This window comes from Gobius niger, assembly GCF_951799975.1.
Source record: "Gobius niger genome assembly, chromosome: 1".
Lineage (NCBI taxonomy): Eukaryota > Metazoa > Chordata > Actinopteri > Gobiiformes > Gobiidae > Gobius > Gobius niger.
This window is the reverse complement of record NC_136852.1, coordinates 33,587,341-33,707,857: the sequence shown is the minus strand read 5'-3', so window position 1 is coordinate 33,707,857 and position 120,517 is coordinate 33,587,341. Positions and strand designations below refer to the sequence as shown.

The 120,517-nt window shown below is 44.7% G+C and overlaps 8 protein-coding genes across 8 annotated transcripts; 6 read left to right on the top strand and 2 right to left on the bottom strand.

The window, feature by feature from the left end:
- Window positions 1–13,227: 13,227 nt before the first annotated feature.
- Window positions 13,228–14,502, top strand: LOC306968072 (mRNA decay activator protein ZFP36L1; the record flags this gene model as incomplete). The annotated part of the gene is made up of 2 exons (XM_079563316.1): window positions 13,228–13,278; window positions 13,429–14,502. 2 exons carry the CDS (start codon window positions 13,228–13,230, stop codon window positions 14,500–14,502), a joined length of 1,125 nt encoding a protein of 374 aa, XP_079419442.1.
- Window positions 14,503–23,710: 9,208 nt separating this feature from the next.
- On the top strand, window positions 23,711–28,918 carry rps3 (ribosomal protein S3). Its single transcript, XM_079560177.1, has 7 exons — window positions 23,711–23,810; window positions 24,220–24,350; window positions 24,710–24,803; window positions 25,436–25,530; window positions 26,562–26,749; window positions 28,060–28,259; window positions 28,850–28,918. The coding sequence occupies exons 1-6, from the start codon at window positions 23,781–23,783 to the stop codon at window positions 28,254–28,256; spliced, it is 735 nt and encodes a 244-aa protein (XP_079416303.1). The 5' UTR covers window positions 23,711–23,780; the 3' UTR covers window positions 28,257–28,259; window positions 28,850–28,918.
- Window positions 28,919–29,588: 670 nt separating this feature from the next.
- ints4 (integrator complex subunit 4) lies at window positions 29,589–42,284 on the top strand. The gene is made up of 24 exons (XM_079554916.1): window positions 29,589–29,724; window positions 30,594–30,788; window positions 32,084–32,201; window positions 33,912–34,018; window positions 34,092–34,200; window positions 35,074–35,159; window positions 35,241–35,291; window positions 35,947–36,035; window positions 36,144–36,264; window positions 36,337–36,408; window positions 36,486–36,660; window positions 36,729–36,934; window positions 37,009–37,151; window positions 37,600–37,715; window positions 37,975–38,108; window positions 38,622–38,788; window positions 38,988–39,081; window positions 39,148–39,228; window positions 39,706–39,836; window positions 40,015–40,074; window positions 40,160–40,319; window positions 40,393–40,536; window positions 40,819–40,939; window positions 42,070–42,284. Exons 1-24 carry the CDS (start codon window positions 29,671–29,673, stop codon window positions 42,222–42,224), a joined length of 2,889 nt encoding a protein of 962 aa, XP_079411042.1. The 5' UTR covers window positions 29,589–29,670; the 3' UTR covers window positions 42,225–42,284.
- Window positions 42,285–42,543: 259 nt separating this feature from the next.
- aamdc (adipogenesis associated, Mth938 domain containing) lies at window positions 42,544–46,139 on the bottom strand (the record flags this gene model as incomplete). The annotated part of the gene is made up of 4 exons (XM_079554927.1): window positions 46,114–46,139; window positions 44,423–44,564; window positions 43,944–44,039; window positions 42,544–42,684 (listed from the first exon to the last, which is right to left on the bottom strand). The coding sequence occupies exons 2-4, from the start codon at window positions 44,552–44,554 to the stop codon at window positions 42,544–42,546; spliced, it is 369 nt and encodes a 122-aa protein (XP_079411053.1). The 5' UTR covers window positions 44,555–44,564; window positions 46,114–46,139.
- On the top strand, window positions 46,082–50,411 carry vstm5 (V-set and transmembrane domain containing 5; the record flags this gene model as incomplete). Its single annotated transcript, XM_079563198.1, has 5 exons — window positions 46,082–46,096; window positions 46,152–46,269; window positions 47,988–48,311; window positions 49,310–49,453; window positions 50,297–50,411. 5 exons carry the CDS (start codon window positions 46,082–46,084, stop codon window positions 50,326–50,328), a joined length of 633 nt encoding a protein of 210 aa, XP_079419324.1. The 3' UTR covers window positions 50,329–50,411.
- Window positions 49,911–62,060, bottom strand: med17 (mediator complex subunit 17). Its single transcript, XM_079559656.1, has 13 exons — window positions 61,963–62,060; window positions 60,890–61,133; window positions 60,586–60,749; window positions 58,930–59,149; window positions 58,708–58,844; window positions 58,547–58,628; window positions 57,312–57,464; window positions 56,085–56,215; window positions 55,383–55,567; window positions 51,892–52,029; window positions 51,120–51,237; window positions 50,892–51,051; window positions 49,911–50,820 (listed from the first exon to the last, which is right to left on the bottom strand). Exons 2-13 carry the CDS (start codon window positions 61,119–61,121, stop codon window positions 50,612–50,614), a joined length of 1,929 nt encoding a protein of 642 aa, XP_079415782.1. The 5' UTR covers window positions 61,122–61,133; window positions 61,963–62,060; the 3' UTR covers window positions 49,911–50,611.
- A 262-nt stretch (window positions 62,061–62,322) lies between these two features.
- On the top strand, window positions 62,323–87,826 carry cep295 (centrosomal protein 295). The gene is made up of 23 exons (XM_079563078.1): window positions 62,323–62,736; window positions 65,809–66,009; window positions 67,516–67,637; window positions 67,697–67,790; window positions 70,599–70,712; window positions 70,920–71,060; window positions 74,317–74,500; window positions 74,831–74,989; window positions 75,789–75,977; window positions 76,807–76,877; window positions 76,956–77,114; window positions 77,744–77,814; window positions 78,132–79,053; window positions 79,135–79,251; window positions 79,320–79,416; window positions 79,983–80,150; window positions 82,543–82,623; window positions 83,052–83,152; window positions 85,378–85,465; window positions 85,561–85,649; window positions 86,607–86,988; window positions 87,440–87,612; window positions 87,674–87,826. The coding sequence occupies exons 1-23, from the start codon at window positions 62,638–62,640 to the stop codon at window positions 87,815–87,817; spliced, it is 3,966 nt and encodes a 1,321-aa protein (XP_079419204.1). The 5' UTR covers window positions 62,323–62,637; the 3' UTR covers window positions 87,818–87,826.
- A 1,914-nt stretch (window positions 87,827–89,740) lies between these two features.
- LOC306967787 (protein FAM222B-like) lies at window positions 89,741–96,464 on the top strand. Its single transcript, XM_079562970.1, has 3 exons — window positions 89,741–89,879; window positions 92,663–92,786; window positions 93,711–96,464. Exons 2-3 carry the CDS (start codon window positions 92,708–92,710, stop codon window positions 96,119–96,121), a joined length of 2,490 nt encoding a protein of 829 aa, XP_079419096.1. The 5' UTR covers window positions 89,741–89,879; window positions 92,663–92,707; the 3' UTR covers window positions 96,122–96,464.
- Window positions 96,465–120,517: the final 24,053 nt, after the last annotated feature.

The window sequence follows — 120,517 nt, the reverse complement described above, 5'->3', positions numbered from 1 at the left end:
TATCAACACAGCACCTTTATCAACACAGCACCTTTATCAACACAGCACCTTTATCAACACAGCACCTTTATCAACACAGACCTTTATCAACACAGCACCTTTATCAACACAGCACCTTTATCAACACAGACCTTTATCAACACAGCACCTTTATCAACACAGCACCTTTATCAACACAGACCTTTATCAACACAGACCTTTATCAACACAGCACCTTTATTAACACAGCACCTTTATCAACACAGCACCTTTATCAACACAGCACCTTTATCAACACAGACCTTTATCAACACAGCACCTTTATCAACACAGACCTTTATCAACACAGCACCTTTATTAACACAGCACCTTTCTCAACACAGCACCTTTATCAACACAGCACCTTTATCAACACAGCACCTTTATCAACACAGCACCTTTATCAACACAGACCTTTATCAACACAGCACCTTTATCAACACAGACCTTTATCAACACAGCACCTTTATCAACACAGCACCTCTATCAACACAGCACCTTTATCAACACAGCACCTTTCTCAACACAGACCTTTATCAACACAGCACCTTTATCAACACAGACCTTTATCAACACAGCACCTTTATCAACACAGCACCTTTATCAACACAGACCTTTATCAACACAGCACCTTTATCAACACAGCACCTTTATCAACACAGACCTTTAGCAACACAGCACCTTTATCAACACAGCACCTTTATCAACACAGCACCTTTATCAACACAGACCTTTATCAACACAGACCTTTATCAACACAGCACCTTTATCAACACAGCACCTGTGTGATGGAGATCTTCATTCATATGGTCAGATATAGTCTGGGTCCCACTACCAGGAGCAGTGAGCTGTAGGAGCAGTGACCTGTAGGAGCAGTGAGCTGTAGGAGCAGTGAGCTGTAGGAGCAGTGAGCTGTAGGAGCAGTGAGCTGTCAGGAGCAGTGAGCTGTAGGAGCAGTGACCTGTAGGAGCAGTGACCTGTCAGGAGCAGTGAGCTGTAGGAGCAGTGAGCTGTAGGAGCAGTGAGCTGTAGGAGCAGTGACCTAGGAGCAGTGACTTGTCAGGAGCAGTGAGCTGTAGGAGCAGTGACCTAGGAGCAGTGACTTGTCAGGAGCAGTGAGCTGTAGGAGCAGTGACTTGTCAGGAGCAGTGAGCTGTAGGAGCAGTGACCTGTAGGAGTAGTGAGCTGTCAGGAGCAGTGAGCTGTAGGAGCAGTGACCTGTAGGAGTAGTGACCTGTAGGAGCAGTGAGCTGTAGGAGCAGTGACCTGTAGGAGCAGTGAGCTGTAGGAGCAGTGACCTGTAGGAGTAGTGACCTGTAGGAGCAGTGAGCTGTAGGAGCAGTGACCTGTAGGAGTAGTGAGCTGTCAGGAGCAGTGAGCTGTAGGAGCAGTGACCTGTAGGAGTAGTGACCTGTAGGAGTAGTGAGCTGTCAGGAGCAGTGAGCTGTAGGAGCAGTGACCTGTAGGAGCAGTGAGCTGTAGGAGCAGTGACCTGTAGGAGTAGTGACCTGTAGGAGCAGTGAGCTGTAGGAGCAGTGACCTGTAGGAGTAGTGACCTGTAGGAGCAGTGAGCTGTAGGAGCAGTGACCTGTAGGAGCAGTGACCTGTCAGGAGCAGTGAGCTGACATGTTTTAGTGAGTACCTCTGCATGGGGAGAACATGTTCTCTCTCTGAAGCGTGTGTTACAACAGCGAGCTCACACGTGTGTTGTTGTCATGTTTCAGCTTCTACATCCAAACAGAAGAACTGGAAGTCTGTTTGCATGTGTGAGCAGGTCTCCAGTGTTGCCCAAACACGGTGAAGAGACTGAAAATGAGAGCTGTGAGAGTGCTCCTGAGAAAGAGGCTGAACTGATGATTGCAGCAATTGACTGTCAAAACAGAATAGAACACGATGACAGTTTTCTCAGTCGCTTTGGCTTCTTTCTTCAAAGAGAAATGACATTCTCAAAACAACATGGACAAGTCTGCAAAAAAGTACAACGCAGTAACAACCTCCCTGGAGGGAGTGCAGTGTGTGAGGTGTCTGACCTGGAAGGAGAAATATTTTTTAATTTATGTATTCCAGTTCGATATGGAGCTCATATTTTATTGACTAGGTTCAGGAGCAGGACCATGCCTCAACCAACCCTCTGTCCTCACAGCCCACCAGCCCTGACCACGCCTCTAATCACACACTTACTCAGCACTCACAAGTACAACATGTAAACCCGGAGATGATCACACTGCTCCGAGTTCAGGTACGAAGCAGAAAGAAGGACAGCAAACAGCAGGGGGCGCCGCTGAGGCCAGAGGACACACGCTTTCCACCAGAAAACAAAAATACTTAACCACTTTGTGACTCAAAGAACAAGGAGAGTCGAGTGGAACGTTTTGTCCCTGCTTTGACAAAATCCTTCAAATGAATCCTGGAAAATAACAACTTCAAATGTAAATAAACACAACCCTTACTGGCATCGTTGAATTCAAACAAGTATTAATAAAGGTTTTGATCTCTGAAAGCCATGGCAAAGTTTTTGAATATTACATTTTGAGAATAAATACCAGTCCCACCGGCCAATAGGAATATTTTTAACATTGTCATTAAATGAAGACATTGTGAACCACCTTATTGTGAGGAGGAAATTCACAGATGAAAATGTAACTGCTTAGAGACGCAGTTTACCCTTAAGCAGAAAGTGAAAAGTGAAAAGAAATGATGAAATAAAGTACAATGTTTTGCCTGCAGAGTCTAGTCTCACCTTTATAATAAAGTAATTTTGTCTGGTACAAGGGCAGGGAGATGTGCTTCAAATTTGAATGTACACTATAAAAGTGAATAATAATAAAATAATAATAATAAAAGCAGTACATTTGGAGGAATAAATAAACTGGACTGATTTCAAAAGCCATGTGAATTTATTACTATTAATATTTTAAATTGCGTTATTGTGGTTTTGCATTTCAAATGTATACATTTTCACGTTTCTATTATTACACACAATATTTTGTCTTTGTCTTATTATTATGAAGTGAATCTGTTTTGGTTAAAGAGAGACCAGTTGTTTTGAAACTCAGCCAGGTTTTTCATGCTTTGTATACTTTCTATAGCAGGGGTGACCTACTTTTGCGCTGCTATGGTTAACACTAACTCCCTCTCCCATTCATTCTCAATGGTAAATATGGATGCAGTACACTTTTTGGCCACCAGCGTCAAATTGGGGGCGCTGTTTCACTCTTTTAGCAAAGTTAAGAAAACACTGTTGTGGTTGTAAAGAGCTGTGTAGCATTAACTTTCACATTTTTCCAACTTTTATTGCAAAGGTTGTTGACATCAACAAAGGTCATGTTAAACATTGACTTATATAAGAATTTATGCTGAACTGACACTTTCAAAATGATCTAATGTGGCATTTTCTTTGATAGATTCTTTGTTAACACATGAATGAGGTAAAGTCACTGTAGGTGCTGCACATACAGGTGGTGTTGTTGTTTACACTTTGCACTATATTGCTACAATTGTTGATTCTGTTCTACCATAGTTGCCATAGTTAACATTTGTTTTAATGTAGCATGTTATTTGCATAGATAGAATCAAATGCGCCTCAGGAGGGGGAAGCAGTGCTTCACCAACAGTGTTTACAGTGCGGGTGGGGGGCTGCTGACCTCGACTGGGGATGTCGTCGGGCGGTGGAAGGAGTACTTCGAGGACCTCCTCAATCCCGTCGTCACGTCTTCCAATGAGGAAGCAGAGGCTGAGGACTCGGAGGTGGGCTCGCCCATCACCGGGGCTGAAGTCACCGAGGTGGTGAGAAAGCTCCTCGGCGGCAAGGCTCCGGGGGTGGATGAGATTCGCCCTGAGTACCTAAAGTCTCTGGATGTTGTAGGACTGTCTTGGCTGACACGTCTCTGCAACATCGCGTGGCGGTCGGGGACAGTGCCCCTGGATTGGCAGACCGGGGTGGTGGTCCCTCTCTTTAAGAAGGGGGATCGGAGGGTGTGTTCCAATTACAGAGGAATCACCCTCCTTAGCCTCCCCGGTAAGGTCTACTCCAGGGTGCTGGAGAGGAGGATCCGGCCGATAGTTGAACCTCGGATCCAGGGGGAACAATGCGGTTTTCGTCCTGGTCGTGGCACACTGGACCAGCTCTATACCCTTCATCGGGTGCTTGAGGGTTCGTGGGAGTTCGCCAAACCAGTCCACATATGTTTTGTGGATTTGGAGAAAGCGTTCGACCGCGTCCCTCGTGGTGCCCTGTGGGGGGTGCTCCGGGAGTATGGGGTACGTTCCCTGTATGACCGCAGCAGGAGCTTGGTTCGCATTGCCGGCAGTAAGTCAGACCTGTTCCCGGTGCGTGTTGGTCTCCGCCAGGGCTGCCCTTTGTCACCGGTTCTGTTCATTACTTTTATGGACAGAATTTCTAGGCGCAGCCAGGGGCCGGAGGGTGTCCGGTTTGGGAGCCTCAGAGTCTCATCTCTGCTGTTTGCAGATGATGTTGTTCTGATGGCTTCAACAAATCAGGACCTTCAGCTGCTCTGGGGCGGTTTGCAGCCGAGTGTGTAGCGGCCGGGATGAGGATCAGCACCTCCAAATCCGAGGCCATGGTTCTCCACCGGAAAAAGGTGGCTTCCCCTCCACAGGTCGGTGGGGAGTCCTTACCTCAAGTGGAGGAGTTCAAGTATCTCGGGGTCTTTTCACGAGTGAGGGACGGATGGAGCGTGAGATCGACAGACGGATCGGTGCGGCGTCAGCAGTGATGCGGTCGCTGTATCGGTCTGTCGTGGTGAAGAGGGAGCTGAGTCGGGGGGCAAAGCTCTCGATTTACCGATCGATCTACGTTCCCACCCTCACCTATGGTCATGAGATTTGGGTCATGACCGAAAGGACAAGATCGCGAATACAAGCGGCCGAAATGAGTTTCCTTCGCAGGGTGGCTGGGCGCACCCTCCGAGATTGGGTGAGGAGCTCAGTTACCCGGGAGGAGCTCGGAGTAGAGTCGCTGCTCCTTCACGTCGAAAGGAGCCAGCTGAGGTGGCTAGGGCATCTATTTCGGATGTCTCCTGGTCGCCTCCCGCGGGAGGTGTTCCAGGCATGTCCTAGTGGGACAAGGCCTCGTGGAAGACCCAGGACACGGTGGTGGGACTATGTCTCCGAGCTGGCCTGGTGTCGCCTCGGGGTCCCCCCAGAACAGCTGGAGGAGGTGTGTGTGGACCGGGAAGTTTGGGCATCTCTGCTGAGACTGCTGAGACTGCTGCCCCCGCGACCCGGCCCCGGATAAAGCGGAAGAAAATGGATGGATGGATGGACCTTTTGCTTCCCAGACTTTCAACCCCTCATCAATTGTTTTTATCAAGCTATGTGAATTTCAGGAGTTTGAATTCTTTTTACTCATCCAACTAACTTGAATTTCTGTGTCTAGATCCACCTGTGTCTTTGTCATAGCGACGCATAAACAAGCAGCAACCACACTCTCTCTTGTTATAGCTGAGTTTTCTTCCCCTTTTTCTGCGAACTGCTCTTGTGGTTTCTGTGTTCCACACTGTTTTTCTGGATGCTTCTGTAAATCTTTGCTGTGTTTTTGTGAGATTCAGCAGATTGTTTTACTGCAGAGAGTCCATAATGGTCCTGAAGAAAAATTTTTTTTTTTTAAAGGAGCTATATCATGCTATTTTAGCCATTCCAAAGTTAAGTATAGGCATGTATATGATATATTGTACCTCTACCATTATTGAGCACTCATTTTTGTGATAATTATAAGTGTTTTCTGGAGGTATTTTTCAAACCCGGAAGACACAACGCCTCGATTCAGTTAACTCCGCCCCCTCTCTCCGCACATACTTTACCGTAATATAAATATACAACACTAAGTGAAGATACTTCACGATGCAGTTATACGGAGTTGACATCTGCAACACAGCTTCATAAATGGCTAACACACACAAGCTAATATGCTAACACACAAGCTAACCCGCGTTTGGACTGACTCACCGCTCTGCTTCATCGCTGTTTACATTATGGGACTCGCGTTGGTTATAAAAGTTAATCCACTTTGGTTCTGGTGAAGGTTCACCAAACATCCATCAGAGACAGTCACAGAAAAACAATATTTTGGTGATAGTCGCTGAATCCCGGAGAAAAAAACAGCTTCTGAGAGAGTGGCCTCTTCTTGAAAAAGGTTGAATAATGTCCTCGTAGCCAAATGCGCTTCTTTTTCTCCGTGACATGATCGTTAGGTAAGAATAAAGAACAGCTGTGTCCAGTTATAACGAGCTCCATCTTCAGCTGCAGCACAAACATGACATCTGTTCAGACGCTCAGGGATGTGTTTGTTTTGGCCCCAGCTGACCTGGAAGCACCTCGGGCACATCCTTTTTTTTTTTTTTTTTCTCTTTGTTTCTCTCTTACGACAGAAATAATGAAAAAGCTGTTTTACAAATTAAAATCCGTCCGTAAGCATAGAATAAAGACATTACATTACAGACGTCGAGCACTTCCGTTCCGCTGTTACGACACAACTGAACACTCAGTCGTTCACCAGGAGAGAGCGGAGCAGCTGCTCAGAGAGCAGGATTCAGGAGGATTACTGAGAGCTGCGTGAATGAAGCCACAAACCACTCTGGGGGTGTTTTTGATAAGGAAATAGCATAACAACATGGCTAAAAGCTCTAAAAAGTTGATTTTGCATGATATAGGACCTTTAAAAGTTAACAGCTAGCTTATGAGCTAAAGACATTTGAGACCTGCAAACTTCTTCTTCTGTGACACTGAAGAGGCACCAAGAGCCCCCACACCCGCAGCACTGTGGAGGCTACACATGAAGTTCCCTACTATATCTCTATTGTTCGCGTTAATGGATGTTCACTGGAGAATGAAACAGATTCACGGCTAAGCTCTTCTAAGAAGATGATGGTGAAAGACTGTTGTGGAGCGGAGGGAGCTGTGCAGGAGGAAGAGGAAGGAGGAGGTGGAGGAGCTGACCTGTGCAGGACACCATGCTCTGAAACAGGGACAAACCCAGGAGGTGCTGCACTGTTTCAGAGGATCAGAGGAGACGGAAGGTAGTTTCCCTGACGCCCCAAAACATGCGGGCCAGGTTGGCCCTCCGCGACCCACTTTTGGGTCCTGACCCACCAGTAGGTCACGTTCATGTTCTAGAATGTAATGATGTCATAATGTCAGGTGGAGGGCAGGGGCCAGTACAACTCTACAGGAGAAACAGTTTTCGTACAAAATCTCCAGAACAAAAATGGACAAATGTTTTTCCTCATCAGTATTTGGTAGTGATTCAGAAACCTGACACAATATTCACTCAGTCCTTTCTAACATCACACTCATGTTTTTGAATATTGTCTCCACTTTTGGACAGCTTTCAGAGAAAATCATTGGACATTAGTTTCTACATGCTGACAGATAACGTTAGAGATGTTTTTTGTTAACCAAAAACTAAGACAACATTTTCAGTTGCCCTCAACCTCAATTTTAAAATATAGGCTCTTTTGAATATTGTGATCAAGGTGGATGCAGCATCAAGACCGCAGTACAGAGAATTACAATAGTCCAGACGTGTAGAGATGAACATGTGGACTAATTCTTCCAGTTGGTTAGAAGGCAGATATGGTTTTACTTTAGCAATTAGACAAAGCTGAAAGAAGCTTGTTTTAACCACAGAGCTGATTTGTTTGTCAAATTTAAAAGAGCTGTCAATCATGACTCCAAGATTTCTTACATGGGAGCTGTTGGAAACACCAAGATCACAGGTCTGTTCAGTACTGCCGAGGAAAACTATTTCAGTTTTGCTCTCGTTTAGGTTGAGGACGTTTAGCTTCAGCCAGTCTTTCACTTCCTGGAGGCAACTGTGCAGAGACTGCTTAGAACTGCATTCTGACTTAAGAGGCATGTAAATTTGGACGTCATCAGCAAAGCAATGACAGGAAATGTCAGATTTTCTAAAAATCGAGCCCAGTGGCTGCATATACAGGGAGAACAAAGCTGGGTCTAGAACAGAGCCCTGGGGAACTCCACAGGTGAGAGGGGCTTTTGCAGATGAAACAGGGCTAAAGCTCATGGAGAACTGTCATCCTGTGAGGTTTAAAACCGTGTCCTTGATCCCAACACAGGAGTTTTTCTTCTCCACCTCTGCAGACGCTCCATGTGTGAGTCTCTGTGTGTTCTGTGAACACCTCCCAGGAGATCCCAGCTGCCCCTCTCCACAGACCGCCGCCGAAGCAAAGGAGCACGACATGTTCCTGACACAGATGGGCCTTGGCTGAACACACTCCATCACGCGTGTTCCTCATCACACACGATACAAACATGACTCTCATATTGTGCATATTGTTCTGTTTTCTTACGGTTTGTATCGCTGGGGGATTGTTGGCCAGAGTCATGGAGCGTTCTACCACCACTTTAGAGAAAATAAAAATGAAAAAAAGCCAGCAGCCGACGACAAATGCGAAAACAGTGTTCACTTTGAACATTTATGGTCAAACAACTGAGTTTACTCTTTTTAAAAAAAATCATAATGAAAAAAGAACATACAAAAAAGAACATACAAAATGACCCTGATCACATACCGTGGTGATCTTGGCCTGAGTAAAGGCACACGGGTGTGAATGGCTGCTAAAGGTAAGCCTCCTCTGACCTGTGTTAGGCATTAGGTGTTTTGTCTTGTTTCCAGGTGACAGTTTATATATGTTAAAGGGACTATACGGACTTTAAAAATGTTAAAATGATGTATTTTCCTCCCCCTACATGTTCCAGCCATGTTCTACTGTGTTGAATGAGCTCAGACCTGTTCACCACAACTGCCTCTAAAATCCTGCACTGTCACTCAAAAAGCTGTTAATTTGGGTCTGAAGTGCCGTCATGCACGAGCTTAATATAGAAGCTGCAGTTACGCGTATGACCAGGGGTTCCAGTAGTGAGTATAAAATGCCAAGCTTGCATCTAGCTCCTTTAAGAGACCGAATGGGTCCAAAACCTGAAAAAAAAAAGTTTAGTCTCCCTTTAAAAGAGAGACAAACTTGACCCTGACGTAGTGAATCAAAGTTTCATACCTTCTGTCCTTAGGTCGTATTTCCCCCTTTTATTTTTATTTGAGTCATTGTTTGGACGACTACTTTTAACTTTCCTGACGGTAAAAACAGTACTTTCCTCTGTATCCATCTCTGAGCAGGACTGAGGCTGATGAGTGTTATTCTGTCAGACTGGTTTTAAATGAAATATGTTTTTCACCATGAGAAAAACATGGTGATGTGATGAAGCTGAGTCCTCCTGAAACACTCACAGCTAAGGACGTTTTTGGTGAATACTGAAACTCTTTCTATGAAGGTCTTCACTTGTGTGTCAGGACATGAAATGAACCCCATCATTTTGAATTTATTGGTTCATCAGCTCAAAACTGCCGCTGTCTAAAAGTAAGTGTGTCTGTTATTAAAGTCTGAAATCTACACAATGAGCTATTTCATTATTTCACTGGATCAGCTTTCAACTCCATGGATTTAATTACACCTCATCTCAAAATGATCTTTTTTCTCCCCCAGGATTGTTGATATCTAATTTGACTGATTCATTGAGCTTTGATTAATTGTGATTAATTGAATATAAAGGCCATTATTAATTTGATTAAAATGTTGTATCTCGTCTAACCTCTAGAAATAAGACAGAAGACCTAACCCTACATTATGTGCCTCCAAAGTACTAATAGATTATTCTATACGTATGTACTGCATACGTATATAGGTACAAGTTATGCTTTGTTACAAAGCAGATAACATTGTGCTAAAGATGGAAACTGGCAATGCATTTCCCCTTATACTAACTCCTCCTCCTCTGAATTTCTTCGTCCCTGACGGCACAGGCATATTCCAAGATGACAGTGCCAGGATTCATGGGGCTCACATTGTGAAATAGTGGATCACAGTTCAGATCTTAAACCCATTGGGGATCTTTATTTACATGTGCTGGAGAAGGGAACGTACAGTGGTCACATTCTCCCATTATCAATATACCAGATCTAACACTGGCTCTTTGGACATTACAGAAGATTTTTGTTGTATTTTAAATTACAGTGGGTATTCCCAGTAGTCTATAGTTTAAGAGTCAAATTGACATGACTGTTTTTTCCTATAGACATGATGAATGATGAGTCAAATGTACACATATGTACATACTATATGTACACAAATGTACACCTACACACATGTATGTACATATATGTACACAAATGTACACACACATGCACCCTACACAGGGACGATTCAAATCTCCCCATACAAATCCCACTTAGTGTATTCTGCATCTTGTCCAGCAGATGGCGCTGGTGCTTTGCTCTGCAAATGAGTCTGAGTTGCTCCATTGTTGGTGCCACTTACACAAATCCTGAATGTTTCATATACCTTTGCAATCCAAAAGAGGCCTGTAGGGGGGGCACTCTTTGTGTGAAACTCTGTTCCAGGACCAGGACCACTTACAGACCAGATCGTTTTCCTTTTCGTGGTGGAGTACATTTTGTTTAGTATATTGTAAACTCAGAAAAAACACAGGACATCTAATTACAAAGTATTTGTATCACTTTCATGAACTCTCAGGCGAGTTTTCCAGCATTTCTGTGACAAAGACAATGATAAGTGTTGAAACGTGCCGCCTCGTCTCTGCAGAATCATGATAATATATCCTAATGCTAGAAACATTAAGAATGGCTTCCTCTTTAATTGTTTTTAATTTTACTGTGTTACATATTGTTAAACATTGTTGTGTACTGGACTGGAACATGTGGGGTTTTTCGGAGCTGCTTTGAGTGCAGATGCCGTCGCCACAATGTGAGAATGTGACAATGTAAATGCATTTGAGGAAACGGCCTTTTCATTTCAGTTCATTTCAAATAACTTTAATTATCCCCAAGGGCCAATTTAAAAGGGCAGAACTCAGGACATTCATTCATCAGCACACACAGTAAAACAAAGTGCTCGAGTCCAGCATGCCCTTCAGAAGTTCTTATAAAGATATGTACTGCGCGCTGGTGTGGACGGGCCCCACAGTGAGCGCAGCAGGGGCCCAGAAATGGTCCCATAATCACACAGATTCAAAACTAAATGCCCAATCAGTTTCATACAATGAACATATTACAGCGTTATTCCCTCAACACAGACATAATGGGAGTTGTCTTTGGAGCCATTTCAGGAGTTTGATTTGATCCTCAGGGAAGGTCCTCGCCTCATTTACACATGTTTGAGTAATATTTGACACAGTCCCGCCTGCTTCCCATCCTTTTCCAGGTCCTAAATAAAAATCCCATTCATATTCCTCACTGGCTTTTGAAGCACGACAGGCTAAGCAGCTCTGTGCTTATACCGACCACGCACAGATATTTTACAAGAAAGAAAACACTTAAAATGAAACACTTTAAAAGTGTTTCAGTTTATGAAGTTTTAGATACATCTTCAATCTAGAATTGTGTGTTTTTCTCTTTAATTTTTGAATTTCCAATAAGTCAATTTGCTCTATATTTTGCTCAGTTTGCAGTTTGCTATGAGAGGATAAAGTTTAGTGAAAGATTAAGACGTGTGAACAGCCACTGGTGCAGATCCAAAGATTACTCAAAGCTGCGCTAGCGTCTAGAAACACCGCTCCAGGTCAGTTTTTAAATGACAGAAAAGCTCTAGAAAGTTGATTTTTTTTAAAGTGCACCCTATCGTCGGAGCATAATGTTTTTCTCATTTTCCGTGTGATTTCCATGGCCAGCTGTTTTCCAGGATTTCTAGGATAGGAGCCCAGCTGTGATCTCCAGGCTCTCTCCCAGATGCTCTGTGGGGAAATGACAACCCGGTCTCTACATAAAAACTTAGAGCTTGGAAATGATCATGTCAGCGATCCACAGGAGCCCGACTGTGAGCTAAAACTACACGGCACAATATTCTGTCACACATTTAGATCAAAGATGTAATCAGACTTTATGGCTCTTAAAGCAAAGCTTTGTGGGATATGTGATGGCTGAGCAGCTGTGGGGGGTCGGAGGTCAGTGGGGGGGCTGTGGTTGTCCAGGGAACGAGGAGATCCTGGGAATCACGGGGGAGGGTCCAGAGAAGGCGTGAAGGAAATGAAAACAACAAAATGTGGGTGAAAACAAGAAAAAAGTGAAGAATGAAATGATCAAAACAGAGAATGCACCGAGAAGCAGCTTCTAATTTCTGTTCTTGAAACCAGTGACCAGAGAGCCCACAGGGCAATGGTTTTGTCCCACATGTGTCTACTGTTAATCTTGTTATTGTGAAGCACTTTGGTCAACTGAAGTTGTTTTTATGTGCTATACAAATAAACTTCAATTGAATTGAGGTGTGATGCTAATGTGATACTTTATGGTTAACTTGTTTTGCAGCCACCCATGCCCCATAGGGTGTGGGTGCCCCATGCCCCGTAAGGTCATGGGTGGCTAAAATAAAATGTAAGAAGAACCTGTTGCCAAGTTTAATGGCACAATACTGAACTAACACTGTCATGCTTTACTTTACTCACGTTGCCCATGTCACAAACTGCCACTGTGTGGATACAATTTAAACCTCCATTTTTGCTTAGGTGAAAGCAAAATAAAAATAATGTTTTGTGAAGGAATCCCATACCCTTGTTCACCTTGGGTCTCCAATTTGCTAAAACCACCCCTGTACACAGAGACTGAGCCAAATGCTTTGCTCATTGGACACAAAGAATGGAGACCACACTGCCAACCTTCAAAATATGAATTCACTCACAGATAAATCCTTACAGGCTGATATCTCGGACAGTCGGAACTTCGTATGATAATCTCAGTGCACTCAACAAATGATTGATCGCTTTACATAAGTATGTCATCTTTGCTTTATCAAAATAATCAGCCTATTTTCTTCATCTATATTGTGCTTTACTTAAATTGGAAAACATAATGACGCAAAGTCCAAGGCTCCGGACTTGGCCCTAAACAAAGTTTCCTTTGGAACAATAAAGAATATCTTTGCATTTTGTGTAAAGACTCTCCGCATCAGTGCAGTGTGTGAAAGTGGATTTGAATTGTGTTGGAGCTTTAGGATAAACAGAGGCTGGACCTCTGCTAATGCTTTGAAACAAGATCTGCATACTGATGATGTCACAACAGTGTAACCCTCACACCCAAACCCCCGGCCCGCCCCCTCTGGGCCCCCCTCTCTAGGGTTTATAAGCAGAGTGCAGCAGATGTGCAACAGACAGAAGAACGCAGCCATGGCCTCAGACTTACTCACGCCGTTCCTGGAGCTGGAGGAGGACTTCATGGTGAGACTTTTAAACATCACTGTGCTGAACTCTCCCACACCCTCAGACAGACCCACACAGATCTGTAGGAGCCATGTGGTCACAGCTTTAACAAGAAACACGTCTGAATATTGTACTTATATTGTACTTACGCTTGTGTTTGTGTGACAGATTCGGGGCCTAGACGCCTGTTTGGCCTCTCAGCTTAGACCTATGGGGCTCCAGCGGCGACATTCTCACTGCCCCAACACTCTGCCAAACTCCAGGATTAACAGCAGCGAGGCCCCGGGCTCCTGGGGGCCCACCCTGGCTCAGCAGCAGTGGAGCCGTGAGCTGCCCTCTTCTGCCCTCAGCCACATCCCCTTCAGAGTGGACCGCTCTGTTAGTATGATCGAGGGCCCCCCTCTGCCCCCACCCCCAGGACTGACCCTTTGTAGCCCGGGGCCTAGTGGCCTGGCCCCTGAGCGCCTTTGCAGACGGCCCTCGTCCCCTCCCATGTCCCCCCTGATGTCCCCTCCCATGTCCCCCCTGATGTCCCCGCTCATGTCCCCACTCTTGTCTCCGCGCTACAAAACAGAGCTGTGCCGCACATACCAGGAGAGCGGGGTCTGTAAGTACGGAGCTAAGTGCCAGTTTGCCCATGGCCCCGAGGAGCTCAAGGGCCTCAGCAGACACCCCAAGTACAAGACAGAGCCCTGCCGCACGTTCCACACCATCGGCTTCTGTCCCTACGGGGCCCGCTGCCACTTCATCCACAACGCAGACGAGCTGTGCTCCGGGGCCCGCAGGCCAGGGGCCGCACAGCTGCGTCACAGCATCAGCTTCTCTGGGGTGAGCTCCGGGGCCGCTCCTCTGCTGAGCCGGGCCTGCTCCATGTCCCCCCCGCCCCTGTCTGCAGGAACTCCTGACTCCCTGGGCATGTCCCCTCTGCTGCCGGAGCCCGGGGCCCTCAAGCACTTCTCCTTCCCCCTGTGCACTCTGCTGGACTCAGTGGATGACCTGGCCCTGCAGTTCTCAGCAGTGACAGAGGAGGGGCCCGGGACCCTGTGGCGCTGCTCCTCTCATGACTCTGTGAGTGATTGTGGGAGTGAGGAGGGATACGTCTCCTCAGGCTCCCGCTCACAGTCGCCCTGTGACTCACAGCGCCTGCCCATCTTCAGCCGTATGTCCACCACCGAGCGGGCAGCGGGGGCACACACTAAACCCGGCCTAACCCGCTCTAACCCTGCCCTAACCCTACCCTAACCCGCTCTAACCCTACCCTAACCTACCCCACCCTAACCCGCTCTAACCCTGCCCTAACCCTACCCTAACCCTGCCCTAACCCTGCCCTAACCCTACCCTAACCCGCTCTAACCCTGCCCTAACCCTACCCTAACCCGCTCTAACCCTACCCTAACCCTGCCCTAACCCTACCCTAACCCGCTCTAACCCTACCCTAACCCTGCCCTAACCCTACCCTAACCCTGCTCTAACCCCACCCTAACCCGCTCCAGCCCTACTCCAGCCCTACCCTCCAAGTGGTCTGAGGAGGCACTGTCTAAACCGGGACTAAATAATACTAACTCAAGACTGGCCTAGACTAACCCAGACAGACCTGGCCTGACCAGGACTGACCCGGACTGACCTAGACCAACCCAGTCTGCAGAGAGGTGCAGTCTGGGGGATATAGATGTGCTCGTGTGCATATTGCACTGTAGCGAGTGTAGCTGCAGCCTCTGTCCTGTATACTGTTGTATACACTCTTTCGGGTACTCGCCTGTATACTGTGGGGTACTCCGGGGCTCTCTGTGCGAGCGCCCGCACCCACCATCAGGAAATCTTCTCCAGAGTTGGAGAAATGTGGACTACTGTAACTCAATGTCCAGAGTTTGGCCTTTGTGTAATCTTTAAAGTAGATTAAGTGAAGTCTGGAGTTTAGACTAACACTGATGCTTTATTTATTGTGTAGTGATGGTTTGTAAAAGCAGACTGTAAACTGTAGTAACTTAATGTCTTATTTATATTATTATGCAAACTTTATGCTGTACATGTATTTTCTGTTTACATAAGTTAAGTGCTGTTCTGCAGGGATTGTGATTTTTTAAGTTATTGTCTAATATGAAGCTTAATAAAAGAGTTGTTTGTAACAATGTTTCTGTTTCTTTGTTTCATGTTCAGTGCAAAAACACACACACACAAGTTTCTTTGGAAAATATGCACAGATCCATTCTCTTTACCAACCATCAGGTATTTTGAGGTTTGGCGACTTTTGTTCAGTACCAGTTTCTAAAGATGAATTGACTTTTTTGTGACCCTTTACCACTGTAACTTTTTGTTTTAATCTAACAGAAGAGAACTCAAAAACTGAAATCCATGCACAACCACAAGCTCATAAAATCAATGTCTCCAAAAACACTTAATCAGGACTAAATACTTTGGTTAAACCAGTGGAACAGTGGTTGTATGAATTGCCTCTTGACTTGGTCCCACCAGATGAAGCGTGCGTTTGCAAATCATTGTATCAAAAGTGAAACGCCTCGGACCCACCAGGTTCCAAAGTGTAGAAATCAAATCAAAGAATTTTGTTTATTCCATCAGTAAGATTGTTAAAGATGATGTTTAGTGGCCATTGGATGTTTCCTACAAAAAACAGAAACTTAACGGAATATGACACTTTTATTTCTTTCAATATTTATCTTCTGCAAAAGTATAACACCAACTGAGTCTGTTAAAGGTACACTGTGCAACATTTATACTGTTGAACATGCTACTAATGACCAGCTCAACACAGAAAACGCTATTACTGCAGTGGGTAATCAAAGAATGGGTTTGAATTAGAACCTAAGAATCTGTTAAAATCTCAAATTCTGCTGCCTTTAGTCGACATCTCCATGGAGACGAGCTGGAGACGTCCCCTGTCCCGGTAAAGTTACAGTTATGTTTTAGGAGAGCTGAGCCGCTCACAGCAAAAGCACATGTTTGTTTGTACATTTATGAGCTCTTTTTAATGATGAAAATATCTGTCATATAATAAATGCTTGTATTTCACTTTTATTTATCGGGTAAAACTCTACGCAGTGTGACTTCAAAATCACTGTTTTCATCATGGTGTCGTTTTTTTAAGGCTTATGTAATGCTTATTCAACAACAATTTGGGGTAAAAATACAATATTTTGAATAGTTGAATAGTTTGGGAGGAACACATAACGTCATGTGTGGAGGACAAATGGATCAACATCAAACCCTCTCCTCACTGTGAAGTCTGGAGCAGGAGCATCATGGTGTGGGGCTGCTTTGTTTCCTCAGGGCCTGGACAACGTGATATCATAGAATAGAAAAATTATTCACAAGTTTATCAAGATATTTTGCAGAAAAACCTGAGACATTCACAACAGTGTGGAATAAGTAAGTGAACCCCTGTATTAAACATCCGCTGATCCTTCTTTTGAAGCAATGGCTGCATTTCTGTCGTTGTAGATCAGACGATCACAACGATCAGGATGAATCTTGGACCATTCCTCTTTACAAAACTGCTGCAGTTCAGTGAGATTCAGGGGGTGTACTTACTTATTCCTCCCTCAGCTGTGAATGTTAACATGTTATGGCCAATAAAAATCTGATCAAATGTAAATGTTTGGGTGGCATTAGTTTAAGCAGACACTGTTTAGATCAGACCACATTTAGTGACCAATGAAGCCATTTTCCTCTCACTGTATATAGGGCTTACACTTGTATTGTGCTTTATGAGCCTGTGTTAACAAGTTTCTCAAAGCGCTACACTGTCATTATTCATTCACACTATACTTGGTGGTGGTATAGCTACATTTATAGCCACAGTTGCCCTTTGGGGGTAGACTGACGGACGCGAGGCTACCAGTCTGTGCCATTACGAGGACCACCAACCACTCACTCACACTCTGCATTCATTTTGGCCTATTGTACATGTTTTAGTGGTTTGGGAAATCGGAGAACAGGGGGAACATGCAAACTCCACACAGAACTTGAACCTAGCAGTGACGCACGAGTGCTACCCGCTGTTCCACCATGCTATAGAGTTTAGGACCCATTCATAGGGCTGGGTACCGTTACATTGTTTTGGATATTGGTTCTTTAACGATACTAGGTTTATGATACCGATACCTGAACAATACTTTTATTTCGATGTCCATACTGAAATATTTGTCATCTAGAACCAGAAAACAGAACAATAATGTTCATTTAAGCCATAAATGACCATTTCTTTTAAATTTGTATCATTTATTTGAGCTGAAACAACCAAGTCACTTCCTTTAATGTCCCTGGACCAACAGCATCAAACTTGGTCTATAAAGATATTAAGATCTTTTTCGGTACCTGCTTTCGATACTTTTATTTTTTCAATACCGGTAGTACCTAAACTTTGTGCTCCATACACCCAAAATCCTGGTGCTCGGGCTGGGGATGGACACGAGTGAATTCAATCAATCAATAAATCAATCCATACAGTATAGGCTTGATCAAGTTTGGGTTTGTAATATCATGGTAACGTATCCGATCTTTGCTTTATGAACCGATATTGACCCAGTGAGTGATAAGATCAACACGTCGCTGCAGGCTCTCGGTCATCCGGGGGGAGACTTGTTTGGATGGGAATCCCTCTGTGAGAATCTTGAGCAGGAGTTTGTCCCGCACCAGCCCCGCTCCCGTCGCCAGGAGTCAGAGACACTCTTGGATCACTGGTTCGGGAAATGAAAAGCCTCTTGAGAAGTCGTCTTTGGGTGCAGCCCTTGGGGGAGCGGAGGTTAGGCCTAACAGATGCCGCCACAAAAGCCCCGCAGACAAAGCAGTGACCCCGGGAGCACGCGCCACAATGACACAGCACCATTCCCACACTGGCATCCCCGTGGTTCCAAACGCACGGTGCTGGTTCCAAAATGTTACACCCTCCCAACCTCAGCGGTGCCTCTCACACACTCAACGGGAGAGTCACCTCTTTAACTTGGAATACGCTGGAATACTTCTACATTACTGTTCCTTGATCCAGTGATTACAGATGTGTATCTTGCATTTTTGGTTTCACAGATTATGAGCTCCATCCGTCTGCTGGGTGACCTGTGATGTGCAGTTTGAAAAAGAACCAAGTATCACTCCGATAAGGAACACTCAATGATTCTGTCGGACAGATAAAACTCAAGCAGGATGTGATCATAGCAACTGCGTTCAGAAAGGTGTTTGGGTCTTGAAGCAAATGTGTCAATCTGATAAAATAAAAGTTCTAATAGCACCACGATCTTAAAGGAACAGGCCGCCGTTTTTCCACACTGAGATGCGTTCTTACCTGAGCTTAGACGAGTTGATGCGTATCTGTCTGGTTTTTGCGCGTGTGCTCAGTCACGCAAATGTTGTTAGCATTTGGCCTCTCCTAGCATAGGTATAGCCCCAAACGGGGGTGAAGTTAGAAGCGACCAAGCTGTTCCACGTTTTCCCTGTTTAAATACAGTTACATGAGCCTTTACACGATCCAAGTCCAGCTACACAAAATTAAACATGGCCATTTTTCTGAGCGGATCAAAAGGGGGTCCTAATATGTCCGTGCAGTAAAGTGAGATACCACTGTGCGGACGTCAAAGTACTCCTATGTTATTAGGCCCAACACTTGCGTGACTGAGACCTGACAGTTACGCATCAACTCGTCTAAGCTCAGGTAAGAACACATGTCAGTGTGAACACGGTGGCCTGTTCCTTTAACTAAACACCAGACACAGGAGCAAATAAGGCCCTATAGTTGACTAGTTACCAACAATGAAAAGGGGGAGCGTAGAGATTGTAAATGGTTGGTCAGTAAGTGCTTTATTTGCATTTGTACAATTGTATGTTAAATTGTGTTCAGGTGTTGGGTTGGTCCTCAGCAGGAGCTTTCGGAGGTCACCTTGCCTTCAGTCTCCTCTGATCCTCTGGAAAAGTGCAGGAACTCCTGGGTTTGTCCCTGTTTCAGAGCGTGGTGTCCTGCACTGGTCAGCCCCTCCACCTTCCTCTTCCTCCTGCGCAGCTCCCTCCACTCCACAACAGTCTTTCATTGTCTTCTGGGAAGAGCGTAGCAGACAAATATAATCTGTCTTATTCTCCAGTGAACAAACACTGGCCAGAACAATAGTAGGTGTAGAAACCACTAGGATGCAAAGTTTGAAGTGTTTCAGACGCGTGTTCCAAAGAATAAGAGCCCACAGCGAGCTCACAGCACGGTCAAACACTCCTCCTCACTTTGCAACACCTGGCACCAGTACTTACCAGCTTCCATAGGGCCAGGGCAGGTAGCATGAGGAGCAGCTGAGGCCAGGCATTCTGCCCACTACAGCAGGGATAGAAGATTTGTGTGGTTTTGTAGGTCTCAAACTCCTAATGCATTTCTAGCAGCCCACTTCTTTTACATGGATGGGTTTAGAAGCATGTGTCACATGAAAAACTGCAGCTAGTTTACCATCAGTAAAAAGGTTTTAGAAGTAGAATCTCTGCACAAGAGTCTTTTGGAGTTGTTCAGTAGGTTTACAGATGGGTTTGATAATGATGACAGAGGACCAGTCGTCAATTTAAAACAAAATCTGTAGAGTTCATTGTCTCCATGATGTTTGATTTGATTTATTTACATTGTTTACATTAATATATTTACATTCATGTCACATGAAGCCAAAGAAAAAAATAATAACTCAAAGGGAGTCGGCCGAAGCAAGAAAGCTTATATGTGCCTACCCCATATTCAAGATACTATTATGCACTTCAGGATTTTTGTAAGAGAATACAAACAGTGGAAATATAAGATAAATGTTTTTGAAGCGCATGAGTCCAGCAGCAGGCAAAATTTCACGTTATAAACATAAGAGTATGAGCCGCTGCTGCGTCATTAAGCCAACGACAACTTTTACATTTTAAAGTCTGAATTGGTTTATCACCATGGATTGTAGCCCTTATTTAGCTGTGGTCGTTATTGGGACGCCAAGGCCAAAAAATAAAATACATGACTTGAGACGTGCACAGTCACAAGACAAAAAAAAACCTTACACACAAAAAAGTTCCCAAGACGTATTTCTGCCTTCAGGAAAAGTGCCCCCCCCCCCTCTTGTCCCCTGCCTCCCTCCCCTCCCCTCTCAATGGGCCCGTCCCACCCTGTGTGATAATACACCCATTGTGGCAGCACGGGCCCTTTTCAGTCCACATCTGTATGGTAATGCCGCTGTGGGAACCGGGCGGGGGTCTGCGGGGGTCATGTGAAGGCTCCACCCTCTGTGACATAACTTCAGAACACGTACGGAGCGTGTGCAACACAACAAGTATACTTCTGTATGTTAACTTATATTACATGCATTTTTTCTACTCTGGTCCCCTGTACAAGTTGGAGCATAATGACATTTTCAATTTTGCCTTTATTATGTTTTTCCCCACAACTCGAGGGGGTCTGTATTGTGGAGGCAGTTTGTGAAGAAAGGCGCCACTGTGTGTATCTGCATCATATTATGAAACATTTTACTAATGTCAAACCTGGAAGAACGTACTGATGTTCTGGGGGTTGCTGCAAACTCCGCTTCACTGCCTGAATTTTGCATAAAAACATGAAGAGTCGAGTTGTGAATATGTGCACTGAAGAAAACCAGCCTAATTCTGAAATACATGCTGGTAAATGTTGAGTTGAGTTGGGACTAGCATTTTCAGTCCCTTTAAACCCCTGCAGCGGCAGCAGATGCAGTATAATAACTCTCAACATGCTGTTTTAGTCCTATTACTGTCTAAAGGCCTTCAGGGCTGACTACACAGCAGAGCACATGGCTACTTAATATGCGTGAACAAAAGGGCATACTTTAGCTCCGATTACAGGCTGATTCTACCACAGTCTCTCACTCTGCTCTAAAGGCTAAACAGAAGCACTGCAAAGGTCATTCTTCCCTTATAATAATGATTTGTTTAGCGGCACAGAGCCTCCTCAGTGAGTGTGTTTCTGTGGACGTTAGTGTGTTGTGATTAGCCTATTCATTTATTCTGGAACCAATGTTTCGACTGTACAACAGAGATGATGTGGCGTACAGCATGAGCCAATGTGATAAATAGGGATTTCAAAGCGTGACCACAGACCAGGTGACAGATCCCTCGCATTGGGAGGAGGCCCCGGGGAAGACCCAGGACACGCTGGAGGGACTATGTCTCCGAGGTGGCCAGGGGTCGCCTCAGGATCCCTCTGAAGAGCCGGAGGAAGTGTGCATGAAGGGGGAAGTCTGGGCATCTCGGCTGACCCGGCCCTGGATAAAGACAAAAATGGATGGATGGCTCTTTTGTTCCAAAGTTCCAAAATGAAAAGCACAATTTGCTGACTCCCGCAGATGTTGCCCTAGCCCAATGGATCCCAACCATTTGTGTCCTGCATGGTACCCCTTGGACCGTCCTATGGTCCTCCGCGTACCCCTTACCTCAAGGGTGGAGCTGATTATATGCAAAAGGATCACTTAATAAACACTATTTATAAGTAGGAAATACAATACTCTCCAATTCATATATTTTACTGCAAAAATATAATTCCTTTCATGATAATGCTTCACCTTCTTTTCCAATCTGAAATAGTTCCAAGTCAACAAGTACTCGCTCCTAGCCCACCAGTGATTCAGAAACACTGCCCCTGCCAACCGCCGGATTCACCTATGCCCAGAGCTGGCCCCTGCTGTAGCAAAATCAACTCTGATCAGGGGAAATCTATTGTACATGTTTTTTGTGGTATAACGCAGCTCATCACCACATTTCCAACAGCAGAGGGGTCCTCTCTCTTCTCCCTCCCACTCCTCCACTAACTAAAGCATCTGAAAATAGAGCGTGTCAGCAGTCTGGACTGTTGACAGGCGTGCTGGGGCCCGGGGCAAGAAGGTTTCACAGCGTCTCCAATTTTTGAACATTCATTAAAGTTTAGATTGCTCATTTAATTGACCGTGACACAGAGGCCGCTACCAAAGCCAGACTCCAACATAGAGGGTGTGAGTTCTTCCATCCTCTCTAATGAGAAGCAAGACTGTGATCTCTCCCTTTTCTCAACATTTTAGATACTTGAGCTACAGAGGGATCATTCGAACATATCAGAGCACAATGGAAATAGTGTAAAAAAAAAAAGAATCTGATTCCTGATTTCGGGTTCAAATGATTTGTTTGTTTGTAGACTTTATTGTCCCCGTAGGGAAATTCGTCCTCTGCATTTAACCCATAAATGAAACAGGTCAAACAGTTCTGCCCAAACTTTCCTCATGCATTTCTGACATCCCAATTCTTCACAGGGATTAGGAAGCTCGTTTCACAACTTCCTCCTGTCACAGTAGTTAACACCAATAACAACAAAATATACTTTGATTACAAACCACTGCACATTCAATATACTGAAGGAAAATATAAGTTTAATTTCACTGCTAGTAAAAGAAAAGGGTTTACCAACTCCTGTCACTATAATTGTTTTAACATGTGATCACTGTTCTCATTCCTGTCTCTCTGTATATAGTGTCTCTGTATGCTTTTACTAACTCGTGTGTAACATCAACCTGCCAGGGGGTCTGCAGATGGAAATTAGCCTAAAGCTATAATCTGGCATATTTACATTTGTAAAAATGTTCATTAATATGTATTGTCCCTCCTTTTCAAATAAATAAATAAATAAATAAAGACCTACAACACTATGTGTTACAAAGGATTTTCTCTACAACAAGAACCAATTTGCTGTTGTAAGTATCCACCTCTACTACAGTGATTCTAAACCTGGGGTTCGGGGTCTCGAACAAAAGCTTTTGTTTTACAGGGGTCACAACTAACAAAGTTTGAGAACCACTGCAGTCTGCTCTACTGTAAGTGGAGCTAGCACTGGCACAACTGTTCTGATGGTGTAGAATGAAATTACGTGCGTCAATAATCTAACATCGACTGAAGAGCACCATCATGTGGACAAACCTACACATTACAATGAGAAGAAAACATTGAATCAAAATCGTGTTATTAAAACAACATCACAGATCATGAAGCTCATTCTTTACCTTTTTGCTTTTTGACTTCATTGACTGATCTCACAGTGGATAGAGCATTGAATTATATTACTGACTTCAACTTTAGCTTTTGCACAAGCAAAAGTAGCCAAAATGTGCAACCAAATAAGATAAGATAAGATAATCCTTTAAATAAAGACAAAGATACGGCAGTAGGCCCATACAAGGTATAACAATGAAGGTGCAAAAGATCAAATTCGAGTAAAGATATTAGAAATAAATAGTAGGAAGGAAATAAATACATAGGAAATAAATAGTAGGAATAATTAGGCTAAATCAAAATAAACAATGCACAGAAAAAGACAGGTAACAACATGTGATGGTTTAATAAAAGTGCCGTAATGCACAAAGTTCTTAATAAATGAGCTCGCCATATGGATGAATAAACCATTTGGCCAATTTTGCATTATTTTATTTTCTATAGAACGTCACCGGAAGTTACGTGCTTGGTATAAATTCACTTCCGCATCCTTTGCACGTCCTTTCCTGTCCACGGCCCAAAGGAAGATGGCGGTGCAGATTTCGAAGAAGAGGAAGGTTAGCAACATTTCTCCTAATCTATCGCCTGAGACCGCTGATAATGTACAAATAAGTACCGAGGAGTCTCCCGCTGAGTGCCCGCTGAGTGCTGGAGCGTCCCCGGGGCTGGACTGCTCTGCCCCGGCCCGGATTACGGTGGATACTCTGAGTCGGCTCATGGTTGTGAGCGGCGGCCAGTGTGGGCCCGGCAGTTAGCCTCGTCCCTGCCGCGGCCCGTGATGTTCCTGCACACAGGGCTAAGACACGGCTGAGTCCTGAATAACTCACGTCTTACGTCGTAGGCTTTGAGCCCAGTCCTTTGAGTTACTGTAGGTCCTGGAGAGCCACCAGCGGCGCGTGCTTTAGACTCTAAAACATCCGTACAGAGCATGGATGCTTCTCATTGCTCATGTGTCCTCCTCCGCAGTTCGTATCGGACGGCATCTTCAAGGCCGAGCTGAACGAGTTCCTGACCCGGGAGCTGGCTGAGGATGGCTACTCAGGGGTCGAGGTGCGGGTGACTCCAACCAGGACTGAGATCATCATCCTGGCCACGAGGTGAGAACTACGGGCACTGTCCTGACCTCAGTTTGGGACTTCACCTGACCAAACGTCAGAGAAGGACCCCTGACCCCTGTCATGTGCAAATCCAACTGAAATGCAACTGAATAAACCCTATAATAAAAGTGCATATAGAGCGCTGCAAATTAACAATTGTTGTGATAACTGTTCAAATTGATAAATCATATTTATTGGCTCATTGTGTATAAATGATTTAAGGCTGAGATGATCTGAATCATTGGGGAAACTGGGCTGGACACACTGGTGGTGGTGTGCTAAGAGAACATCATGCTTAGAAAAGCTCAGAGTGAGTTGTGTTTTCACTTGTTAATGTTGTTAATGTTGGTGTTTTTCAGGACCCAGAACGTTCTGGGGGAGAAGGGGCGCAGAATCCGAGAGCTGACCGCAGTGGTCCAGAAGAGGTTCGGGTTCCCAGAGGGCAGTGTGGAGGTGAGGCACAGCCTGTTTCCTCTTTGGTAGATGTATACATGTCGTCCAGCTGCATGTGCCTGTCCTGTCCCGTTGTTATATTGGTAATCTGAATGTGCTGTTCATTATCAATGTACAATTATTACTTTACGTAATCAATCGCAGCCTTATCTTTACAGTTGGAATTTTACTCAGTATCTAACTAAATTGGTGCAAATGTTTTGGTGCACTCAAGGAATAAATGAAATATTCCAAATGAAATTGCAAAGGCTGCATGTATTAAGGTAATTGACTGATTTGAATAGTTACATACCCCGTCTACATGGGGACTAATGTTTAAAACACTCAACTCCTGTTTCTATTTTATTAAATGCTAATGCTCCTGGATGTCCGATGAAGGAGCTTGTATTTTGGTCTGGTTGGGCATAACTTTAACCTCTGTGATGATACGATGACGAGTCAGAAGGGGGCGCTCTGCCTGTGCCTGTCCCGCTCTGAGCTGCGTTCTGTGGCTCAGTGAGGGCTCCGGGCTGGTCAGGGCCCCCCGTCCTGAAGACCTCTGAGGCATTTGTCTGAGAGGCTGCCCTCCTGGTCACACGTCCACATGTGGGATGGTAGTTCAGTGCTCCTCATGTGCCCTGTCCTGTCCACAGCTGTATGCGGAGAAGGTGGCCACCCGTGGACTGTGCGCCATCGCCCAGGCAGAGTCCCTGCGCTACAAGCTGCTGGGAGGCCTGGCCGTCAGGAGGTAAGGATCCAGCTCCTCTGCAGACCTGGCTTTGATTATAGTAGGACAGCATTAGCTCAGATAGCAGTGTCGTCAGTCAACACGCTTTACTCGCTTCGTCAGTCTGCCCCAGGACAGCTGTGGCTACAGTAATGGCTTACCAACACAGAGCATGGAGTGAAAGAATATTGACTGCGGTGTAGCACTTTGAGAAGCTTCTCAACTTCAATTTGTAAAGAGCAATCCAAGTCTAAGCCATTATGATTACGGGGACAGAGTTTTGTCCTTGTAAATCCTTGGAAGTTATAGCTTTATTCTTGGTTAATCCCATTTTAAGATTGGTTTAGTCCTGGTCGAGGGCTGCTTCAGTCCAAATTTGAGCACCCAGGTCAACAAAAGGAAATTTGGGACAGCAAAAGGTTCCATATGTAGTCGCACAGTGAATTATAAAGTAATTGACTATTAGAATAACTGCCTGTGTGTATATATAAAACCCATTAATGCTGTTTTCGGACTTGGAGCTCAACAAACTTGCTCTGAAGCAGATGTGACTTGTTCATATTTTATTCCTGTCAAATGTTGATGCTCCTGGATGTTCTTTTGAGGCGCTCGTATTTTGTTTGCTTTGGTCTGGTCGTGCCGTAAAGGCTGGGCATAACTTAAACCTCTGTGATGATACGATGACGAGTCAGAAGGGGGCGCTCTGCCTGTGCCTGTCCCGCTCTGAGCTGCGTTCTGTGGCTCAGTGAGGGCTCCGGGCCGGTCAGGGCCCCCCGTCCTGAAGACCTCTGAGGCATTTGTCTGAGAGGCTGCCCTCCCGGTCCACCACCAATCAAACTTTCCATCTAGATAATGTCCTCCTGGGTCCCTGACCAGAACTGAGGGCCACAAAAAACACTGGTCAATTTAAGGGCTCTGCTCTGTTTGGCCTCAATTTCTACAAGTGTTTTGAAAACATTATGGAAGCTGAATATTAACTGCCATGTTGAGCGTGATGTGTTGACTCGGACGTGAAAGTCTTTCTGACATTAACATGGTGGTCTGTGTTCCAGGGCGTGCTACGGTGTGCTGAGGTTCATCATGGAGAGCGGGGCCAAGGGCTGCGAGGTGGTGGTCTCAGGGAAACTGCGCGGACAGAGGGCCAAGTCCATGAAGTTTGTGGACGGTCTGATGATCCACAGTGGAGACCCAGTCAACTACTACGTTGATACAGCCGTGCGCCACGTCCTGCTGCGGCAAGGTACTCACACGCTGATGCAGGATGCTCTGGGACCAAGAACCTCTTATAAATCCAACAAGAACACCTCATATTCTTTTTTTATTCATCCTTTTATTTACCCAGGATAAAACTCATTAAGATTAAAAATCTGTGTCCTGGCCAAGATGCAGGGGAACAATACATTCAGATCAAATGTCTAGATGTAAAATACTTTGTTTCTAGATTTTTGAATAGTAATTTAAAAGTATGAAGTGACACAAGCTCTTTTCTGAAACTCCTCCTATAGCTCATTCCAAGAGTGCGGCGCAGCCACACTAAAGGTCTTTTTACCCAGTTCTGTTTGCACCCTGGGCACAGAGAGCAGGAGCAGGTCCTGCAGGCTATAGCTGCTGTTGCTCCTCAGCTCAGTGAGCTGTCCTGTGGTTATGAGTCCCCCACCCTCTGTGATGATGTGATGACGAGTCAGACGAGGGCATCTGTTTGCCCCATCCTCTGATGAAACAAGCCGAGGCATTTGGAAAAACTCATCTGAGAGGCTGCGTTCTTGTCACTGATACACGAGTGTACCTAAGGCCTTTAGACACTGCTGTAGACCGCGGTTCTCCTGCTTTAAGGTCCATGTCTGAAAGGTTTTCTTCAAATGATCCTTCTGAACACGTTCATAAAAATGTAGCTGAAGCAGATTATCAATACCATTCTGTTTAAAAAAAATAAATAAAATGTATATATTCCCAGATATGAGCCGTAGTGGCTAATACTTTCCCGCAGATTAAATGCTTGCGGTGAAAGTAGCAAATCTCCAAGGATTAATTCTATGATGCCTTCGCTTTATTGAAGCAGAACTTTGGGAGAATTGAGCGGCCTGTGACTTTCCACACTTTTTTAAATGGACTAATCTGTGATTTTGTTCTGATGAGGTGAAGATGAGTCTTGAGTGCCCTTTTTGAATCTTTGTCAGATTTGAACCAGGTTATGAAATGTGGTGCGTCGCAATAGACAATATTCAGTCCCTTTGATTTGATTGCTGTATTTAAATATTATAAGTACCAGAATAGACCAGAAAACCATTATTGATAACGTTCTTGTTGAACGTAGTTTAAGTCGTTTAATCAAATGATTCAATCCGTTGTTGTGGCCCCGCCCTCTGAGGGTCAGCGTCTGTTTACAGGCCTCATCGTTCATGCGTCAGGCAGGTGCTCTGTGACTGCTATGCTGAGCGATTGGTTTGAAAAACCTGGCGTTGGTATTAGAGTAGACTGAATGTAATTCATTTGTGTTGTAGCCTGACCTGCTCTTAAACCTCAGGAGCCTTACTAGTGTCCTCCTTTCAGGTGTTCTGGGCATCAAGGTGAAGATCATGCTGCCCTGGGACCCCAGTGGTAAAATTGGCCCCAAGAAGCCCCTGCCTGACCACGTGAGCATCGTAGAGCCCAAGGAGGAGACGCTGCCCACCACCCCCATCTCTGAGCAGAAGGGTGCCAAGCCAGAGGTGCCAGTCATGCCCCAGGCCCCCGTCCCCACCGCATAAAAGGTGACTGCACGGTGTCCACAACAGTGGTTAACCTGACTACTTTGGGTCATCCACAAGTTTAGGCATTATGTAGAGGTGATTTCATTTCTGCCTTAGCAATGAATCTGGTGTTAAAGTGCGTCTCCAAATAAGTGTATTCCAATTTAGATGTAAAATTGCGTAACATGAAATAATGTAATATTTGAGTCTCAAGTCTGTGGCGTTTGCCCGTGACCCTATGACCTGCGTACACATGTAGAGGTGTCACTAAATGAAGCTGTGTCCCTTCGGTGATGATACGATGACGAGTCGGACTGGGCCCCGAGCTCTGAGGGCGGGGTCACGTTCTGTGGCCCCACACCTCAGAACGGGGCCCGATAAATGAAGACTCTGAGGCATTTGTCTGAGGAGGTCCCCACACTGAAGAGAACACGACACAGTTCAGGATTCTTATGTTTTAAATGAACTTTACTGTAATTACCAAATGTTCAATATTAGATATATTAAGGATATGAAAACCACAGCAGATGGACATGGTTTTTGTCACAGTACCTGCATGAATGTCTGTTATGCGTATGGTCTTTTTCTGAATATTGTGTTGTCTTTTCCAGGTCGCAGGCTTCGTCCCATGAACCAGGACCAGCTGTTTTTGTGTACAAAACAATAAAATCTGAAAAGCCTTTGTCACTCATTGATTTTTTGTTAATACAAAGTTTAGAAAACAGTTTCGCATAATTATATTGATTCTAGCAACTGTCAAATGCATTCAAATTGTGCCCTCATTTTATAGACCTGAAATTTCCATATTGGAAAAGCTTAAAAATGGCACCATGTTTTGAAGTCCTGTGACATTCTCCATAGATGTTCTGTAACTAATCACTGATCAGCAGTTGGGTATTCACTATTCTGTCACATACATACTTCATGCTACTGACAAACTCCCCAGAGGTCTGGAGCTCAAAGCAAGTGTATTCCCTTTACAATAACGCATCTCTTAAACGTGTCTTATTTCACGTTGCAATGCAGTATATTTGACCCAAGAGGTTCTAAACCTATGAATGAAGCTCGCACCCTCTCAGGCCTGACTTGTGCCTTTTCCAGAAGTCTCCATGGTGATGTCATGACTGGCTCCATGGCCATTCGGTCAGTCATGAACTCCTGAGGCTTGTGCAGGAGAAAGACCATGTGACCAGAGCTTTGCTTCCTCATGCCTGTCAGCTACAGAGCTGTGAACTATGACACTGTCCTGTTTCATTAATCTTGAGCCATATAAACCCGCTTTATTAACTCCTAAAGAAGGGGTGGTGATGGGGACATGTCACTGGAAAGGACTCCAGCTGCCAGTAGGCGGCAGTAGAGGCTAAGAAAGCCAACCTACGGAAAGTAAGTGTGGACAAACGGTGCTGCAGGCAGTGGTGTTTGCGCTGTGAAGATGGCAGCTCACCTGAAAAAACGAGTTTATGAGGAGTTTTCCAAAGTTGTGCAGGTACGCAGAATAACTGTTCGACCCCGAACACCTTTGGATTCAATCTGTCATTTGGTTTTATTTCTGTCAGCTTCTATAAACGTAGAAACACTGGACGTGCAAACCCTGTGCTAACAATGCTAATGACGCTAGCCTTGTGTTTTGGCCAGTTGTAGCATCAATATCTGAATCTCAATATGTGCTGAATGTTGTTTTTATGAAGTATCGACCTACTCTTAAAATGTATTTGATACTATTACTCCTCTAACACGTACAGCTAGTACTTGGGTTTTACACAGGGTTTTCAAAGCCAATAGGCTGCAGTCATTATGGCAATGTGTGTTTTACTTCAGTGTATTTGGTTTTATTCTAGTGTAAAACAGTATTATCCTACCCTTCTACTTGCATACAGCTACTATGACTGATTCCACGACAATTACTACTGCTACTAGTGCTACTACTACTAGACAGTGGCTTCTTATGGGAGGAATAAAAGATGGTGAAAGACTGTTTTTGAGGAGGTGGCGCTTACCAGTGCAGGACACCATGCTCTGAAACGGGGACAAACCCAGGAGGCGCTGCACAGTTTCTGAGCACTGAAGGCAGTACTCTGGTTTCCTGGTCAGGTTGGCCCACAATGGCGGCACGCTCTGTCGCAGCGGCTCAGGACTAACTGAACATCTGAATGCAATTTTGTTGTACAATGACAAATATAGCACTTACTTACTTAGGATGGGTTAAATGCAGAGGGCACATTTCCCTACGGGGACAATAAAGTATACAAACAAACAAACTTATTTCTAACACGAATTCTACTACTGCTGCTTCTGTTTCTCCTTCTCGTGCATGTAGCCATCATGCAGTTTGACATGTCGGCTTGTTGTTGCCAGGTAGCTCCTGAGGACGCCCCTGCGAAGAGGCTGCGTCTGTCCAAACCCAGTAAGTCTGCGGCTCTGCACATCGACCTGTGTAAGGCCACCAGCTCCACAGACGCGCTCCAGTACCTGCTGCTGTTCTCCCGCCGCTCCGTGGAGGCAGAGAGTGTGGAGGGGGTCATCCGCATCCTGCTGGAGCACTACTACAAGGTACAGCCCTTACTTCTTGCCTAATGTTAGGATGTTATTGTCAGGTCTTGGCAGGTGAGACAGAGATGTGCAAAGATGCTCAAGGTATCTCTTTTTTTAAATGTTAGTGCGTTCAGGTAAACTCTTCACTAACTCGCAGTTGAGGCAGGAGTTCTGACGATGCTTTCTCTTCTTCCGCTGCAACTCTCGTTCTCCCATCAAAGGTTACAGCTGTTCCCCTGTGCCGCCTGATCAAATAAAAAATGTCCTTTACCTGGATGTAACAGACTGTTACGATATGTGGCTGCTGCAGTTGGTCAGGTCCCAAGCTGACAATGCCAGGATTCATGGGGCTCACAGTGAAAGAGTGGTTCAGCTGGAGATGGGTCGGCCGCCACACTTTTCGCAGTGGCCACACTCTCCCATCAATCATCAATACAATACCTTGGTGGAAAATGAATGACACACTGAATCTTTTGACATACAGAAGCCTATTGAAACAATGCCACAGTGAATGTGCAGGAATCAAAGCTAAATGCTGCAACCAAATATTAGAGCGTGTGATCAGGCAGTGTATATTCACTGCAGAAGTGCTAACGCACTGCGTCTGAATTGCGCCGCAGGGTCGAGCTTCTTGTGCACCCTCGGTGTGCAGGGTTCTGGTTCATAGACAATAATGGAAGCAACTCTTTCACCATGTGAGTTAAAAAAAAAATGTCCGTACCAGTTTTATCAGGTGTTCAAAATGATACTTCAAAAAGATCAAACAGATGGTATGAAAGTAAAAAAAAATAAAAAAAATAAAGTAAAAAAATATCTTGAGAAGTTGTGGTGGCAAGAACCAGGTCTAAATCAGATGAACTTTAGAGAATGACTTTATTCAGAACTTGTTTACTACTTTTGGATTCGGCCCCAATGAAAGTGCATAAGAAACATGTTAAACATGAGGACAACGCTCAATTTTACGTCCTCCTAACATTATGAGGTTAAACATAAACTATTCATTATTAAACATGTAAATTGTAAATCATAATCTAATTTCAATTAATTACATTTGTTGAATTGTGATTCACTGTTTTTCCTGTTTGATGCAGTTCTAGACTCAAATACAGCCACATCACCCGCTCACCTCTTGGTCACCATGCTCTAGGGAGTGACTGCTCAAAGTGCTACACTGTAGTCATTATGGATTCGCTCCATACTCTGGGGTGGTGGACTACTACTACTATTGTACTGTAGCTGCTCACACACTACATTCAAACACAGGCTGTCACAGCTATAGCTACTTTACCCTCTTTTCATTCTCTTTGTTCCAGGAGTCTGATAACTCGGTGCGCCTGAAGATCGCATCTCTGATTGGACACCTGTCTAAAACGGCAGGGTTCAGGCCTGACTGCATCGTGGACGACGCCATCAACACCCTCAACAATGAGAGTGAGAGGCTCTTTTTACTCCAAATATGAGTTAGTGATGCTGCCTCAGGCTAAGTGAGTGTAAGTTGGTATGTAAGGGAGGGCGGACTGCATAGGGCTAACTCTAGAGGGATTTAACAGTTTGACAGGATGGTGCATAGTAGGGCTGTGCAATTAATCGAAAGTCGATTACGATTTCGATTATTACACTTAACTTGTTTTTTTTGCAAAGCAGACTTACATTATTTCAGGCCGCTGGGATTATTTTCCCTTTGCATTTCACGTGCCATGGCTCACGCTTTTGGATGTGTGATGATGTCATCAGGCCGTGCTGCTCAGTTTACTTGCGCAGGTGTGAGGGCTGACCAGCAGGGGATAGGTGTGAAACAGAGGCCTCTCCTTAATTGAGACATGTTCAGAAAACAGAAAATATTCCGCATAGTTTTTTTATTAATTAATACATAAATAAAATAATGATAGACTTTTTTTTAAAGGCAACAAATAATCGTTTGACTAATCGTCATTTCAATTATGACTAAAATAATCGTGATTATTAATTTTTCAATAATCGAGCAGCCCTAGTGCATAGGTCCGAACGCTGGAGGGTTGAAGAGACCAGACACTGGGATCACGTACCAGCAGGTTAAATCTAGATGACATGAAATATATCATAGACGGCCTATTTCAATAGAACAATATGGTGTATTCAGACTAACATGTCAGCAGGACAATCACACAATTAAAATGATATAAAATACATACATCCACTGTATTATTCTCACTCCCTAACAGAATAATAATTAACACAAATCTGCCTAAACAGTACTTCTGGGTCTAAGGACAATGGTGCCATTTAGTGGCAAACAAAAAACACAGCACCAGAGGCAACTGAGGTGAGAGCACAACGTGAGGGCGCATTTTGCCTGTGGCTGCCCACTTACGTATTTAGCAGTGGATTATAGGGGCAAAGTCCACACTGTACATTAAATATAGAAAATACACATTTAAAAGCTGTTGGCAACAATGTAAGGCTCATGGACTTGTGGCAGAGAAAGAAAACATTGACTCAAAATGGCTGTAGCTGTTGGACCTGAAGTATGGTTAAACGTACAAGAGAAACAGACGGAACTAATCATCCGACAGTGACTAAGAAATACTGGACTCCTTAGCGGCTGGAGCAGTATATCTCTAAAGTTAACCTTGTCAGCAGCTGCTGTGACCATTTTTGTGGCTACCGTGGAATCCCAGACAGCAGTTTCACAAACACTGGTTCCAGCATTCCAGTTTCACCTGCAACTCTATGCTACATTACAAAAGCCATGTGCTGTGCTTTAAGAGTGTGGACACACACTCCTTCACAATAAAAGCACAAGTTGCCGGAAATTTTCAAAAGAATTTGGAGATTGACTGTCTTTGAAACTGTTGAAATCCTTGAAGCTGTTGAAAAACTCAACATAAACTTGAGTAACTTGACGCTGACGGTGCTGCAGCAACAGAAGCTGAATGAGAGAGGCACGAGGAAGTAGCTATGCTAACTATGCTCTTAGGGCTAAGCCGTTATAACATTAGAAAATGTGTGAATATCTTTCTACCATATTACAAATTTGTTCCTTTAAAAAGAAGTGTTCTGATGAGTAGACTACAGTCTTGAGCCTCCCCAGTGGGTCAGTCACAGCCCCTGGGTCTGAAGTGTGGTAACTCCTGACTGCACTGTTACACTGTGCTTGTGCAGAGTCTCACCAGGTGTTGGCCCAGCTGCTCCACACCCTGCTGCTGATCGGCTCAGAGCTGACCGACGTGCCGTCTGTGCAGCACCGCCTTGTCCAGGTGTCCTGCCAGGTAAACCCAGACCACACCCTCTAACCACTGTCTCCTCTCCGCTAACGCCAGTGTATCTGTGGCTCTTCTCCAGCACTTGTCTGACACGTACTTTGGAGTGAGGAACAAGTGTCTGCAGCTGCTGGGCTGTGTGGGGGTCACTGACTGCCCTCTTCCCCACGACAAGGACGCACCTGCTGCAGGTTAGGCTCGCAATCACTCAAGTATCGACCATCAGAATTTCTAAACTGCATGTGAACCCTAATGGGGAACAGTTACTTGAATTTCTCTCATCAGAGTACAACTTTATTTATTCCTACTCCGCATGTAAACAGTGGCATTCACTATGAAAACTTCATGACCTGTATGTGTTTAGTTACTCTAATAACAAAGCTATTTCTGTGGAGGTACAAATGAAAGTAAAGTCAGAGATATGAATGATATCCAGGATTATTTTTTACACTGATGCTGTTCACACGCTCTAATGTTTGGTTGTGGCCTTTAGCTTTGATTCCAGCCCATTCACTGTGGCTTTGTTTCAATAACCTTCTGCATCTTGTATTGATGATGGAAGGGTATGACCACCAGGGGTGGGAACCTCTGGGTACCTCACGATTAGATACGATACGCAATACATGGCTTGCGATAACGATTATCTTACGATATGCCAATGCTGTGATAAACGATATATTGCACAAAAATAACCTACGAAATAATCATCTCATGCTCCCTGATCCACTCTTTCACTATATGAGCCCCATGAATCCTGGCATTGTCATCTTGGATATACCTTTACCATCAGGGAAGGAGAACTCCGTCATTCCAATTACCAGGTCATTTGTATGTTCAGGTCATCACATAGTGTTGCTGAACTTAAACCTGACCGACTGCAGTAGCCCCAGATCAGAACAGTTTGTTTCATCCAGGTGGCTTTTTTTTGTGTCAGACACAGTGTAAATCTTAATTTAATGTCTTAATATTAATCTTTTGTCCTACTGTAAGTTCCCTACGGCTGAAACTGAAAACCACATTCTACAGCAACAGCTCTAACATCTGTTTTGTCCTGCTGAGTTCAGGTGGACAGAGAGACGTCCAGAGCATCATCAGTGACTACTTTGGAGACCAGGACCCCCGAGTGCGGACGGCTGCTCTCAAAGCCATGGTAGGTGCTGTGGAGGGGTCAATTTTCCTTTAGATCAGCTGTCAAACATATACATGCTCACTGAATCGTGTGTGTGTTTAGCTGCAGCTACACGGCAGAGGCATGACCATTCAGCAGGACATCTATGACCAGGTACATGCAAGCCAGTCTACAACTATACCTGAACAATACTTTTTCAGATACCTGTACTCAAATATTTGTCAACTAGAACCAGAAAACGTAACAAAAATGCGTGGAAGATCTGCAAATTTACATCGGGTTCATCTTCAATATCAAGAAATGTGTGAAGAATTAGTGTTAATAAAAAAAATGGCGCAAAAGTGCAGAAAAAATGGAGGCAAATTTGGGGGGAAATGGAGAGAAAATAGGGAAAACATTAGTAATAGTGAAATTGGCAAAAGTTCTGAAAACATTGGCTTTATTTTCAGGGTGATGAAACTCCAGAATGGGGGAATAAACAAGTGGAGCAGAGTAGGGCTCATTTTGCCTTAGGTTTATATTAGCCCGACCGTTATATTGTCCAGCTGATATGAAGATGTATCAGGCCGATATCTCCGGAACCAAAACATGATAAAAACATACAGTTTTTTGCATTGGAAAGAGTCCAGCCAGAGCTTTTAAAAAAAAAACCTCCACAACTTCCTTGGCCTCAGGGAAGCTGAGGAACATCATGGTGAAAATTGGTCACAAGTTTGTTCACCTATTTCATATATATATATATATATATATATATATATATTATTTATTTTTATTTTTATTTTATATATTTAATGCAAATGTGTGTTAGGCCTGCAGGCTGCTCTCAGACGACTATGAGCAGGTCCGCTCAGCCGCTGTGCAGATGGTGTGGGTGCTCAGCCAGCTTTACCCAGAAAGGTGCAGTGTTTTCACATTTCTTGCAATTGCTAAATGCTGCCGTACTGTTTTAGATGTAGAGACACGGTCACGAACTCTGGCTTACTCTATTGACCTGATTTCTCTCAGCATTGTGCCAATTCCCTCTTCGAATGAGGAGATCCGCCTGGTGGATGATGCCTTCGGGAAAATCAGCCACATGGTGAGCGATGGCTCCTGGATGGTGCGGGTCCAAGCGGCTAAAACTCTGGTATGTTACGGACGTGACTCATAGTCGGAGATGGATCTGTTTCCATGTGTGACGGTGTGTCCTGTCTCTCAGGGAAACATGCTGCAGGTCAGCCCACACTTCCTGGAGCAGACACTGGACAAGAAGCTGATGTCAGACCTCCGGGTGAGTGTCAGCCGGCTCCAGTCTCCTCTTTGACTCCTTTATTGTTCATTATAGTGACGTGTCTCGTGTCTGTGCAGCGTAAGCGCACCGCTCATGAGAGGGCCAAAGAGCTGTTTACCTCGGGAGAGTTCTCGTCAGGGAGGAAGTGGGCAGATGATGCTCCTAAAGAGAGGCTTGACACTAACACAGTCTACCTGATGGCATCAGGAGCCTGTGGGGCCTTTGTCCACGGGCTGGAGGATGAGATGTTTGGTGAGAGCCACGAGCAGCTCTAAACTGAAGGCAGCATTTTGAAAAAGGCTAACCATCTGTTCTTGCAGAGGTGCGTATTGCAGCTGTAGAGGCTTTGTGCCAGCTGGCCCGCTCCTCTCCCAGCTTTGCAGAGAAGTGCCTGGACTTTCTGGTGGACATGTTTAATGATGAGATTGAGGAGGTGCGGCTCCAGTCCATCCATGTTCTGAGGGAGATCTCCACACACATCACTCTGCGGGAGGATCAGCTGGACACAGTGCTGGCTGTGCTGGAGGTGCTCAGACCTGCCTTCAGACAGTTTAGTCAGTAGTCAGTCACATGACCCCTGTGGTGTGCCCCTGTGTGCAGGACTCATCGCGGGACATCAGAGAAGCTCTGCACGAGTTACTCTGCTACACAAATGTGTCCACCAAAGAGTGTATCCAGCTGGCTCTGCTGGAGCTGCTCAAGAACCTCAACAAATACCCCACTGACCGCAACTCAGTCTGGAAGTAAGACCACAATCACTGACCACACGGACCACACGGACAAGAGATGTAACAGCTGTGGCGAGGGTGACCGCCTCAAATAAATGCTGACATTTATCAGAACATGAGCTTTGGACCATACTTTTGGATTTTTTAAATGAATTTGTGGCATAATAGATGAAGAAATGTAGATTTAATGCCAACTTGAAACAATTGTAATGCTTTTCATTAACATTTAAGTCCTTCATTTTGCCACAATCTGGAGGGTAATTTGTCGTTCTCTGTGTGAATCTGAATTTACTGAAAAAGTGGGACATTGTCTTAATTGGTGGGAGGGGACAAAGGTCTAAATGGCTGGGCAGTGGGACCAAAGACAGACAGGTGGTCGTCCTAGTTGCGGCTGTTATTGTAAGATATTTGGCCTTGCTGATAGAGCTGTATTCTCAGTGTTGAAATGTGTCTGTGTGCTCAGGTGCCTGAAGTTCATGGGCCAGCGCCACCCCACCCACGTGCTGCCGCTGGTGCCCGAGCTGCTCAGCACACACCCGTACTTCGACACCCCAGAGCCGGACATGGACGACCCGGCCTGTGCGTGACTCACTCTCATCACACACTTTAACAATAGATAATAGCTGTTAGACCATCATATTTGATTCATCGGAATAGGCTGCAGACGAAGCTCTCATGGAAAAGTCTATTGTCCATTCTTAAGGTTTTCTTGTGGTCTTCCAGGCACTGGACATTAAGACACAGTAAATGTCCAGTGTGATTGAATATTTATTTCCACAGTGCACCTTCCATTGCCCAGTTGGCCGTGCTCATAATGTGTGCTGCTGATGTGTTACAGACATAGCCGTGCTGGTTCTGGTGTTTAATGCGGCCCAGACCTGTCCCACCATGCCCGCTCTCTTCTCTGACCACACCTTCAGACACTATGCCTACCTGCGGGACAGCCTGTCCCACCTGGTCCCTCTGCTCACGGTAAAGGCCCTCATAATTCATATTAATTGATTTAAATTTTCAGTTCCTGTTCATTTCAATTATTAAAACAGATGAAGTTGTTTTTTTATTTTGCCTCAGCTCAATCCTTTTTTATTTTCATTTGAGACTGTTTCAGTAATTCTCCTCCCTCTTCCACACTCAGTGTTTTAAAGTCCCGACACCTTCACCAAACTTGTTTCAATCCCGTTTGTGGTCAGACCTGTGCAGATTAGCATAAAAGCTTTACTTTCAGATTAAATCTCTTCCCTCTGCAGCTGAAGGGGAGGATTTCTGCCCTCTGCTGCCGTTTGTATCTGTATATTTTTGAACATTTTATGTACTAGGGTTTTGTCTAGACACACAGAAAATACAAAGTTCTACCACAAAGGTGTCCAAAGAAGTTTAACCAGCCTGAATAAAGTATAAAATCAGAGGACCTTGACTGACATAAAGCTCCTTTCCCCTCACCTGTCTGTCTCTCTGTGTCTCTGTCTCTCTGTCTCTGTGTGGTAGCTCCCGGGCAGGAAGCAGCCATACTCTCTGGACACAGTGGGCTCGTCCTCAGCCCCATCTTCAGTGGAGTCAGCGCAGATGTTCCTACAGCAGAGTCTACACAGAGTGGAGAACATCCAGAACCTGGAGGCTCCAGGAGCCCAGGACCTGCTCAACTTCACCATACGGTACACAGCACATGGCAGGACTGAATCTTCTGGATGCTAGCAAGAATTGGACTAGAATTATTTGATATGTGTGGCAAACATATTTATGAGCTGTGTTGGTTTCACAAAGCAGAGGCATTTTGATAAGGCCCAGTACGACTGAGAAATGAATGTAAAGAGTTGTAGCTGTATGAGCACAGTGGTGTTGTGCTGTGCCCAGAGACCTGCAGCGTGTGGGGGAGCTTCAGACTGAGCTGGCCGGAGCAGCAGACTTCTGTGCCACGTACCTGCACTGCCAGCTGCTACTCAGCCAGGTACAGCCTCAGGATATGGGGTTATTGTGGTTATTGTAGGCTTCTCTCATGCCCTGTCTGCTGTAGGCCCTGCAGGAGAAGCTGTGGAGGACCGCTGTGCCCCTGTGCCTCAAACAGAACAACACGGCCACGGCAGCCGCGCAGCAGGTCAGAGCATCACCTATTCACATGCAGAAACACAGCTTTCACTGGAAACCATGGCTTCAATCAGAGCGGTAGCTTTTTGACCCATTGTCAGTGTGTCAGGACAAGTCTCAATCCCTTATAGTATAGTATATAACATCAAAATACTGTATTTCCTCTGAGTTCCGATGAATCAAGCATTTATAATAAATGGGACGTCCAGTACTTCCCCGTAAGGTCATGCCCCTCTTTAGTTACTGTTACTATCTGTCAAGAAGTAAGCACATACTATAACACATGTCTTAGTGACGCTTCACGCAACCTCTGACCTCATAGGAAATCAGACGAAATACCCAGAGCTGCCTTAAATGCAACAGTCATGACTCCCATTCATTCACAAACATTGTCCATACCATCCTAGACTTAGCTAGTGCTTGTCAACACGACCTTCAAACCTGTCAAAGGTCTATTTCCCCTGACTGTGTGAGTGTGTGTGTGCAGATGGTGGAGGAGACGTACCGGCTGGAGTTCCTGTACAGTGGCCTGGAGAGCAGACAGACTGCAGCGCTGCATCATGTGCGTCTGCAGGCCCGCGCTCTGCAGCTGCTGCTGTTCGCACGCACCAGCCAGGGGTCAGTATATGAGCTCAGGCTTACTTGAGGGTCAGCGGGAAACCACGACAGGATGTTTTGGTGAAGGGTTGGCAAACGGCTGATCCATCCAGGCGATGTGCAAAACAATAATCCTCAACAGAAATATTATTATATTTTTACCTCTGACTATCCTAACAATGTCCTGATATCTCCTCAGCCTGGACTCGCTGAGCAGCAGCTGTGACAGGTTCCTGATGGACATGGACAATTACCAAAGGTATTTATATAAATATATATATAATATATAAAGACCCTCGTCCCTCTGAGTCGTGTTGATCTGACGGTGTTCCTCCTGCTGCCAGGCTCTTCCTGACCGAGCTGCCCCATCTGAGGGACTCGTTTGTGGACAAGGTTCTGGAGCTGAAGCCTCGTCTGTCCAGCTGTAGTCCCGTGGAGTTCGTGAAGCTTCTGCAGAGCACGCTGAGACAGAGCAGCCTTCTCCTGCCCACGCTGCCTCCTCAGGTAAAGAACCAGTTTAACTCCAGCAGAAAGTCGGCAGCACAGCATGAAGGCATCACTTGACTCTCTGTCTCAGATTCAGAAGGCGACAGCGACCATCATCGAGCCCACAGGGGAATCGGACAATCCTCTGCGCTTCACGTCCGGGCTGGTGGTGGCGCTAGACATAGACGCAACCCTTGAGCACGTCCAGGACCCGCAGAGCACGGTCAAAGTGCAGGTTCGTTGAGCCAAACTTTTTTTTTTTTTTTTTTTCAGATTTGGGAACAGAAAGTTATTACGCCTTATTTTCATATGAAAATAGAAAAAATAGAAAGCTCATAAAACATTATTTCTTTCAAAAGTATTGTACAGTGTACATGTCAAAGGGAAGTCTCTAAATTTACGGACAGGAGCACAGGGTCATATACGTTACACTGTGCATATATGGCTATAGATATGGTTAAGTGGAATTACAGAAGTAAAATCCCCTGTAAAAGCGTTGTGTGTGCTGCTGCTGTAGGTGCAGTATCCTGATGGCCAGAGTCACCTGATCCACCCCAAACCTGCAGACTTCAGGAGGCCCGGTCCCACACGCCACAGGCTCATCACACAGGTGTACCTGTCCCACAGCGCCTGGACAGGTGAGACGTGGCCAGTGTTGCATAGTGTTGTTTCTACAAGCTAGATATTTCACGTTTAGGCTCTTTACACCCGAGTGCGATCTCCAGAGGTCGCTGTTCTTCCTCTCTCGCTATTTTCCCCAGGAAGGATTAGCGATGTCTTTAACAAGTATCAAAAAACATTTGTTTATACTCAAGCCAGGCCCATTATTTTCTGAGCGGCTCATTTAAAATCTTTGTGCTGTGTTCATTTTTATTTAGTGTCACATTCCAGTTTCCTCCAGTGAATCCTTTGCTTCTGACGCAATGTTTTTATCCTGATGTTGTGATTGTCAGTCTGTAACGCTGCCTGGAATCTGAGATATTCATTTATTGGGACAAGACACTGCTACTAACTCATAGGGAAATAATGGGAGGAAGAGCAGGCGAGTACCTGAACAAAAACCTTTCCTATTAGATATTAGATTGTGTTTCTGTAATAGAGCACCCAGTACAGCTACCGTTCTATTTCCTTCATTTAATCTTTGGAAGCAGAACATGCAATTTGTTTTTCATCTAAAACTGTTATACCAAGCCCCAAAATTTGGCTAAAATTAGAAAAATCATTACTAAATCTGAACTTAAAGCAGTACTTGTTCACCTTAAATCCTTTCCGTAGTCCCTCTGGGGGTAATACAAGTGTTAATGGGATGATTGTGATGTCTTTTATCTCCCCCCTGGTGTCTCTGGACAGAAAACCACAATTGCAACTTTCCCTGCTCCGACCCAGAGCACCAATACACACTAATGCAATCACGAAGAAGAAGCTAACAGGCACCACTTAAGCAGTATTTGCAGCCAAATTTGAGGGAAAAAAATGATCTCCATCGTGTAATTGTATGAACAATATCCCTCTGTCCCTTTGTCTTTTCTGTCAGCGTAGTATTTACTCTCCAAGACAATTAATAAGTAAAAAACATGCTACGACACCTGCAGTGGCATTTATGGGGCATGAGCTACTTAGTCCTGCTTTATTTATTGTTGTCAAAAATGTTTAAATCTCATTCAGATGAAGACCCCAGTGATGGTGTTTCCTTGCGACTAGTGCTGCAATAACTGTAATAAACACTGTGCTGCCCTATTAAAAACTTATCCCTCATCCTGCTGTGCAGAGCCCTGTCAGATCTCCGTGCGCCTCCTGCTGGCCTACAGCAGCACTGCGTTGGGAGGGGCCGACGCCGAGGTCCCACAGGCAGACATCGAGGGGACCATCCCGTTCAGCAAACCCGTCAAAGTCTTCATCATGCCCAAACCCGCGCGCCGGTAGAACCACGCTCCTCCAGCTCCCTCTAGAGACAATGACGTGTACTGCACCTTTGACACTGGCTTCACTCTGCTCATACTCATGTACAGTCCTGAATAAAATGACCTTTTCGTAATATTTAAAGTGCATTTTATTGAATTGAATCGGTTTACATGTGTTGTTTTGTTTGGAATGTACAGTCCTTTATGCCCTGGTGTGGACTCAGGACTTTTCCCTTGTGCTGGGTTTTGTAGTTGTGTTTTAAGTGAGTACAAACCAACAAAAACAAATCCTCACAGGTTTGACAAATATTCCTGAAAAGTCCTTTTATGCTCAGGGTCTGTCAGCAGGTAGAGTGGAAGATCCCGGCCACCTTCCGGCCCTGCGCTGCCAGCCTGTTGTACTCGTCCACCGCCTTCTCTGTCTGCAGCACGGTGACCTCCACGCCCCGGCCCTTCACAAAGTCCAGCGTGGGGCCAGGCACCTGCAAAGACAGGTTTGTGGTATGTGCTAGTGCTTTGAGCCTAAGTTTCAGTATGACACAAGATGACAGGGAAGCATTGTGATGGTAATTTTCCTTACACCTAAATAATAAATACATATTATAAATGCAAAGTTTTAGTCAACTAAATCTAAGAATTATTTGACTAAATCCAGATTAAAATTAAACTACATTTTCGTTAGAAGACTAAAACTAAAATTCAAACATTAACACTGTCACTAATAGAGCCATTATGACTTCAGATAAGATCAGACCATTAATCCACTGTGGAGAAATGCACTTGTTACAACATCTCAGAAAAAGTGCAATCAAAAAGGTCATGTGTAACTGAAGAAAAGATGTCTTTTAATGATTAACGTTTATTGTGTTACTAGTGGAACTTTCAAGGTTCATTTAGTCACACACGAGGATTACAGATGTTGAAATGTTTGACCTTTACAGGCCGTCTTCAGAAGTGTCGCCTGATTAAAGCGCTGGAAAAGAAGCTGTTGTAATTTGTTGGTTTCAGACCCGACAACCCACACCTCGTCCTTTTCCCGGTTTCACATATGTTGGATTTATTGCATGATTTCCGTGGAATTTCGTATATTGAGTTTTATAGTTTTGTGTGTCAGGATCACCAGACTGTCCACGCCTTGGAGGAAACAACAGCTGATACTTCTGAGGACGGCCTGCAGATGGCGGCCGAAACACGTAAAAGGTCCAAGATTTCAACATCTCGAATCCTACTGTCTGACTATACTATATTTCAACACAAAGAGAAATAAATGTTGTTTCCTCAGTATATTTCTCCAATTCAGTGCCCAAAGAGAAAAAAGTGTCGAGAGCAGGCAACATGAGAGAACGATGATTGTAGTGAGTTTTCTTAAATTGTGATAAAGGTTTATTCTCATGTATTGGACAATTTAAACAACATTTTGCCTGTGATCATTTCTCAGCTCATTTGCTCCGTAAACATATCACGTTCAGCATTTTCTTTGACATAAAGTAGTTACATATTATTACATTAAAATGGTGTTTGCCTCATAGCAGCGATCAGATTAAAAGTATGAAAATGTCGTCTCTGTCATCTCGAAACTTGCATTTCAAAATGATTTCCCACTTTTCCTGTAGCAGTTACAAGATGAGGGCCGTTCATGTGTAATTCTCTACTGGACAAGTGGGATTTACCAAAAGAGGGCAGCATTGTATCGTTTTTAAAAACCCAAATACTGCTTTCCCAGATGTTGGGGCTCAGTTACCTGCAGCGCCTCGGACATGCCCCGGCCGATCACCAGCAGATCTATGCCCTTGGTCAGCAGCTCGTCCAGGTCAGCCGGCTGCACCCCGGGGTGATGCTGCACCAGAGAGACACATGGGCTACTTATTATAAGAGGCTACAATAAATCGCAAAATGTCTAAGGTCTTCCATCGGACTGCGATTTACTCATTTCTCAAGAGCACAGCCTAAATAACAAACACATGGGAACTGAAAATGTATGTTTTAGCCTCGGTTTTAATCTTTTTGTTCAAATTAATGCCCTGATTTAGAATATTTAAAGGCCCAATACATGATTTTTCAATCCACGCACAATGAAAATGGTGTAATAAGTGAGAATTTCCACAGGACATTCAAAGGAATCGTCATTAAAAAGCATTCATTTAGATTCCAACTGACAATAAAGGGAAATGTTTTGAAAATAGTGACTCTGGTTTATCAGATGGCAGGTGGGGTACTCACGTTAGTACCCGTCTCCCTCCAGTCCCAGGTGCGGCTTCCTCCAGGCCACACCTTACAGTCCTTGTAGGAGCTGGAGCAGCCCTTCACCTTCATGTGGCCCCAGGACAGAGAGGCGATCTCTGGGGACGACATGTCTGCGGCCCTGCAAAACAAGAGCGCTTCAGTGGCTTCTCTCAGACGGAGCTGAAGAGTGGGATCTGCTCCTGAGGTCAGAGTGTTATTTCTGGACACAGACTCATGTTTCCCCTGCTCCAGAACACACTGACTGGGGGGGGTTCAGAGTTTGAAAGGAGTGCAAATAGATCTTTCTATTCAAATACACTGAGAGACCAAAACTGAGGAGGGAGCATTATAAAATGAGGTCACAATGCACCCTCTGTAGATCCGGGCCTGCTCACATATGATATAATATTAGCCCAATACAAACATGCTCATAGGCTCAGCTGCTGAGAGTTGGTAACCACGTATCTCCCTTCAAAGGTTGTGAAAAAAGATGCTGCCGTTTTCCGCCATAACCAGGTACAGGAACATCTGTGACATCAGAGCATATATAACAGTGTTATTACACTGTTATATATGAATGCCTCTACCCAATGTCTTCATAAGATCAACTGGGTTTAGCATTCCTGTCTGAGGCTCATTACTAACTGTAGGCCAGGGGTCACCAACCTTATTTCAGCTGAGGGCTACTTTAAGAGCATTAAGTTGTTTGAGGGCGACCAGTAAAAACAAATCCTAAAGACTTAAACGTACACTGTTCACTTATAGGATATTGACCCCACATTATATTAAAATAGCTTAATTTTAAACTCATACTGAGTCACAAGAACCGAAATAACTGTAATTTTAAGAATTAGATTCAAGAAAAAAAGTCCCAAGGGCTACTGGACATGTCCCAAAGGGCCCCTGGGTGCCCGCGGGCACCACGTTGGTGACCCCTGCTGTAGAGCCTTGACCATTATTGTGAGCGGCACTGACTTTTATTTATTTATTATTTTATAGGCCATACTGGAACTCCTGCCCTCCCACATCTGTACCTTGATCACACATAGAAGTGTTGAGTCTTACTGCTTACGCTAAAATGATCATTACTCGCTGTTCCATTTGCTGTACGGGGCTTTTGTTTACTGCTCCTTCTACATGGAACATGCCAGTTCGGCCATTACGTTATTGGCAGTTCGTATGTCATTAAGGTCTTGTGTAATAATCCATGAATTTAAAGAAAAAAGTGGGGGAACAACATGTGTGTTTTTTCAAAAGGTGGGAGATCCAGTTAAGGGGCAAGTTACAATCAAAATCCTTGTAGTGTAAGGACATACCACCTTTCCCCCCCTCACGTGGCAAAAGCGTGTTCATAAGGTTGTTGTTGTTGTTGTTGTTGCTGCTGCTGCTGCTGCTGTGCGTAAACTTAGTGCAAACATTAGCAGGAGAACCAGAGCAGCTCTTTGTCTACATGAACACAGAGTTACCTTTACCACAGTTCTGACGCAGATCAGTCTCCTGGGCTGTAGTAGTTACTTACATGAGGAAATGAACGGAGCTAAAAGGAGCGACGACAGGATCTTTACGCACGACACAGATTAGCCGTGTTTTCAGCGTCTTCTAGCAACATTCCAGGATATTGCTTTATGATTACAGATCCAAGAGGACTGGAGGAGTATGGGGAAACCCCGGGTCTGTGTGCAGCTCACCAACTTCAGTTGCCCGGTGTGTGACTGGCTCTGACCAGGTCCAGACTCTGCTGCTGCTGAGGCGTACACAACACTGCGCACTTCCTGTCGGACACGTTCCGCGGCTGTGCGCAGTGCCCGGTGGGTGTGCCCCGTGGATCTACGGTGTGGCCGCAGGTAAAACGCTGTAATATCCGGCTCGACTCGTTCCTTTTGAGCAAACGGGCCTTCACAGGAGGCGAGGGAAACCCCACAGAGCTCCCACGAATCAGGCACGGACCAAAATGTGAGGACTCGTAGTTGAGGCGGGAGGACAGCGAGCGGCGGTGCGTCTCGATGTGGCGGCTTTGGGAGCTTTTTGTCGGATTGGCTCTCTCCGTGTGTCACGTAGGTAAGCAGTGACCGAGCTCCGGAGAGGAAACGCGATCAGTTACAAGTATTATGCATCAGTGTTGTGCGCAATAGACGACTGTGTTTCAGACACGCACAGGTTACTCGTGCGTAAAGGTGACCCGCGCTCGCCCTGAACGCGCTCGCATCAGTTTGTATCGAGTGGTGGCGATTTTTTTCCCCATTTTGACGAGCCGAGCCTCTCCTTTAACGAGCTCTAAAACCTTTAAAGCGGGGGGTTAATGTTTTCCACGGCTCAGGGCTCGTTTGGCAGGTTTGACTCGCAGTGAGTAAACAGACGCTGTGACGGCGGGGGAAATGTTCATGTTATACTTGTAGTCCCGGTTTAGTCTCGTCTCACTTTAGTCTTTTAGTCATGCTTTTGGTTCAGGAGACGTTTATAAACCTTTTATAAACTGAGTGGGAACTATTTCAAGAATTCACTTGGATATAGGGATGCACAGTCTGGTCAGCCTATAACAAAAATAGGATCTTACAAATGTGCAGAAGTCCAGTGTTTTTTCTATTTTAGCCAGGTCCAGGTTTAATATTGTTTAGTCTTGTCTTGACCTAATGATGAAATATCACATTCACAATATAAGACAGTGATGGAATGTCACCCTTGTTCCCATATTGTGAGCCATAGGGAGATAATGTGGTGGTCGGAATCATGTTTCTGCAGGTTGCTCCAAGGCAGCAGTGGCTACAGTAGGAGCGGATGTTTGTTCAGAGTGAATAAAGAATCAAGAAGTTTAACATTGTTACACAGTTTCTAAAAGTCCTCTGTGACCAGCCCCGGTCTGGTGCATATGGCCACAATACACAAATATCATCTGTGTCCTCTGGGCTGAGGGCGGAGCTTCAGCTTTAGAAATCTTCCATAATGCAAATCTAATATCGGCCTAAATGAGTTTGCTCTGTTTCACCATATGTGAACATGCCTTTCCTCATTTAAAAGCTAAGTACGTCTGAGGTTCATAGAGCTTCCTGGAGGCTGCATTTCGGACCTGAAACCAGCACGGTGGCACAGCGGTTAGCAATCGTGCCTCACAGCTTGAAGGTCCCGGGTTCGATTCCCACCTGGACGTGGCCTTTCTGTGTGGAGTTTGCATGTTCTCCTCGTGTCTGCGTAGGTTAGGAGTAAAACGTGTGCAATAGGTGAATCCTCCAGCCAGGTGTTTCTGACCACCAGCCTGGCTCCACATCATGGAGATGGGTCCCTGAGCGCCGGCCCATGCTGGCAGCTCACTGCTCCTACAGGTCGCCCAGCGACTTTGAGGAAAGTATAACTTAACGACCGGTGCTGGGATTGTGGAAGTGACTGAGTCCCTTTGTGTCCATTTCCAAACTGGTTTTAGTCTTCGGATGTGGCAGCGCTGAGTGTGCGGCGCATTCTGATTGGATAATTGTCTTGACATAGGTTTTTCCAACATGTGAAATGTTTTTGCTGAAGCATGTTTATCTGAGGACACATTAACTGGACCTTTTGTCCGTCTGTTCTGAAGCGGGAGCCATCTCCATCCTGTCCCCCGAGCGCTCGCTGATCCGCGCGGTGCAGGAGGACGTCAGCTTCTCGGTGGAGGTGGTCTGCGATGGAGTCCCCACGTTCCACTGGAGCTTCATGTCGGCCGCGGTCAGCCGCTCCATCGGGGCATGGCGTGATGGGAGCTTCAACATCACAGAGGACTACAGCAGCAGAGTGCGCCCCTTCAGCAACGGCTCCATGGCCCTGTCCAACCTGCGGCTCCAGGACGCCGGCTTCTACGTCGTCACGGTGACAGAGGCGGGGGGCAGCAGCAAGGACGCAGGCTTCGTCCTCAAGGTCACAGGTGAGACTGCAGGGAGGGAGTACACGGAGCAGAGGAACTGTCTGAAGTCACACAGTGGGCTTCCTTCTTACTTTGGTCATCAGTCAGTAATTCAGGTCATTTTAATACAATCTTTGTTTTTTTCACTTGTGACTTCGCTCTGGTCCACCGTAGAGAACATTTCCCCCCCAAAGGGAGTCATCTTTCTATATGAAAACTTGGTAACACTTATGATTACAGCCCGTGAGTTACATGTGGTAGGCAGTGGTTAAAGTGGACTTTGGGAGGTGGTGGAACTGTAGCCTAGAAGACTCAGAGCACTACACTTTATAAACATATGAAAGCCTGTGTAGAGATTGCATGTAACAGACAATGTTTCATATGACTTAAAAACTTATTTTAAGAAATAAAGCTATAAAACCTTTTTTTACAGAAAAAAATTTCTTTCTGTGTGCTCTTGTTTGAGAGACTCTCAAAAACGTAGAGCTAGTCCTAGGACATTTTTAATGAATCAGATCAAATTGAATTAAATCTGGTGTATTTTAGGCAAGAATATGCTGTTAAAATCAGCCTTATACAGTGATGAAAATCAGAACGGTCCACATCATGATTACTTTCCTAAAAAAAAAAAAAGCAACATTGATTTTTAGTGTTGCTACTTAACTACTTTTATTGTTTATTCAATTTATGGATTTTTTTTCTTAATATACTGTCAAAATCCTATGTTATTGTTTCCTAGTCCCTCTGCTGCATGTGTCGGCTCCGCCCCTTCCTCCGTCTGTAGCTGCTCCCCGCACTGAGCAGAGAGGAGACACAGGCCCCTGACTCTGAAGACAACACTTTAGCCAGGATTCCTGACTTTTTAAACAGAGCAGAAGATCAGATCAGAGGAATCATTGTGTGCACTGTTTTTATCGCCTTTTCTGTTCATTATGCATCCTAAGCATTTAAGGCGGACTGTTGTGAAATCCGGGCAGTGTATGTAGTTTTGGCTGATGTTTTGTGTTTTGTCCTGTCAGAGGTGCTGTACGAGGACCTGCAGTACCTGTCGGTGTCCGCCCTGGCTCTGGGCTGTGTGGCGGCTCTGCTCATGCTCTTCATGTGGCTGATGAACAAACTGTACCGCCGACTGTGGGCCTGCAGACACCGGAGACGCATGCCAGGTATGTGCCAACACCAGGACTTGAAATATATGGCACATTACTTATCAGTATTCATTTTTGCGATATTTCTACAATACATATTTATGTGATCACATGTTAAAAGATAAAAAGAAAAAAAAAGAAAAGGGAACTTTATGCTCATTGAAAAGTGCGCAGGTAAAAACTTTTTTTTGGCTCATCCACAAAAAGTACAAAGTTATTTTCACAGAATAGAATCAAAAAGTGCTGCCATTTTCCAACCATGGATTAGCAGGTTTGTGGAGCAAATCGCTGGTAGAACAATGGTGGAAAAGGAAATCAGTGCCTCTCTCTGAGTGAGTTATTTCAGCCCTGCTGCTGAGTCTGATCAGCACTAAATTCCGGAACACTAACTCAGTAAATCCAGGGGAAAAGTCTTTACTTCACACAATATCAAGACTCTGTTCCTTTTTTGGTAAAAAACAAAAAACATTTATTTATTTAGGTCAAATCGACCCAAATCCAGACATTGCAGTGAGAGAATGAATTCCAATATGAGGCTACCAAGAACAGCACAGCACATTGTAGCATTTTTCTGATGGTTTGCAAAAATATCACTTCATCGTGGTTATTGAGAAAGTCCCAGCTATAGTGATATATCCAAACAACTCCATTGATTAATCCATCAATTCAATTGTTTAAAGGAAGATACTGTACATTTGAAGAAGGTAGAGCTAGGCCCGATTCTGTTTGAGCCCCTGCCTGTCATGTGAAAAAGGCCGACGCCTGAACACAGAGAAAACAATGACTGAGTGCCAGGGCGGGGCCGCAGTCCAAAGGTTTGTTTAATTCTACTCTCACTCTTTTGTATGATTGTTTTTACAGAAGCCGATGTTACGGAGCTGCAGCCGCTCTGAAACCACAGCCTCAGCCTGACGAGCCCGTGGCCACGGGACGAGCCAGGGGCCACGGGACTGGGCTCTCAGATACAGACATTGTGGACAGAATAAGATATTTATTGAAACTTGACTTGGTGGGTGTTTACAAAAACCTCTGCACATGTGAAGGAAAGTGGGAGCTCAGGCTACTGTTTTTATGTAAATGTAGAGTTGTACATTTTTGGATTGTTTGTTATGCCTTTTTAAACGTAATGTGGATCTCGGCGTTGGCAGCAGAGAGAGTTTTTGCGCAGGAGCTCACTCAGGGTGCAGGAGTGAGTGCGGCCATCAGCAGCTCCATCTTGTACACAAAGTTCCTGCCCTCCATGCGGCTCCACTGCACCTCCCTGTACGGCCCTCTCAGGTGGCTCCACTTAGATTCCAGGATCACGTCGTTCTTCTGCAGCTCTTTGCTCTGGTTCCTTGGGAACTGGACCAACACTTTACAGCCACTCTCCGGGCCGTTGCGCACTGTGGGAGAAGCACAAACCTGTCAGAAGAAGAGCCTGGTGGTGTGCTACAGAAGAAGAGCTGGTCCTGACCGGAGATGGCGTAGTCCCCGTTGGGAGAGGCCACAGTGATGGCTGAAGCGTTACCCACACTCTCGATGGGCCCCAGTCCCACATGGTTACTGAAGCTCAGCACATGCCAGCCCATGACTTTGGCCAGCTGCTGCACGGCATGCACCTGGTGCTGGGACATCTGCCACACAGACACATAGACACGTCAGCCCAGAGTCGCCCGCCCTGTGTGTCACTCAGTGTATTTACCTGGGACAGGAGGAAGTCCTGCAGCTCCTGCTCCTGGTGGGATAGCGTGATGACGCGGCCGTCCCGGTGCACCACACGGATCTGCTCCACTCCGATGTTCAGCTGCAGCTGGATGGACCTGCCCAGGACAGTGATTACCACATGGCCTTATTCGAACAAAGCAGCAACTTTGTGTTTTAACTGTTGATCCACAGTTAGAACACAAAGTTTCGATCATCTATAGAACTGAGTTGGATGCCGTCTGCCCTGATCCGTGAATCCTTTCTTTTTTTAGTAATGCCAATATAAATAAATCAATGTTAACTCTTGCTTTCAGTTTGCAATTGTTTTCTGGTTTGTTGGAACTGTCTGAGCTGAGACTGTAGGGCTGGTACCGCTAAAAGGTACAGAAACATGTTCTTTTTTAATATGTTACTGATTTGAACATTTTGGTTCTGAAAAAGAATGGTTTTCTTTTGAAAATGTGGCCTGAGATTGTGCTGTAGAACAGTGGTTCTCAATATTACTTTGATGAATGATTTAGCTCGTCATATGGTCAATGTTTGAATGAACAAAACATACTGCATATGTACTGTAAATATATGTATTTATTTGGATCAGACGAGCGCTGTGCTGATATAGTGAAGCTGAACCACTTCTATGAGAAATAAATAAACTGTTTACTCACAGAAATGGACTTTTGTGATTTGAATGTTCTACATTTATTCAAGCGTAACTGTTTCAGAGGAATATTAAGGTCCCGGTGCACGTGTTGTGCCGGACTGTAGCGTACTTGCAGATCTGCTCGTAGCCCTGTGAGGTGATGAGGACCTTGACGCTGGACTCGTACACGTCGTTGATGTTGGACCAGTGTGCTTGGATCTGGGGGTCTTCGATCCGGCTGGCCAGACTGTCGATGGTGCGCGCCGTCCTGGAGAGAGAGGGCACGCTCACACTCAGAATATCCATACGTTATATTTAGTGACACAACGGTCATATGAATGATTCTGGCTACATAAAGGCCAAAAACAAGAGTGAACCTAAACGGTTTAGTCAGAATAATTCCAATTTAGTTCTGTTTTGGTCCAGGTTGAGTCTTTTTGCTGAAAAACGTTTATCTTAATACAATATACTGCAATCCAATGGTTTAGAAAAATAATGCAATATGTTCCATTGAGATTCAAGATTATTTCTTCAGAGCTCTTAAGGTAAATTGGCATTCTGTCTCATATTGTGCAGGGCTGTTCCAATTTGTCCAATACCTGTCCAAAAACCACAGCGAGGCCTTTAAGTAGTAAAATACAATACACTGCCTTTCCACATTGCTCCTTTCACTATGATCGTTTGCGGAGCCTCAACAGCCGGTTAGGCAGCGAGCTATAGCATAAGCCAGCTGAAACTACTTAACTTTTCCAAACAAGCTTTAAATTGGTTTAAATTATATCTTACACCAAGACAACCATGGTGTAGCATCAACAATCCAAAACGGTAATTTGGGTGTACCACAAGGGTCGATATTGGGGCCCCTGCTGTTCTGTCTACATAAACGATTTACCAGAAATCTACAAAAACACCAGCTGTCAGTTGTAGACTCATTACATGCAAAGTGAGTTACATACAGCCTTTATTTGTTAGAATTTTGATTATTATGGCTCAGCTTGAAAAAACAAAACAAATTAAAAATCTCGTAAAATAAGAATATTTTAAAGATGGACTGTAAGCCACAATCATCAAAATTATACCAAATAAAGGCTTGACATATGTCACTTTGTATGTAATGAGTCTGTATCCTGTTTTCGTGGGTTTTGTGAGCTGGAAGGCCAAATTATGTACAAATAAACAAGTAAATACTGAATCTATAATCTTTGGAAATTTAACTTTTTGAATGGAATTATGGAAATAAATACACTTTTCCATGATACTCTAATTTTTTGGAAAGGGTTTGTATATTAATGGCAAATAACTCGGAAGAAGACTGAAGGAGTTTGTTGTGTGTTTCCTTGTTTTACAAAAGGATCCACCAATCACGGCGCTTGCGTTCTGCAGCACTTGGTGCGGAGCCACCTTGTGCAGCAGCTGTCGCAAACTCTCTGATTGGCTCCCACGTGCATCCAGCACGTAAATGCGGAGCTGTCACTAAAATATAAAAAGGCTTTTAGATTGTCAAGACAAATTAAAATTGTTTATGTATGAATGAAGGCCTTGTGTGTCGTCTCATGCTTTGACTTGATCTCATACATCATCAGTCCTAAAGCCTTTAACAGCATTGTATAAGCACATGCAAGCAAAGTGTTTCATTGAAAACCAATGAAGTGGCATCACTGCACTATCGTTCCAAAATATCAAATGATGACATTTGATAACTTCATCAGTTTCCCTTTTATAAAAAACACATTCAAGTGTCTTAAAGCAGTGCTAAGTAACTCTTGCCCCTACAGGCCATAAGCGCCACTGCAGGTGTCGTAGCTAGTTGCTATTTTCTAACTTATTAATTGTCCGTGAGAGTAAATACTACGCTGACAGAAAAGACAAAGGGACAGAGGAATATTGTACATCCACTTACACAATGGAGATCTTTTTTTCACTCAAACTTGACTGTAAATACTGTTTAAGTGGCGCTAGCCCACAGTTAGCTTTGCCCGTTAGCTTCTTCTTCGTGATTCCATTGGTGTGTATATTGGTGACAACTGCCCGGTGGCAGCGAAGTTGCACCAGGGGGAGATGAACGATTGCCCCCAGAGAGACTATGAAAAGGATTTATTAAGGTAAACAAGTTACTTCGTACTAGTTTAATGGTCTCGCTGTGATGTGTCAGTTGTGTGTCAGTGAAGTGGTGCAAAACTGCCCAGGGACACAGGAGCTAAAGTCCCAAACGCTGTAGCTGAAGCTCTGGCTGAAGAACAAACAAAAGTGTGAGATGAACTGTACGGATGAACTTGGGATGTGAAGTGGCCAGATATGTCTTCTCTTCTTTCTTTTTATTGTTGTATTGTCTGATGATCTATTCTATTCTATTCTATTCTATTCTATTCTATTCTATTCTATTCTATTCTATTCTATTCTATTCTATTCTATTCTATTCTATTCTATTCTATTCTATTCTATTCTATTCCATTCCATTCCATTCCATTCCATTCCATTCCATTCCATTCCATTCCATTCCATTCCATTCCATTCCATTCTTTTATAAACCTCTTGAACAGCCTAACCAGGGGCGGGGCCTGCAAACTAGCCTATGTACATTACATCAGCCACGAGTTGTTAAATAAACAAACAAATAAAAAAAAAAAAAATTAAAATTCACCCCAGGGAAACAGAGACATTATGACAGATTTTAGTAAAAATTGGAGCAAAACTGACAGATTTACAGAAGCTTTCAGCAAAACCTGCAACTAAATGACTTTTGGAACACCTTTTTTGGAACAGCTGCCTTTTTTTGACAAAGCTATGGAGTGGAAGATGTTGATGTATGTCACTATTGCCAAAGACATTTAGATTAAATGCCAGTTGAAATCAAATTGGTGTATTTTCCTCCCTCTACATGCTCCGGCCATGTCCTAATGTGTAGAATGAGCTCAGACCTGTTCACCACAACTGCCTCTATAATCCTGCACTGTCACTCAGAAAGGTGTTATCTTGGATCTGAAGTGCCGTCATGCACGAGCTTAATATAGAAGATGCAGTTACGCAAAAGACCAGAGGTGGCAGTAGTGAGCAAAAAAATCACAAACTTGCATCTGGCCCCTTTAAAGCAGTACTAAGTAACATGTTTACCTTAATAAATCCTTTCCGTAGTCCCTGTGGGGGTAATACAAGTGTTTATGGGATGATTGGAGGGTCTTTCATCTCCCCCTGGTGTCTCTGACCAGAAAACCATGTTTGCAACTTGACTGCCACCGGTCCGGAGCAAGCAATACACACTAATGGAATCACGAAGAAGAAGCTAACATGCTAACAGGCAAAGCTAACTGCGGGCTAACGTCACTTTAAACAGTATTTACAGCCAGGTTTGTGTGAAAAAAAATATTTCCATTGTATAATTGAATGCACAGTAACCCTCTGTCCCTTCGCCTTTTCTGTCAGCGTAGTATTTACTCTCCAAGACAATTAATAAGTTAAAAAATCGTAACTTACAATGGCACCTGCAGTTGCGCTTATGGCCTCTAGGGGAAGAGTTACTTAGTACTGCTTTAAACACAGGTGGAAACCCTGAGCACATTCTAGATTTTATTCTTATTTTGAACGCTAATGCTCCAGGACGTGTTTACAATGTGCACTCGTCACCTGCTACGGAGGAAAATGTGCTTGGCCTGCTTGATGATCTTCTCCAGGAGCCCCTCTCCCTGCTGTAGAGCCGAGATCTGGCTCTTGGTGAAGGCCTGCGGACCGGCCAGTCTCAGCCGCTTGTGTCCAAACGGAGCGGTGGCCGGGTGGGGCATCAGCACCGAGCTCAGCTGCTGCTTATGGAACTGAGCGACACAGACGCACAGCCGTTAGTCACACTTCAAAAGAAGGATTCCATTTCACAAAAAATAAATCTTCATTTAAAGGTTTCTGTACTTCAAAAGTCAAATAAATAATCAATATGTAGGTCTTCTATGGTGGGAACTACGGTACTTGTTAATTGGATTATGGCTAATACATCCGCAATTAATACTGGCCAACCCTCATCAATCAAAAACAGGCACAAAGTTCAATGTTTTCTCTCTCAGCACATATAAACTAAGGTCCCAAAGTGGCAGTAATAATAAGAAACATGTGCCTTTCAAAACATGGCAGGTTCAGGTTAGACAAATTTCAGCATCATCAAATTGTTTCACATCACAGTACTAATGCTGCAGCTATCGATTCTTTTTGTAGCTAAAATATAAAAGGAATTGCGTGCTGCGTAGTCCTTCTTGACAGCAGTAACCCAGAGAATCTGGTCTTACTGGAACAGTTTTCATGACAAAGATGTAAAGGAATACAGAGCCGCACTGTGCTGACCTCCCGGATCATCTGGTGCAGGTTGTGTTCCAGCACGTACAGGTGGTCGTCGGACTTGGGCCTCTCTGGAGGGGCTCGCTGGTTCTTCTTCTCTCCCGACGAGTGGCACAGGGAGATGGACAGCTGCAGACCTGCCGGGGACATCAGGGTGAGCTTGGACACAGGACGCCTAGGCTCCGAGGGCAAGGACATTTTGACTGGATCTATCAGTTCTATTTCTGATTCACCATTCAGTTCATAGTGCGGATTTTAAACCCGTCTAGGAGCATCATCTCGGGACGCACCTTGATAATTAGTTTGGGCTAAAATGTAAAATTTGACCGGACGAAAACATCCTCGCCCCTTTTCAGATATACTTTAATCTAAAAAGAAGAGCTGCTAAACGAATCCAAAAGTCACACACATTTCAGAACATGTACAGTTGTGCTCAAAAGCTTATTCACCGTATTCTGGCCGTTCGCGTGGGCGCCGCCATGAATTGTGCCCGCCCCTTTTCTCCTATCTGTTAACATGGGACTGGAGAAGTCCACATAAAATCAGTCACTACACGAAAACAAAGCCGTTTTCAGGCCGCACAGAGAAACGGTGCAGTGTCAACATGTCGGTGCAAATGAACATTGGACATTTTACACAAATCAATCGACTAAACATCAGATTTGAGCAGAGAATATTTTCCCTCGTTCTCCGTTAAACGAATGAACGGGCTTCGCGCTCGACCGGAAGTGTCTGGACAACGAGGTGCCGAGACAACGCAAAAAGATGCAAAAGTGGGCGGGGCGGAATAAGGTGAATACTCTGACTCTGACACTCTGACCCCGTCGTGTTGCCAAACAGGCTGTGAATTATTTTGGGTTTTTGAAGCAAAACACATATTATTTATTATTATTATCCTTGGAACACTAGCGCTCACAATTTAAGTTAGTTTTATATTCAACTAAGAAATAATAATAAAAGGGGATTATTACTGGATACTAGAGCAGAATGCTGTCATTCATCAAACAAGAACATGGATGAAATAGTTACACAATATATTTGAAAGTCCAATTCAAGACCAATCTTTCCTTCTGGGGACGATGCATGATTATCTCATTTACTGACTTTTAATTGATTTACAAAGCTACTTGTTAGTTGTGACGAGTCTGTCTGGAAATGAATTAAAAGGCTGACTGTATAATAAGCAGTCATCATGTCAGGAACAGCGTAAGTGCAGTGTGTCTAAGCCTGGACCTGGAAACGGCTGAGAGATGATCTGGTTTTTCACCACGATATGAGGGATCTGGGACTTGATCTGCACGGCCTCCCTGGACAGCTGCGCGAAGATCTCCTTACACAGCAGCACGTTCTGAGCCGCCTCCAGCTTCACGTGCCACGGCTGGGCACCTGCAGGGAGCACAGTATGAGGATAGTCAACAGTCTGTGGGGACGCCCAGGGGAGCAACTACTACGCCACACATGCAGGACATGCTTGATTAACTTGGTGAAAGTCTGTTTGTAATGCGAGTAGTGGAGCGATGCGAGCAAAGAGACACTCCGCAATGACAGTCCACGATCCACGGAACATGAGACAGGTCCCCACGCTCCACTGTTGCTATCACTCCCTTATAGATGCTCAAAATGTCACAAAATGCCTACAAACATAAATAACTACAGTAAGTATGAATGTTACAGAGGTTGCATTTTTATAACACTTAACATAGTATTGCTTTCTCCCTCATGCAGTACCTAGTTATGGTCCCAGTAGCACTTAATTAATGCTTTTATATTTGATGGTTGTTTTGATATTTATGAATCCACAAGGGGTATTTATCAGTTGCTGCTGAGATCGGTCCCATATGATAATTGTTATGTCAGCGTTTCAATTGCTGCGTTTTTGGAGCTTAATTATTTGTCAGATGTTTTGATAAACAGATAAAGGAAACATGTTTCTAAATTGCAGTATTGGGACTCTCTTGCATGTGTGTTTGTGCTTTTCCTCTCTGTGTATATGTTTCCTGGGCCTATTTCCGAACATTTGGACAAACTTTAATGGGAATTATGCAGTTCATTACCTTAACTTGGACATTTACATCGAGGATTATCTCCAAGATGTTTTTTCATATTCGACGTATCAGCAACTTTTGCTGCAACTTTCTAACGACCGGATTTTGCATGACAGATGTCCATCAGCGACAACTTGGTCATCTTTTGGACACCTTAAGGTCCCACTTTGCTGATTTCAATCGTTTTTTTGGGCGGATACAACTCTGGAGGAGCGCGTCTGCCTGCCCTGCTCAACTATCGTTGATGTTTATGCGCTGTTCATGGCGTGCCGCGTGCAGCAGCCAGTATGTGAGCATGAAAAAAAGGAGGTGTCGATTCTGTGCATTTGTTTGCATTTATTTGACCCAATTATTTAATCACACATGTTCATTTTTAAGACCAATTTACCATGGATTTACGACCAAATAGGCAGAATTTTGTACCTGCTTTAGTCTTGGGTTGCCTCCTGAACAGGCTGATGGTCCCCAGGTCGCCGATGTCAGGAGCTTGTTTCTGGATGGACACCTGTGGACAGATATGATTGTGAAACTCCTGGACGCAGATGAAAAGCGCTGGACGATCAGAGTGAGTGAGGCGTCCTGACCTTAATGTAGGCGGATCCCTCCAGGTCACTGGGGATCTGCACGTTCAGAGGGCAGTAGTCCTCCGGGACCTTCTTATCCAGGTCGATGTCTGTGTTCTTTATGACCTCGAACGTGCCGTGGTGAGGGAAAAGGGAGCCTGCAAAGGAACAGACTGGATTAAGCCCGGAACCATCCAGAACAGTGCGGCTACTCAATAAGGCCTTTCACAGCGGCCCACTGACCAGCGCTGCGGTAGCTCAGGTCTCCCAGGATCTTGTCCCCCACTTTGCGGAGCTTCCACTGGGAGCGCAGCCGCAGCAGCTCCGAGTTGAAGTCCCTCTGTCGCCGGTTCTCCAGGTTCTCTGCCACAGACTTACTGAGCTTCTCTGCACCTCTCAGGAGGAGCTGGGCCGCTGTGCCCAAGGAGCGCTTCTTACTGATGAGCTGGAACACCTGCGGGCTCTGCACAACACACACCTCTTCACAAGACGGTCGTAGGAAAAAAAGACTTCATTTCAATGCAGTCTGAAGTGAGTCACTATGCAAAAGAAGTTACATGTATGTAGTAGTTTTTTAGAAAATGGATTAACCTCTCTATTGGATAGGTGTATATTCATTTGTGTCCTGTTGTTTCTCACCACAGTGAATCATGTCATTTGATGATTTAGCCAAAATTACTGTGATTAGACCTACGAGCGATCGCTGTTGTTTACGTTCGCGATTTTGGACGGATGTTTTGGTGAATGTTCGGCAACAGCTGATGCATCCAGGCCTCTAACTTGGTTTTATAGAATTACCTATTATATTTTATTATATGTAATATTTATTATTATCTGTCTAAAACAGTGGTTTGTATCATGTACCCTTTGAGTTGTTCATTTACACTCCAAGTACCCCCTAACTCAAGGATCCTGACAAAATATTTACAAAGTGATCGACTAAACTATGATTATTCGGTATTAAGTAGTGCTGAAAATAATTGAAATATTCTCAAATTCAAACATTTTACAGAAAAACAATATTAAAATCAACTTATGATATTTTCAGTTTCACCTTCTTTTATGAATCTGAGGTCATTCCAAGTACCCCCTGCTAAGCGCTCAAGTCCCCAAGTCCCCAAGTCCCCAAGTCCCCAAGTCCCCAAGTCCCCAAGTCCCCAAGTCCCCAAGTCCCCAAGTCCCCGTACCCCTGGTTGGGAAACACTGGTCCAAAATATTAAATTGCCGACCACAGCTCCCGGACGGGACGACATTGCGATCGCTCGTATTGGAGTAAGAGATGGGAGTGATGGGAGTCTGAACCACTGCCTTAACCACTGAGCCTGTGTGTGTTTTACAACTGGAATGAAGAGCATCGCCTTCTGGCTTTACAATAAACAGAGAGATAGTATTTAATAATCAGTCAGTAAAATGTAACATTGTGGCACATCTATTTCCGACGTGACTGTCCCTAAGTACGAGTTTAATGCCAAAGCTGAATGTCGTGTTCATGTACTGTAGCGTGTGTGCTAAAGCGTGTGTGCTGTAGCGTGTGTACTGTAGCGCGTGTGCTGTAGCGTGTGTGCTATGGCACGTGTGCTGTAGCGTGTGTGCTGTAGCATTTGTAGTGTAGCGTGTGTGCTGTAGCATTTGTAGTGTAGCGTGTGTGCTGTAGCATTTGTAGTGTAGCGTGTGTGCTGTAGCATTTGTAGTGTAGCGTGTGTGCTGTAGCATTTGTAGTGTAGCGTGTGTGCTGTAGCATTTGTAGTGTAGCGTGTGTGCTGTAGCATGTGTGCTATGGCACGTGTGCTGTAGCGTGTGTGCTATAGCGTGTGTGCTATGGCACGTGTGCTGTAGCGTGTGTGCTGTAGCATTTGTAGTATAGCGTGTGTGCTGTAGCGTGTGTGCCTGTAGTCAGACCTTGGAGGCGCTGGGGTCTTGGGACACTGGGTCCAGGGCCATGTATTTCTTCTCTTTGAGCACACTCAGAACGTCATAAAGCACACACATCTCGGTCAGAGCTCCGCGCAGGTTGTTCCTCACCGAGTCCCACGGCCACAGAGACGGCTGGAACTTCACCGTACCTGGAACAAACAGAGGAGCCTTCAAACTGACAGCAGGCACACACAGGCGCGAGTCAGACGGATACGGAAGGAGGAAGTTTCCAAACAAAATCATTGGTGTTTTCTTTGTACTTTATTATACAACGCTGACAGACAAATACCTTCCTCCTCGTCTGGCTCGGGCTTGGTCCACTCGCGCTCCCTGGGCTCCCCATCTACCTCGTCCTCTGAGCCGGAGCCCTGCGTGAAGTCAATGCGCTGGGCCAGTCGGGACAGGTTCTGGGACATGGATAGAGGGGGGACATAGGTCTCCGTCCCGTCCAGGGCCACCTCCTGCACCTGTTTCTCGCAGGACGACTCGATGCTCACGTGGACCGAGGGACCTCCCGACATCCTGACCAACAGCTGCACACAGGGGAAAGGGAACGAGGTGAGACACTGCAGGAACATGGATTTGAGATTGACCTTTACAAATTTAACATTAGAGATCTGCCATTGCAGGTCAAACTAGCACACATTGCCCATGGACTAACATTACAACACAAAACAGAAAATAAATTATATTCAAACTAAAATGGATCAGATGACATAACATAGGAAAAATAAATACAGTTACTATATTCTGTAGGCTCAAGTTGACTTAAAGTGATTGATCTATCAGCAACATAATGCACTGGTTCATAACGTTAAACATGACTGATCTAATTTGGACAGAAAACACAGTGTTCATTATTAACTAATAAGAACACATTTTTCCTCAGTTTGGAGGTTGGAATAGGCAGTTTTTGTTCCTTTATATAATCATTAAATTCAAGTTTGTCAGTGAGGAGCCTGTACAGCCCACTGCAGCCACAGGAGCAGGGCCCCTGGGGAGCCACTTTTCTTTAGAAATGGGATCATGTATATTAGACCTTTAAAATATTGTGTATTTGAATAATTACTGCAATAATCATTCACCATTAACATGTGCCTTGTTTTATTTTGATAAGTGTTGGCCACCCTAGATTTAAACCGTTTTATACGCGAGAGTTTAACGCACAATATAACTTTACAGTAACTTTACAGCCCCTTCATATCCCGAAAGTCATTCCCTTTGAACAAAGTATCATTTTGATGACTTGGTTCATTGTATGATGCTAACTAAGCTAACATGGTTTTTCAGTTGCTAACCCTTTACCTTTACTTACAAGCAATCTTTCATCAACCATGAATGCACTTAAATATTACTTCTCACCTGGTGCACACAGACGGTAATTCCGATAAGAAATGCACAATTATAAAGCTTCAAAATGTACAAAAATCAGCGGCGGGTTTTTAATAATCTACACGGACGGTTAAGCAGTGCGGGTGGCGCCGCGTAGTGTACCGGAGTAAAACAGCCACGGGAAAAATAGAATACGGAAAACAGTAAAGTAGGCTACATTAAAAAAAAATGCAATTTCAGTTAACACAAACGAACTGAAGAATTTAAAAAACGCATTGTCTAAAAGGGGAGCAAATTGAGACAAATCCAAACTTGGTCTGTGCTGGTGCTGTCACTCCTTACCGGTAGATGGCGATAATGCGTGCGGTGACGCCCTGATATCTAGAACCATAGAGGAATTGGAGTTGTGATTGTTTGTTTGGACCATAGGAACCATGTATCTGACTGTAAAACATCCCTGCCGGATACAGCGCGGCTAACTGTGCACCGGACACCCTCCCAACCGAGCGTTATCTGCCCCTCGTCTTCAGCCCGGGCTTGAACGGCTCCTGTTTATACTGCCCGTGGACCTGTGCGTCAGGCAGCAGCAGGAGGAGGAGGACGCGGGTATGATGGCGGCGGGCTGTTCAAACTGAGAGCGAGAAAAAGCACGGACACTCCCATAGTTAACTTTTGGTAGCTTTAAGGTGATAAAAGGCCAAAGCAATGAAGAGGAAAGGGGTTAAAGTGGCGCTCAGCCCCAACGAGGAGGTGCAGCTGATCCGAGAGGAGCAGGAGAGGAGGAGGATTCTGCGGATTCAACAGGTTAGTGGAACTCTTCACCTGGCTTCAGATGACTGTCCAACGCCCTGTTAGAACACTTCAGATTATACTTGGCTTCAGATGACTCTCCAACATCCTGTTAGAACACTTCAGATTATACCTGGCTTCAGATGACTCTCCAACACCCTGTTAGAACACTTCAGATTATACTTGGCTTCAGATTACTCTCCTGTTAGAACACTTCAGATTATACTTGGCTTCAGATGACTCTCCTGTTAGAACACTTCAGATTATACTTGGCTTCAGATGACTCTCCAACATCCTGTTAGAACACTTCAGATTATACCTGGCTTCAAATGACTCTCCAACATCCTGTTAGAACACTTCAGATTATACCTGGCTTCAAATGACTCTCCAACATCCTGTTAGAACACTTCAGATTATACCTGGCTTCAGATGACTCTCCAACATCCTGTTAGAACACTTCAGATTATACCTGGCTTCAGATGACTCTCCAACACCCTGTTAGAACACTTCAGATTATACTTGGCTTCAGATGACTCTCCTGTTAGAACACTTCAGATTATACTTGGCTTCAGATGACTCTCCAACATCCTGTTAGAACACTTCAGATTATACTTGGCTTCAGATGACTCTCCAACACCCTGTTAGAACACTTCAGATTATACTTGGCTTCAGATGACTCTCCTGTTAGAACACTTCAGATTATACTTGGCTTCAGATGACTCTCCAACATCCTGTTAGAACACTTCAGATTATACCTGGCTTCAGATGACTCTCCAACATCCTGTTAGAACACTTCAGATTATACCTGGCTTCAGATGACTCTCCAACATCCTGTTAGAACACTTCAGATTATACCTGGCTTCAGATGACTCTCCATCATCCTGTTAGAACACTTCAGATTATACTTGGCTTCAGATGACTCTCCAACATCCTGTTAGAACACTTCAGATTATACCTGGCTTCAGATGACTCTCCAACATCCTGTTAGAACACTTCAGATTATACCTGGCTTCAGATGACTCTCCATCATCCTGTTAGAACACTTCAGATTATACTTGGCTTCAGATGACTCTCCAACATCCTGTTAGAACACTTCAGATTATACCTGGCTTCAGATGACTCTCCAACATCCTGTTAGAACACTTCAGATTATACTTGGCTTCAGATGACTCTCCAACACCCTGTTAGAACACTTCAGATTATACTTGGCTTCAGATGACTCTCCTGTTAGAACACTTCAGATTATACTTGGCTTCAGATGACTCTCCAACATCCTGTTAGAACACTTCAGATTATACCTGGCTTCAGATGACTCTCCAACATCCTGTTAGAACACTTCAGATTATACCTGGCTTCAGATGACTCTCCAACATCCTGTTAGAACACTTCAGATTATACCTGGCTTCAGATGACTCTCCAACATCCTGTTAGAACACTTCAGATTATACCTGGCTTCAGATGACTCTCCAACATCCTGTTAGAACACTTCAGATTATACCTGGCTTCAGATGACTCTCCAACATCCTGTTAGAACACTTCAGATTATACCTGGCTTCAGATGACTCTCCATCATCCTGTTAGAACACTTCAGATTATACCTGGCTTCAGATGACTCTCCTGGTGCAGACCTGGTTTAGTTTTGTACTTGTTCAAAACAGGCTTTTTCCTGATTAAACCAAGTTTAGTGTTAAGTAAAGGGAACAATCCAAAATGTGTTTAGTAGTGGTTGTGTAGGCCTGAGTATAGGGCCTGACTGATTTGAAGGGGGGTGGGTTTTTAATTTAGTTTGATGTAGTTTTGTTTTTTATCTCTCAAACAACCTCTAGTTATATATTTATTATTATAGCAAAAGTTTAAATCAGAGAAATATCGACTGGTGTGGGTTTTTCTGAGGCCGAGGCTGATATTTTTGGTCAATATTTTTTTTTAGAAAGTCTGATTTATAATCCTGTGTATGATGCTTGTAAATGTGTCAGTGTGTTGAACTATGACAACAGGGGGCGCTGTATGGGGAGCATAACGCTGATTTATTCAGGACATTCATGTTTAGGCGGTTCTTCAGAACAAAGACAAAGACAAAAACCTGTAGATTCCAAAAAAAAAAGGGTAAGTCTCTGTCTCTTATGGTTATTAAATGGTTCTTAAATCAGGCTGTAACATAAAATATATCAAATGGTTGTACAAACTTGTGACCAATTTTCACTGCGATGTTTCTCCACTCCACCCTCGGCTTCAGAGATGTCAGCTATTGTAAATACCGAAATATCGGCCCGATATATCGGTTGGGTCTTAGTATCGAAATCGAGAGTTACGTATGTAACTGCGGTTCTATGAATCCCGGATGACCGCCAGAGGTGGTCATGAGGGATGAAAAAAAACTGTGATTTTGATTCAAGTAAATGAAATCCTTTTATTGCACAAATATAAAGTTTAATATATGATATGTGTTACATGAAAAATATTCATGAATCTTATACTAATAAAGTTTCTTCTTTTTGATCAGCTACTGAAAGATAGCAGTTTTTGTAAATCGTACATGAATTGCGAATATGTCCAGATATTCTTGAAAAAACGTTGTGAACTCTAAGTCCAGCACATGTTTGACAGCCCAGTCTTCCTCTGCCCCTCCTCTGCCTCTCCTCTGCCTCTCCTCTGCCCCTCCCCTGCCTCTCTTCTGCCTCTCCTCTGCCCCTCCTCTGCCTCTCCTCTGCCCCTCCCCTACCTCTCTTCTGCCTCTCCTCTGCCCCTCCTCTGCCTCTCCTCTGCCTCTCCTCTGCCTCTCCTCTGCCTCTCCTCTGCCCCTCCTCTGCCTCTCCTCTGCCTCTCCCCTGCCTCTCCTCTGCCTCTCCTCTGCCTCTCCTCTGCCTCTCCTCTGCCTCTCCTCTGCCTCTCCTCTGCCCCTCCTCTGCCTCTCCTCTGCCTCTCCTCTGCCTCTCCTCTGCCCCTCCCCTGCCTCTCTTCTGCCCCTCCCCTGCCTCTCTTCTGCCTCTCCTCTGCCTCTCTTCTGCCCCTCCCCTGCCTCTCCTCTGCCCCTCCTCTGCCTCTCTTCTGCCCCTCCCCTGCCTCTCTTCTGCCCCTCCTCTCCAGGTGCGAGAGCAGCAGAGGAGCATAGCTCAGCACGTCCGTCAGAAGGTGGAGCAGCGGAGGCAGCAGGAGCTGGAGCTTCTGGCGGAGGAGCTGAGGGCCCAGTGGGAGCAGCAGCAGAAGGAGAGAGTGGACCATCTGCAGAGGCTGTACCAGGAGAGCCTGAGTCTGCTGGGACAGGGCCACCGCAACGCCAAGGAAAACGTACGGAAGGGGGATTACCAAGGAGTAGTCTGACTCTGTACCATGTATCTAATATATTCATTCCTCTTATTACAATGTTGTTCCTTCATCAACCACAGTAGACAGTGTAGGACTGCCCAGACTCACATTAACACATGGAATGAATCAAAAACAACTAACGCGTCAATCACAAATGGATAATATCAGGTTTCACGCTTGTGCCTTGAGGAGGCTGGTTTGAGGAGCCGGGACTTTTTGCATAAATCAGCTGATGTCAGTGCGTGTGGTGCAGAGGAGAGAGTGGCTTCTGCCATTCTGCAAACACGCAGGCAGCTGGGATGTTGGATACGGTAACGATCCCCTGTGGAAACAGCGAGGAAACCAGTGTTTAACCCAACTAATGTAATGAGTAGCTTTACTTCATCAAAACACATCCTGTGGTTTTACAAAAGATGTTTGAGAAGAGTCACGTCAATAGCATCGAGTAGAAAAACATGTAAAGAGAGAAATGGAGAAAGGGGATGTGTTTGGGTAAGAATACACTTCTCAGCTGTTTTTTACGTTTACACTGGTTAGTGCTATTTGGATACAGCCATAGGGCGTTTTCATACAGAAAGATTAAATTTAAACTTATTTAAACAGCGTGTGGATCTACATTCCCACCCTCACCTATGGTCATGAGATTTGGGTAATGACCGAAAGGACAAGATCGCGAATACAAGCGGCCAAAATTAGCTTCCTTTTGCAGGGTGGCTGGGCGCACCCTTCGAGATCGGGTGAGGAGCTCAGTTACCCGGGAGGAGCTCGGAGTAGAGTCACTGCTCCTTCACGTCGAAAGGAGCAGCTGAGGTGGCTAGAGCATCTGTTCCGGATGCCTCCTGGTCTCCTCCCGTGCGAGGTGTTCCAGGCATGTCGTATTGGGACAAGGCCTCGTGGAAGACCCAGGACACGCTGGTGGGACTATGTCTCCGAGCTGGCCTGGTGTCGCCTCGGGGTCAGAACAGCTGGAGGAGGGGTGTGTAGATTGGGAAGTCTGCGCATCTCTGCTGAGACTGCTGCCCCCGCGACCCGGCCCCGGATAAAGCGGAAGAAGATGGATGGATGGGTTGGTGGATGGATGGGTGGATGGATGGGTGGATGGGTGGATAAATGGATGGGTGGATGGATGGATGGGTGGATGGATGGGTGGATGGGTGGATGGGTGGATGGATGGATGGGTGGATGGATAAACAGCACGTGTTCTTTTTAATGAACACGTGCTGCTTGACAGGACGATTGAATGAATGTCTCACTGTATTTAACCACGAGAGAGAAATGACCATAGCGTAACATTAGGCTGATGCCCGTCGTCATGAACAGCTGATGGTTGGTTCGTGGCTGATGGTGCGACATTTGGAGCGAGCGCATATGAACATGGACTGAACTAACTGAAGTAAATACAGTTGAAACCAGGGTGGTTTCGGGTGGACATCTGAGCGTGTGTGTTTGGCAGCTACATTCATCTTTCTGTTTTCTATCTGTTTGAAGGAGCCCGACCCGAGTGCTGCAGTGTGTAAAGCAGAGAACGACAGCAGGGCTGAGGAGCGCTATCGCAAAGCCCTGAAGGAGCTCAAGCTGCAGCGGCTGAAGAACCAGGAGAACCAAAGCCGGTAATGATGTTCGTGTTATTGGTACGTATCGGCCGTAAACATAATGCTGTGGTTTGCAGGTGTGCTGATGCCCGGAGGAAGGCACTGGAGGTGGAGAAGACGAGAGCGGCTAAAGTGGCCAGTCTGCCGGCGCCTCCCTGTCAGCCTCTGCAGGTACTGTGGTCTTCAGGCACTTACGCATTTTTTTTTGATGGGCACATTCAAAAGCTTTCTATCACGTTACTGTGTTCTCCTTCTCTTAAAGCACACCCTTGCTTTTAGAAATGCATCGATACCACTTTTTCTCAAAGCGCTCAGAGTACGAGTACTTTTGAGTACTTACTGATACTGAGAACCAATACAAGCACAAGACGCCAATTATACAGTAATCTGAATTTTTCTATTCGCTTTTAGTGATATATAAAATGTATCCTGATATTAATGAGGTATATCACTTTTTGTAAAGATTTTCAATGCTTTATGTTGTGATTTGTTTCTTGGGCCTCACTTTTTACATTTATTCAGATGGAAAGGATAGAAAATACAAGCACACTGTGAACTACACATTACAACTGTGTTGTAATTTTCTAGTCTGATATTTGTATGTCTGCCTATTGTTTCTACTTGATTAGCATCATTTTGCAGAAGATGAATATGAATTGAAAATACAATCTTTTGAATTTTAATTGAATTAAATAAGTTCAGGAACCCCTGAGTCTGGTAAAACTGTCCAAATACAAACACAGTATTTACATCATGTACAGTGTCTCTCGAAAGTATTCACACACCTTGAACTTTTGCGCATTTTGTCATGTTTACAACCCTTAACATAAGGATTTTATTTTGATTTTTTTACTGAACGTTCACACACAAGAAACTGTGAGGTGAAAGCAAAATGATACATGATTCTGTTTTTTGTTTTTTTTAATGGAGAACTGAAAAGTGGGGCGTGCATAAGTATTCATACAGCATGAATGAATACTTTGTGGAACCCCCTTTTGCTGCAATAACAGCAGAAAGTCTTTTGGGGTCTGACTCTACAAGATTAGCACATGTAGAGACTGACATTTTAGCCCATTCCTCTTTACAAAACAACTCCAGCTCTGTCACATTAGAAGGAGAGCGTTTGTGAGCAGCAGTTTTCAGATTATTCTACAGATTTTCAATAGGATTTAGGTCAGGACTTTGACTGGGCCATTCTAACACATTAATATGTTTTTATTGAACCATTCCATTGTAGATTTATCTTTGTGTTTAGGGTCATTGTCCTGCTGAAGGTGAATCTCCGCCCCAGCCTCAGTTCTCTTGTGACTCCAGCAGGTTTTCCTCCAAAATGTCCCTGTATTTGGCTCCATCCATCTTCACAACTATTCTTACAATCTCCCCAGTCCCCGCTGAGCAAAAGCAGCCCCATAGCATGATGCTCCCCCTATCATATTTGACACTGGGGATGGTGCACTCAGGACGATGAGCAGTGTTAGGTTTGCTCCATACAAAACGTTTTGCATTTGGGCCAATAAGTTCAATTGTTTGTCTCATCTGACCAAAGCTCCTTCTTCCACATGGAGCTGTGTCCTCCATATGACTTCTAGCAAACTTCAAACGGGATTTCTTATGGCCTCCTTTCAATAATGTCTTTTCTTCTTCCACTCGTCCATGAAGGCCAGATTTGTGTAGATACGACTTACAGTTGTCCCATGTACAGATTCCCCCAGCTCAGCGGCAGCACTTCACAGCTCCTCCAGAGTTATCTTGGGGCACTTGGTTGCATTTCTTACCAGTGTTCTCCTTGTTTGATCTAATATTTTAGATGGGCGACCGTGTCTTGGTAAGTTGGCAGTGGTGCTTTACTCTTTCCATTTCTGAATGATGGATTGAACAATGCCCCGTGAGATGTTTAAATCTTGGGAAATCTTTGTATAACTTGACGCTGCTTTAAACTTCTCCACAGCTTTATCCCTGACCTCTCTGGTGCTCCTTGACCTTCATGATGTTGTTTAGTGACCAATACACTCCGACCACAGCTCTGAGGGCCTAAAAGAACAGCTGAAATTATACTGAGAGTAGTTTACACACAGGTGGCTTCTATTTAATGGTTAGGGCAAGGTGTGAACATTCTGGAGTCATTAGGAATGTTTTAAAGGCAATTTATTGCACTCAGAAAATGCTGTATGAATACTTATGCACGCCCCACTTTTCACTTTTCTATTTAAAAAAAAAAAAAACAGAATCATGTATCATTTTGCTTTCACTTCACAGTCGTCTGTTACTTGTGTGTGAACGTTCAGTAAAAAAAATCAAAATAAAATCTTTATGTTTAGGGTTGTAAACATGACAAAATGTGCAAAAGTTCAAGGTGTATGAATACTTTCGAGAGGCACTGTATGTCCATGTGTTTGTCCGCAAACAATAAAGCATTTACATTTTTTTTATTGATAGTATGTTAATATATAGATTATATAAAAGTACAAATGTAATGCGTTGCTGTTTAGCTCTGCTCCACTTGCTCCCCACAGAACAACAGACCACAGCATTCACTGCTTTAGATGAGATCAACTCAAAATCATGCTTTCATTGTATTGATAATAGATACTATGAATAATACTATGAAGATAGACTTGTACACTTTTTTTTTCTTTTAACTTTCTGGCATTACTATTAAGACGTCTTCACAAATAATCAACAGATATTTGAAATGATTATCATCTAATGACCGGTTTTGCATTTGCAACCTCATTACATTTTCTTAAAAAGTAATCTAATTACCATACATTAGTGGATTACTACTGGCAACACTGCACCTTCATAGAAATAAGATCAAATGAAATAGTTGGCTAAGAGTTGTCAGCAGGACTTGATGGATTGCAATAGCTTTGTACAGCCTTTTTTCATGAATGTCTGCATGTCTGTATGCTTCAAAGAGGGAAATGAAAACATGAGCTTCCATTGTATTTTTCCAAATATTTCCTTGTGTTCATGTAGGAGGCTGTTTCGAAGCCACAGCCTGTTGTGAAAAAATGCGATGCCAGTTCCTTTGCTGCCACGCACTACCACATGCCTGCGGCGCTGGTGGACCGAGAGACGGCCGCCTCACAGGTAAGCCCTCTGGATTGTTCCTGGTAGTATCAAGTGTGGCCTGTGGAAGCTTTTTAGAAGTCATAGATCAAAAACTTTATTCCTAAATGATCTGATCCTGCCCTACGCTCAGTGAATCTCTCACATAAAAACTGCTAACAACAAAGTATCAATGCCACTGTCCTTTTGAATCCCCAGTGCTTTGCTCTGTCTGTTTGTGTTCCTCAGCCCAGTGCGCGTGTGGAGGCTGAGCAGGAGGTGCAGAGGATGACCCTGATGCAGAGGCAGGAGCAGCAGAGGAGGGGGGAGCAGCAGGAGAAGGCTCGGCTCAGAGGGAGGGAGGCTCTGAGGAGGGAACAGCTCCTACAGGTCTGTATCTTACAGCTGACCCGCACACAGAGCCCCCTACTGGTTACAAACACAACTACAGCCTGTCCCTAAACAATCTTTAATATCGGATAAGCTACATTTAAATTAAAGTCCACTCAGACTTCCAAAATCCTCAAGTTTTCTTGTTTAAGGCCAAAGATGTTAGAATACAGTTACTTAGCTAAAATAGGGAAGGAGGGAGGGAGGGAGGGATGGAGCTTTGGGCGATTTGTGTCATGTGAAAAGCACTATACAAATAAGCTTCCATTCCAAATAAAGACTAAAACTCCATAAGCCACAGTTCACGACAGCACAGTGTGTCATGTGATGTTCTGTGATCTGCAGCCCCACTTTTAATTAGTGCTAAATAAGTTTAGAACTACGGAAACTCTGAGCTGCCAGTGTGAGTGAAACATTTTTGACTGTGCTTTCTCGTTCCAACGTAATGCCAACTCGTTCTAACGTAATACCATCTCGTTCCAACGTAGATGCCAATGTCGTTCTAACGAGTTGCCAAAGTCGTGTGAACGACGTTTTAAGCCCAACGCAGACGCTTGACGGTGCGGCAAAAGAGCCGCCTCCTGTGATCCAGACGCGGTGCCGCGGGGTAAACACATAGGCCTACGTTTTTGACCTGCTGCAGAGGCACAGACGGGTCTCGGCTGTGACAAACAGGGAGACCACCGTACACTTTGTTTAAGGGGATGATGGAAGCAGCGGGCACAGAACCATCATCAGGGCTCAGGTGGAGCATGTTAAACTCGCCAGCCCACTATTAACCTGCAAAAGAGGGCCACGTTTTCGCTCTCTCTCGCAACACGGACATACGTGTCTTATTTAAAGCACCACATGGCTTGAGGAAAAGCCTCTGAACTGAAGTGCCCTGACGCGCCGCCTGTGTCGAAATGGACGCGCGTCAGATGATGTGCCGCGGCTCTGGTGTGCGTTGGGCTTTTGGCAACTCGTTAGAACGACATTAGGTGTGTTTGAGATGAGCCAGACGGACGCAGTTTTGACAGCCGACTGCAGACTCTCGGTGCCGGTTAGATTTCTGTCCAACTTGCTCCAGACGGGCTCTGATGTCACGGGGGCACGGAAAGATCGTGAGACCCCAACAAGAGCAGCCGACTTGACCAGCCGCTGCATCTCTCCAGAGGCAACTGCAGCGGCTCCACGGCCCCGTGCATGATGGGAAAACACCCACCTGTCCTCACGCTCAGGTGATTGGATACGAGTCTGTGTGATCACAAACGTGCTCCTCGCCCCCTCCCCTCTCCTCCCCTCTCCTCTTTAGATCTGAACAAATAAACTATGACTGAAACTATTAAAGTTCTGCATCGCCCCTAAAATAGAGCTCATGTTTGATGCTTTTCAAAACAAACTAATGATTTAAAAGGACGTGTTTTATCTCACAAACTTGAACAAACAAACGAATGGGAAAGTTTTCTCTGATGAAGAATGATGTCTCTGGAGTAAAGGAAACAGAGCAGGAGGTGAATGACCTTTATTTAGGATAAACTTTAAATGAACGCAATATCTGAACGAGACGCTGCGAGGCCAGTCTCGTTGTTCTCTGCATGTGGAGGGTCGGATTGGCTTCTGACTTTTTTCTCCGCCCATCTTAAACACACATAACGGCAACTCGCTAGAACGACATTGGCAACTCGTTAGAACGAGTTGGCAATACGTTCGAACGCCTTGATATCACGTTCGAACGACTTGGTATTACGTTCAAACGAGAAAGCGCAGTCAAAAATGTTTCACTCACACTGGCAGCTCAGAGTTTCCGTATAGAACAGACGCTGCCACAAGCCTAGCCTTGACCAACATGTTTTTACACATAATTATAAAGCATATCAAGGTGAAAGTATTGAAGCATTCAGGATACAATACTGATTTGACACATTTTAAGTCAAGAAAAGTCTTAAAGGAATAGGCCACCGTTTTTCCATACTGAGATATGTTCATACCTTAGCTTTGACGAGTTCTTTAGGACCTGTCTGGTCTTCACCCGTGCCTTCAGTCATGTAAACACAGCGCAGACGGCGTTAGCATTTAGCCTCTCCCTCTCTCCTCTATAGCTCCAAAACAGGTCAAGATTGAAGCTACCAAGCTCTTCCACGTTTTCCCTCTTTAAATATGGTTACGTGAAGTGTTCCACTACAAAGTATAACTAGAAATGCAATGGCTGCGCCATTGCGATTGACTGCGGAATTGCGGGAAGCGAATGCAGAAATTGCATAAACTGTTCAAATTGCATAAATTGCTTAATTTGCATAATCTAATTTGCATAAACTGGTAAAATGCATAAATGTCATGCTGCATAAACTGCATAAAGTGGTAAAATGCATGAATGGGTTAATTTGAATAAATTGTGTAAATTGCATAAACTCTTTGAAATTCATAAATCCTAAATGGCATAAACTCTTAAGTTGCATAAACGGTTTAAAATGCATAAAGTGGTTAATTTGCATAAATTGTTAATATTGCATAAACTTTTATATTCCATAAACTGGTCAAACTGTTGAAATGGCCTCAGTGCTTGATTGGCAGAAGCTGCACAAATGGCTGAAAGGCCTGGAGTCTCCTGATTGGCTGGATTCCCCCATACACACTAATGCAAAAATTTCAAACTCCCGTATAAAAAAACTGGAAAACTGCAGAAGGACAATTTTTTCTCAAAACCCACAAGTTGCAGAAGCTGAACATGCACAAAGTGCAGAAATTGCATAAAATGCAGAAAAAAGTGCAGAAAAGCATGGATTTGCGGCAGCCCCATTATAAGTCAATGGGAAAAATCTCCGACATTTTGGCCGATTGCGGAAAAACCGTAAGTTGCAGAAGTCCCAAAAGTAATAGCACCCTTCTCCTCAACATGCGGAACATTTTGATGCATAACTTGCATAAATTGCACAAAGCATGAAGGTGCTGAAAGCTGGAGAAAATCGGGAAAAAGATGGAAGAGGAATAATAATAAAGAACATGAAAACCAATAATTGACTGCGGAAGAATTCCGCAGTCAATCAATTACACAAAATTAAACAATGTGGATTTTCTAAGCGGATAAAAGGGGGAACTATATTGTAAGGCGTAATAATACCAGGAGTAGTTCGAAATCCGCGCAGTAATCTTCACTTTACTTAATTATCAGATACTTCACATGTGATGTTTTAGTTTGAATGCCCATATCAAGTTTCCAGTGAAGATGGCCGTTGTAATGCACACAGACAGACAGAGTGTGATGTGATGTGTTCAGGACCGCGGGCGTCTCCTGCTGGAGCTGGAGCACATGCAGCAGACGGACCTCCTGAGGAGGAGGCAGCAGGTGGGGGACATGCCACGGCAGATCTTTGAGCCTCTGTACAGGAGACAGGACACACAGTTGGACCTGCAGAGGGACATGGAGTTTGCCTTTGAGGACATGTACAGCGGAGAGAGAAGTAGGACACTCAGACAACTCCTTATCTTCATATAATATAACATTGGTGCTGTTTCAGACCCAGAGGTGCTTTGTTTCATTCATGCAAATAGTGTTTGTTTGTTTTGTTTTCTTATTTTATTTTTTTCAAATTTTCCCTTTAATTTTTGGAAGACTAGCTCCTGACCAATGCGATCTAAATGTTTTATATATTATTATTTTCACCTTACCTTTGGTGTATTACATTTTGAAACTGAAAAGGAAGCAGTACAAGTACTTCCTGATCCTTTTCTAAATGAAGTCTGAAACATGGGCCCTTTACCAGTAGTTTATGTGTTCTGTGACGTGCCAGGAGTGAAGGGGGACCTGCTGTGTCACCTGGTGCCAGAGCCTCTGCCCCCGCCCTCCACTGACAGCCTCTGCCAAGTCCTGGACGTCACACAGGATGAACTGACTCCCACTGACCAGTCCCAGGCTGAGCCAGAGGAGATCATGCCAGACCCTGTGGAAGGTGAGAACGAGCATGAATGTGCCAGAAACTCCATAGGCTCTGTGTCATAGCAACATGTTGTAAACTTCCTAGTGTTTCCTGTGTTTTATTCCTATGGAGGATTAAATATATGTGAATATTATATTTAAACAGTACACGGCAGAAAATAAGATGCTGTTTATATACTTTACCAGAGTAGACTTCTGTGTTTATAACTTTTTTTTTTGCAGTATTTTTTTAAATTACAAGATACAACCTCAGGACTCTCCAGCCAAATAAACTCTTATGGAAACAAAGCGGCTAATGCTGTTACGCTATGTGAATGTTTCTTCACTCCAGATACAATTCAAAACATGCTAAGTGTCTTTATATTGAAGGCTGTGACTAAAAGCAGAGGTTCACTTCACCTGTGCAGTGGTTTTGTTAAAGTTTTATCATTAGCTGATCATCTATGAGTTCACATGTTGTCATTTCCAGTTTGAGCGGCATTTTTCCAAGTCTGAGGTCAGAAATTTACCAGTGACCAGTTACCTGGAACAAGGCTTGACATTTAAGTTTTCTTCCATCACTTTAAATCCTATTTTATTTTTAATTTACGTTCAAATGTGGACCGAAAGTTGTCTTTACCCTACACCAGCTAACAGAGCTTCTTCATTGCCAAAATATGACACAAATATTGTCATATTGTCATTGTCATAAATAGCTCAAGTGTAAAAGTGTTTATATAGAAAATGACTCCAAAGGTGAATGAGCTTCATGTTTCAGCCTCAAAGTTGAGCATTGATAAAAGTGTGTTAACATATGAGTCTCTTCCCTTTAGATTCTCTGCACACAAAAGCATCAGACGACGGCAACGCGGCGCCTCCGAGGCGAGGTCTGAAGAGACTGCTGACCCGCATCCAAACCCAGAGACGGCGTTGGAGCGAGAGTGAGGCAGTCAGCACTGGCTCCCCCTGTGGGCAGGACAGCAGCATAGACACGGGCTCGCTGACAACTGCAGACAAACACTGTGAGCACATTTTTACATATGAACACATGAGGAGCTCATCCGTGTGCTGCAGGTAAACACATCAGCGTAAATGAGCCACAACTGTAGAGATGTAGGGGAATCACAGTCTAAAAGCATCGTAAAGTAGATTCAAAAACCTAGTTGAAGCAGCGGAAAAGAGAAAGGAAAACTCCCACAAAGCAGAGAAGAAGAAGCTAAGGCCTATTTGTTGGATAGTAGTAATTGACTGTGACTGTCAGTATCACTCAGTCACCTGGTCACTCAGTGAAATCACTATTTATCATAGGGGGGTCATGCTGTATGGCCATATCACCTCTATAGTACAGTCATAACCTTGGTTCCATAATAAGTAAATAGGTTAAGGTTAAGGTGTACTTAAATGTGTTCTCTGCATTTGACCCGCCCTTTGATGCCGCTGGGGCGACCAGTGAGGAGCAGTGGGCGACGGCAGGGCTGCACCTGGGGACCCATCTCCAGATGAGCAGCCAGGCTGATGTTCAGTTCACCTGGCTGGAGGATTCACCTATTGTACATGTTTTTAGTGGTAAGGGAAACCGGAGTACCCGGAGGAAGCCTACGCAGATGAGCAGTGAGCTTTTCATGAGGGATTGAAGAAATTGAAGAAACTTCCAAAAAGTCATTTGTATCTGTGGCAAATGTTGAAGGGCCTTTATTTAGCTTTTAGCCATAATGTGTCCTCATCCTGCACTCAAAAACTGGGACTACATTAAAAACATCTTCAGTCCTATGTGTTATTCTATTATACACCTTGAAATCATCATTAAGCATACTGTAGGACCTTCAACAGATGACCTTTTCTCTCCATCAGCTGCTGCAGACGTGGAACATTCAGCAGCTGTTGCAGATAAAGCCCAGGAATTAGAAGAACAGAGGAGAAAGGTAACTTTTTGATGTTTGGGTGACTAAATTGCTGAGTGATAGAAGTTAACCTGAGACCTGCCTGTGGCCCGGCTGCAGGAGGAGGAGCTGGAGAAGAGGAAACGGGAGCAAATGGAGATCCTCGAGCAGCTGGAACATCAGCGGCTGCAGCTGGAGGAGAAGCTGAGTGAAGCCCAGAGGGAGAGGGCTGTGCTGGAGACCTCCACCACCACCTCCACGGAGCACACGGACTCCACGGTGAGCACTGTGCTAGGCTTTCATCGGGCTAAATGCTTTGTTCATAGATATCTTATTGTAATTTGGGAATTTGTGGAATATTATGATTATTATCGTATTGATTAACAATGATTACTCAGTCGAAAGAGGCCTTAAAGATGCATTTATCATTATTTAGCACGCCTGAGTAGCTGACATCTCCACGGTGTGCTAAGTGCTAACCACACACACACCGGATGCTTTGTGGATGTAATAAAGAAAACCCACACTTCCACTTCCTCCTTCGCTGGCGTGATCAGGGAAGGGTCTGCTGATCAGATGACTACTTTTTACAGAAACTTCCACCACAAAACAAAATTCCATTTACATTTTAGCCATGACGGGGCAGTACACACACAGTTTTAGACGGTTTAATCTATAATGCAAAATATACTTGTTTACACTTAAATAACAAAAAAATAGTTGGGAACAGCAGATAATACTCTAAAAACATCAGACATACAGTTTATCGGCAGAAATAAAGTTGGTTTGGCCTTTAGTTGCACTTTAAGACTCCTTGGACACGGGTATTTACTCGGTGTGTGTGCATCTTCAGTCCTGAGTTTTTCTGAGCTTTGTTTATTGTTAGATTCAAATCTTGACTTCCACAGCCAGAGCCAGTTGCTGGAAGCCACTCCATGAAGATGGAAGAGCAGCGATGTCGACTGCTCCAACAAAAGGAGTAAGTAACAGCATGCTGGTTTCTAAGAGACTGAAAGGTGATGATAAAGTTTTAGTACATTCGAATCTAGTTTTGTCAAGGATCTGGGCCTTTTGTAAAACTAGCGTCTCATGAGAAGACAATAATTCTTCATTATGAGCAGACTCATTGTTTTAATACATGATTGTCTTGCATTGACTTTTATTATTGCTCTATTACCTTTGACATTGTAAATGAATACAGTTTGCCACTCTTGACTAAGTAAAATCATGATGCCCTTGTTATCTTCTAGTTTTTTCATTCATTCATACATTTCATTTATTCTACAACTGTTTCAGAATCCATCAGAGGTCGGTGGAAGTGGCTCGTCAGCGCTTGGAGGAGTACCAGAGAGCTTTACGAATTCGATACAACATGCTCACTGTTACGCCTTTAGTTGTTCCTCCCTCTGCTGCACCTCCACCCAATGTTCATTCAGCTTTTCCATCTTCCCTTGTGCCTCCTCGGGCTGTTCCCCTGACAACTATTGCTCCGTTAGTTGGTCATACTGCCTCGTTTCCTCGAGCTGTTTTAACCCCGTCTGCTGCTCCTCCTTCAGCTGTCCTTTCAGCTCTTCCATCTCCTGCTGTTCCTCCTTCAGCTCTTCCATCTCCTGCTTTTCCTCCTTCGGCTGTTCCTTCAGCTCTTCCATCTTCCGCTGGGCCTTCTAGGGCAGCAGCCCTGACAGCTATTCCTCCGTTAGTTGGTTGCCCTGCCTCGGTTCCTCGAGCTGTTTTTACCCAGTCTGCTCTTCCTCCTCCTGCATTTCTCCCTGTTGCCATTCATCTTCCTGCCATCACACGTCCTGCTGATCATCTTCACCATCCAGGACCTGAAGAGCGAGCCCCTGTTCCCACACAGACGGCGTCCAGAGACCTAGAGCCAGTGCGTCCTGGTCCTCTCTCAGACCCAGGCTCGGACAGTCTCACAGTCCTCAGGCACAGAGCGTTTTTAAAGTTTCTCCAGGACCGACTGGGTGTGACTGAGAGCGATCCACAACCTGACCCGTTGGGACTTCCATCCTCTCAGCCTAGCCCTTCAGGCTCTGGGGGAACTAGTCCGAGTGTTCCCAGTCTGTCTGCCTTCACTGCTGCAGCTCCCAGTCCCTGTCCCAGCCCCTCCGCCGGGAAAGGCCGTAATGCAGCTGTCTCCACTGTGGCGTGTCCAAGTGGATTTGTCTCCAACAGGGCGGGCCCTGGGGTGCATCCAGACCCAGTCGTCTCTCCAGGCTCACACCCTGGTCCCTCTGTGTCCCAGGGGGTTGGAGTGGGGAGGGAGAGGATGGGTCCAGGTTTGAGTGGAGTGGGAAGACAAAAGCTTGAACTGTGGGACAATCAGAGCATGGCGTCACAATCACAGGAGGAAGAGGATGTTCCAGCATTGGACGAGCAGCAGCCAAGACCAGAGGAGCAGGAGCAGGTAGAGAAAAATGTGGATACTGTAGATGTTCAGTCACTGACGGCTTTTTCTTCTTGATGTCTTCACAGACACGCTCCAACCTATTGCAGACTCTTATCAGAGCTCTGGAACGCTCAAATATTGGGACTCAGCAATGTGAAGATTCTGATCAACCATCTACTCCTGGTGAGGCAACACAAAGCATCCAACCAACTGCAGGCTACAGTCGATAGTCACAAGCTCTACAGTGTCGTGCCCCTTTTAAAAGAGACTTAGGGCCAGTTTCCTCTTCTAACATATACACTTTCAATTACCTAATCTTCACAATAAGGTGTTTTTGCACTGTAGATTTATGTGGGAAATCCAAACATCAAGGGCTATTTTGTCAAAATGCCCTTTTCTAGTGCAGTGATGACATTTCCATCTATCGGCTACAAGCACCAAACTTTCTAGTCTGGTAATTGTACAGAAGATTCAAAAAATGTAAAAGATTTTATTGTCAATTCATATGAATTGAAATTTTTGTTTATCTCCAGTCCTTGGTGTGGGGCGGGGTTGGGGAGTGAGGGATGGAAGCTCAGGGAGGGAAGGGAGGGAGTGTGAAAGTATTAGTTAGTAGTAGTTTTCAGAATAATTTTAACTGTCTAATTCTTGATTTAAAGCCTGATTTATCGAACTTTGAACCCCAAAAAACAAGGCGAGGTTGGTTTATTCGTACCAAAAGCAATGTTTTTGAGTGAAGTCCTTCCCAGGCTCCAGGACTGCGTCCTCTGGGTGCTCCTCGGTGGACTCCATGCCTCCATCAGCAGCTCCAAAGCCTCCAGTGTCCAGATCCAGGCTGGGCTTTGTGGACATCGCTCTGCACCAGCTCAGTATGATCGAGGAGGTGAACACGCCGGCCAGCCTGAGCCTGCTGACCGGTGAGCTCTCGTTTTATCGTCACTCAGGTTACGCTTTGGGTCGAAGCTTCCAAGTAATCAGGACAAAATATCGTTTTGCAATTTATCGCAATATGTCTTTGTTGTGATGGGACTATACGGGGTTTAAAAATGTTAAAATGATGTATTTTCCTCCCCCTACATGTTCCAACAATGTCCTAATGTGTAGAATGAGCTCAGACCTGTTCACCACAACTGCCTCTAAAATCCTGCACTGTCACTCAGAAAGGTGTTACTTTGGGTCGAAGAAGCTGCAGTTACATGTATGACCTGAGGTGGCAGTAGTGAGTATAAAATGGCAAACTTGCATCTAGCCCCTTTAACCTCTTAACTCCCACATTAACCAAGTGCATTTTCTCCGGTTTGGCCGGCCTTGCCCAAATCTAAAAGTCTCTTGCCTGGAGAGCTATAGGCCAGTGGAACCTCTCATTTGAAAGACCGTCTTCGCAGATATGTTTCCTTGTGTTGCCTTGTTTTTTTGTTTTGTTTTTTTACCGCATTTTTGACACATTTTTCCATTGTTCTTTTGTGGCTTTTTTTAAATCACATTTTTGACACTTTTTCCATTGTTTTTTTTGTCATTGTTTATTCTCTTTTGTGGCTTTTTTGTTGCTCTTTTGTGGCTTTTTAAAATCACATTTTTACTACTTTTTCCATAGATTTTTTTGGGTCATTTTTGTCACATTTTGCCTTTTTTTTCCATCATTTTTGTTTTTTATGCTCTTGTGGCTTTTTTGTTACATTTTTATATAGTTATTTATTTGTCATATTTTATTCTCTTTTGTGGCTTTTTTGTTGCTCTTTTTGTGTTTTTTATTGTCACATTTTTCCGTATTTTTTTGGGTCATTTTTAGTACTCTTTTTGTGGCTTTTTTGTCAAACTTTTATCGCTTTTGTGATATTTTTGTTTTTGCTGTGCTCACGTCCTCATTTTCATCTCGTTTTTTGTTGCTGTTTTGATGCGTTTTACATTTGGGTCATGACAAACTGGAGAAAACGTGCTCAGTTCAGGTGGGGGTTAAGAGGTTCAAGCTGTGGTTCCTGATCTCTCTCACAATCCCTCCTGCACATCTAAATTGTTCAAGCAAATTATTTATATGCACGTTTCATGCCTGAGTACAGCTTTGAGCGGTGGCAAATTATATAAAATATAAATATTTAGTGAAAGACAAGACATCTGTTTATTACTGTGTAATAGACATACTCTGAGGCGGCAAAAATACAATTACTTTACAACAACAAAAAGTTAGGTACCCCAGCTTGTAGTCAATATGGTTAATACCTGTTTTGGTGCTGATTGGTTCCAACAAAAGTGGATACTTAAGATGTGTCTGATAGTTGCAGCTCTCAAAGTGTTTCACTCAGTGTGACACTGCTTTATATAACCTCTGAAAACTCAACTCGTGCTTTCTGCATTCAGGGTAAAGTGCTGCACTTCATTATAATGACATGTATTGTAACAAAAGTGTATCGTCCCAGTCCTAGTAATCAGTGTATGTCAAGTAGGGCTGCACGATATTGAAGTGACTTGCGATATGCGATACGGCTGTGCAATATCGCGATAACAATATTATTGCGATATTTCACCAAACATGATAATGTTCCATTTTTTTCAGCAAATTGTGTCAAAAGAAGACTTAAAAAACACCACATCAGGACCAAAACAAGGGTAGAATTTAACAAAGCTAGTAAATGTTCAACTAAAACTGAACTTTTACTCATGACTTCAATGCATGAGTTTGAGTTTGCAAAAAAAATGGGTGGATCTCAGTCAGATGAAGGCTATAGTAATGTTGAGATATATTGTGGCTTCTCGCGATACGGATATTGCATCAGCTAATATCACGATACGATATTTTTCGCGATATAGTGTGCAGCCCTAATGTCAAGGCGAGGTGTGGGTCGAGGCGTGTGGCCGATGTAAGTTCGGAGCCATTCCTTTTAAATATAGGGGACCGTGAAATGCAGTGGATTCCCCGCACATTTTACGTCGGACCGACTGCAATTATAGAACATACAAAAACATCTTTTTTCAAACTGATTTAAAGTGGCTGTGTTTTTTTTACAAAGGAACAGAAATGCTCGCAAAAAAACAGAATCACCGGTTCTGGAATGAAATCAATAAAAAGATCCGATTATCCAAACATGCTTCTTCGTCCATCTGGCTGTAGTTTCACTCACTGTTGTAGACTCTGGAGCAGCAGTGTCTGTTATCTGCCACTGGTTTTTTTTTCCACTGTCCAATAAGTCCCTGTTCAAAAAGTATGAAAATGAAGATTATGCACAACTGCGGCGAAAACAGTTGGCGGTGTATATTCCAGCAGCTCGGTGTTCCGTGTTGTGGACTTGAATAGTTGCACACCTTTATGTGCAGGGGAAGGCGCAGTGGCTGCAGAGGAGTTCCAGGGGAGGAAACAGGCGGACGACTCCGCCTCACCGAGCTGCTCCCTGTCTGGTACGTACAGCAGGAGCCATATGTTAACATGCACTTTATAAAAAGACGCATTTGCATTTTTTCTCACTGTCTGACATGAAACCAGAATTAACCTTTATTTTTTTTTCGGTCAAGTAGAATTAGAAAAAAAAAAAATCTATTTGTCAAATTCTAGAGATTTTTTTAGAAATGTTTTTGTTGGCTTGTGGAAGGAAAATCCAAAAATGTTTGACCCAAAATGCACAGAAAAAACAATGCTACCAAATATTTATGAAATGTATGTAAACTTTTGACTTTGTAAAAACTAACATGAAACCGTGTAGAAAATTCTATCTGTCATTCTCCTGAAATTTAGCGCATAAAAATCATTTTTTAAATTCTAATTGACCTAAAAATTAAAAAAAAAGTTAATTCTGGAGGCTACAGCTAACACCCGTGTGTCCTCTCAGACTTTGCCCAGTTCATGGATTCACCACAGTCCCTGGACTTTGGGAGCAGAGCCAACTACTCCGGGTCGTCTGTCGTCTCTGGTTGGAAACATCCCGCAGAGGTATTTACGCAGGCCAGTTTGGATCTGCCCTGTCTGTGTCTACAGTCTCCAACTCTGCGTGTCATATCTTGGATGATGATAGTACTGCGTTCCAAATTATTATGCAAATTGTATTTTTGAATCACTGACATTAATCTCAGAGACCTGTGATGATTAGTTTTCAGGTTAAGCCCAGTCAAGGGAAAAACTACTGAAAAAAGGATGTTCTACTTTATTAAGCAGATCATAATTTTCAAGCAATACGGGAAAGAAAAAAGATCTCTCTGCTGATGAAAAGTGTGAAATAGTTGAATTTCTTGGTCTAGGTATGAAAACCTTCCATATTTCATGAAAGATTAAGCGTAATCATCATACTGATAAGAGATTTGTGGATGATTCAGACACACTCAGGTTTGTGCAGATAAAGGCACAAAATGGACGGTTTCTGCCAGACAAACACATCAGATTAAGAGAACAGATGCTACAAAGCAGCATGCAGGTGTTTGAAGCTGCTGGTGCCTCTGGAGTCTCCTGAACATCAAGGTGTCGGACCCTCCAGAGGCTGCAGTTGTGCATAAACCTTCTATCCGGCCTCCCCTAACCTGTTCATTGAAGCTCATGAACAGAAACGGCTGCAGTGGCTCAGAAATACATGAGGACTCATTTTCAAACAGAAATCCAAGCAGAAACTGTCCAAAAACTCACAAGTTTAATGGATTTAAGAATTTTGAAGCTGCTATCACACAAGGGCTCCTTTGGTAAAATATAACTTGACCTGTTAATATTTTTTGGATTGAAATATCTTTTGATTTCAGTAAATATGACCTCCTAATGCTACAAATTCAACAAATGACCATTTTCAGCTAATTACGAGCTTTAAAATGTATTGAAACGATGAGTTGCATAATAATTTGGAACAGTAAATTTTGAGGGTTTTACTATATTTATTTTTGAAAAACACTGTTATCACTGGGAGATTATTTCAACAACATTTAAATGATCCTCTACCAGTTGAAGACTTGAAAATTATGCTGACTCTCATTTGAGTTGACAGTTTAGAAAATCTTAGAAAAATGTCATTTTGCATAATAATTTGGAACACAGTGTAATTTAACAACGTTAACTCAACATGCTCAAAAAACCTATCACGTCCACATTGGCCTGTCATGATGACAACATTTGAAGTTCGATGTGTTTAGGCAGGACAATATTGTTGATTGTGTGATTGTGATGTTATTGAGGTACACTTAGTGGCATTGAAACTAGAGGTTTACCGACATAGGTTTTTCTCTGGCCGATGCTTATATTTGGGGATTTTTATTGGCCAATGGTGATATGCAAGGCCAATATTTGAGACCAGTATTTTTGTCTGGTCTATAATCCCATATATGAAGCTTCTAAACTGTAAACTGTGTCTGTGAACTATGACTCCCAACCCCTGACTTTCTCTGCTCCGCCCCTGCTTGATCCTCTCCTCACTCTGTGCTGTGAGAGGCAGCTCCATAGATCGCGCTACACAAAAAAAGGCAAAATCCTTAGAAGATCTGTTTGGGGGTCACTGCCCCGAGTGCCCCAATGACCACGGGCACCACGGATGCCTTCACCCTCCAGGTTTTCTCCAGCTCTTCTCTGAGCCCCTGGTGTTTCTCTAGTTTCTCGTGTTCCTTTTTCCTGATGTTGAAGTCTTGGTATTGCTATGTCGACCACAACGGCTTTCCTCTGCTCTTTGTCACCACCACAATGTCCGGTTGGTTCGCCATTATCATTTTGTCCGTCTGTATCTGGAAGTCCCACAGGATCTTGGCTCGGTCATTCTCTACCACCTTTGGAGGTGTTTCCCACTTTGACCTTGGGGTTTCCAGCCCATACTCTGCACAGATGTTCCTGTACACTATACCAGCCACTTGGTTATGGCGCTCCATGTAAGCTTTCCCTGCAGCATCTTACACCCTGCAGTTATGTAAAGCTGGATTGTCTCACTGGCACTCAAAGGACTCAAAAGTTCGGGAACCGGAGAAAGGACCTACTTTGCTACTTTTTATGACATTATTTTTTTTGGTACCTGATTTCTTTTTTCTAAACCAGTAGTCCCTAAACCTTATATTCAATACCATACTGGTATGGTTTAACAGTACCCAGCCCTTGTTGTTAAGAAAGTTCAATGAATGTTCCTATGTCTTTTGACTGCATCTAAAGCGTCTATTGTGCATGTTGTTTGTCTGGTTCTCGTTGTGTGTCTTCTCCAGCCTGAGTGCAGACCTCAGCCCAGCCTCTCCAGCACCATCTCCACGGGCAGCTACGTCAGCACAGACCCCGAGCTGCACGCTCAGCCCGGTCAGCACTGCACACTTTCATTCTGTTGAAGATGTAGTCACTTACTGTGGGGCGTAGTTCCTCTGCTCATGTGCCTGTTTCTTCCTGTTCATCAGACTGTGAGCGTGTCCATGTGCAGAGTCCTGGACATGGACAGAACCATGGGGGGGTTTCAGACCAGGGGACAGCACCACACCGGCCCCAGGTCAGTGCACTCCTCCTTCTGCCCACCCTGCTGATTCAGGCTTATCCTTTGGTTTGTGTTTGAGTGAGAAAAGCTTGTTTATGTCATATATTCTTTGATGTATTATATGCTGAGCTAGTTTTTTCAACTGTTGTCCCTGGGAAAGGTGTATAATTATAAAACGTATAGACACTACATACACACATAACATCTGAAAGATTTTTCTGTGACTTGCACAAGGTCATAGAGTTCAAACATTAGACATAAACATTTGTAGATATAAAGGAGCCCCCTATGGCCCCCTGAGAAACAGTTGTTTTTTTTTCACCTTTATTTAAACAGGAAAGTCTCACTGAGATTAGGAATCTCATTTCCAAGGGACTGAATAGTTTCCAGAGGGGAAACTATTGTACATATTTTTTGTAATAGTGGAAAGCAGAGGAAACCTACGCAGACCCTGCGAGAACATGCAAACGTCACAGAAAGGCCCCGTCCAGGTGGGAATCGGGGCGGGTCACTCAGGTGGGTCACTCAGGTGGGTCACTCAGGCTCTCCAAGCCACTGCAAGACAGGGACTTGTTTCTGACTTCAATCAAGCTTTTATTAGTGGTAACCATAGGCAAAAAAGCGCCCTCTGCTGGCAGAAAAGGGGCCTGCCAGTTTGAGCAGAACTGCTCGGAGTAGCTGATGATGTTTTATGAGATTTAAAATATGTGTAGGTCATTAGGTTCTTTCTGTTTTGAAATGCAAGTCCAAGCGCTTCTGCAGAAGAAGAAACAACCAATGAAAACAGGATTACTCAGACCTACATGTAAAGACAGATACTCCAGAGGGTTCATTCATAAAACTGGTTTACTCCATAAACTGTTTATTACTATGGAAGTAATCCTGGTCCGGACCAAGGGCCCAGTGATTCCATAGTTGGGAGTGAATTCCCTGCTGACCCTTTTCTGATCTGTTTTCTGGTGGTTTTTACAGTTCGCTCCTGTGGACACAGTCCAAGCCCTCCCCCCAGACGAGCCCTCGCTGTTGGAGAATGAGGACTCCTTCAGGCCTCTGCTGGCTCAGATGTCCGACCAGTCCGTGTGCCCAGGTGCAGAGGATGCCCCGGGTCCAGAGGATATTGCCCCGAGTCTGGAGGTGCTGGTAGGACACCCCTCTGCTCACTCGTCGGTGATTGGACAGATGCCCGGCTCCTCACCCCGGATGGTCTGGGACAGCACTGTGAGCCGCTGGAGGGAGGGCCTCTCGTATGTGCCTGGTGGGACGTGGCAGACCACCGAGCCAGAGTTTGTTTCAATAGAGCGCCCCCTAGAAGGCCCTGGGAGAGATTCCAGTGCTGATGCCTCCACCAGCTCAGGTAAGACTTGGAGAGAAACACAGGAGACATGAACTCGAGACATTGCACTAGTCCTACCATTCAAGTCTGTCTGTGCTTCCACAGAAGAGGGATAAATCCCCTCTCAGAGCGTCAGGCTGATACACAAGCAAACATTCAGTAGCTGAGAGCGCCTGAGAGAGCCTGAGCACCACAGTCAAGGCTCTGGCAGAGATAGTACGACTGTACAGCCTGACCCAGTATGATAAACAGTGATTTAATGTTATCCTCTAACACCTTATAAGGCCTTAATTTTGGCATGAAAAAGATTCTTAATCGCAGTCAGACTTTCCTGGTGAAATGAAATAAATAAAGGTAAAATAAAAATGGCCCAGGTGTAAAAATAACTCACTGAGGCCTCCTGGGTCAGAGAATGAAACTACATGCTGTCACAGGTCCGGCTGCAGCTAGTCCCCGGTGTTTGTGTCCTCAGGGTTTCACCAGCTCCAGGCGGAGGTCACCCACAACCAAACGGAGACGGCTGACCTCCTGGACCAGCCTGGGCATGAGCTGTGGTCCCCGGAGCAGATGAGAGCCGAACCCTGCCCCCATGAAGGCCTGTCCCAGTGGTCCCCACCTGAGGCCCTCCTCTGGCCCACTGTGAAGGTAACATGTTTACATGCAAAATCAGCTCCAAAGGGCTTTCTCTATCAGTAACTCTCCTCAGGGCCCAGGGGGGGCGGTAGGCATCCTGGAGCAGTCCCAGATCACTTTGGTCAGCTTGACGGACAGCAGCTCGGATGAACACGAGCCGGGAGCGGAAGAGGAGAAGGAGGAGGAGGAGGAGGAGCTTTGTCCTTCAATATATTGATATGTTAGAAATGAGTTAGGAAAGTTTGTATGAGTTTGGGCCATAAATCAATAAAACATTTTATGAAACATTTTGTCCTTTGTTTTTCTCTCTCTCTTGTTGCCATTAATCTGCCCTTTCTCTTTGTGCTGCATCTATCTACACTCCCATCTTCATTATTATTATTGTTAATATTAACTGATAACATATTCATTGATTTGGCATTATGTAGAGATTATGCTGACAATACTTACCCAAAAAGTACAATTTAAAAACAATTTCAACAAAAAAACAATTTGGGGAAAAATAAATAAAGAGGGAAATCAACTTGTAAACATGTTCTATAGTTATGGTAACGGTGCCGGTGTGAGACTAGATGACTAGAGCAGACCTCCTCCTGAGGGGCAGGGGGTGCCTCCTGCTAGCGCCTCCTCCACTGTGTGGGGTGGACGATTCCACTGAGGGAAAAATCAGTTCATTCTCCTGTCACACTGGAGCCAGGTAAAAAATAAATAATGACAAAATTCTTTAAACATAAAATAAAATAAAGTTTTAAAAAAACAATCGTCATCTGCATAATCCTCACGAATCCCAACAAGAACCATTCAACAACAGAAGTATTGACGATCGAAGCAGTACTTGGATTATTAGGCCAAGATGATTTTCAAAAACAAACATAATGTCTTGAGTTTTGTCCTCACATGTTACTACATTGAACGTTTGATGATTATGTCCAACATGTTCAGAACCAAAGGAAACGTGAGGGGGGGCCCTAATGAACTGTTATAATGGGGATCGCGGCTTCAAAAGGTTGAGAACCACTGATCTAACCACACACACGCTGCTTTTTATTATATGTTGCTTTTGTAGTTATTCCATTTCCTTTACTGTACTGTCTCATGTCAATGTATTATTTATGGAAAAACAAACAGGATTTTTGCTATTTATTTCTTTTCTTTTTTTTCTCTACAAGATAATAATAAAATGGTCCAAAAAACATGTCTATCACTTTTTTTTTACCTTTTTTTTTTTTTTTTTTTGGTTCCAAAATTCTGCACAAAACAACATTCCCTCTGTTCAGGGGATTGTAAATACGTTAACCCTGTAATTCTGTGATTTATTTGTTGCGACATGAAAAATACAGAAATAAAGTTGGTTCATTCATAACGCACTGTTGTGACAGAAGATGGTTTACTTGTTCATGAGAATAAAATGCATCAGAGCCATGGGGGGGGGGCGTCTTATGGCTAGGCTGTGCATAATTCCTATTTGATTATTTTGCATGCAATACCAAAACTCTCCACAAGAGTGTGCTGCAGCTCGCTGGGTGCTCAAATATTTTTCCTAGGACAGTTGGTAAATGGTGGACATTCATCATCCAATCAGAGACGTATTAGGATTAGGCACCAGCCCACTATCCTTAAGGTCACTGGCTAGGGCGGGGTCAGGGTTAAGCTGATTGGTCGATATATGTATGACGTTTCACTCTTGTGACTTATGACTGGTTGATCGACCAACTATCCTAGGAAAAATAGTGTCGCACCTTGGCTTCCCACTGTCTTGAACAGAAAGCAGGAAATTGAATGCATTTGGTTAAAATTTCCCAGGGGGGGGGGGGGGAACCTCCACATGCCTCCAACCCCCCCGACAACACATTGACAATAATGTGACCAAAATGTGGCAAAGATGAGGAAAAATAGTGACGACATAATAAGAATAGTGGCAACAATATGAGGACATTTTTCCTCCAATTTAAGAATTGATCACTTTTGTCGGCGTTACACTGAAAATGCAGTGGTTAAAATCCTGTCCAACAATCTGAATCAGTATTTTTGTTCCCTGTTGTACGAATGTATAAATCTCATTCAGGCGTTCCTCTCGGACACCTGCAGCAGAGCGGGGGTCCTTCTGCCCTGTGTGTGTGTGTGTGTGTGTGTGTTTTTTTACTTCAGTGCCGTAGCCCCATGTAGCCCTCACAGCGGCACCACATCTCCAGGTCGGGGATGTTTTTCATCGGCTAAAGTCTCATCTGGGCCACTTTTCCACCGAAGATGAAGCGGCCCTTCCCCTGACGGCGCGCGGAGTGAGTATGCGCGCTCCTGACCCGCTCCGGCCCGGGCTGGAGGAGTTTCAATGGGGCTAAAGTGTGAGCAGCTGGCCTGTTCCCAGCACAAAGAGACTCCTATGAGCTGTAGCTAACTTTGGGCTCCGTGTAACAACCCGGCCACCGGGGTCCAGCTCCGGCGATAACAGCTGTGACGCACGACCGAGGCTGTGGCGTCGTGCGTTTGAACGTGGACTTTTGAGGATGACTCGGAAGCAACATTGGTTAACTTCATCCTACACAGTGCTAGTGCTGGACAGAGATGCCCAATGAATCGCAATCGAATCACAATTGCAATTTGAACAGCCCCGATCTGTAGTTCGCAGACTGTGCCTCTTTCATGGCACTGCCTTCCTTTTTACGCCTCGTCCTCTCTCTTCTAATGTCGACACAGTGATGCTGATCTTCATGTTAAAACACAGTGCCTGTCATGTTGCTGGGATAAGTTCTTTTCCCCAAACCATGCAGGGCTGAGTGTGGGAATGGTCATTGTCTGCACAGTCATGTCTGGAGTAAAGGTCATTTTCTGTGCGCTCTCCGCCTGGTCCAGGACCTGAGCGTCAGTCTTTCCCCCTCGTGACACCTGGGGCTGTTCTTGTGATGGGAATGATTTATGTGGAGTCCCTTTCTATAAAAGATCCATTAAAACTACAGGCGCGGTTTTAGATTTATTTATGTATTGGTCAGGTTTGAATTATTCAGACTTCTTTAGATGGATAACATCAGTATTGATTATCATTTATTTCAGTGAAGCAGCTCTTTTAATGATGAAATGTTGGGCAGGAAAGTTGTTTTTAATGTCATTTTTAAGCAGCTGACCGGAAGTGACCTCGATACTGCGTTTTTCATGTGCTCCTCTGTTGCAGGGTTGCCAGGTCTGCAGTTAAACCGCTGAATTTGGCAGTTTTTAAGCCATTCCGTGGGTGAAAAAAACTGTCCGCTGGTTTTTGCCTTGTTGTTTTCAAAGTAAAATGAGCTGTTTCTGTCTTATTTTTGATCAAAAGCACTGTTGTGAGAGACAAAATGTCAAATCCAAGGCTCTGTTAGCTGATTTTTCCCCATGGGAGGGAGATTGGGGCGGTTTCCCATCATCGCAGGAGCACATGGGCTCTGTTAACTCGCAAATAATGTATGTCCGTGGGTTTTCCGCAATTTTTCAGATATTTTTGGCGAGTTTGACTGCACAGACCTGGCAACCCCGCCCAGATGGGAAATGCACATGAATGCTCACTCAACTGGCGCAAATCAACACGAGCTTCCCGACTTCCAGACTGCAGAAATCAGCTGATAGTTCTTTTATTGTCTAAACTGAGCTTGTTAGTTGAACTTTGCTACTTTCATCTTTTGTAGCTGTGTTTACCAACTATTTCTGTCGTTGTCCTCGGAGTAACAAACTTGTGAGTGCCCGACATTAATGCTAGCAAAAAGTAAAATTTAGGCGATATTTTGTAAAAACTCTCACACTACCGTTTAGCTTTTCAGATGCTATGCTCACAACATTTAAATGATTAGCTGAGCTAAGTGCTAATCAGTGATAAACTACCCTTTTATTGGATGACATCAAAGTCCACATAAAAAGAACAAACCAGCTGGGGCAGCAGTGCCACATGAGCGCAGAGGTCAAGCACACACATGCGTTTATTTCCCATTGAAATAACTTGGTTGGCACAGTTTACAATCTATCGCCTCTGTCTATGTCACTTCCTGTTAGTGTCCATTAAGGAAGTGAAACTATAAACATCACAAAAACGGTCACACTAAAGATAAATGGGTAAAATATGTGTCTAATGTGCCACATGCCCTTTAACTGAGAGTTAGTTTGGAGGCACGGGTTTACATATAAAAATGTCATTTCTCATTGTGGTACAAGTACTTCTGGTGATACATTTCACCCACTGAATACAATAACATACATCGATACTCTTGAATCAAATTGAAATAATAAATAGTCATCCACTCATTTACTGGATTTTTCAGTTTCAGCATATTGTCGAAGTTGGGACTTAAACCCTCATATTGCTGAAGACAGAACTGTGTTCTGCCACATACAGGAGTCTTCCTCACTATGCTTTGGCTTTTGACTTAGGAATTACTATTTTATTGGCTTTAAAGAAGAACCAAGTAACTTGTGTATTTTAATAAATCCTTTCCGTAGTCCCTCTGGGGGTAATACAAGTGTTGATGGGATGATTGGGGGGTCTTTCATCTCCCCCTGGTGTCTCTGGAAAACCAAACTTGCAACTTTCCCTGCTCCGACATGGAAGCGCAATACACACTAATAGAATCACGAGGAAGAAGCTAACAGGCAAAGCTAACTGCGGCTAGCTCAACTTTAGCAGTATTTACAGCCAAGTTTGAGTGAAAAAAAATGATCTCCATTGGGTTGTGGCACAATGTACAATATCCCTTTGTCCCTGTATCTTTTCTGTCAGCGTAGGATTTACTCTTACGGACTATTAATCAGTAAATTAAAAACCGCAACACCTGCAGTGGCGCTTTTGGCCTCTAGGGGCATGAGTTAAACCCATCGCAGAAACCGTTCAAAAGATCCAGTTTGGGCATGAACGTCTGATCCCTCGACCCACGTGTGCCCCCTCCTCGTTGTGCACAGGGTGTTGTTGATTTCCTCAGATGTGTGTGTGTGTGTGTGTGCCCTGTCCGTCTGTCTGTCCGTCAGTTTGTATTACAACCTTGTATGAAAAGCGCTTTATAAATAAAGTTTTGATTGATTGATTGATTGATGTGTGCCGTGTTGTCCTCAGTGTGGTGAGAAGCCCGAGTTCATGTGTCGATAGTGGACCCCTGACATGCTGGCCTGTCTGCCGGCGCCTGCATACCCTGTCACCCCTCTTCTGTGCCTGCAGATGAACACTGGACCACCGAGATGTAAGTGTTTGTCTTCTTTAGCTGATGTGACCTGTTCAATTGAGACATTTCAGTTACGTATGCACCGATCCGATACTGGTATCAGATATCGGAGCCGATACTGGAAAAATACCATATCGGGTATCGGCTCCAAATATCCAACCCTGAACTGACACCAGTTTTGGCTCTCACTGTCTTAAAAATACAGTTTACTGGGACAGAAACGATACAAATGCCTGAAGTGGCTTAATAAAATAAAATAACCACCGCTGTGTGAAGTGTTTGCATTTTAATTGAAGAAATACAGTGGGGAGAAAAAGTAAGTATACCATCTGGAATTCCTCTCATTTTTGCCTAAATTGGTCACAAATGTGGTCTGATCTTCATCAAAATCACAGGAATGATTAATCAGTGTCTGCCTGAAATAATACTAATAATATTTGGGTAGAAGTCATTTCTGTGATTTTGATGAAGATCAGACCACATTAAGTGACCAATTTAGGCAGAAATGTGAGGAATTCCAGACGGTGCGCTTTTCTTGCTACTGTGACACAAAACACTTAATGGGAGTTGTTTATATTAATGTAACCTAAAGCCTGTCATCTACCCAATGATATTTAGTGTATAAATGTCCAGTGATCCTTGTTAAATCTGTTAGTTTATCAATCGATATAATTGATCTGTAACATGACCATAAATTATGACTTTGTTGATCTTACAATGGATAAGAGTCAATCAAATTTTTCACTCAGAGTAAATATCGGATAAATCGGCAGATACTCTGGATTGGTGCATCTCTAATTTCAATACTGCGTTATTGGACATTTGAACCAATGTTTTGATTTATATGCAATTGTATAACCTAAAAAACATTCCTCCAGTTTGTGTTAAATTTTAGGATAGGATTACTGTGGCATGTTAACACTTCCGGTATGTGTCTTTCAGGGGAAACCACACAGAAGATGAGATCGCCGAGCTACCCCAGCCCCGCCGAGTTGGATGCATATGCTAAAAAAATAGCCAACAATCCTCTGACCATCCAGATCTTCCCTAACAGCGTCAAAGTCCCTCAGAGGAAGCACGTCCGGCGTACAGTCAACGGTCTGGACACGTCCTCTCAGCGCCACAGCCCCTACTCCTCTCAGCTGAGTGCCAGTGCGGGCCTACTGGCGGTGCTTCGAGCTCCTCTCAAAGAGTCTACAGTCACTCGCGCCCGCGGCCCCCACAAAGCAGCCATGAACCTCCACAATGGCCCCTATGGCCCTCAAGGCACTCTGAACAGCACACACATGCAGGTCCCTTCGCAGCAGGCTCCCCTCACACCCTCCATGGGCCTCCAGCACACCCTGCCACAGAGCACGCCTCACCCCCCAGCCCTGCAGCACAAGGGCCTGTCCCACCCAGGGCTCCCGCAGCGGCAACAGAGCCTGTCCCAGCTGCCAGCAGCCCAGAGGCCTGCGTACCCTCATGGACTCCAGAGACAGCAGAGTGCTCCCCTTCCCCAACCATGTGTGCCTCCAGCTCAGCACGCACCCACCCTCCTCCACACGCTCAGGCACCATGACCCCGGCCCCCCGAACACTCCTCACCACGGGCCCCCTAACCCTTCTCACCAGGGTCCCCCAAACCCCTCTAACCCTCCTCACCACAGGCCCCCGAACCCTCCTCACCATGGCCCCCCTAACCCCGCTCACCACGGCCCCTCAAACCCCTCTCACCACGGCCCCCCAAACCCCTCTAACCTCTCTCACCACGGACCCCCTAACCCTCCTCGCGGCGGCCCACGGACAGCTCTCGGACTGCAGACACAAGATGTTCACCACATGCCTCAGCTCAACATGGCACACCTTCAGACCCTCCCTCAAACTATGTCCACTGTAGGACCACCCACAGCCCCAGGAGGACCACAGCCAGCCACCTCAAGAGCATCTCAACAAGGCCACCCCAGAGGACCCCAACCAGGAGGACCCCAAACAGGGCCCCCTGGAGGACAGTATTTAGGCCCCCCTGGACCACAACAAGGGCCCCCCAGAGGAGCCCAACCAGGAGGAGCCCAACCAGGGCCCCCAAGAGGAGTCCAACCAGTTGGAGCCCAACCAGGAGGAGCCCAACCAGGCCCCCCTGGAGGACAGTATTTGGGCCCACCTGGACCAAATCCAGGGCCCCCAAGAGGAGTCCAACCAGGCACCCCTGGACCACAACCAGGTGGAACACAACAAAGGCCCTTCAGAGCGCCCCAACCTGGGCCAACTGGAGGACTACAGTCTACCCCTGCTGGACTACAACTTGGAGGACTACAAACGGGACCACAGGAAGGACCACATCCATGCCCCCCAGGATCTCTACCAGGAGCAGCTCAACAGGGCCCTTCCAGAGGACCCCACCCAGACTCCCCTGGAGGAGCTCCTTTCCTGGGCGACGCCGTTCAGCAGCCCTCCTTGGGTCCGTTCGGCCCTCGGAAACTGCCCGATGCAGATGCGCCCCCTAACGTGACGGTGTCCACCTCCACCATCCCGCTGTCCATGGCGGGCAGTCTGAACCAGAGCCGGGCCGGGGACCTCAGCAGTATCGTTCTCCAGATAAACCAGCTGTGCCAGGCGCGGGCTGGCCTCGGCGGGACCTCTGTGTGCGAGGGACAGATCGCCAACCCCAGCCCCATCAGCCGTAACCTGCTGATCAACGCCAGCTCCAGAGTGGCCCACCCCCTTGCTGCTAGCCACGCATCTGGCTTCCACATGACCGCAGGCCCGGACAAAGTGCACGCTCACCCCCTCGGCCTCCAGCTGACCTCTCAGCCCAGTATGAGTGCTCCTAACGGGCTGCAGAGCTTTCACAGTGAGGTGGAGAAGGGCCAGAGCCTCATGCAGCGCTCCTGGGCCCACCACCAGCTGGCTCACATGCAGCAGCCTCCAGAGGGCGCTCATCCTTGTAAGGCCCCACGGCTGGAGCCCCCGGCCGACTGCAGCTTTGCCCCTCCTCAGAACCTCAGCTACACCCACAAAGTGCCCAGCTCTGCTCAGGGTTTCCCCTTCAAACACCAGGAGAACTCTCGCGCTTCACCTCCTCTCTGCTCTGGGACCTCTCTGCCTTATATGGACAGTCAGTACCTGCAACAGGCCTGGGGCCCGCCTCAGGAGGGGCCCCGGGTTGGCCTCTCAGAAAGATTTCCTGGGCAAAAGTACAAACTGGGGAAGGAGGACCCAGGGGTCCAGCCCAAGCTCCTGCCTAACATGGACTTCCTGCCAGGGAACTTCCAGATGCCTCGCTTTGGGGACCAGAGTGTGGATATGCGGGCCCCCAGACAGGAGCCTGGTCCCGGGGGGCCTCTGCACGGACACCACCCTGGGTACAGATGAATGTCCGAAGCTCAGGGCCAGTTTAGGATTTTCCAAAGCCACTGTGCTGCTGTACGCTGAAGAGGCCACGCAAATGATCCGCTTCTGCTCTGTAAAGTGGAGGCATCGCTCCATTCTATATCCTCCTCACCAGGACATATCCCTTTCCTCACTCTCATATTTCTCACTGAGTATTAGCACATACTGTGGTTCAGGTGCACTAATATTGGACTCGTAGATGAAGGTGTGGTTGTGGCCTTACACTGTTCACAGCATGATGTCAGTGTGTAACAATGCTACACTTGTGACTCAGCCTGTGATGCAGTGACAGCTGCTGGACACACGCGTCTGGACACACGCGTCTGGACACACGCGTCTGGACACACGCATCAGGACACACGCGTCCGGACACACGCGTCCGGACACACGCGTCCGGACACACGCGTCCGGACGCACGCATCAGGACACTGTGATTGGAGACAACACTGTTTCACTGAGGAGAAAGTTGTAAATAATTCTGCATTTGGAAAGAAAAGCAGTTTTCTCTTCAAAAAGCCTTAAATGTTGGTTAAACTACTGAAGAACTACTTGAGATTCTGAAAGGACCACCATGGCTTTGGAGGGTGAGGGCTGTTACTGCTCCCCTCTTGCCTCCGCTCAGCGTGGGCCTCGGAACCCACTGCCTCTTATTGTAAAAGTGAATGACTTTAAGGACACACTTTTAATGCTTGATTAACCTGACAAAGAATGTTCCAACACTGTGCATTCTTTCCAGTACTGCGTAGTACGTTCCCTCGTGTACTCCCAGTACACGTACACCTGCTAAGGGCACTCTTCACATATCTTCTTTCTCTTGTTTTTCTGGTTCAGAGTTTGTTGGTTTGGTGGATATGTTACACACTAGGGCTGGTGACTGTTAAAGGACATGTGATTTACTACACATTTTTCTAGGGATTCACCCATCCGATACCGGAAAAAAATACAATATTGGATATCGATACCAAATATCCGATACTGCACCAATATCTGTATTGGCTCTCACAGTTTATAAAAGACAAGTTTCACCTACAAGTTCAGCAATCCTTGTTTAATGTTTTTCCAGCACACTTCATCGATAGTTGATCTGTAACGTTGCAAGATAAGACTTAATTGATCTCACACTGGAGAAAAGGGACTTTATTGACTTTATTTCACTCATAGCTTTAATAAAGCCTCTAGGTATTGGTTAATATCGGATATTGGCAGATACTCAAACCCCCAGTATCGGTATCAGAAAGAAAAAACCTGGATCGGTACATCTGCACTGTCTGCATTAGAGGACTATATTTGTAGTATCCTCAAGTGATGTCCATTTTCCAGAAGCCTGAAACAAGCAGTTCAGCACCTTTGAGTAAATCCAAAGCAGTTTTCTGTAGCGCAGTCTCAGAAATGTTTTATTTAAGAAAGCCATACTTTATTTCTGTAACAGTGGAATTGTTCTTGTCTTTCTCCCGATGCCATAAATGTATTTAACAGTTGCCAGCTCGTGTACCACCGATACCACTATGGGTTTAGTACTGCATACAATCTACCAGATGAATACTTCTGAGTACAAGAGGCTCGGAAAGGAAGTACTTCACCCTCATGTCTCTGACTTCATGTCGATATCTAAATGATCTGGGTGTGCTGAGAGTGAAGGTAAATGTTCTACTGTAAGCCATTGTTCTTCGCCCACTGCAAAAAAGAAATGCGTGTTTTGGCAAAAATACACTAAACGAATTCTCAATCGAGGGTCTTGCACAGGTAATATAAGAAAACTCTCGATGGGACGTTGCCACGGTGAATAGAACTAACGTCTTGCTCTGGCAGCCATATTGTGATTGTCCATTCTACTCAGGAACTCGTGTAAACTAATGAGACTCTTCTTACTGTGATTTTCTTTGATAATTAAGACTTAATGTGCCCCCAATATAACGTTCGCCCAAATATCATATTGAATTATTTAACATTTTTCACATTAAAGTCAACATTTTAACTCACTGGTGTCAAATAAATGTGTTGATCAATGATGGATGTGTTGATAGTATGTTGATGCAAAGATACAGTACATCTGTATAAAGAGTGTTGTTGTGGTTTATGTGAGGTTGTGTCCTGACATCTCTGTTATGAGGACTCTTTAATTCACCATCAGTTACATCCCTCTTTCTATTACTCTCCATTCAAATTTGCCAGGGTTTCCATTTCCCATCCAGAGTTTTATTATTGGCCTGCCCTGTCATTGGGTTCAATATCGGTGAAAGCAAAGTGGTGAGGAAAATGACTAACTTTGCATGTGGCAGACACGGTTTGAAATCATACAAACGTGTAACGGTGACTTCTCTGAGGCGTGATGCAAATGTGATTAGATTAGTTCACTAACATTTGCATATTTTCCAGAAAGTCATTTTTGAGATGTCAAATCTGCAGTCACATCGGCTCCTCGGGCATTTCCTTTTTGCAGTGTTGAGAGTGTGGCTAACTTTTATGGGTCACATTCTACTTTACAGCACGGTATGGACTCACAATGTGGGACCCCGACGTCTTCACTCTGGGTTTGACCATACCAGCCTCTGCTCTCACGGTTGTTTCGTCTTCTCCATATGAATTGATTATCAGAGGTTACAAATGCTTAAACTAGAGCTTGTGGTTCCCAACCTTTCTTTCTCTTGAAGCCTCACTGCTCGTGCTGGAGACAGGCCAGAACCTACACTATCCAAAATTAAAAAAACAATAAATCAGTCAGTTTTTGGCATCGACACATGTTATGGTTTTTAAAATTAAATTTGCTTAAAGTCCATATGACACATTAGACACTATTTTTGCTAAAACATATTTAACGCAACTATATTTAAGATTTTGCTACAAATGTAACCAGCTCTCTTTAGTTTGACATTTTTTGTGATGTTTATAGTTTCACTTCCTTATTGGACACTGACAGGAAGTGACATGGAGGCGTTTGCAGTGCTGACTGTTCTGTCAATGGGAAATAGATACAGGCGGCATGTTTGGAATTGTCCATATGTAGTCATGTTTGAAGCAGTCAGAGGGGGAAAACTTTCTCCCATTACTTTAACATAATGCTGAATTATTCATATATTTTTCTATTAAACAAAGACGCAGACATGGAGAGGAGGAAACATTAGCTAGCGAGTCCGCCTTTCTCCCTCTGTTATTGAAGAAGCAGCTCCCAGATCCTTTGAAGATTTTATCATCCCAAATAGTGATTTTGATCCAAAATTAAGATATAAATATCCTATTTCACAGTTTTTTTTTATACCCGTGGCAAGGCCTTAAAAGCCGCCCAATTCTGCAGTTTAACTTGTGTGAGGTTTTACCCCTGGGCCATGAGCCCTTGTATGACACGTTGCCGTCTGAGTCAAACTGCCCTGGAACTTTACCCCATCTACTCTGTCACTTCCTGTCAGTAGCTTCAAAAAATAAAATAACATTTCCACCCAACATTTCTTTTACAAATTTCTGAATAATTAATAATTCACTGAAATAAAATAATTATTACTTACAACAGATGCTATCCATCTAAATAAGTCATATTTTCAAAAGCTTTAAAGCCTGTCATATGCACTTTAAATAACAGCCCTCATGACCCGACCCCTTCTAACCCTGTACGTGCCCGCCGGGTTGGGAACCGCTGCTTTAGAGAAACGACATTCTTACCATTGTCATTAAAATAATAATCATTTTTGTCTCCAGGTATAGAGTATTATCAATTCTACTTTGGTACGTAGAGGTAGTGTTACCATGGTAATAGGTTGAAAGAAGAGTACTAGAGTAACTGTGGGTCTTTACTGTGCTGTAAAGTGGCGCCATGTTTGTTGTGAATATTGCGTTTGTGTGTAATTTATTGTGGACCACTGTGACTGGGCCGTACGAGACCGCGCTCTGCCTGACGCCCTGTCACGACGTTTTGGACCCAAACAATCTGTTTTTTCCAGTTCTTGCTCATTTTACTTGTCGCTTTTGTACATTTTATTTGATTCCACTCCCCTTTTCCTCATTGTTGATGTGCCTGCCCCTGTGAAGCTGCTATTGAACGGAATCTTAAGCCACACGGCCCTCCGCTGCGCGTCGTAGGGCTGCACCATATGAGATAAACACACACATATATATATATATAAATATATATATATATATATATACTGTAGCCATGTTTAACGTACCAGTTTTACCTGGGGAGTTGAACTGAATGCAAACAGAAATGTAAATGCTTTAATTTACCAGTCAAACAGCCAAAAGCTAAACGAAAAGGGAGTGTGCTCATTACATCAGAATGATTTGACAACGTTTCCTTTCACTGTTCAGCCATGTTGCACATAACGGCCATGAGCAAGTCACAGCTCTGGCTCTGAAATATGGAACTCCAGGGTTTCCGTGGGGCATCGAACAGCATTAAAAGTTTGGAAACAAATTTAAATGTCATTAAAAGCATTGAATTGAAATCCACAGGCCTTAAGTTAAAGGGGGGTATTATGCAAAACCGACTTGTTAAAGTTTTTACCATGTTCAGACCTGCAGTGGCTGGTGTTAGCAGGTCCTACGTATCCAGGAAAGGCTTTCCTCACCTCCCCATCCCTCCCTAAACCTAATCCTCTCACCGCGAAGTGAAAACACTCGTCATAGCTTCACTGCGGCCTCTTACTCGTCATTGACAAACAGCTGCGCAGTGAAAGGGAGCAAGAGGAGGGAGGAGGAGTGGGAGGGGCTTATTTTAGCTTGCTCGGAGAATCAGGAAGTGAAACTACTGGATATTTAGTTTCAGCTGTTTTAGATCAGTATGGAATTTTCAAACCAACATAGTGTAAGACGTGATAAAGATGTGTTGCGCAATATTACCAAACACCTGCAAAAAGCATAATACCCGCTCTTTAAATCTGCATTTCTGATCGTTTTCTTCAAGTCCAGATTTTCACTACTTAATATTAAATGTAAAACCGTTACCGAAAAAAAAGCATGGATCTTTTGGATCTGAGTCAAGTTTTGTTTTGGCACCAGTCGAATCCCAAATGTCGCGCAGTGTCCCTTTAACATAGTAGTATTTGGCATCATCATGGCGCAGTGTGTTACAAACGCTTCAGGAAAGTGAGGAGTACGTTTGGACACAACCATTGAACTTTCCTGGGCCTTTAGCACTAATCCATCATTCCCACAGCTCCAGCACTGAGCTCGTGGTCAGGCCTGTATCTGCTGGGACAGGAGGAGCCAAAACACTTTAGGGTTTGAATTCGAAGCTCATTGAAATGTTTGACAAGTTGAAATCACGACACACTTAGCTTTAATGTTATCTCTTTAGCTCTTTGGTCAGTGCGACCTGGAGTATTGTGTAGTATTGTGTAGTATTGTGCAGCCCTAGTGCGTCGGCCCTTCGTGTTGGGGGCCATATTGGATAAGCTAACATCTGCGCTGCTCCTCCCACGTGACAACAGTGCCCCCCCCCCTCTGACTGCAAGTGTCCTCACACGTGAACCCAAAAGAAAAGTCCTGCAGAAGACGCTGTAGTTCAGAATCTGTGGGGAAAAGTTTTTTAAGTATCTTCAATGGCCACGCCTTGTTTTCCGAGGAGGAGCAGTGTTGTGTTGTGACTGTGAAGCAAACGGTCGTGCGTCCCATCTCTCACCCCGACTGACCGCCTCAAAGGCAGACTGACCCCTCAGTCCTGACCCCTCAGTCCTGGCCCCTCAGTCCTGGCCCCTCAGTCCTGACCCCTCAGTCCTGACCCCTCAGTCCTGACCCCTCAGTCCTGACCCCTCAGTCCTGGCCCCTCAGTCCTGACCCCTCAGTCCTGAACCCTCAGTCCTGACCCCTCAGTCCTGGCCCCTCAGTCCTGGCCCCTCAGTCCTGACCCCTCAGTCCTGACCCCTCAGTCCTGCCCCTCAGTCCTGGCCCCTCAGTCCTGACCCCTCAGTCCTGACCCCTCAGTCCTGACCCCTCAGTCCTGGCCCCTCAGTCCTGACCCCTCAGTCCTGACCCCTCAGTCCTGAGTGCTGTAATGAGGACAACACTTACTCCCCACCTGAACAGAGCGCTTTTTCTCCTGTTCGGCTTTACCCAAATCTAAAAGCTTCTCGATTGGAGGACAAATTGAAAGCAAAGACCCACAGAAGTGATCAGAACTTTTTTGTTTGCGTTGTCACGTTTTTGAAGCGTTTTGTGTTGCTTTTGTATCGCTTTTAATCATTGCCTTTTTGTCGTGTTTATGCTGCTTTTTTGGTGCATTTTTGTTGCTGAAGCTTGTAGATTTGGGTAAAGCGAGAAAATATGCTTGGGGTTAAGAGGTTAAAAAAATAAATAAATATATCTCATTGCAATTGAAATGAGATTAAATTACTTGAAATGAGATTATCGATAGTTTAAGTTACAGGGGGGGATTATGACATCAGGTACAGTCGTTTAATATGGTGAGGAGTTGAGGCTTAGAGGAGGTCTGTTGGGTGAGAAATGGGATTATTGAACTGAAGTGAGTTTGTATTGAAGTGCCTGGTGCGGGCCCCTCCCTGACCACGCCCCCTCCCTCACCGCGCCTCGTCCCAGTGCGTCTGACTGCAGGACCGCGGAACACCAAAGCTGCTGCTGGAACTACTGATGCTGTGTGCAGACTCGCCAAGTGCCCCCACAGCCTCGAAGCCCCGGCCCCTGGCCTGTGTGGGGGGAGAAGGGGGCCGTGGGCGTCGCTACTGTGCTCAAATGTGAGATTCACTGTTGACTAACCTTCAGGAGTATAATGTCTTGCACAAACATTCCCCTGAACAATAAAGTTTGCAAAGCCCACCCTGAGTGCTCGGTCATTTCCAACATGCTTGTGTCAGGGTTCTCAAAGTGGGGGTCCGGTCCCCAAGCAGGGCTCCTTTTATTTATGAATGTTGTCATTTTAAACAATGTTTAAAGTAAAGAACATAAAAAAAAACAAAAAGTAAATCATACAATGATCCCAGCCGGTAGTCCAGGTATGTTCAGATTTCCACTGTTGTGGGATTTTGCCATTTTATGCTCACTACTGCCACCTCAGGTCCTACGTGTAACTGCAGCTTCTATATTAAGCTCGTGCATGAGGCACTTCAGACCTGAAGCAACACCTTTTTGAGTGACAGTGCAGGATTTTAGAGGCAGTTGTGGTGAACAGGTCTGAGCTCATTCTACACATTAGGACATGACTGGAACATGTAGGGGGAGGAAAATACTTAGTTTTAAACTCTGTATAGTCCCTTTAATACAGTTTTCAAAAATGTTTTGATACTCTCCACAATAAGCCGGCAAAATGACATAGTGAACCGAACTATAGCATTAGAGTACATTAGTACATTTCTTGGGACGTAGTGACCTGGAGTGAATCTCTCTTGTTTGTTTGTATTGTTGAAGTCCCCCAAAGCACTTGACAAACGGCCCGTGATTGAATCTGGCTCATTTGAATAATAAATAGGATTATTCACCATTAACTGCTGCGCTGTGACCGTCACCTGCCAGTGCTCAGAACAGTCATGATGAACTGATGAGGAAGCTGACAGATGTGACTCTTGGTCTTCACATCCCTCTCATATCTGTTCCAGACTCTTCATGCTGGCTTCACTATCTGGGCCCTAACTGGAGGCAATGCCTTTGTTCAGTGTGACATCACACACAATAATAAGCTACTTCCAGGTCCAAACTGTTGAGAGTTCCAAAGTAAAACACAGCAAAAAACCCAACTTTATCTGAATCTCCTGCTGACATAACATTAATTGCACTTGATATTCTAATTATATGACGAGAACCGGTAGTATATCTCACCATTTCTCCAGGAAAAATTAAGATCCATCCATCCATTTTCTTCCGCTTTATCCGGGGCCGGGTCGCTGGGGCAGCAGTCTCAGCAGAGACGCCCAAACTTCCCGATCCACACACACCTCCTCCAGCTGTTCTTGGGGGACCCCGAGGCGACACCAGGCCAGCTCGGAGACATAGTCCCACCAGCGTGTCCTGGGTCTTCCACGAGGCCTTGTCCCACTAGGACATGCCTGGCTGGAACACCTCCCGAGGGAGGTGACCAGGAGGCATCCAGAACAGATGCTCTAGCCACCTCAGCTGGCTCCTTTCGACGCGAAGGAGCAGCGACTCCACTCTGAGCTCCTCTGAGCTCAGAGTAGATAAATAAAATGAGCAGTCAGTGTGTGTGGAAAAAAATAATTTAATAATTAATGTCAGAAAAGCATTACTAAAGAAAATCCAGAGTAAATGTAAAATTCGACCATGTGTTTAAAAAGAGCCTGTAGTCGTCTCTACAGCAGGTTACAATCAGCTAAATCCTATTATAGTGAATAGGGCTGAAGTTCCATTGGACCCGGAAGTAATGCAATGACTTCATCACTTCACAAACTTATAATATCAAGCTAATCCGTCAGATGTGGGCGTTTATCAGTGAGCATTTAGGCAACCAGACATTCCTTGTGGTTTCTCATGTGGCCCTTTGTAAAAATGAACTGCCCGCCCCAAGGCGGTGTTATTCAGTACACACATGACATTCCTCCACTGTTGTTACTGCTGAGTTGATCAAATACAAAGATGACGGTTTAAAACTCATTCAAGGTCAGATTTTAACCCTAACCCACACATCTCTGAACATGTTTGTTGGTCTATACATATAAGACTCATAGAAATAGAGATTTATCAGCAGTTAGAAGAGGCTTCTGATGCAGCCATTGGAGCAGTGGTAAGCAACATGAGGCCGGGGCCCAACTCAGGCCCTTGGATGTATATATTCGGGCCCTCAAGATGAATAGCCTACAATTACATCAGATAGTGATGATGAGGACAGTTGAGATGATGTCAGTCTGAGGCGTCCACTCGAACTGTTTCAGAGGTGATTTTGTTTTGGATCATATTTTGTCTAAGAATAAAGTTAGTACTGGGAAAATCAGCTAAATTAATCAAATTCGCCTGTTTTGGTGTTTTGGAGTCTGATTGAATCAGACTAGGAGTTTATCACAACAAACAGGCCTGAGAGGTTTCTAACCAGCAGAGGGCGCCACCACACAACAGTTAGAGCAGTGGCTCCTCTCACAGTGGAAACCTGGAAGAGCAGCCCAAATATTTACTCAAGGAAGAGTAATGCTACAAGTTTGGGTAAAGTAAGAGTGAAGAAGTACTTGGAGAAGATGTTACTGGAGTACTGTGACTGTGAGTAACTGTAACTGTGAAGTCTCATTTGTTTCAGTGGTGACGAGAAGAAACCATACGTCGATCCATATGAGAATCTTGATATTTCCAAAGAAAATGGCATTCAAAATATACAAAAACAAAGCAAGAACAATGCTGTTCATGAAACACAAACTAAATCTAATTTGCCACGTCACCACACGATGAAACGACTGGAGGACGTGTGCGCTCCTGTGATAGCACGGCCATGTTCATGAAGAATGAAAAACAATGAAGATGAATGTAGTGCACCCTCCACATCACACTCACACTCAGAGGCTTTTCTGAAGCAGCTGCTCAGTTCTTGCTCACCGCCAACGCATACTACTGTTGTGTCCTTGGGCAAAACACTGTCTGTACACTGGTGTTAAGCAGTTCCTTGACTTTCAGAACCTGCACGGGTGCTGAGACCTCTGATCAAACACATGTGGGGTCGTGCTGATGCAGTGGTCGAAGCCTTCCAGATCAATGTGTTTATGTTGGTCCAGGGATGGACCAGGGTCTGTTCCTGGACAACATAACACTTGGACTTTAGTCTGGTGCACTGGATCTTCACGCATGGTCGTCTGCAGGACATGTGTTTTTGGAGGATGTAACAATACAGTGTGGAGAGTCTACAGCCTTCAGTCAGGTCAGTGATGATGACAAGAAACATAGACTAAAACTTGCACTGTAACAGCTGCAGAAAACACAGTTTGAAATAAATGCTTATTGGACATTATTTACATGTTTATAGACATTTGTTGGGCCACGGTTTTGGACTGAGAAAGCGGGAAACCACAGAGCTATTGAAGACTCCCCTGAGCAGTGGCTTCAGTCCGGGACCTGTGAGAGCTCGGTCCATCTGCGCTGTCACGTACCCTCAGGTGTATCATGTGTCATTACGTTAACAGCCGTGGCATAAAAGTGCACATTCCCCATCATGAATATTTCTAATCCCATAAGCTGCACTTGACTTAAGAGTGCTCCCCAGTCACTTTTTAAGCCCCCTCTGTCCGTCACAACAGCCTCCAAACTCCAGCGTGTCTCTCCCTGCGTCTGTGGCACTGATTAAACTTTCCTGTGGACTTTGGTTTGTGTCCAGGCCTCACATCTCGCCCGTGTCCAAACGCCTCTTTCCTCTGCAGCCTGTTGAAGACACAGTTAAGACGCGTGTCCGGCCGGCTCCTCCGTTCCACCGCTATCTCCACTCGGCTTTGAAGCTGTCATTCTCCACAGAGACCGGAGCTGAGAGGACAACACACACCCGGCACAGCTGCAGATGGGAAGACAGGAGGGAGGACAGGAGGACAGGAGGGAGGAGGACAGGCAGGAGGACAGGAGGACAGGAGGACAGGAGGGAGGAGGACAGGAGGGAGGGAGGAGGACAGGGGGAGGAGGACAGGAGGGAGGGAGGAGGACAGGGGGAGGAGGACAGGAGGGAGGGAGGAGGACAGGAGGACAGGAGGACAGGAGGGAGGAGGACAGGAGGGAGGGAGGAGGACAGGAGGGAGGGAGGGAGGAGGACAGGAAGGAGGGAGGAGGACAGGGGGAGGAGGACAGGAGGGAGGGAGGAGGACAGGGGGAGGAGGACAGGAGGGAGGGAGGAGGACAGGGGGGAGGAGGACAGGAGGGAGGGAGGAGGACAGGAAGGAGGGAGGTGGACAGGAGGGAGGAGGACAGGAGGGAGGAGGACAGGAGGGAGGGAGGTGGACAGGAGGGAGGGAGGAGGACAGGAGGGAGGGAGGAGGACAGGAGGACAGGAGGGAGGGAGGTGGACAGGAGGGAGGGAGGAGGACAGGAGGACAGGAGGGAGGAGGACAGGAGGGAGGGAGGTGGACAGGAGGGAGGGAGGAGGACAGGAGGGAGGGAGGTGGACAGGAGGGAGGGAGGAGGACAGGAGGGAGGGAGGAGGACAGGAGGGAGGAGGACAGGAGGGAGGGAGGTGGACAGGAGGGAGGGAGGAGGACAGGAGGACAGGAGGGAGGAGGACAGGAGGGAGGAGGACAGGAGGGAGGGAGGAGGACAGGAGGGAGGGAGGAGGACAGGGGGGAGGAGGACAGGAGGGAGGGAGGGAGGAGGACAGGAGGGAGGGAGGTGGACAGGAGGACAGGAGGGAGGGAGGTGGACAGGAGGACAGGAGGGAGGGAGGAGGACAGGAGGGAGGGAGGACAGGAGGGAGGGAGGGACCATGGCTTTCTTCATTAAGTGTTGTCACACTTAAATGTTACAAATGAATGCAGCTGAACTGATTACCCGTAGTGCTCCTTTTTTTAAACGGTAAACTTCCTTTTAGCATTGTGAAACTGAAATTTGAATGTATATCTCCAGTCCATTCACAATAAAATAATAGAAGATATTTCTGCTTTGTTCCACGTTTGTGCAAAAAAATACAAAGTTTTGCGAGTCAAGTGAAGTTCCATAAAACCGTGATTTTTAAAAGTTATTCCCAATATGCCTAAAGTGTCGGTCAATATTTTGGTTGCGTTTGTATTAACAATAATCTGGACTTTTGGGACGCTTTCCCTAAACCAGTTTGACATGACGCAGCTGCTGACTCCAGAGCCGGTTCAAATGTGGCGGGAAGAGGAGCCCACTCCTGAGGAAGTCAGCCATGGACGAGCACTGGCTGTCTGCTCGTTAATGTGCAGCATCCCATTCAAATAAACAAATACATGAAAAATAAAATATGGATCCCGGTCATTGAGAAACAATCTGGGATCGGCAAACACAGTCTAAGATCTTAACCCCACTGAGAATCTTTGTGATGTGCTGGAGAAGGCATTGCGCAGTGGTCACACTCTCCCCATCGTCAATACAGGATCTTGGTGAAAAATGAATGACACGCTGGTTATTTTGACGTTGCAGAACCTCACTGAAGCGACGCCACAGCCAATGGTGCTGGAATCCAAGCTCAGAGAGTGTGTCTTCAGCTTAAAGGAACAGGCCGCCGTTTTTCCACACTGAGATATGTCCTTACCTGAGCTTAGACGAGTTGATGAGTAACTGTCTGGTCTTTGTGCGTGCCCTCAGTCACGCAAATGTTGTTAGCGTTCAGCCTCTCCTAGCATAGGTCTAGCCCCAAACTGGGGTGAAGTTAGAAGCTACCGAGCTGTTCCACGTCTTCTCTATTTAAATACAGTCATGTGAGCCTTTACATGATCCAAGTCTAGGTACACAAAATAAACATATGGATTTTCTAAGTGGATAAAAGGGGGACTATATTGTCAGGCGTAATAACACCTTAGGAGCACTTCGACGTCCGCGCAGTGAAGTTAGATGCATGTTGTTTATATTCTGTATTTGACCAGGTAAGTCACTTACACTTTCACTTGCCCTGGACAAGATGCTTTACAAGGCAGTGTAGTCGGTTCCATATCACATACATGCACTGACACTCTGCTCTCTGTGTCTGCTAACGTTGACATACATTTACATAAGGCGCTCTGCTAACTGCTGCAGATACTTAAACGTCACCCCCCACGAGTAATGAGCAAAAGTCCTTTCTTACATGTATTGGATCTCAACATGAACCATTTCAAATAAATCCGTTTGTGTGCTAATTACAGGAATAGGCAAATGTTTGATTAAATACCATATTATGTCACACCATATCTGCTCAAGCATCATACATGTGATCTGCCTTTGTCTCAGGATAATTAATCAGAAAGTGGAATGAGCTCCACTCTTAGGGCCAGATCTTGTGGTTCTTAGCGCAGGCTGTAGAGCAGACGACTGCGCAGACGGGTGGCGCTCCTTGCAATCTTCAGTGTCATACCTGGCGCAAAAAGTGGGCAGGACAGGAGGGGGGACAGACTCGCATTGCGATGTTGTGGTGCCGCCCCCTCCCCATGCTTTCCCCAGACCTGCAGAAGGCGGTGGGTTGCGAGGGAGGCTTCTCCTGTAAACGCGTAACATGCGCGTAACAGCGCAATGTTTAATAAAGAAAATAAATAAATAAAACTGTCCCTCCGCTGCTGCCTCCGCTGCTGCAGCCACTCACTGCAGATCCAAGATGAGCGGGCGGGGAGAGAGGCAGCAGCCTCAGCATTGGACACCGTTCGAATGCGCAAAGTTACAAAATGTACAGGATTGAATTGATCAGAAACTTGGCTGTGGAGGAGTTGCAGAGTGATGTAGCAGTTGCAAGAAAACTGTAGTGTATCAGAACATTTGTGCTACAATTTCACTGTTGTTTTCAATTTGACGTCGATTCTAAGGAAGACGATAAGGCAGCGCGATGTAAAGAGGAACATAATGTGAAGGTTGCCACAGAAGAGCAGCGCGAGTGCTGCTTGTAATAAACCTCAGTCGGCCTCTTTTTCTTAAATAACGCCTTCTCCCTAGTGGCGCAGCCTTAAACGCAAAACCTGCGCCACATGCAAGATCGCGCGTGTACCACGTTGCGTTTAGAGTTGCGCACGGACTGCGCCAGTCACAAGATCTGGCCTTTATTGTTGCAGATCCTAGAGTTTAAACCAGTTTAAAAATAAACACTACAGGACTCTCTCTGATGACCTCATATTCACCTTATTCCGGAGGTTCGCGTGGGTGCCGCCATGAATTGTGCCCGCCCCTTTTCTCCTATGTGTTAACATGGGGCTGGAGAAGTCCACATAAAATCAGTCACTACACGAAAACAAAGCCGTTTTTAGGCCGTGCTGAAAAACGGTGCGGTGTCGACATGTCGGTGCAAATGAACATTGGATATTTTACACAAATCAATCGACTAAACATCAGATTTGAGCGGAGGATATTTTCCCTCGTTCTCCGTTTAAATGAACGGGCTTCGCGCTCGACCGGAAGTGTCTGGACAACGGAAGTGCCGGACAAAGCAAAAAGTGGCAAAAGTGGGCGGGGCGGAATAAGGTGAATAAAGTCTCGATCAGTGCAGCTGCCAGTTGGCAAAACTCAGTGGCTGAACTGGTGGTTCTTAGCTTTCAAATGAGGAATTGCCCTGTTTTGAAATGGGTGTGAAACGTGAGCAAACACGGCGCCATTCCCTTGAACTACACTTGCTCTGCTCGTCCTGCTGGAGAGGGGCGTCTCTGAGGAAGGAAACCGAGGGACTGAGAGGGACACCCACAGGAGGTGCTTGTGCCGCATTTCAAGTTCGATATATATATAATGATATTACTGAGCTGAATCTAACCTAAAAAAAACAATGGAAATCTCAGTATTCCCTTGTTCTAAATGTACACTTTGTAAAACAAATTAACATGAACTTCCAATGAAACACAATTTACGTCAGCAATATAGTTAAAGTATTACAAAAATAGGATAAAAAAAATGGAAAACTCTAAGTAAATGTAATATCAATCCTAAAATTATATTGTTTTTCTTTCATTGATTGATTGATAAGTCGATCTGTAATTGGACGCTGAGGTCAGACCGGTCAGGAGCCGCGGGAAACTGCAGTGCGGCGTCAGATAAACGATGTTTCACAATGTAATTTTTGTCTCTCAGATGGTAGCGTTAGCATTCCACATGTTATGCATGTGGGAGTTTCATCTTAGTTTTCTTTTGCTGTGAATCCAAAAATGTTTTCTTCCGCCTGTCCAGGGAAGTGGGGAGCCCTCGTGGTGTAACTCCATAATTCCCCGAGGTGACCAATTAATTGCACTTTTTATCGTGATGAACAATATCATTTGTCGTCCCCTCCCTCGTCTGATCAGGAGGATGTGAGTGTTTTGTGACACTGTTTTGCTGCTTGTGTTAAGCATCAGAGTGCTGGGATTGTATTGAGAGCGTGGCTTTAATCCTTTAATTCCTATGTGTTTGTTGGCTGTGATATTACATTTCCCATACAGAACAAACAGCAGATATGAGCCGCCTGTTGAGCGCTTTAGTGCAGAGCGGTGCCACTGACCGGACGGGCTGGAGGTCTGTGCCTGGAGCAGCCGGATTTATGGAATTTCCAATGGCAAAGGAATGAAAAAGTCATAGTAATAACCCAGCGCAGACGCTTTCTTACATTATTTATGGAGGAGTCTGAAAGGGCTGACAATATCGTCTGAAGTTCAGTCGGGGGCTTTATCGAGGCTACTTTTGGACGCTGTAGCCTCCATGCTTTTGTAGTGCAAGTCATGTCTGTGTCTGGAAGAGCTTCAAAGGCTTACCATTCACTTCATACAGTGTGGTGAAGGTATCTAGACTTTAAAGGAGACATATGTTGCTTTTTTCTGGCATTTTGTGATCATCGATTACACACAGAACACATCCTGTAACACTCAAACATTGCAAGAGGCAATATTGAACTTAAAAATAGAAATGAGTGGAATTATTTGTCATTGTACAATTGTACGTTGAAATTGCGTCCAGGTGTTGAGTTAGTCCTGAGCCGCTGCGACTGAGCGCCGCCATTGTGGGCCAGCCTGAGCAGCATGTTTTTGGAGGTCGGGGGAAACCGGAGCACTGTGATCCTCTGAAACCGTGCAGCGCCTCCTGGGTTTGTCCCCGTTTCAGAGCGTGGTGTCCTGCACTGGTCAGCTCCACCTCCTCCGTCCTCTAACTCCTGCGCAGCTCCCTCAAACTCCGGCTCAAATATACAGTATTTTAAATGCAAAATGGTTAAAATGACTCTATCGACACAGACATTTATATGGTTAAATGTGGCAAATCTATAAGTGATTTGCCTCAGGTGCTCTGTGGAGCGGGTCAGACTGTTTTTAATGCAGGCTAGCTGATACCATAGAAATGCGCTAGCCTTGCACTAGCCTAGCGCCACGTAACTCTTCAAACAGAAGAACTGCATAAGTTACAAAATAAATATCTCCAATCTCCAGAAACCAGCAACACTCTGGATAGCTAGGAAATGAGGCCCTATGTCCAAAATCCTGAAATCATCCCTTTAAGGAGTAAGGAGAGGGCAGTGGGGTCTCTGAATCGTCACAGACTGCAAAACTTAGGGGGTCATTTACTAAGTCAGGAGCTAAATTGCGAGTAGTGCTTAAAATGAGTGAGTGGGAGTGTTGCACCTGATTTACTATGACATCCTGTGATATGCAAATGAGTTTACTGCGGGAGCACAGTCCATGCAAGACTGCTGCGGCTCTTACTACTGACTGATTTACAAGTTATGATGGATAAATGACAGATGGCCACAATCAATAATTATCACTTTTTGATTAAAATTTGTAAATTATTATTATTAGTAATAAGGTATAGCACATAAATACTCTTGGCTTTAAAGAAATAGCTTATAGATACTGCCTGTGATTTGTGTCAGTTGCCTTTAATTATTTAATTGTGTTCGTGCACGTGTTGGTGCAGGGTGAAAAACAAAAAAACTCCAAGCCCTCCTCCACACCTACACGATTAAATCATTGAATCACGTATGGAGCGCATAGGCCACAAACCTCAGATTTTCTGAAGACTATGAGGTTTTTATCATGGACTCCTCAAAAGCAGAGAATATGGATCCAGCAGGAATACACGTGCTTACCGGCACTTTGAAGACCCCCGGGGACGAGCGGCGGGTGAACATACGGCTCTTGCCTGCTCATGGAGCCATCATCAATACGCCGTCACCGCTGTGCACACACTCTGCATGTTTTGTAAAGATTAAGAACTTTGAAGTGACATGGGACAGAATCTTCATGGAACAGAATCGTCATGAGACAGAATCGTCATGGGACAGAATCGTCATGATTCAGAATCGTCATGGGACAGAATCGTCATGGGACAGAATCGTCATGAGACAGAATCGTCATGGGACAGAATCGTCATGAGACAGAATCGTCATGGGACAGAATCGTCATGGGACAGAATCGTCATGAGACAGAATCGTCATGGGACAGAATCGTCATGAGACAGAATCGTCATGAGACAGAATCGTCATGGGACAGAATCGTCATGGGACAGAATCGTCATGAGACAGAATCGTCATGGGACAGAATCGTCATGAGACAGAATCGTCATGAGACAGAATCGTCGTGGGACAGAATCGTCATGAGACAGAATCGTCGTGAGACAGAATCGTCGTGGGACAGAATCGCCGTGGGACAGAATCGTCATGAGACAGAATCGTCATGGGACAGAATCGTCATGAGACAGAATCGTCATGGGACAGAATCGTCATGAGACAGAATCGTCATGAGACAGAATCGTCATGGGACAGAATCGTCATGAGACAGAATCGTCATGGGACAGAATCGCCATGGGACAGAATCGTCATGGGACAGAATCGTCATGGGACAGAATCGCCATGGGACAGAATCGCCATGGGACAGAATCGCCATGGGACAGAATCGTCATGGGACAGAATCGTCATGGGACGGAGTTGTGGAGCCTTATTTTTTTGGACAGCGATTGTGAACTGCAGTTCAATGTAGAGCCAAGGGAAACAAGGCAGGCAACGTGTACTTCCTTTATAACCCAGCACACCATTAAAACAACCCAATTATTATTGTATCTTTGTAAATGAGCCAGATACAAACATTTGTAAACGTTTCATTCCATGTTGTAGAGTCAATAACCTGTGAGAAAGTAAAGTATTTGACGTGATTTTTAAACAGATAGTATATTTGTTGTTTCTTATGACCACAGGATGATCCTCAAACTGTCTTTCCACCTAATGACATCAGCAGGTGCAGGGCAGCCGGGCAGAACTCTTGGGAAAGAGACGTATCCATGATTATCACACATGAATGACACCAAGAAAGAACAAGAAAAGTGGTGGATTGATCTTCCAGTCGCCCTGTTTCTCTCCAGCGCATAAAGATAAAATGTTCCCTCTAAACTTTGTCTTTGTTTCCCTTTGACGTCGGAGACACTTTAACAAACGGCCAGTGTGGACCGCGGGCCATTACGGCGATGTAAATCTGCAGACACTTCCTTTGTCCGACCTCCATTTCCTCTGCAGGACAATGACAGGCCTAATGATCAGAAATCACATGCCAAAGGCCAGAGTGCGGCTCATGTCGACTGGTGTCAGAGCGGCCATCAAACATGCCTCACAAGTCTGCCATTCTCACGTCCTTCAAGGGCTCATGTGCTGATAAACGTTTCACTTTTTATAAGAAATGTGTTTCACTCATTCCTTTGTCTTTCGCATATCGGCTGTAAGATCTCCAGTCAATACGCTTTGATATTTGGAGTATGCAGAATTGGAGAAAATAAGTCTGACCCTAAACCAGCAAAATTTTTCCAAGAAATGTAGATTTAAAGAAGAACTAAGTAACTTGTTTACCTTAATACATCCTTTTGTGGTCCCTCTGGGGGTAATACAAGTGTTAATGGGATGATTGGGGGGTCTTTCATCTCGTCTCTGGCCAGAAAACCATAATTGCAACTTCCCTGCCTCCGATAGACACTAATAGAATCACGAAGAAGAAGCTAACAGGCTAACGGACAAAGCTAACTGTGGGCTAGCACCACTTAAACAGCATTTACAGCCAAGTCTGAGTGAAAACATGATCTCCATTGTGTTATTGGATGTGCAATATCCCTTGTCCCTTTGTCTTCTCTGTCAGCGTAGTATTTACTCTCATGGACAATTAATGAGTAAAAAAACGTAACATGCTACAACACCTGCAGTGGCGCTTATGGCCTTTAGGGGCACAAGTTACTTTGTTCGGCTTTAACGCAAGTTTGATGCTTTCTGATGTCATTTAAGGCCTTCATTTTGGCACAATTCATTTAATGACTTTTAATGACCCTGAGACCTAACTAAAAGGAATGATTTGCCTTAATCTTAACTGTGGCGCAGCAGTTAGTGCTCGTGCTTCACAGCTAGAAGGTCTGGGTTCCATTCCCACCAGGGATGGAGCCTTTCTGTGTGGAGTTTCCCCTACCGCTAAAAACATGTACAATAGGCCAGGATGAATGAGAATGTGTTTGAGAGTGCGCATGGGGGATGACGGATGGAAATTAGCCCAAGGCTACAATCCGGTGTGGCTGGTTTTACATGCATGAGACCTTATGTATGTTCATTAGCATGCACTGTCCGGACCAAATAAACCAAAATACATATGTATTTTTAATGTTAGCAAAGCATGACACACTGGTTGGATGGGGTCAGAGCAGTGGGCAGGGATGCTCTCCTCTTGTTCAGTAAAGTACCATGTATCCTGCTGCACAGAGGACTAGAGGAGCCAGCTGAAGGGCCAGTTTGACCTTGACAAACAGGAAGTATCGGGAGCGCCCACAGAAGAATACATTTTCACTGCTCATTAGATGCTTAATTACTTTCCAACTGTCTTTGTTTAGGAGGGTGCTACTGTGACCGGCAGGGCAGACCAGCAGCTGGCATCTCCAAACAAGCCATTAATCTGCCACCAGCTCCACGGCAACACTCACACTCACGCCACGTTTGATTAGAGCCGTGTTCTCAGCCAAATGGTTTACATTGTTTATGTCATCTCCCCGACTTTCCCAACGTGACATTCAAATGGTGACCTTGGTCAGAAGAGTGTCACGCTGTGTGTTTTCATTTTTATTTGCAGTATAGTGAGAATACATTATACAGCTGAAAATGATTGGAAAATGCTGTTCTTATTTCAATGTAAGGAACATTTCCACTGAAGACTGAAAGTTGCAGTTTTGTTGACTTTATATTGGGATAAACTTAATATACAGTTGTTCTCAAAAGTTTACATACTCTGGCAGAATTTTGGATTTTTCTCGACTATTTTCCAGATAATATGAATGATAACACAGTTTTTTTTATTGATAGTTAGTGGTTGTACAAAACTTTAGGTCAAACAACTGAGTTTACTCTTTTGTAAATCATAATGAAAAAAGAAACCCTGATCACATACCCCGGTGATCTTGGCCTAATAAAATGCACACGTTGAAAGAAATGGGTTTGAATGGCTGCTGAAGGTAAGCCTCCTCACCTGTGACCTGTGTTTGTGCTTAGTGTGTGTGTATAAAAGGTCAGGGAGGTTTTGAGCTCCTGACAGACATTTGCATCTTTCATCTGTTGGTGCACTGACGTTTCTGCTTTCTGAGTCATGAGGAAAACAAAAGAATCGTCAGGGATCTGCAAGAAAAGGTCGTTGAACTGTATAAAACAGGAAAGGGTTACAAATAAAGATATCCAAGGTACTGAGAGTGATCAATCAGCAGTGTTCCAACTCTAAGTATGAAGTGGATAATGCAGGATTCCAAACCACAGTCAGGGAGACCACCAAAAATGTCATTGACATCTGGCAAGAAAATTGTTCGTGATGCAAAGAAAAAACACCGAAAATAACTTGAGCTGAAATGCAGGATTGTCCTGAAAAAAGTTGTGTAGCTGTTTCAAGATTGACAATAAGTGACTTGATGAAAAATGGGCTGCATGGTCAAGTCGCCAAAAAATGCCACAAAGTATCCACTTACAATATGACAAACAGCACAGAGACAAGCCTCAACATTTGTGAAGCAATGTCATTTGGAAAGATGAAACCTAAAGTGGAACTTTTTGGCCATAAACATAAACGTTACATTCGGTCCACCATTCTGCGGACCAGGGGAATCCGACTGTTTAATTAAAACATGAGTGATCCAGTTTAGCTGGATCACTCATGTGCGAGCTTCAGGGAACTTGGTCAAAACTGATTTCAGGATGAATGCAGCCTGTTATTAAAGAATACTGGAGGAAAAGAGTCATTAGCCTGCAAGCTGCACATGGGACGCACTTGGACGTTCCAACAGTACTACGATCCAAAACATAAGGCCATTACCACCTCTCATTGGCTACAGCAGAATAAAGTGAAGGTTCTAGAGTGGCCATATAAATCTCCTGACCTCAGTACCCTTGAGCCACTTTGAGTTCATGAAGACAGCCCTGGAATTTAGAGAAACTGGAGGCTTTTTGCCAAATAAGAAAGTTTTACCATCCAAGGAAATAAAGAGGCCCATCCACAACTACCACAAAAGAATCCAAGATGTCATTGATGTTAAAGGGGGCAATAAGAACGAGAGTATGTAAACCTTTGATCAGGGTCATTTTGGTTTAAGAAGAGTAAACTCTGTTGTTTGACCATAACTGGCTTCGCACAACCACTACCTGTGAGTGGGGGAAAAAAATCATTCTGTGTTATCTATTATTCTCTGAAAAATGGCAAAAAAAGTAAAAAAAAATCAAAGTATGTAAACTTTTGAGCACGACTGTAGTACTCCAGTATGATAACCCTCCCCAAACAGGCCTGCAGGATGACCACTGCCCCTGAAGCTGAGGGTAAAGGTGATTTAGATCTTCTAAACTTTAGTGGGGCTTCCTTAAACAGAGTTTGGAGGAGCACAAGATGTTTATCATCAACCAGGTCCATGATGTCGTCCAAGAGGAGTGGAAGAGTCCAGTCGGGACCTTTCAAACTCTCCTGAACTCCAGCCCCAAGAGGTTTAACCCTTGTGTCGCCTTCGTGGGTCTTTTAGACCCGCTGGTATGTTCTGGGCATTTGGATGCAAGGTGACACAAGGGGGCGCCCTTCCAACCTTCTCAGTGTAAACGTGAGTTGTCTTTCTTCAGAGTGAGACTTTAGGTCAGGCACCATGAGTGACAGTAACATGACGCTAAATACAGTGAGCTCCAGTAAAAAGTCAGAGGCCTCATTGCTCTTCAGTCACAGACTGAGAAGTGAAGAAGGAAGTCATGGAGCTTCTGCTTTAGGCAGAACTTCAGACTTCTGCTGCATGTAAGAGTCATATCATATCAAATGTTTGTAATCTGTAAAGCACTTCGTGATACCTTTTGGTATGAAAAGCGCTTTATAAAGTTTTATTGATTGATTGATCATTTTCTGAAACTCAAATCTGTAGTAGAAACATAATATATGGAAAATTATTATTACAATTACAAAAAGAAAAATATTTGAAAATCATGTATCTAATAAAAAAAATTAAAAAAAGAATATATTTACCCAAAAAAGCAAAGCCAGGTCATTTGTATCTGCTGTAGAGTCATGCTTGACCCAGTTCCTCTGAGTCGTGGTGCAGCAGGACTGATGTGGACAGATATTACAGAAGAAGCTCATGAGTTTAATTTCTTCAACAGTTACTATAGTAACTATTTTCTCCAAAGTAAAAGTAGATCTACTACAGTCCTGTCCACATCTGTCATGGTCCACCATGACCCACCATGACTCAGAGGAACTGGGACACACATGACTTTACAGCAGATACAAATGGTGAGGATTTGTTTGGGTTTTCTTTTTTAGAATGAGAGCAAATAAAATAAAAAAACTTTATTTGATTAGATACAGGATTTTCAAATATTCTTCTTTTTGTAATTTTCCATATATTAGGTTTTTACTACAGATTTGAGTTTCAGAAAATGATATGACTCTTACCTGCAACAGAAGTCTGAAGTACTGTCTAAAGCAGAAGCTCCATGACTTCCTTCTTCACTTCTCCGTCTGTGACTGAAGAGCAATGAGGCCTCAGCCTTTTTACTGGAAACAAAAAGCTCACTGTATTTAGCGTCATGTTACTGTCACTCATGGTGTCTGACCTAAAGTCTCACTCTGAAGAAAGTCAACTCACGTTTACACTGAGAAGGTTGGAAGGGCGCCCCCTTGTGTCACCTTGCATCCAAATGCCCAGAACATACCAGCGGATCTAAAAGACCCGCGAAATTACTAATATTACTTTAGCATTTGAATACATGTTTTAGTTGGCTTTATGTGTGATTACTATATAAATAAATTACAGTAATCAACATTTAATATTAATATTGTTTCAAAAAAATTAGCCAAAAAATCTAAAATCAGTTTTGTTGAATTGACTTTCTCAGTATCAAATGAAAAAGTCTGTGTGCGTGTGCGTGTGCACGTGTACTGCTGCAGAGGTGATGGACCTGCCCTTGGCTCGGCTCTGCTCGTGGCAGGCCTGTCCATAAATCTGCCCCGGGGCAGCTTTATAGCGGGGCGTAAATAGGAGCGCGGTGTGCTTTATGACAGCCATCACTAAGTCATTGGGCCTCTCTACAGTGTGTGAGGAGTGAGCGGCTCAGGCCCCCCACAGGAGCCACTGTACACACATGCATGCTGGGTAATTGTGCGACACTTAGCATTGCTACCACTGTCATTGGCATGTGTTTATTAGCACAAGTGGCCATATAAATGCATGCATACTCCCTGTGTTCAGGAGATGAAGCTGTTACACATGTTTTATGTTAGCTTAGAACTCTATCAATGTTAAGAGCTTTGTACCAACACTTTCATGTGCGTCAGGTGTTGGGACCATAACAAAGTTGTGTTGTGTTGTGTTGTAATGTGTTGTAATGTGTGTCAGTTTTTCGGTGGAGACACTGCTGCAAAAATCACCTTTTTTCAATCTTAAGGTTTGGAGCCAGATTGCTCCTCTCATGTCAATATATAAACACAGCAGAGCGGGTCGTCGGCGGTTTGAATCGCACTTTACCCACCTTGCCTCTTGCCTGGCCTGCCAGACACTCCTCCTTTCTGTTCAAAAGAAGAACCGTCTGGACAGCTCCTCGCAGCCAATCATTTCACCATTTTACCCACATCGGTCCAATCACGCACTGAGAGGCGGGACTTCATTCCCCGAAGAGGCGGAAGCCGTCACCACACTCTACCAAAACAATAGAGATGGTGTGCGCGGCGAATGACGATGTTTTCTTCTGCTCTTTCGTCTGTTTTAAATAATTTGGAAAAAAACGTAATCCCTAAAACAAGCACAGAAGCAGCAAGAAACAGCGTTGGAAGCGTTCCTCCTGAATAAGGACGTTTTTCGAAAGGCTTCCTGACACTTGTTGCTACGACGTATCTAGCGTTGCTCTGATTGGTTGATGCCGTCTGTCAATCCTGCCCACTGGCAAATCATTGAGATCACGCTCGCTCCCAGACTATATGTCTTTGAAGTATCTATGCAAAAGCATGTAGTTTGGCAGGCCAGGCAACCTTGCCTCCAGTATCTGCGTACGCTGGTGTATGAATGAGAGAGTGGATGGGTGACTGTTTTCTTGATGTAAAGCGCTTTGAGTGCCTAAAGCAGGTAGAAAGGCTCTATATAAATGTGACCATTTGACCATTGTACATGGAACATATAAACTCTGGAAGCAATAAATTTCCTGACTCAGAATTTCTCCATAGTTTCAACTGGAAATTGCAAACACAAAGGCCATTTTCTCCAACAACCCACTCTTGGGATGCATTTATTGTTTTTTATGCTTTGCTAACTTGTGTAGCCACACTCCACAGAACACGGCGCTTTGTATGAATCACAGCTCCCTGATCATTTGTAATATATTCTATATATCTCACGACCCATAGTCATCCTTCACTTCGC

Bases quoted from the DNA above. Each gene is read 5' to 3' on its own strand.
- rps3 (XM_079560177.1), top strand. From the start codon at position 23,781: ATGGCGGTGCAGATTTCGAAGAAGAGGAAG. The intron at 24,804-25,435 runs GTGAGGCACAGC...TCCTGTCCACAG, and splicing joins TCCCAGAGGGCAGTGTGGAG to CTGTATGCGGAGAAGGTGGC. The intron at 25,531-26,561 runs GTAAGGATCCAG...TCTGTGTTCCAG, and splicing joins GGAGGCCTGGCCGTCAGGAG to GGCGTGCTACGGTGTGCTGA.
- ints4 (XM_079554916.1), top strand. From the start codon at position 29,671: ATGGCAGCTCACCTGAAAAAACGAGTTTATGAGGAGTTTTCCAAAGTT. The intron at 35,160-35,240 runs GTAGGTGCTGTG...GTGTGTGTTTAG, and splicing joins CGGCTGCTCTCAAAGCCATG to CTGCAGCTACACGGCAGAGG. The intron at 40,075-40,159 runs GTATTTATATAA...TCCTGCTGCCAG, and splicing joins GACATGGACAATTACCAAAG to GCTCTTCCTGACCGAGCTGC.
- med17 (XM_079559656.1), bottom strand. From the start codon at position 61,121: ATGTCGGGAGGTCCCTCGGTCCACGTGAGCATCGAGTCGTCCTGCGAG. The intron at 52,030-55,382 runs GTGACGAGTGCA...CTCTCTCTCCAG, and splicing joins CACATTTTCCTCCGTAGCAG to GACGGCGCGCACCATCGACA. The intron at 51,238-51,891 runs GTACGCTACAGT...TGTCCTGGGCAG, and splicing joins GGCTACGAGCAGATCTGCAA to GTCCATCCAGCTGCAGCTGA.
- cep295 (XM_079563078.1), top strand. From the start codon at position 62,638: ATGAAGAGGAAAGGGGTTAAAGTGGCGCTCAGCCCCAACGAGGAGGTG. The intron at 77,815-78,131 runs GTAAGTAACAGC...CAACTGTTTCAG, and splicing joins CGACTGCTCCAACAAAAGGA to AATCCATCAGAGGTCGGTGG. The intron at 80,151-82,542 runs GTGAGCTCTCGT...CTTTATGTGCAG, and splicing joins CAGCCTGAGCCTGCTGACCG to GGGAAGGCGCAGTGGCTGCA.
- LOC306967787 (XM_079562970.1), top strand. From the start codon at position 92,708: ATGCTGGCCTGTCTGCCGGCGCCTGCATACCCTGTCACCCCTCTTCTG. The intron at 92,787-93,710 runs GTAAGTGTTTGT...TGTGTCTTTCAG, and splicing joins GAACACTGGACCACCGAGAT to GGGAAACCACACAGAAGATG.